Raw genomic sequence first — 144,179 nt, 5'->3', positions numbered from 1 at the left:
TAAGAATAAAAAATAGAGCCCACCAAAGCACCTCGGGTGTGCTCACCCTTCACCAGCCTCAGTGTTATTATCAAGTTAAAATGAAGAATAACTTGTCAGTAGTTAGTTTCAAGCCCTATCTTATCACCTTTCAGTAAATTCTCAGGTTTTTATTAACTTTTTCTCTTTTCAGTATCAGCTGTTTCCAAATGACCTGATAACCATATTAAGTTGTAAACAATTAATAACTGGCCCAAACTGTTCTCCTCCCAGGATGTATTCAAATTTTGAAAGGCAATATTCTACTAACAGTAGGGGGATCTTGGGTGTTACCTAGAATATTGTGGGGATCATGTCATAGTATATACACATATCAAATCGTTATGTTGTACACTTGAAACTAATATAATGTTACATGTCCATTATATCTCAATATTTTTTGACCACACCTGCAGCATGCAGAAGTTCCCAGGCCAGGGACTGAATCTGAGCCACAGCAGGGACAACGCCAAATCCTTAACAACTAGGCCACCAGGGAACTCCCTCTATCAGTTTTTAAAAGGAGAGATTTCATGGGTTCATAGGCCTGTAGATATTTTTGATAAAGGAAACCAGCTATTAATAGCATAAAATTTCCCCTGATTGGATGGCATGACCATTAGAAAACCAGTTGGAGTCATCACCCAGGTATTAAAATTGGTGGCTTTTAGTATTTTTCTATTTCTTATGAGGGCAAAACATATAAAGCTTACAAAATTGAGTTGATATATTGACATTATGTGTTACTAAGTTTTTTCTATTCTTTTTATCTTTCTTTTTCTTCAGTTTTATGTTGTTGTTTAACATCCAAAATATGGCTTGCTAAAAGCTAAAAGATGACTGATGCCTCTTATGAAGAAGAAACAGATTTCCTGAGAGTACATCCAGAAGAGTGTACAATTTATAACATTTTTTTTTCAAACCTGGATTTTTATTCCCTATCTGCTGTACAACCTGCCCCTTTGGCATCTCATGCTCCTAGGGCTAGGGAAGTGTCATTTTTATCATTTGAATTTTACCCTACTGCTTGGTAACAAAATAGTATCCGCAAACCAAATGTCCAATAACAGTGGAATGATTAATAAGATACAGCCTATCTCTATGCTGTACTAACATACAGAGAGCAAAAACAACTTGAGTAAGAATATTTATTGATATAAAAAAATGGGGAGTTCCCCATTGTGGCTCAGTGGTAATGAACCTAACTAGTGTCCATTAGGACATGGGTTCAATCCCTGGTCTCACTCAATGGGTTAAGGATCCGGCATTGCTGTGAGCTGCGGTTTAGGTCGCAGACACAGCCTGGATCTGGTGTTGCTGTGGCTGTGGTGTAGGCTGGCAGCTGCAGCTCTGATTCTACCCCTCGCCTGGGAACTTCCATATGTTGTAGGTGCAGTGCTAAAAAAAGACAACGAAAAATGCTTCTAATATACTTTAATAGGATCTTTTACTTTCATAAATGTATTTTCAGTTTGATCTCAAGTTAGAAAAAAAATGCTTTTTAATTTCGTATCCCTGGAAAAAATACTGGGTTGATAACATCATTATTAATCATTGTTACCTGTAGATGCTGGAATAGGGGGTACATTTTAATTTCCTTTTTACCCTCAGCTGTCTTTTTCAAAGCTTCAGCTACTATTTTTGCCAGGTTGTATGAATATTCTTAATTTTGCACGCATCTCTATATTGTCCCACTTTCCTGTGGGATTTTGTAACTCTCCTAATAAAAAGGAATCTTTTCACCACCCTTTATTCTCAGGCTCCCCCGGTGCCTTGCTTCGGTCAGCCGGATGTTGGCAGGCACGGCATGAGCAAAGGCCTGAAGGGTGGTTTAGTTGGCTCTCTTGCCCCTCTGCCATCTCTGTGGGAAGACTGGCCTCAGCCAACCGGCCGGTGCCAGGAGGAGGATGAAACACACACGGAGCCCCACTGACCTCTGCCTCCCTGCACGTCTTTGCCTGTGGCTGAGATTTTTGTGGTTGGTTGGTTGTTGCACAGCAAGACTGTTGCAAGAGCTACCCAACTCTCTTTCATGACACAAGAAAAGCTGCAAAGTGTGATTCAAACAAGTAGCGTTCAAGGTCATTGTGGAGTAGAAAAGAGAGACTCAAGGATGGAACATGTGTCCTCCCTGCAAGACAAGTGCAGCAGTGATTCCCAGGGCATCCTCCTCACTCTTTTACGTCATCTTCTTAAACAACCAGATCTCAAACTCTTTGAAACCTGTAATCCAGATGTTTAGAGATCCCAAGGATTCTAGGACAGCTCATCTCATTTCTGTGCTTTTCCTGGGATTTTTTTTTCCTTTGCTTTTCTTTTTGTCATCAGTGGGTAAATTTATCAAGAATATATTCCTTGGTAAAGAAGTCACTGCATTATTTTTCAAATGTCCATGCTCCAATTTCTTCCCCCACCACAACCTTCTTTCTGTTCTCTGTTCATTCCTTCTTGTCTCCTCTATGGTTTCCTTTATTACAATGGTGAAAGGAACATAGGCAGTTCTAGAGTGTTCTTTTGAAGGACCATGCCTCTGGAACAACTTAATTTAGTCTAGGACTCTTGCACTAATTTTCCCCCCAGAGGATATGCTACCTATCCTCTGGTTCGTGAAGACTCCAGTGTCTTGGCAAATGGTATTCGACTACATCGACCCGCCAGGCTGAGGGCCACCAATCCACTGGGCAATCCGCTTGCCTCATGCCAAAGTGAGTGGGGTTTTAGTGAAAGTGGAAGCCTCAGAGCCAGGCCAGTTGACCCTGAGTGGTTTTGAAGGACTGCTTCTCTCAGAAACCTAGAGCGTTAGGACTGGTCCTGGATCACTGGTGATGCTGACGAAGCAGCCGTGTCTGTTCCCATGCCCTGAGCGAGCCCATATGTAGAGCCTTGATTCACAGATGAAAGGAGGTGCTGCTCAGGGCTACACAGAGAAAGCAAGATAGAGAACAAAAAAACAAAAGACACATTCTCTTCAGGGGTCTGGGAGCAAGCTACACAATCTCGACTCCTTGTCTCTCCTCCCCACTCAACCTCAGAAGAGGACGTGCAGAGATGAGAGGGTCCTAGCCCACCTCCACTCCAGCGCCTCCAGCCTGCCCTGGTTTGGGGACAAGAAACGCTTGAAGGTTGAAGTTCGAAACAACACAAGGGAAGCCCATTTTAAGAAATAAAACAAAACTTAAAATGGAAGTGACTGAAAAAGATGGGCTCTGAGTAGCATCTGAGAAGAGAAGAACAGATGGGACTCATGCTTTGATTTGTCGTGGCCAGATGGCCATCCGCTGGACCTCCCCCCGCGCCATCTCATCCTGCCCTTCTGCACACCCCAGTGAGGACCTTGCTGGTTCTGTGGACCAGTTACTTGTCAAGAGTCAACCTCCAATCAGGCATCCTTCGCTCTTGTAGGAAGAGGGGCCCGGTGGCTGAGTCAATTCAGTAAGAGATGATCGATAGTCTACACACTCTGTGGTCCTCATAAGGTTTCCATCCCTATTCTGAGTCCTCCTCGTGTGTGTGTGTGTGTGTGTGTGTGTGTACATTTGAGAGAGAGAGAGAGATGGAAAAGATGAGAGGGCACACTTATTCCAGTTCTCCTAAAGCGAATGGTGTGTTGGAAATTGTTAAACCGAGAATAGGAGGTACTACGTCCCTTGGGTTCTCATCAGTGAGCGCAGTCATTAATTCCAGGAACACAAGAAGCACTTCCCCCACACCTCACACGGGCCTGTTTGAAATCCTTTGCTGTAGGAGTGCCACTCACCCGCCCTGCCTCTCATTGGCCCCACCAGCCACTTGGCTTGACTGACTGGCTTGGAGTTAACGCCTCTTCCTCCGGCTGCAGCCACTAATGATAGTGGCAGTTTCTGAAATACTCCCGGAGGGTCTATTCTGCATCTAAGTGTCACTGCGATACAAAGCTTTATCAGTCCACTGGACAGATGAGGAATCTCTGGCTTGGATTATCTCTCTTCCATCCAAGGTCAGAGTTCTAATATTTCCTTTCTGACCTTGGGCCCCTCTGAGGCAAGTTAGGGATTTTCACAGCCACATGGCACCCAGGAATCCAGGGCCCCCCCTGTTTTGACCTGCCACGCTCGCCAGAGAAGGGCGGACAGGAGGTGACTTTCCAGAATCAGTTACAATGGTTCACAACAACGATATATGAATATGCAATTGACAATAGCACGCAGACTACTTTAAAGTAAAATAAGATTGATTCACTGCTGGATGCACAAGAGGTCTCCCAATGTGGTGGCTCTTTGCTCCTTGCCTCTTTCAACCCAGGACCCCTGTGATGGGCCCCTTCCTTCCAGCTCTCACTGTTCACTGCCTCCCTTCTTCCCAGTGGCTCATCTTCCTGATGGGTTTCCACTTCAGAGGACATTGGCGGAGGCCTTGGAACTGCCTAGACTGGACAGTATGAACTAGGCATGTTCGAGGGTCAGATATGGACACGTGTGTATGCTTGAACTTAGCATGTTACACTTACCAAGCTAAGGAGCCCATCCTGGGGTTCCATGTTGTATGGAGTCAACCAGTGTACATTTTATCCAAACTATGTTAGAATATTTAATATTTGAATACACCTAATGAAAATATGTTCATCACTTCAAGTTTCCTTTTATAAAACAAGCAGGTAGCTATGGCCAATATTTGGTGCACTGGGGATGGTCTTTTGCGAGAGTCAAGCAGAGCAGCATCTGTTTGGCAAAGTTGCCTATGCACTGTCATTTATCATGTTAAATTTGATTGCACGTCACATTGAACCATCAGTAAAAGAAATAATATTAAGCAAACCCAGAGAAACTCAGAGAAGTCACCTTGGACTCGTTCATTTGAACAAAAGGCGAACCATGGTTCAAAAAGAACAACTTCTGTTTACTTCAGAGGTTCTCAATCCTGAGAAATTAACGTTCTGGGTGAGAAAGAATAGAGTTTAGCCTCCGGAGTGGGGAATTCTGAAATTTCTTAGCCTCCAATTCCAACACACCGCCATCAGAAAGGCCTCTTTCCTTGTTGTTCAAATCACACATCCTAAAATCCTGCAGCTGTTCGCCCAAGATTGCCAGCAAGATAAAGCTATAAAACCCAAACTGTAAGATGCGAGTGTTTGCACATTTTCTCCATCCTTGCCTAGCAAAAATATTCTCCTCCCTTCCCTGACTCCTAAGAGCCGCTCTGTGGGGTTTTATGACTATCTACTGGGAAAGAAGAAGGTCCCGCAGTTACGCTCTGAGACCTTGTGTCTTGGTTTCTCAAAGGCCCACAATTTGCCCAGAGCGACTCAGTCTGGAAATGCTACATCGGCTTCCAAGGACAGCAGACCCAGAAAGAGCCATCTTTGATGGTTGTACAACTATAACTATAATGAAATTCATTGGATTATTTTTTAAAAAAATAAAACTCACAATAGTAGTCTAGAAAAAACACAAAACACAGCAGACACAGAAAGAACCATCTTTGAAGTGGGTGCATACCCACCCTTTTGCTTCTGCCCCACGAACAAAAAGCCTGGCTTTTCCAGTTCTAACAGTTTGGACTAACACAGTGTGAAAAAACTAAATATAGACTACTTTTGTTAAAATCAGATTAGACTAATTCTATATGAAGTGCTTTAATGAAAAATGTTTAATGGTTGAAATCCTATAACTCTGGAGTTAAAATGCAGGTGCAGGAATGATATTCTACTCTCCCTGGAGGCCAAACTGGTACATACTGTGAAATATCAATTAAAGTTTATAGTTGCCTGGGTTGGCTAAATGTCTTTTTCATGGGAAATTTTCATTCTCTTATGAAATAATCATTTGGGGCTAAAATATGTGCTGAATTATGTGGGCATTCCAAGTTATTAAGAAATGGCTTTATTTTACAAGCAAGCCGTAAGCATTCTTTGCTGTTTTTATGAGGTCATCGACATGACTTTTAAATGGGGCGCCGGGCCAACGCCGATTCTCACATCAGTTCATTAATTCACACAGCTGTCTCTGCAAACTACAAGAATAATATATACTGCAGACGGCGGGCCAGAGAAGGGGGTGGCGTGAGAGCTCAGGGCTGTATTTCAGCCCGGGAGATCCTGCTGACATCATAAACTATGAGAAGACAGCTTAAGCTGTTTGGGGAACGGCGGTAGCCCCCCTGATGGAAATATGGCTGGTCTAATTGATTATTTTTCGTTTCAGTACGTACCGAGCGGGGACACCCAGTCGTTTTTATTCTGAGCCGAGTCAGAACATGAAAGGCAGGCCCTGAAGGAAAGCATTAGCGGGGAAACCCAAGCAGCGACCTGAGGTGTGGGGATGGATTTGATGGGGTTCATGACAGATCCGGGGCCACACTGACCTAGGAGAGGCCCTGGCGGGGTTTACTGGACACTGATCTTGTTTTAGAGGCAATTGTGAACTTACCATCTCTACAAAGAGATCTTCCGAAGGAGATGTGACAAGGCCGATGATCATCCTGTGAGTGAGGGTCTAAGGAGAACCAGATCTTTTTTTTTTTTTTTTTTTTTTTTTTTTGAATGGCTGCACCCGAACGTATGGACGTTTCCAGGCTAGGGGCCACATCAGACCTGTAGCTGCCGGCCTGCACCACAGCCACAGCAACGTGGGATCTGAGCCACATCTGCAGCCTACACCTCAGCTCAACGGCAATGGCAGATCCTTAACCCACTGAGCAAGGCCAGGGATTGAACCCGCATCCTCATGGATACTAGTCGGGTTCGTTTCTGCTGCACCACAGCGGGAATGCTGAGAACCAGATCTTCTGAAGAAGGTCCCTCACACTCTCTCCCTCCTGATTTATAGCCAACATTACATATGAAATATCCTGTGATGGGTCTTCTGACTGCTCTTCCCACTCGATCAGAAAGAAGCATCGCTAATCACTGCATGGAAAACTCATTCTGGTCTGAGCCCACATTTCCGAAGGGTTTGGTACCAAACTGAATTTGCAGGCAACTTCAGCAAAATTTACGTTTAGGAGACCATCCTGGTTTCTGATTCCTCCTTCAGCATTAATGTGATATGTTTAACAAGGCAATCGGCAGTCTCCTATCCTTTAAATTGCAAATTTGTTTGGGTTGCCATGGGAAGGTGAGCTAAGTCTCTTTGAGAGTAATTTCAGTTTTACAAATAAATCCAGCCAAGTTTTTATGTCTTTGGCTGGGGGAATGTTTTATGAAATGTGACATTTTAAGTGTGCTCTTCAGCAACTCTCCATTAAAACCTTGACACCTGGGTACATGTGGATGTTGGAGACTTCGCTGCCCTTATCTCATCTGTATACACAAACGTCTTTTTGTACTTGTGAATTGAAGCTTTGCGTGAAAAACAGATGTGTCCTTAAAGAGAGTGAGACCGTTGGTGTGTAGGAAAGAGGGGAAACATTCAAAATTCCTGAAGAGATCAGGGCTGACGCTTCTCTCGACTTTCCCCCTACACACTTTTCCGTTCCCCTTTTATACTTAATTTTTCTATGGACAAATGCTGTAGATTTTTCTCTTGGACTCTTGGAAATATGTGAAAGCCTAGCATGCTGAGCAGGAGCTATTAGTGTGTTCGAGCTGCTACAGCTACCAGAGCCTGGATGGCTTATAAACAATGGACATGTATTTCTCTCTCAAAGTTCTGGAGGTTGGAAGTCCAAGGTTGTGGTGTTGGTAGATTCTGTGTCTGGTGGGAGCTTGTTTCCTCATGTAAGACCTTCTTGGGAGTTCCCATCGTGTCTCAGTGGGTTACGAACCTGACTAGTATCCATGAGGATGTGGGTTTGATCCCTGGCCTTGCTCAGTGGTTTGAGAATCCAGCATCACCACAAGCTGCAACATAGGTCGCAGGCGCAGCTCCCATCCCAAGTTGCTGTGGCTGTGGCCTGTGGTGTAGGCTGGCAGCTGCAGCTCCAATTCGACCCCTAGCCTGTGACCTTCCATATGCCACAGATGCAGCTGTTAAATAAATAAATAGGAGTTCCCTTCATGGCTCAGTGATTTACGAACCCGACCAGGATCCATGAGGATGTAGGTTCAATCCCTGACACCTCTCAGTGGGTTAAGGATCTGGCGTTGCTGTGCCTGTTGTATAGGCCAGGGGCTGAAACTCTGATTCGACCCCTAGCCTGGGAACCTCCATATGCCGAGGGTGTGGCCCTAAAAAGCAATAAATAAATAAAGAATAAATAATCCTCTAAGCCAGATAAGGGTGAGACTCGTATGATTCATCCTGAGGAAAACTCTCCAGCTGTGAACCTATGGAATCAAACCAGTTATATGCTTCCAAAATACAATGGTGAGACAGGATAGAATAGACATTCCCACCCAAAAGAGGAAAAATAGGAAGGAAGAAAAGAGTGACAGGTCCCCGGCAAGTCCAGAACCTTTAGGCGCAAGAATAATCCTCTCTGACTGAAAGCTCTTCCCTCTGGGCCCCTGGGACTGAGTTCCCACCTCCAAGACCCACAGGAAGGGACTGGGCCCCCTGGCTTCACTGGCAGAGCCTCTCCTGCAGCTCTCCAGGGCTGGAACAGCAAACTGATGGCTCCACCAGTATGGAATCGTGGGGGCAGCTCACATGGATGCCCTAGGCATTGCCTAGCGGTGGCTCTGTGTAGTGGTCCCACTCCCAAGGCCACCCTCTGCCTGGGTCTTGGGGTCCTGGAAGCTTCATCCTTGGAAATCTAGGTGGAGGAAGCCTCATTCTCATGCTTTCCTAGGTGCATGCTCGCTGCTTGGCCGCTCCCCAGAGCCCCACCTTGGGCTGCCCGGGAGCACAGGGATATGGAGGGAACAGAGACCACGGTGTGAGGCTGTGAGGCATCCTGAGCAGCAGTGGCTTCTTTGAAATCATTGGGCCTCAGTGGCCCCAAACTCCAAAATATGCTCAGGGTCATCCTTCCCCGTCTAGAGTCCTGAATAATTCCTGCCTTTTGTTCAGGTGACTGACTAGTCTCTTCCTTGTCTTGATGAACAGCGCTGGACTTCTGAGAGGCCAATCCCTAGTACTCCCCTTAGCAACTTTTTTTCTATTAAATTTATTTTTTATTTTTTATTTTTTTGTCTTTTAGGGCCACACCCACGGCATATGGACGTTCCCGGGCTAAGGGTCAAATCAGAGCTGCAGCTGCCAGTGTACACCACAGCCACAGCAACACCGGATGCTGAATGCTGAACCCACTGAGCAAGTCCAGGGATTGAACCCATGTGTTCATGGATACTAATCAGGTTCTTAACCCACCAAGCCACAAGGGGAACTCCCTAAACTTATTTTTTATTAGAGTATAGTTGACTTACAGTGATGAGTCAATTTCTGCTGTACAGCAGAGTGACCCAGTCATACATAATGGAAAATAATATGAGAAAAAGAATATATATATATATATATATATGTATCCCCTTAGCAAATTTGACCAGAACTTTCATGTTCTCTCCTGAATAGGCTTTCTCGTTTTTAAAACATGGACAGAATTTTCCACATTTTAAAATCTATTTCCTTTCTGATGAACAATCCCATTTTAAGTCATTTTTCTCTTCTTTGGTTTGACTGTAAGCCTGATCAACAGAAGCCAAGCCAAGCCACGCCATCGGGCCTAAAAATTTCCTCAGCCAAATTTCTAATTTCATCACTCACAAGTTCTACAGTCTGCAAAACATGAGAACACAAACATAATCCAGCCAAGTTCTTTGCCACTTTATAAAAAGGTTTGCCTTTCAAGAGTTCCCTTTGTGGCTCAGTGGATTATGGATCCTATGTTGTGGCTAACTGTGGTGTAGGTCGAAGATGTGGCTCAGATCCAGTGTTGTCATGGCTGTGGCGTAGGCTGCAGTTGCAGCTTCAATTAAACCCCTGGCTGGGGAACTTCCATATGCTACAGGTGCGGCCCTAAAAAGAAGAAAAAAAAGGACGGCATTTCCTCTACTGCCCAACAACGCATCCCTCATCCACCTGAGACCCCTTCACAGTGGCCATCCATTTTCCAATCAAAGATCTGTTCAGGGAGTTCCTGTTGTGGCTCAGTGTAAGGAACCCGACTGGTATCCATGAGGACAGTGGATTAAGGATCTGGTATTGCCATGAGCTTTGGTGTAGGTTGCAGATGAGGCTTGGATCTGGCATTGCTGTGGCTGTGGTTGACTTGCTTATGCAGCTGAGATTTGACCCCTAGCATGGGAACTTCCATATACCACAGGAGCGGCCTTAAAAAGACCAAAAAAAAAAAAAAAAAAAAATCTGTTCATGATTGTGTTTACTCTCAGACAGCTGAGCCTTTCTTTACAGCTCTCCTCTTTCCCTACTGAGGTCTTACCAGAACTGCCCTTGTAGGCCCATCCATGGCAATGTAGGCCTTTTTTCTAGCATGTACCTCAAGTTGCTTCCAATCTCTACCCATTACCTAGGTCCAGAGCTGCAGCCACACATGGATGTCGACTGAAAGAAAAATGTACAACCTAAAAGTTGAGAGTTATGTTTTATTTGGCAGACAAAACTGAAGACTTAAGCCCGGGACACAGTATCTCAGATAGCTCTTAGAGACTGTCCCAAAGAGGCAAGGGTTGGGGGAGCCAGGTTATATAGGAGATTTTACAACAAAGACCAGGTAGTCGGAACGTCAGAAGATGACTGTTAATAAAAGAAATCCAGCTATCTCAAATTAAGGAAGTTAGTGTTTTTCCATGTATGGGAAGATGCAAGAGTCTGGGCTCACTGAACTCCTTCCTTTGATGGCCACCTGAGCCATCTGGGGCCAAGATGCTGTGTTTTCTCATCCTGAGCTTTCTCCGGGTGCACTGTCAGAGGTGGCTGCAGCAACTGACTGCTAGATGAACTTGGCAGTGGGCAGCCCCTCTGTCTCCATCCTGAGTTCTCTCAGGGCTCACTATCCAGGCAGCTGTCATGTGATGGCTTGATGGCCACAACATCCTTTGCTTACTGATGTGGCAGGTGATATTATTCATTAACATGTAGGTATTTATAACATCCGCACCCCCATGACCCAGTACCAATTTTATGTCCTAGTCCATTCAGGCTGCTGTACCAAAATACCAAAAACTGGGTGACTTGTAAACAACAAACGTTATTTCTCACAGTTTTGGAGGCTGGAAAGTCCGATATCAAAGCACATGGCAGATGTGGTGTCTGGGGAGCACCCTCTTCCTGTTCAGAGAGGGCCAGCTTCTCTCTGTGTCCCCACGTGACGGAAGGGGGTGAGAGATTGCTCTGGGGTCTCTTTTATAAGGGCACTAATCCCATCCATGAAGGCTCCACCCTCATGACTTAATCACCTCTCAAAGGTTCTGCCTCCAAAGACTATCACAATGGGGGTTAGGATTTCAACATATAAACTTGAGGGGAACACAAGCATTCAGTCTATAGCTGGAACCCCAACAAACAAGTGGCAATCTCCAAGCTGTGCCTCAGAGGCTTTCAAGGGCTTCTGCACCTGCTGCCTCTTCCACTACTGTGTGGGGGGTGATGAGACAGGGGATCAGTTGGGAGCACTGCCTCACCAAGAAAAAGGTTGAGGACTCCTCAGCCTTAAGAAGGCAGTTCCATCCTTTGATGGGCTTGTGTTGAGAAATCCAGGTTTAGTTAAATATGTTGAAATTTGTCTTAAAATGGGAGTTCCTGTTGTGTCTAAGCAGAAACAAATCTGACTAAGATCCATGAAGATGCAGGTTCAATTCCTGGCCTTGCTCAGTGGGTTAAGGATCTGGCATTTCCGTGAGCTGTGGTGTAGGGCACCGACAATGCTCAGATCCCACTTTGCTGTGGCTGTGGTGTAGGCTGGTGGCTACAGCTCCAATTCAACCCCTAGCCTGGGAACCTCCACATGCTATGCCTGCGGCCCTAAAAAGAGACACACACCACAAAAAAAACAGCCATTTGTCTTAAAGTGATATTTTGTGTTACATTTCCATACATAAAGGAAGTGCAAGTATAGTATAATAATAGGTTTTCATCAGTTAAAAGAGAGTGTTGTTAGCTTTGCATGCTAGAGGTAGTAAATCATTAAAATAAATGACAGCTTTTGTGGACAAAGTGACCGCAACAAGGCAAAATTGGACAGTTAGTTAAGGAGTAAGCTTATAAATTAGATAAGGGAGCACGAATTAAGAGAAAACTTCATGAAAGGAGGAACCTGGAATGTTCAACAACCAACAGCAGAGAGTTTGTTGAAATCAGAAACCTATCTTACTAGTTTTTTGAGGGTTAAGACCTCTGGAATTAATAGTTGACAGGTGTTATGGACTGATGTTTGGGTTCCCACAAAATTCATGCGTTGAAACCCTAACCCACAATGGGATGATATTTGGAAGCAGGGCTTTTGGAAGGTAATTATGTTTAGATGAAGTCATGAGGGTATACAAAATATAAAATTCAACCAAGTAAATTTGAAGATCTAATTGGCTTTGTCCAGCAGTTCATGAATTGGGGGGCCTCCCATCTGTCAAGGGGAAGAGTGCTCCAAGGGGTTGTGCCAAATGGAAAGTTTTTATAGGAAGAAGGGTGTTGCAAGGGAGCTATTAGCAAGAAGAAAGAAAGGATGATTTTTTTCAGGCCAGGATATCTTCTTTTGTGGGGGGAAGGAACAGGCAAGGGTTTTATCACACAGGAACTCATTTAAAAGATAATTCAGGTCTATGCTATTATTAAGGAGAACCTTGGCCAGAGATTTGGAGCATCTTTGCTGGGCCACGAATGCCTTAACAGAATCTGCAGTGTCTTCAAGAATTAAAGAATTATATTTTTGATCATATTCCCATTTATATTTATTCCTAATCAGGGAATGGCTGTATTCACAGGAATTGCTGTTTGCTCATTTAAGCCAGGGGTCCGTTATAGATTTTCTCCTGGGGTGAGATAGAGTCATCCTAAATTGTAGAAGTACCCACCCCTACCTCCTCTACCTCTGTACTTAGCAGTGGCCTGAGAGATAAAGATGATTGTGTTATCTGATTATGTTTTCTCTCCAGGTCAATCCTAAAGAAAAGGGAAGGAAAAAAAGGAGAGGAAAGTGTTCTTAAAGTATGAAGTCTTGGTCCATCAACTTGGGTGGAAACAGCCTGCATCACTGTCGGCTGCTTCCTTTTCTCATCTATCTGATTAGCGGGTTTCCAGCATTTGTACAGGACCAGGGGTCAGGGGACCCTTCATCACCTGTGGAGATGTCGACTCAAGACCCCAGTGCCTGAAGTCTGAGTGCCACCTGGGTGAGAGGTGGACCTGAAAGAGGCCCTTCCAAGGAGATTTAAGGGCAGTCTTTGTTCTAACTAATTAGATTTACTTGATATGTTAAATTACACAGGAAGCATTATCATATTAGAATCATATTAGAAGTAACATTAGGGAGTTCCCATCTTGGCACAGTGGTTAACGAATCCGACTAGGAGCCATGAGGTTGTGGGTTCGATCCCTGGCCTTGGTCAGTGGGTTAAGGATCCGGCGTTGCCGTGAGCTATGGTGCAGGTCGTAGTGGCAGCTCAGACCCCAGGCTGCTGTGTCTCTGGCGTAGGCCAGTGGCTGCAGCTCCAAATAGAACCCTAGCCTGGAAACCTCCATATGCTGTGGGAAGTGGCCCTAGAAAAGGCAAAAAAAAAAAAAAAAAAAAAAAGAAGTAACATTAAGTCATCCTTATGTTGTTTCTGTATAGGTGGATGTTATAAGTGTTCTAGAAATTATGTAAAATTCCTGAAAGTCTGATATGACCCAGTATAAAATCCAAAGGGAGGGAGAAAATTCCAAATGATAGTTGGAGAGCCATAGCCAAATACAAGAGGGAAATCGAACATTCAGGATCCAGTCCAGTATACAGGTATAACAGAACTTCAAAGATGTTTATCAGGACTAGAATCTAATTTCTACAAAAGTGCAAACATAATTTTTCTCTCTGCAACTACTTTCATTTTTTTTAAGCCAAAGATAATCATAGTAAAACTAACTTGTTTGAATAAATACTCCCTGAGAGTTTCTGAATTCTGGAGGGAGCAGGTAGGGAGAAAAGAAAATGTTTCATTGTCATTCTTAAAGGTATTTCTTACCAAACTGTCCACAGCTTAAGAGAAAAGATTTCTTTACATCTGGAAAAAAAAAAATTTAGGAACCAGCAATATTTTAAACCTAAAGTCAGAAAAATTATAATCATCCTCTTTAGTTCATTTAATCTCATATTATTAATTCCCATTCTGCTTGAATGCAGTTTGTCTCTTAAGCCTCTCAACCTTGTCTAATGCTCGAGGGGGATAGAGAACAGTGATAATTCCAAGAAGTTTGCAAGGTTTTTGTTAAGGCTCATATAGTTTGCCCGGCGAAGTGGGTGCCTTGATCACCAGAGATTGTGGAAGGTACACCCCATAGGAAGAACACATTCTCTTACACATTCTTTGCCACTCCAAGGGCATCAGCCTTGCAGCAAGGGGATGCTTCAGCTCATCTGGGAAACATACATATAATTAGAGGAGCCCGTCGATAGTCTATGTTAAGTGGCAGTTGAATGAAGTCCCACCACAGGTGTTCAAGTATCTGGAGAGAGGGGTCTGTGGCCTCTTTCTAGGGATAAAAATAGTCTTTTTGAAATGCTCTATAGTGAATAAAGCTATGTGAAAGAAAGAAAAAGAAAGAAAGGAAAGAAAGAAAGAAGGAAGGAAGGAAAGAAGAAAGAAAGTAAGGAAGAAGGAAGGACAGAAGGAAAGAAAAGAAAACAAAAGAAAAAGAAAAATGGAATTAGCCAGGAAGCTAGAATGAACTAAGTAGCCATCTTGGGTTGCTCAGCAGCCACTGTTGACCATCCTGACTTCCTGACTCAGAATCAGACTATTGTCATGTTACAAAGACATCAAGATAGCAAAATTCTGGCAGTGAAGGGTCATTTTTTGCAGAAGTGGAATGAATTGTATGCACATGTACCGCGGTCTTTATAGATTCTATTTCTGCCGCCCTTGCACGAAAGTCAACTGGGGCATTTCTCTGAAACTCATGTTCAATCTTTTTCTCTTTTTTTGCTTTGCTTTTTAGGGCCCTATGCCAGAGCCACAGCAACGCGGGATCTGAGCCGCGTCTGCAACCTACACCACAGCTTACAGCAATGCCGGATCCTTCACCCACTGAGCAAGGGCAGGGACCGAACCCCGCAACCTCATGGTTCCTAGTCGGATTCGTTAACCACTGCACCACGATGGGAACTCCTAGAAACATATCTTTTCCATATACAGTGCCTCAGTGTGGCATCAAGCATGTTTACTAACCAATCCAAATTTATCTTTAGTTTTTCTGTTATAAGAAGACCAAAATCAATTAATCTATGTTCAGTAATTTATGTTTCATGAAGTTTTTTTTTTTTTTTTAATTTGGGAATAATCTAGATAGTCGATGAATTTTTATCATTTAACTTAATCTTAGCAAAACTTTTAAGGTTTCAAAAAGATTCGGGAAAATTCCATGAAAAATTCACCTAAAATTTTTATCCCAGGAGTTCCTATTGTACCTCAGCCGTAACAAAGCCGACCAGTATTCATGAGGACTTGGGTTCAGTCCCTGGCTTTGCTCAGTGGGCTAAGGATCCGGCATTGCCATGAGCTGTGGTGTAGGTCACAAATGCTGCTCAGATCCCACGTTGCTGTGTCTGTGACCTAGGCTGGAAGCTGCAGTTCTACTTCAACCCCTCGCCTGAGAACTTCCATATGCTGCGGGTAGAGCCCTAAAAGTAAATAAATAAATAAAAATTTATCCCACTTCTATTTGTTTAATTTATTTGCCCATAAGAATTATATTTAGATTACTTATGATAATTTGATAGTACCAAGTTATTTTTGTTGCTAACAAATTTGTAAGCCCAGGTAGAATAAAAGTATTATATGTCAAGGCTGATAAGCTAAAGATATATCTGTTTTAATTAAACCAACAAACTTAAATTAGCTTTTATATACTAATTATCTCAGATCATGTGAACTAGAAAAACATTTGGGCTAGTTACTGTTATATTTTTGAGAACTTTGGAATGTACAGTCCTTATAAGTTTGTCTTCAAGCCAATTGCATGGAACACTTTTACAAATTAATTTTGTCAACATCATCCAGGAGTAGAAAAATACCATAGTTCTACCACACATATCTTCAGACACACACATGCAAACAGGTGATCTTAGAACATAATTTAATTCCCTAAATTTCATGTGACCTTTCCCTCACTTTTTGTTTTCCTTCTGATAATAATTATCTCCCTGAAGTTTGTGCTTGAATGAGAATACTTAGATAGGAGTTAACATTTCTTTCTTTCTATGGCACAGGAACAAGCCCTTAGAGATAAACAGGAGAGGTTTGGGACCTGGCAAAAAAGAAGGGTGGACTTTGAATTGTTTTGGAAGCCACACTTACGGTCCTGTAAAGACTAGATTTGTAGAAGAACAGCTGTTTTAAAGAATCGGGTTGCCACTTAAAGGGTATTAAAGAACTGATACACCCATCCACCCATTGTTGGAATGTTTCTTTCCCTCTGAGTACTTTTAGTTTAGAGGAGAAGGCCTAAAAAGTTTCTATCAGGCTCTAAATATCAGCTTCCAATTGAGCCAGTTTTCTGATCATAAAGTTATTAAATCTTTTCAAATATTTTTTCAGGTTTTAGCCAGAACAAACAATAAAAGTTTTTAGCAGTATTGAATGACCCCATTAATTTTCATTTTAGTTTCCCCTTAGCTGTTTAAGGGAATAACGTAGCAGTTTACCAGGAAATCCCTCAGAACCCTGTAAACTTTGGAAGGAGCCCATGCAGGGATGCTTAAGCTGATGTTGAAGAATTTCCATAGGGCCTTTGAGATGATCTCCTTTCCTGATTATAGCTGAGACATCAATTTCTGGGCTATTGTTTTGATAATGAACCTTTATCTAGGAGGGTATAATGGGGAAAGCCTAAGTGTGGTTTTGGGTCTCAGGACATAAAACAAGCTGGTACACAAAAGAAGACAAGCCCATTCACCTTAATATGTCAGCAGTAACCTAGAAATGTTACTGCATCCTGGCCTTTAACAGCTCTCCAAGTGGAATTTGACAAAGATTCCAAACAAATGGGGAATTGCAAACTAAACCATCAACACTTCCTAACATGAAATCTGGGAACAGAGTCAAGGGTTGGGATTTTCCACTGTTGGTAATAACCAAAAGATTTTACTACATCCTGGGAATTGTGGTGTGAAAGGCTAGGGGCTTGGCTCTGGGGAGAACTGTCTGGCAGCTCAGTTGGCCTCGACCAGTTGACACTGACCTGCCCTATAAAGGAAAGCAGGTTAAACAAAGAAAGAGTGCAGCTCAACCAAAAGGAACTTCACAATGGCCCTAGGAAATGTTGAGAAGAAAAATGTGAATTCAAAAGAGTTCTCTGTGCACCATCCCTAGGTATTGGTTGTCCCCAAATTCTCTTGGAAATGCACTTCAATCCCACCTCTGCCACCAAATCTATAAATAAATAAATAAATAAATAAATAAATAAATAAATAAATAAATAAAACAAAATTCAACCAAGGAAATATAAAGATCTAATTGTCTGTATTCAATAATTTGAGTCAGGCAACATCTTACCCAGCAACTAGAAGGGTATTCCAAGGGATTGTAAAAATGCAAGGTTTATATAGAAAGAAGGGTAGACAAGGGAGCTATTAGCAAGAGAAAAGAAAGGATTATTTTTTTTAGGCCAACACATCTTCTTTGGGGAGGAAGGGCAGGAAAGAGTTTTATCATGCAGATGTATCTTCTTTTTCTGGGGGATGGAGAGGGCCCTCGAGATAGATTACTTTACCTGTGCTTAACCAGAAAATTCCAAACTTGTTGATTAAGATTACATTTCTGGGAGAGAGGTTGAAACTACAATTAAATTAGATATTAAGTCAATGGCCATACCACCCTGAACACCCTGATCTCATCAGATTAGACATTAAATCTAGATTTGTTATCCTGGACTTTCATCACAAGTGATGCAATCTTGGGCCTGTGGTTTTCTTTTACTTTTTTGGCCATACCCATGGCATGCATAAGTACCTGGGCCAGGGATCAAACCTATACCGCAGCAGCAGCCAGAGCCACAGCAGTGACAATGCTAGGTCCTTAACCCACTGAATCACAAGGGAACTCCTGTGGTTCTCTTTTTAACAATTGGAAGACTTTACAATGGGATTAGTGTCCTTAGAAGAAAAAGAAGGGACACCAGGGCTTTCCCTCTTTTTCCCTGTCATGTGAGACACAGCAAGAAGGCAGCCAGTCTCAAGCCAGGAAGAATGTTCACATTAGGAACTAAACTAGCTGGCACCAGGATCTTCCCAGTCTCTCTAACTCTGAGAAATACATGTCTGTCATTTAAGCCATCCAGTCTGTGGCATTTTGTCATGCCAGCCCAAGCTGATGTTAAAAACTAACATTTAATGAAGTAAATTTGAATATCCAATTGACTTTACTCAGCAATTCAGGAATCAGAGAGCATCCCCTCTAGCAACTGGAGGGATGCTCTCAGGAGTGGTACTGAATGGAAGGCAATTATAGAAAGGAGGGTAGGACAAGGAAGTCATTAGCCAAACAAAAGAAATGGTTATCTTGGGCTAGGACCACGTCTTGGGTTGTAGGGGTGAGAAACAGCAACGGTCTTTATACAGATTGCCCCCTCTTCCTCTGGGGGTTAAGGATGGAGAGCGTCCATGTGACATTACCTTCTTGGTACCTGATCAGAAAATTCCAGATGAATTGATTAAGATTACATTTCTGGAGAGGGCGGAAAATGCTATTAAATCCTTATTAAGTCTAGATTTGACTAAGGATCCAGCATTGTCACTGCAGTGGCTTGGGTCACTGCTGTGGCGCAGGTACAATCCCTGACCCATGAACTTCTACATACCACAGATGAAGCGAAAAAAAAAGAAAAGAAAGTGACAAATCGGGGCCACTTAAGCTAATTCCATTACTTTTTGGTAAGGATTTTTTTTTAAGGATCATTACTTATTTTACTTATTTTCAGGAGCACGTAAAAACTATTCCCCAACCACTGCTGATCTACTCTCTGGAACTGTGGTTCTATGGTGAGCTCATTGGCTGGGCCAGTTATCCAATCCTCAGGACCAACTGGCCTTCAGCCTTCCCTTCCTATAAGATCCCCTGATTCCTTTAGTTATCCAGTATTTTCCTGGCTTCTCCTCACTGTTGCTAGAGCCCTGGAGAACAGTGTTAAATAATTTTCAAAAACATGAGGAGTTCCTGTTGTGACTCAGTGAATTCAGAACCTTACATAGTGTCCGTGAGGATGCAGGTTCCATCCCTGGCCTCGCACAGTTGGTTAAGGATCTGGGAATTGCCTCATGCTGCATGCCGTGGTGTAGGTTGCAGATGTGGCTCGGATCCTGAGTTGCTGTGGTTGTGGGGTAGGCCTGCAGCTGCAGCTCAGATTAGACTCCTAGCCTGGGAACCTCCATATGCCAAGGGTGCAGCCCTAAAAAGAGAAAAAAAAAAAAAAGTCCTACACCCCCACTGGAAATGGATCTGAATATAATGACTTAAAAACATGTTAAAATATGCTCACCCTCACTAGTAGTAAGGAATATGTAAACTAAGATAGCAATACAATTAAATTTTGTAGCCACCAGTTTGGCGGATATTCTGCTAATACTAAGTATTGGTGCAGAGGTAGAAAATGGAAACTCATATACCACTTATAAGGATATAAATTAGTGCAGTTCTTTTGCAGAGTAATTTAGCAATATCCACTAAAATTGAAGAAACACACACCTGAGAGACCAGGAACTGCTATTTTTTTGACAAACCATGTAGGACTATTAGATTCTCAAAACCATGAAGAATACAATTAAAAAATGTAAATGTTGCAGGAGGCATAACTCTCACAGACTTCAGGCAATATTACAAAGCCACAGCCATCAAGACAGTGTGGTACTGGTACCAAAACAGACATATAGACCAATGGGACAGAATAGAGAACACAGAGATAAACCCAGACACTATGGTCAATCAATCTTTGACAAAGGAGGCAAGAACATAAAATGGGAAAAAGACAGTCTATTCAGCAAGAATTGCTGGGAAACCTGGACGCTGCATGCAAATCAATGAAACCAGAATACTGTGAAATTGGATTGTGATAATCATTATACAACTACAGATGTGGTAAATTTATTTGAGTAATAAAAAAACAAACAAAAAAATAAAACCAGAATACACCCTCACACCATGCATGAAAATAAACTCAAAATGGCTTAAAGACTTAAATATAAGACAAGACACCATCAAACTCCTAGAAGAGAACATATGCAAAACATTCTCTGACATCAACCTTATGAATTATTTTCTCAGGTCAGTCTCCCAAAGCAACAGATATAAAAGGGAAAATAAACCAATGGGACCTAATCAAACTGACAAGCTTTTGCACAGCAAAGGAAACCAAAAAGAAAACATAAAGGCAATTTATAGAATGAGAGAAAATAATTTCAAATAATGCAACTGACAAGGGATTAATCTCTAAAATATACAAACAATTTATACAACTCAACAGCAGAAAACCCAACAACCCAATTGAAAATGGGCAAAAGACCTGAATAGACATTTTTCCAAGGAATATGTACAGATGGCCAACAAGCACATGAAAAAATGCTCGACATCCCTTATTATTAGAGAAATGCAAATCAAAACTACCATGAGATACCACCTCACACCAGTGAGAATGGCCATCATTAAAAAGTCCACAACTAACAATGCTGAAGGGGGTGTGGAGAAAAGGGAACCCTCCTGCACTGTTGGTGGGAATGTAAGCTTGTACAACCACTATGGAGATCGGTATGGATATACCTTAGAAATCTGTACATGGAACTACCACATGACCCAGCAACCCCACTCTTGGGCATATATCCAGACAAAACTTTCCTTTAAAAAGACACATGCACCCGCATGTTCATTGCAGCTCTGTTCACAAAAGCCAAGACATGGAAACAACCCAAATGTCCATTAACAGATGATTGGATTAGGAAGGTGTGGTACATATACACAATGGAATACTACTCAGCCACAAAAAAGAATGAAATAATGCCATTTGCAACAACATGGATGGAACTAGAGACTCATCCCGAGTGAAGCAAGTCAGAAAGAGAAAGACAAATACCATTATATCTGGAATCTAATATATAGCACAAATGAACCTTTCCACAGAAAAGAAAACCATGGACTTGCAGAATAGACTTGTGGCTGCCAAGGGGGAAGGGAGGGAGTGGGGTGATTGGGGAGTTTGAGGTTAATAGATACAAACTATTGCCTTTGGAATGGATTAGCAATGAGATCCTGTTGTGTAGCACTGGGAATTATGTCCAGTCACTTATGATGGAGCATGATAATGTGAGAAAATAGAACATGTACATGTATGTGTAACTGGGTCACCATGCTATACAGTAGAAAAAAAATTGTATTGGGGAAATAACTATTAAAAAATAATAAATAAAAATGTAAATATTTATTTATTTGTAATATATTTTTCTTTTTTTATTAGAGTATAGTTGATTTACAGTGTTGTGTCAATTTCTGCTTTACAGCATAGTGACCCAGTCATACATATATATACATTCTTTATCTCCTTCTATCTTCTATCTTCCATTACATTCCACCCCAAGAGACTGTATGTGGTTCCCTGTGCTCTTATAGTAGAACCTCATGGCTCATCCATTCTAAGTGTAATAGTTTGCACCCACCAACCCCAAACTTCCCATCCATCCCACTTCCTTCCCACTCCCTGCTGGCAACCACAGGTCTGCTCTCCGAGTCCATTATCTGTTTCTGTTTAGATAGAATCGTTCGATGTTAATTTAAAAGACACAGAATAACAAGGAACTATGCTTGGCAATGTAGGCTAAAGCCAAACCTTAAAAGCCTTTGACTATCAAACTAAACTCTATTTGTAACTGATTCAGGTGGTAATGGTAAGCTACTGGGTGGTTTGAACAATGAAGACCAAAACTATTCTTTAAGACTGTCATGCCAAGATGTGAAAGATAGTTTGGAGAGGTCAGTGACCAGTAAGGAAGCACAGAGTAAGTATGGGAATAGATTCAAAAAAGCTGAACTGGAACATGGTCTAGGAACTGAGAAGAGAAGATAGAGATTATAGAAATATCTGGAGTTACCATCGTGGCTCGGCGGTTAATGAACCCGACTAGCATCCATGAGGATGTAGGTTCAATCCCTGGCCTTGTTCAGTGGTTTAAGGATCCGGCATTGCTGTGAACTGTGGTGTAGATTGCAGATGCAGCTTGAATCCTGAGTTGCTGTAGCTCTGGCGCAGGCCAGCAGCTACAGCTCTGATTGGACTCCTAGCCTGGGAACCTCTATATGCCATAGGTGCACCCCTAAAAAAGACAAAAAGATAAAGAAATGTCCCATCTGCTGAGTCATTTACAAAATTGACATGTACAACATTGAATTAGGGTTTTTATGTTTTACTAGTGTATTAATGTATTTTCAATGTTAACCTTCAGAATTTAAAAGTAACATATTTTGGAGAGGGGAAGTTCCTGCTGTGGTGCAGCAGGTGAGGGATCTGGCATTGTCTCTGAGGTGTCATGGGTTTGATCCCAGCCCAGCACAGTGGGTTAAAGATGCAGCATTGCTGCGTAGGTCACAGCTGCATCTTGGATTCAGTCCCTGGCCCAGCAACTTCCATATACTGCCAGCATGACCAAAAAAGAAAAAAACAAATAAATATATAACATATTTTTGGCAAAGCATATTATTGAGAAATTATTCAATGAACCCCAAAAACATGATTGCAAAAATACTAATGTCTAAATTGTTACAACCCCCCCCCCAAACCTATGAAAGATCTTTTTCTGGAGGGCTTCAAATCAAGGTTATTCAGATCCTTTCCAAATGTATTTTTCTGGAATTATTTATTGTTTTATTTTATGTATGTAACCCTAAATTCTACGAGGAAGATTCCAAAACATCTGATGGATATATGAAAAGTTTCCATTAGATTTGAAATCTACAAATTCCAGGCACTCCATTCTTCCTTCTTTTTATTCACAAGAAAGTCACCTAAATAAAGCCTAAAATAATAAAACTTAACTTTTGTGTAGACATATTGACTCTCTAAAAAATCAAAACTGAGTTTCCAACCTATTTCATTTGTTAAGCCAGAATTTGCTAGTGTTGTACTTTGCCTTTCAAGATATTATGTGTAGGTAAGGACAGTGCAAAACTGGAAATTGGGGACAAAACTTCAAATCTATTCTTCAAATGTCCAAATGTTCTAATTTTAACTTAGCAGGTTATAATTAAATATTGATCCTATGCTTGATATTTAGGAAACAGCTTAACATTAATTTTATAAATGACTATATAAAATATAGTATTTTATTAAATGTCTTAAACATACAATTTCACTTACAACAGGAGAGATTCCTTTTTTAAAATTTTATTGGAGTGGAGTTGACTTACGATGTTATATTAGTTTCAGGTGTACAATGAAGTGAATCAGTTATACATGTACATATATAGGAGAGATTTCTTTGTCTCATTATTAGTATAAGGAACTTCCTGATTTTTTATAATATCCAGATTGATTTTTTTTTTTTTGTCTTTTTTTTCTATGGCTGCACCTGCAGCATATGGAGGTTCCCAGGCTAGGGGTCTAATCAGAGCTGTAGCTTCCAGCCTACGCCAAAGCCACAGCAAATGGGGATCGAGCCGCGTCTGCGACCCACACCACAGCTCACAGCAACGCTGGATCCTAACCCACTGAGCGAGGCCAGGGGTTGAACCCACAACCTCATGGTTCCTAATTGGATTCACTAACCACTGAGCCACAACAGGAACTCCTCCAGGTTGATTTTTAAACGCCAATGCATGCAATATTTTCATGCGTTTACTTTCACAGCTAGTATATTTTTCTAAATATTACCATTAAACAGGGTTATTTGTAGCATAGTTCACACAAATGAATGCATTTAATTTAAGTTAGTTCTTAGCAACCACATTGTTAGCTTTGGTTCATTCGTGGTTCATTGTAGTACTGTTCCTTTTCTCTCCACTTTAGAAATGAAACACTTACAATAGAAATGTTACTAAAATATGATGAAAAAGGAAAAGCCAAACAAAAATCACTTTATATGAAATTTGGCTCTTGCTGTGTAAAATTAATGACAGTAAGGTTTATGATGCTGCTGCTGAATCAGGTATTGGCTGTGGAAATGGCTTAGTGTTTTCACAGGTAGACATATGCCCACATAGAATGAGGGTAGCTCCATCTAGACGGAATTTCACTTTGAAAGAAGTAATTTATTACATGTATGAGCCACTAGATCTGATAAAGGAAAAGTGTTCCAGAAAAAAAAAAGTGTAGTACCTCCTATAAAGAATTTCTTAGATGAATATTCTGTGCTATTTTAACTTTGAACAGATTGGTCTCTTCTGAGGTCCTTGTCAAGTACAATAATTCCTCATCAGACTAAAATGAAATTGCATATTTTAAAGTTTAGTTGAAGATGAGCTTACTTTGGGTCAAAGATGGAAACATTTTTTTTTTTTTTTTAGGGCCACACCCGCAGCATATGGAGGTTCCCAGCCTAGGGGTAGAATCGAAGCTACAGCTGCTGGCCTACGCCACAGCCACAGCAGTGCAGGATCTGAAATGCATCTGTGACCTACACCCCTACAGCACAGCTCACAGCAACACCGGATCCATAACCCACTGAGCGAGGCCAGGAATGGAACATGCAACCTCCTGGTTACTAGTTGAATTCATTTTTGCTGCGCCACAACGGGAATGCCAACATTTTGTAATTTAAACACAAATTCTGTAATTGAATATGGAAAATAGTGTGTAACTGTTGTCAAGATTCTCTGTCCACATTAACCCAGTTTGTGGAGTTGGACACAAATGGTTTTCCATGTAGTTGGAGCGACTTCTTGAACTGGCACAGTTGTCATTAGTTTGAAAGGAGATTTTTAAAGGATCTCAGGGAAAACTTTCCACCCACATGCCCCCATCTCTCTCCCGTGCAAGTTGCCATAGCAATTGGTATCTGCCATTACAAGCCTTTCCAATTAGTTGAGCAATGACTTGGTTCTTCAGGGTGACCCTCTGTCTAGACTTCCTGGTAAGAGATTTGTGTATCCTCAGCTCTCTTCTCTCACTTACAGCCTAACCACCCTCAATTGATCACAAATACCTCCCAAGTGCCTTCTTCCTTCTCCACTCTTACAGCCATTTCCTGGAGTCTCTGAGGACCCATCTCCACTCCTAGGCTGTTAGAAGACTGCTCCTAAGCTCTCTCCCCCGATCCATGCAATCACTGATCACATGACTTCCGCTTCCAACACACTAAATTCTGACCTTTCCTGGAACATTTTTGGCCCTTTCACAACTCTGTGACTTTCTCTTCCTGGCTTTGCTCTTGTTCTACCTAGCCAAACAAACAAACAACTCACCAGTCAATGTTCATCTCAAATGCTATCACCTCCAGGAAGCCTTCCCTGATTGACTCTTCTATGCTCTGAGAGCATCTATCTTACAGCATATAGCAAATTGTAGTATAATTTTTTTTTGCCCTTTTTTTGTCTTTTTAGGGCCTCACCTGCAGCATATGGAGGTTCCCAGGCTAAGGGTCAAATCGGAGCTACAGCTGCCAGCCTACACCAGAGCCACAGCACGCAGGATCTGAGCCATGTTTGTGACCTACGCCACAACTCATGGTAATGCCGGGCCCTTAAACCCACTGAGCAAGGCCAGGGATCGAACCCATGTCCTCATGGATGCTAGTTGGTTTTGCTAACCGCTAAGCCATGATGGGAACTCCAGTATAATTTATTTTTAACCACAACCTCTCCCACAAGACTAAGCTGCCCAAGAGCAGGGATGACTTCTTAACTTATCCAGGTCACTGCCATGGCTGCATTTTAGATTACATGTCTGCTATTAGAAATTTGCTTTTTAAATTTTTTTATTTGTTTTTTAGAATTCACTGCAGATATGTGTTCTGAGGGCCTGACATACATCTCAAACTACTGAGACCACCCTGCCACCAAGGTAAGGCTGTCCTCATGTTGGCTGTCCATGCTGGGTCCAAAGGAAATGTGAGCAGCCACTGCCCACATAGACAGCACCTCACTGCGATGGAACTAATTGACTGATAGGAGATTTATCCTGATATGCAGTGTGTGCTTTTCTTCCAGTAACACTGGGTGTTGCTTGCTCATTTTAAGGCCTGACTTAATTGATGCTCTGAGTCCAAACCACATTTCTAGCTCCTGTAAGAATTCAGCGCTTCTGAGTATTAGCTTTGTTTTCTTAGTGACATCAGTTTGTTTTAACATTCCCATCGGGGATTCTATTGTGAGAGAAGACATAAATTAGGCTTTATGGGGCTTATTTGGAGTGGCTTGTGAGCAGAGTTTGATGAAATGATCTTTGAAAATCCAGAAGACCCTATACACGATGGAAGCATAACTCAGTTTCTTCCTCACTAACCCACCTGACATCCTTCTGGGGGAAAAATAATGAGTATTTTGGGCAGGAGACAAACTCAAAGGAAAGAAGGGGCTTGAGGGTAAAATGGGGGGCAGATGAGAACTCCAGTTTGGTGAAATGTATCTGCCCGCTTGGTATACTGATTCTCAGGCTGCTGGCTTCCTCTACTTTTCCGCTCTGTTTGACTCCCCCACCTGCAAGGTCAGCTGCTCCAAGGAGCAATTTATAAACTTGCAGTTCATATTGTGGTTGCTGTTCCAGGGCTGACATGAAATTAAATCAGTCTTGAGTGCTACAGGATACAAAAGCTACCTTCCGAGTTTACGGAGCCCTCCGCGACTCCTAATAAATCTTGAAAAGGTAGCATTCCACCAGCAACTACCCAGTTTCTCTGCTCACAAAAGGACCTTGAAATGGAAACAGCAAAGTTTTCTTTGAGGCCATATTTCATACCAGGGAGAGAAAGACATACATGGAAGCCACATTCTTAAGTGCCCTTTTTCCAACTCCAGGGCAAGCACTGGGTAAGACAGGGTTAAATGAGTCCTTAACTTACTCCTCCATGTTCTAAATTACTGGGGCCACAGGGCATGCAAACACCCATGAAAAGTTGACTGTCCCCACAAAGTTTCTTTATTGTTTTTCAAGAGCAGAAGGTTGAGTTTTTGAAAAGTCCATAAGCCTAGAAGTATCTCTGTGCTACAAGTATGTCACCCCTCAAATTCCAGGACCTCTGAAGCCTATGGCAGGAGGCTGATCAGTGTGGCTGAGACTCAGGAGTCTGAAACAGGCTGTCACATGGTCAGCTTGTATTCTACCCAGTGGTCACATTTTTTAATATTTTAAACTAAAACTTAGTCTCAAGTCATGAGTCAAATCTGCCTTAAAATCTTGGGACACAGAGTCCGTTATCAAGTCCTGTGCAAAGAGTTTTTTAGACATAAACATTTAATTTTCCCCAAACCTCTCTGAGCCAAGTATTCTTATTATCCCCTGTGGTGGTTAATTTTATGTGTAAACTGGCTTGGCCCTGGTACCCAGTTTGGGGCCAACCACCAGTCTAGGTGTTGCTGTGAGGGTATGTTTTAGATGAGATTAACACTTAAGCCTGTAGACTTTTTTTTTTTTTTTTTTTTTTTTGTCTTTTTGCCTTTTCTAGGGCTGCTCCTGTGGCATTTGGAGGTTGCAAGGCTAGGGGTCGAATTGGAGCTGTAGCCGCCGGCCTACGCCACAGCCACAACAACGCGGGATCCGAGCTGCGTCTGCAACCTACACCACAGCTCACCGCAACACTGGATCCTTAACCCACTGAGCGAGGCCAGGGATCAAACCCACAACCTCATGGTTCCTAGTCAGATTCGTTAACCACTGAGCCACAACGGGAACTCCCAAGCCTGTAGACTTTGTGTAAAGCAGTTTAGCTTCTATAATGTGAGTGAGCTCATCTAATCAGTTGAAGACCTAAAGAAAATAAGACTGAATTCCGCCAAGGAAGAGGGAGTTCTGCCTCCACACTGCTTTCAGACTCAAGCTGTAGCCTCAGCCCTGCCCTGGGTCTCCAGCCCCCAGGCCGGCCCTGCAGACTTCACACTTGCCAGCCCCAATCACATGCACCAATTGCTTAAAATAAATCTGTATATAAACAAATGGGTAGATATCATATAGATATTAATAATATAATGAATATGTTATAAATAATATTCATTATATTAACAATATAATTATATTGATAACACCTATATATTACATAGATATAATTAATATAACATCTATATAATTATAGAGAGATATTAATAATATCTATATATGGTAAAATATTAACTATTATTGAATTAAATGTGATTAAATATAATACAGTGTGTAAATGTATATATTAATTCTTATTTATATATTAAATTACAATAGATGTTAGATTATTATTAAATTAAATATTAAATATAATATGTCCATTTAGATTTTATTATATACATTATTTATATATATATTGGGGTGGGAGAAAGGGAGAGAGAGTTCTCTGAAGAACCCTGACTCCTAACTACACCTCCATTTCACAAATAAGGGAACATCTCAGAGAGACCTAGAGGAGCCGCAGAGCAGAGTGTGGGCCACTTTTTCCTGCAGGGCCATCCTCCATGCTCCTCTCAGCCCGTGGCCAGCCACCTCAGGAGGGGCGGGTGAGGAGCTGGTCACGTTTAATCCTGTCATCACTTTATTGGAAAGCTTTTCGCTGCAGCCCGCATGAGGGAAAACGATTTGCTGGGGATGAATGTGGCCACCAGTGCGTTATTTCCCTTAATCTAAACAGAGCCTCAGGCACACTCCATTGATCATGCCTTCAAGCTGAAAGGTTGCCTTAATGCTGGCCAGCAAATATTATGTTTCTCAGGCAGCCCTGTGCTGTCAACCACATTTCCTGATCCACTCTGATTAGATATATAAACAGCTCCAGTAAAACAGAGCCAGAGCTTTGCTGTTAAAAATATAAGATAAGGCTTCCATAAAGATTCATCAAGCGCTGAGATGCTGTCTACATTAAGTCTGAACCCTCATAGTGACAGCTTCTTTTTTTTTTCTTTTTTTTCTCTTTTTTCTTTCTCTCTCTCTCTCTCTCTCTTTTTTCCCCCCTTTTGGTGTTGTAAGGGTCAGTGGGCAAATAACCATGATTTATAATTGTGTTTTTAATAGTGACTGGTGCTCCAGCTAAGCGACACTTTGGGGAGAAAAAAAGGGTTACAATAATTGAGCAGGGTCACAAAGTGGTCTTGCATTAATGACTCAGCACATAATGGACATTATCAAAGTTACTTAGTCATTTTGTAACTGCTAAGAAGTGTCACCCTGTCCCAACTAAGATCTGGGAAGAAGGAGGCTGATGTCTGCAAGGTGCAAAAGGCTTCTGAAGGAAAGATAAGGGCACTCCTGAAACACGGGAAATGAGGCAGTCAAACCCAAACATCTTATACCTTCAAAGCATCGGGTCTGCTTCGGATACATCTTATAAGCTAAACACATACAAGGCAGGGAAAGTTTTGGAATTTTATTATACATATGGGTGTTTAATTGATATGCATTTCAAAACACTCTTCTAACAGTTGAAAGATGGTCTAAAGGATTTTTCCAGCTCCTGTTTCTTTGAATGAGAACATGCGCCTTTTCTAGATAATTTTTGGCTTTGGTTTTTCAGAAAAGTAAAAGGATTATCAATATTGGTTTCAAAACGCAAAACATGAGGTGAGAACGAGAAGTATCCAAAATTGCTTGCTGGGAAAATATAAGAAATTAACATACTAGATGAAGTTTTCATGTGCATTGGTATTGGAGTTCTTTGGAGGTGCAGCAGGTTAAGGACCTGGCATTGTCACTACAGTGGCTTAGGTCACTTCCATGGTCACGTTCATCCCCTGGTCTGGGAACTTCCACATGCCATGGGCATGAGCCGCACCCCCCACCCCAGAAAAAAGTGCATTGATATTTATATGTATTTTCTTGGCGTTCCCACCATGGTGCAACAGGATCAAGTGTCTCTCCAGTGACAAGACACAGGTTGGATCCCAGTGTTGCCACAGCTGTGGCATAGAGTCACAACTGTGGCCTGGATCTGATCCCTGGCCCCAGAATTCCATGTGCTGCAGGGTGGCCAAAAATGAAAAAAAAAAAAAAAAAAAAAGAATGGGTCAAACATATTTGTATGTAATTTTTCTTCTTCTTGGCTTTAAAGATCTTTATTTTCCAGAAGTTTTTTTTTTCTTTTTGTCTTTTTAGGGCTGCACCCATGGCATATGGAGGTTCCCAGGCTAGGGGTTGAATTAGAGCTATAGCCGCAGGCCTGCACCTCAGCCACAGCAACTCCAAATCTGAGCCATCTGTGACCTTGCACCATAGCTCACAACAATGTTGGATCCTTAACCCACTGAATAGGGCCAGGGACTGAACCCGTGTCCTTATGGATGCTAGTTGGGTTTGTCACCGCTGAGTCATAATGGGAACTCCAGAAATTCTTTTAAAAAAATTTCTTTTTATTATAGTTGATTTACACTGTTGTGTCAATTTCTGCTGTACAGCAAAGTGGCCCAGTTATACATATATATACATTCTTTTTCTCATACTGTCTTCCATCATATTCTATCATAAGTGATTGGATATAGTTCCCTGTGCTCTTCAGCAGCACCTCATTGCTTATCCAGTCCAAATGCAATAGTTTGCATCTAGTAACCTCCAAACTCCCAAGTCCATTCCCCTCCCTCCCCCTCCTTCCCCTCTCCCTTGGAAACCACAAGTCTTTTCTCTATGGCCATGAGTTTGTTTCTGTTCTGTAGATAGGTTCATTTGTGCCATATTTTAGATTCAACATTTAAGTGATATCAATATGATATTTGTCTTTCTTTTTCTGACTTACTTCACTTAGTATGAGAATCTCTTTTTCCATCCATGTTGCTGCAGATGGCATTATTTTGTCTTTTTTATGGCTGACTAGTATTCCATTGTGTATATATAACACATCTTTTTAATCCATACATCTGTCAATGGACATTTAAATTGTTTCCATGTCTTGGCTATTGTGAATAGTGCTGCAATGAACATAAGAATGCCTGTATCTTTTGGGGTTTTTTTGTTTGTTTGGAGGGAGTTTTTGTTTTGTTTTGTTTTTTGCTTTTTAGAGGCTCATCTGTGGCATATGGAAGTTCCCAGGCTAGGGGTCAAATCGGAGCTGCAGCTACTGGCCTACACTGCAGCCACAGCAATGCCCGAGCCTTAACTCACAGAGCAAGGTCAGGTATTAAACCTGCATCCTCGTGGATACTAATCTGGTTCCCACTGAGCCACATCGGGAACTCCAAGTGTATATTTTTGGATGAAAGTTCTGTTTGGATGTATGACAGGAGTGGGGTTGCTAGATCATATGGTAGTTCTATATTTAGTCTTCTGAGGTACCTCCATACTGTTTTCCATACTGGTTGTACTATATATAATTTCTAAAAGACATTCTGCTCACATAAAAAGCTGATTACTCACCACTTTAAAGATCACTTAGAATTTTCCTGAGCTAACCATTATAATGTCTACTCAATACTGAAAATAATTGGTAATAGCCATTGACCATTTACTGTGTACTCAGCACTGTTTTCAATACTCTTATACAATTTAGCTGAGAAAATCCTCCCAGCAACCAAAGAGCTGGCTGCTTTTATTATTTCCCTCTTAATTTCAGTCTATTAAATTATACATGCTAAATTTAAATCCTTCTGAATTAGCATAGTATTCTCCCAGGTTTGGGTTAACATCAGATGTAAATATCACTTATTTTCCCGAAACGGTAGTTTTATTTTCCTGGAGTTATCATAGTGTTCTATGTCTAGTTGTTCATCAGAATCAGGTGAGGAGCTTTCCAAAAATGCAAGTTCCTGGGCCACACCACCGCCAACTGCTGGATCTCTAAAGATGGAACTCAGCATTCCAGCCAGGAAGGTGCTATTTTTATCCTTCTCATAGAAGTAACTGAGTTACATAAAGATTAAATCACAGCCTGAAGTTTCACTGGTAGTAAGTGGAAGAGCTAAATGAAAACATAGGATGACTGTAGGGGTCTTTTAAACTGTACTTTAGTTGGTCTTAGTATATCTGTGCTACCATAACAAGCAGCATATTTTCTTTGAACTCAAATACTCAAGGTACTCAAATACTAAATGCTAAGGTGAGATTAGGCTGAAGGATACATTTGCGGGAACTTGAGCCAGCTCTCTGAGGCTTCCAGAAGAATGGATCCATGTGGACTATCTTTCATTCTTTCCTTTAGATCAAATATCCTTAGACATGGTTCTCACATGCAAAGGGGTTTCATGCTAGACCGACTGGAGAGACTCCGCCAGACAGATGTGGGTCAGGGAACAGGGCTGGACAGATGTTTGGGACCATCTGCATTTTCAGGAGGAACAGACACCACATCGACCTAGAATCAGAAGCCCAGGTGCTAGCGATGTCCCCGTCACCTCCCGTTGGCTCAGCCCTGAGCCGGTGTCAGCCTCTCCTTGGGATCACTTCTACCCAAGTGTCAGGGGCCCATGAAGGACAGAGCCATGGCCATTGTCTAATGAGGAGGAGGTCCACAGCTTCCAGGACAAAGGCTTGGAACAGAGGTGCTGGGCAAGGGCTTGATAAGCCCATTTCTGAATCAAGGCATATTCTTCACGAGGGAAAGAAATGTGAATCTCTGATCAAATCCAGGCACCGAAAGCGCCTCTTTCCTTCAGTTCAGATTGGCCTGCTTGACACGACGTTAGCAAGCCGGAGCTGGTGGGGAAGGACAGGGCGCGCTTAATTTTTCATCCGTGGAAAGAACATTTTGTTCCATGTGCTATTTTAAAAGTTTGAAATGTAGTTCCCCACATTTTCTAAGGAAAGGAATTTTATATTCTAAACATTGCACTCGGGGCCTTTACTGTAACAGTAGGCTTTTTTCCCCTTAATTTTCTCTTAATTCCCAAGTACACAATGCACAGATAAACAGATCTAGCCTTTCACCATTTAAAGCTCTGAAGTGTTTATCTCTAAATCCAGGAGCACTGCAATCCAGTGCGCGCAGTGATACAGATCGCGTTACTCCGACCCTGCGTTCTTTGGTTGTAATTTCCTGTTTATTCAAGGTAAAGAAGGAGCTTGCTGCCACAGTCTGGAATCAGATATAGCCCTGTGCACCCAGGAGAGCTGAAGTTAGAGGACCATCTCTTGTTTTCTAAACAAGCTGTGTTTACTCTGACCTCTGCAGTGTTTAGACCTGCCTATTTCCTCATTATGTTTATGCTCCACTGCTCTATTTACATACTTCTCCCAAGAAATATATAAAAAAGCCTCACACATTGTGATTTTTTTCAAGTACAATGTGACATCTTTTGCTCGTATATCACATCCAGCAACTGGTACCTCATGGCGCTGCCAAATCTAGTCTCTTCTGAGGTTCACGCTGCTGGGTATCTGAAATAAACATGAAATTGACAGTGATTCAATGTCTAAAATAAAGAGAACGATTCTCTGCAGCCCCAACTTTGTGAAATCTCTAAATCCTACCTAAGCTTAGTTAAATTGAAAGAAATGTCGGCCATCTGTCCAATGAGGCTGCACTTTGCCCGTCCTTAGGGTCTTACTCCTTATTAGCCAATCAGGGGCTCCTGCATGCTGACCACCTAGGAGTGCCTCTGTGCCCTTCTTCTTGCTGTAATGCCTGTCAGAATGCAACTGTGACTGGTGATTAAGCCCTTTGCCTTCAAAGCAAGTACCTAAGAAATGCTCGTTTTTGGTTTCTGACTAATTTTCCTATTTTCAGAGGCAATGCTGACTAATCTTCCTATTTTCAGATGTGGTGCTGAGTGGACTTACAGAAATGCAAAGCAAGGGGGTGGTTTAAGAATTAGCAAAAGTCTCTTAATGAGAAATTGACCTAGAAGCGAAGGACATCCATGTGGGTTACTAGAACACGTTTTGAGAACATCTTATAATCTTACAACTAGACCTATGCATGAGTCCATGCACAGTGACAGGAGATAAATAGGCCAGAGCGTCTGGAAATTCTAGAGAACAGTTAGGTGATGACCCTTCTTTGTTTCTGTTTCTGTTCTGATTCAGTTTTAACTCTCGTAGGGTGTTATAGACTTTCACAGTGTCCTGAATATTGCTCCTCTAATCCAGTGTTTGTCAACCTTGGGCTACTGAATTTGGGGTCCAATCTTGGTCGTGGGTGCTGTCCTCTACACTGCAGGACACTCAGCCACGCACTCATTAGAGGCAAGTAGCATTCCTCCACCACAGTTGTGACAACCAAAATGTCCCTGTTCCCTATTCTCTGCCCCCCATGGAGTACCACTGCTGTAATCCTCTACTTCTGAAATCACAGAGGGCAGAGCAGAGAGCAGGTTCCATCTCCATCAAGTAGGTAAAGGGATGTGGCCCACTTCCTATGGCCCACATGCAGGCCTTGCAGGTGGTAGCCAGCTATTCCCCATCTTGTAAAGGATCTTTCCCTAGAGGGTTCCAGCCAGCATAAAGCACCTAAGCCAAAAACGGCTGCATGTATGACTTTGTGTAAAAGGTAAGGGGTGGGAAGGCAAAAATAATTAGCAGTGGAGATAGAACCCATCCCAGGGAGCTGCAGTTCGAGGTCCCCAGCAGAAGACTGTCAAGAATTCATAGCAGAGTTCACTGTGGATATCTGTCACACCCAAAGGTACCAATGTTAGGACAGGAGCTGCACTGACCAGTTAAGGCTTCTCCTTCTTTTCCGCTTCCTGTAGGAGATAGAGGCTGCCTACTGGATGTGGAAGGAGGGATCAATGAGGAAAGAGAAGAGAAAGAATGGAATGATCGAATCTACACTATTCATCTTTCAATTTATAAAATTAAAAAGGAAAAACTGTGTGCCAACCCAGAAGGCTTGCTAGGGCAGGGGGTAGAGGAAGCAAGTCGAAAGTGAAAATATGGACTATCTGTGACTTTGCCTGTGCTGGTGATTGATGCTGTCAGGAAAATACTTGAAAAGATCTTGAATTGGGCAAAAGAACAATTTTTTAAGAAGTGGATGAAATCATCATTTTTACAGAACATTCGTTTTGTGGGTCCCAGGGGACACTGGGTCTGGTTTGGGGCTGCCCTGGTGTCTCTGTTTATTACCATCCTCACTGCCAACTTCTCCATTCCAGCTCCGAGAAAGGCTAGGCCTTCATTGTCCTCAGACCAGCCCCCTGGACTTTAGCCTTGGCCTGCAGGAGAAACCAGGGCAGGGCCTCTGACTGTAGAGGAGGAATAAATTCTGCCTGCCCAGTGAGTCACTAGCAGATTTGGCCTTTCCTCTCTGCTCTCAGATATTGGACAAGAGGAAAATGGGCTTCTTTTCTTTTTCCTAGCTTTTCTGAGATACACTTGACATATAACATTGTGTGAGTTTAAGGCATATAGCACATGGATTTGACACATTTATAAAATGCAGAAAGATTACCACCTTAGTATTAGCTGTTACCTCCATCCTGTCACATAGTTACCAGGGCTTCTTTGTCATGAGAACATTTAGCATCTACTCTCAGACAGATGAGGGAAAGAGGTGGAGAGAGAGATTTTCACTAGGCATATTTGTATGTCTTTTGGTTTTTGAAACATGTAAATGCTCTAGCTATTCGAAAAATAAAATGAAGTGAAATTGAAAATAAAACTGTCCAAGGATGCACATGTGCGCACACACACAAGCACACACACACACACACACACACACACACACACTGTCTAGTCTTTAGCAACATTCAAATATAAGATACAGTATTATGAACCATAATCACCACACTGTACTTCATTTTATGTATCTTTCCCTTTTGGAAGTCCAGTCTCTCAATCATGAACTTCACCTTCTGGCCCTCCTGCTCTTAAGCAGACTCCTTCAGATAACAGATGATATTATTTATTGTGTCCACATTCTAGGAGGGACAATGACCTCAGGGCTTTCTTGGCAGCCAGAAAAGCACATCCTCTCTGACCATGTGCTGCTCCATGTAATGGGTGTCCAACACTTACCTGTTGAATGAATGCATCAGTCAGCCAAGAAAGCATAATTTTTTTTTATTTTCATTTGTAGGGAAATAAAATTTTTGTTGTATTTATAGCAGTAATAGCATGAAGATCTGTTTTAAAATCATGTTTATCAGTTCACTAGAAAGACTAATTGTGTGATCATTAGAAGATAATTAGCACAGTAATACATTGTATTTGCCTTCAGGCTCTGTAGAAGTAAAATCATTTGAAACATAATGAGTAGAAAAAGACCAAAGTAGAGTGGCAAAAAAAACTGGCAGAATATGGACAAAGGCAAGCTCTGTTAACATACAATGGGGGGGGATGGGATAGGGAGTGGGATGGACTGGGAGTTTGGGGTTCATGGATGCAATCTACTACATTTAGAATGGATAAGCAATGAGGTACTGCTGAATAGCACAGGGAACTATATCCAATCACTTGTGACAGAACGTGATAGAAGATAATATGAGAAAAAGGAAATATATATACATATGTATATATATATATATATATATATACATATATATATATATATATATATAACTGGGTCACTTTGCTATATAGCAGAAATTGACAAAACATTGCAAATCAACCATAATAAAAATTTTTAAGAAAGAAAGAAGAAAAAAATTAAATATCCAATTGCTAGAGAAGACCTGTAGATACTTAGAATGGTGCCTGGTACATGTGAAGCGTCAGTAAATGTCAGGACGATGATGATGGTATCATGATGTCAAGATAATTTAAGTGGTATTCAGATAAGACATTTAAATAGTGTCAAATCACATATTGAGGAAGTTATTTCCTTTTCAATTTGATTTCACTTTTTCTAATGATCTCCAGGAATGTTGCCAAGTGGTACGAGTGCATCTTGTATACCTAGTGATCTTTGAGCAGATCTCAAGCTTAGAGCTTCAATTTAATAGCATTGTTTTGTTTTCATTACATTTATTTTTATTATCACTTTCTATTTATTAAAACTCTATCGATATTTATCAGTGATAGTGTTTAAAGTTTCCTTTAAAATAATATTTATTTATGTGGATAAAGCAAGCCAATTGAAAATGTGAAGTTTTGGATAGAACAGGAGGTATGTTGACCAGACAAAATCCTGATAGTGGAAGGCTTATGTATATCTAAAGTTTGGAAGTGCATTTTGGGATAGCGACTTGACACCATCAAACCTCCACAATTCAAATGTTTCTGCTCAGAAAATATGCTGTACCACGAGTGGGTGCCCCCACCACCACTACCTGGCCATCTCTTTGGTACAGGTGGCCTAGGAAATAGTCCTTCCTGCATCTGGTTACTAATGGAGAGAAGGAAACACCAGCCATTGGTGGTTACACTACCCTTGTCTAATGCCTTGGCGTGCTTCTCCGCTCTCCTCTCATAGAAACCTGCTTAGCGGCAGGTGGACAGTTGGCACTCTATCCCAAGAGATAGAACACTTATCTCCAAAAGTGTGCGGGTAAATGGTTAATAAATGTGGTTCTGGGGGAAGGGCTAGTTCGTGACTTTTGCCAATTTCAGTGGCCTAAGTACTTCACCTTAGCTGCTTTCAAGCAGGGCTGTGTTTCACATACAGCTGACAAAATTCCTGAAGATTTGACAGTTGACTGTGGGAAGCCAGTATCAGCAGCCTCCCACCCTCCACTCCAAGTCATCTCCAATGGAAGCATGTCATCGTGGAACTACACCTTTTCTCCCCAGATCTGTCTTTTTTTCTAAACTTTTAGCTCCATGAGTGAAGAAACCACATCTGTCTTACTCACCAAGGTCACCTCCCTGCTTAGGGCCGTCCTGACACCTACAGATGCCCACAAATACTTCCTGCTTACTAATGATTACTCGTGGACGGTGTGCGATTAAAAGAAATTCCCACAAAGGTCTTAGTTCCTTCAATCTTGCAGATTTCTTAGGCTTAGGAAGCCTTTAACTTAAAAAACACAAACAAACAAACAAACAAACAAAAAAACGCTTTTGCTTTGAGCAACAGACCAGCCGTGGCTCCAAAGTTTCTGAGAGCGAGTATATTTATGTAAGACCGAGATGAGCTGGGGCTGGAAGGAAGCAGAGCAGAGCCCATCCACGCAGTTCCTGGTTCCAGGGCTCCAGCCTTCCGCAGCCCTGCCGGCTCGCCAGTGAGTGACCCTCAAACCGCCACCGCCACCCTCTCTTAGAGTCCTGCGAACTCTCCGCTCTTACATGTTGTCTCCGAGAGTCAAGGGAGTCCAGGCTGGCAGCCCTGCTCCCTGACAACTGGGGAGCCTGCCTGCCTCTTCCCCCGCAGGGCGGCGGGGACCCGGGAAGGGGAGGGACAAGGAGCCACGGGGCATCCGGCTCCGGAAGGGGCGCTGGGCCGGCGTCACCCGGGACCGGAACGGAGGTGGCTTGCGCGGCTCGCATGCAGCGGAGGCGGGCAGAGAGCGTGGGCACCGCTGGACGCTCGTCCCCCAGCGCTGTCTCCCGGGCCATCTGCGAAGCCACCTGAGCGGCCACGGGTCGCCCCCGGATGTGGGTGGTGACAGGCTTCCGTGGGCGCCGTTTCACAGATGGAGTCCCAGACTTCTGTCCCCCTCTACGTTTAGGATTAGGGACATCCCTTTCCTCCAGAAGGCAGCGACCTTCAGGGACCTGCACTCATTCTTCGCAGTTGGAGGGGAATTGCTTCAGCGGCTTGAAAGGAAACTGTCCTTTGTACCCCACCTGTCTGCCCATCCAAACCCTACCTGCGGTGGGCAGAGCCTGCTCAGGACTTCCGTGCCATCCCCCTGGGCTGGCTTCAAAGCCTTGGAAGGCGACTGAGAGAAGTGACCCTACCTTAGGCAGGAGGTTTCTGCCAGCCCAGGACCCCAGCCTGGAGAGAACTTACTTCTTCTTTTTTTTTTTTTTTTTTTTTTTTTTTTTAAACTCTTTTGTCTTCTTAGGACTGCACCCATGGCCTATGGAGGTTTCCAGGCTAGGGATCTAATCGGAGCTACAGCTGTTGGCCTACACCACAGCAATGCCAGCTCTGGGGCCCCTTCTGCCACCTACACCACAGCTCACCACCTCAGCTCAAGGCGACACTGGATCCTTAATCCACTGAGCAAGGCGGGGGATCAAACCCGCAACCTCATGGTTCCTAGTCTGATTCCTTTCTGCTGCTCCATGATAGGAACTGGTTGTTCAGTACCTCCTGCCTATAAGGTTAAAAAGAAAAAACTCCATAGGCCAGGATACCCAGGTTCTATTTACAACACCTTCGCTAAACACGGCTCAGTGACTTGGGGCAAGTTACTAAATTTCTCTGGATCTTAGTTACTTCGCCTGAAAATGGATGGAGTTGGACCATGTGAATATTAAGGTCCCTTTCAGCTCTGATGGTCCAAGATGCTAAAATTCTACTTCCTGGGGATATAAAAACAGAACACAATCTCTTCCTTTAGAAATATTAAGCACTTAACAGGGAACAAGGCTAACCATGAGAAAACAAATGCCACAGACTTGTTCCACATATGGCACTATGGCAAAATGGAAACTAATAACATACCCATTTAAAAGTTTCAGGATTTATTAAGAGCCCTCCAAGTGCAAAGCACTTGAAATATTTGGCTCAGAAAGGAGGACAACAACAATCGAATAAATAAAGGATGAACTCTGCCCCCTATTTCCAAGGAGCTCTTTACATATATAAGCTCTTTTTGGAATAAATAAATAAGCCTTTACGTTAAGATCTATAAATGTAAAAGGCAGCACCAAAGTGAAGAAAGAGAAATGGAGTATAACACAGAAGATTGAGATAAGACTATAGTTTTCCTTGAGAGAAGGGGAAAAATAATGCCTTTTATATTTCCTTTGGATTATAGCTTAAACAGGGAAACAAAGTAAGAGTGATCAGGTGATTTTTGTTGTTGTTATTCTTTGTCAAGATGCAGTACAGTCCACATGTGTCCATAATACAATTATTGACACCTGAGTTCCATTTCCTAATAAGCACTATCTTTCACTGCCATCTAGTGTTAATCAGATGAATGAATTTTTTTCTGTATTGTTTTTCCTAAATTTCTTTCCCAACCCTAAGTATTCAGATTAAAATAGAGCATGCAAACCCTCTCTCCTGAACTTCTAGTCTTATGCTGTGGTGTCTGTGTCCTGAAAAAACTCTTGATATTTACCTAAAAAACTTTTAGTTGATTTTTAGAAAATATTTCAGAGCCTGTGAAACTCAAGTATTTAATATAAAGTTAAGAGGCTTCTTTTGATTTGGGGTTTTATCAAAGTGAAAGTTTCAACTCACTTGCAAAAATAGAGAAGTACTTTTCTTAGTCATCTTCCCAATTTATTTTTGAGTTATAGGCTTTCTCTTTCTGCTACAAACATTCTGCCCAGCAAATAAAGCATATGGTTCTATGAGATTCTGGCATCTGAAAGGAAAGTCCATGGAAAGAGAGCTGGAACCAATGATTGAGGATCAGGGCAGATGAATAGAAAACAAGCCATGAGCCACAGGATGTGCCTGGTTCTAGCCCTCATCTAAAAGTTTTTTAGGTAAACATCATGTTGCTTTCAATTTTGTCTTATAACTATAGTAAATACATCTTTAGGTATAAACAGACAATGAAATGGCCTTTATTTCAGTTGTCTCCAATTTCTTATCTAAAATTCCTATTGTGCTTGTCTTAGTGAACTTGTTAAACAAAAAAAAAATCAACAAAATACTAAATTTTGATTATTTAGAGATAGAATAAAAAACGCATAATTCACTCATGATATTCAAATTTAAATCATCTATATTTATAAAACACTCTAAGAATTCTGTCAAGCTTTTTTTTGAGTAATTTGCATAATCCTTAAATACTAGTGAAACTAAAGTATAGAAAATTCAAAATCCCATTTTATGAGATAAAAAATTATTGCTGTGTTCCTGAATCTTCAAAAGTAAGCTTATCTGGGAGTTCCGGTTGTGGCTCAGTGATGACGAAACCGACTAGGCTCAATCCCTGGCCCTGCTCAGTGGATTAAGGATCTGGCAATGCCATGAGCTGTGGTGAAGGTTGCAGACGTCACTTGGATCTGGTGTTGCTGTTGCTGTGACGTAGGCCGGCAGCTACAGCTCTGATTCAGCCCCTAGCCTGGGAACCTCCATATGCCATGAGTCTGGCCCTAAAAAGACAAAAAAAAAAGAAGAAGAAGCAGCAGAAGGAGGAGGAGGAGGAGGAGAAAAAAGCTTATCTGAATGTTGAATTAACTTCTGTGCGGAGAATGTAGGGATAGGAAAACAAACTCAGCATTTGGTGGAGGCATTTTACATTGCTAACAGAAGATGTTTGGGAACGGGAACAGCCCTTGCTCTGTTCACTTAGTTCATTCACTCTCTTCTTCCCTATCTCCATTTCCTGATAAAGCAGGTGTATGCTTTCCTGAAGATGGAGATTTTCACCCAAACCCTCTTTTATGGCTACCTTAAGCTATTTTGCATTGTTCTGATGTATCTGTAAGGCTGTTTGGCTATAGCCACTTGGGACTGGATTTCGATGCAACTTCGCAGTCTGCAATGTCATCCGTAAGTTCAAGAGTCAATGATTTGTTAGATCTTCCCATACCAGCTTAAGAGACTAGGGTCAAATTTTCAGGAATTTTTCAGATATCTCTTGCTCTCTCTCTTTTTTCCTTATCGATTCCCAAGGTTATTGGAGCAGAAAGAAAGTTACTAACTAGCCCTCTTTTGGTGAAGCGTATTGGTGGCCATGGACCAGCAGGTACTGAACTCAGGGAATGAATAGAGAGTTAGTGGTCAAAGTATCCCCCAGCAGCTTAGGGAAGGAAAGGAGAGAAAGCACAGGGAGTGAAAGTGGATACACTAGATTGTGGTGCAGTAGCCTTCTTTAAGAAAACACACACACTCCAGCCTTCCAAAGTTAGCTCTAGAAGAAGTTCTGCTGGTAGGGAAGGACAGGGTACTGGACCACGCGGGACCACAGCCATGATCAGAGAAATTACTGCTACCTCTGCCCTCTACCATTTGGCCCTCAGTAGGCTCCGTTTCATCATTTAAACATTCTGGCCTAAGTATGAGCAAAAATCTCTTCATCTAATCATTGGCTCACAGCTGAAAATGGAATGAAATGATCAAAAACAAACTTAAGCAATTCTTGAGTAGAAAGAAAGAAACACAAAGAGTGTCAAAAAGCAAAATCATTTGGATTGCATAAAAAGTGTTTGCTCTCAGAGTTCTCTTGTGACGCAGCAGATTAAGGATCTGGTGTTGTCACTGCAGCGACTCAGGTCCCTGATGTGGTGTGAGTTCGATCCCTGTCCCAGGAACTTCCTCTAGGGGCTTTCAGCTGTTATCCCATCCCCTCGTAGACTTCCAGAAAGAAGAAGGCGGCTCTTCCTGAAATGTGATATTAACCAGTTTCCCCTGAACTTCCTTAAGATTGCCTTTTGGTTTAACACCTAACCTTTTGCACACCCTTGTGCCATTTCAAAGACCAGATTGAACAAAGTCCTCTCTGTCTTTTAACTAAGACTCAGACTCCCAGAGAATACTTCTGTTCTAAGACTCTTATCTTACCTAGGGGAGGCAACTGGCATTAGAAATGGCTCATCACTTTAGAGCCTGCCCTCTCCTCACTGGTGGTGGAATTTTGTAACTTTCTCTTATGGTCTGTGGTAGAGATTGCTGGTTGACCACCAGCATCTATTGGTCCAGTCTTTCAAATAATAGCAAGTTTCATGGAGCACATGGCCGCATGGAATAAGGACTATATTTCTAAACTTCTATTAAACGTAGTTTTGGAGTTCCCGTCATGGCTCAGTGGTTAAAGAATCCAACCAGGAACCATGAGGTTGCGGGTTTGATCCCTGGCCTTGCTCAGTGGGTTAAGGACCCGGCGTTCCCGTGAGCTGTGGTGTAGGTAGCAGATGTGGCTCGGAGCTGGTGTTGCTGTGGCTCTGGCATAGGCCGGTGGCTGCAGCTCCGATTAGACCCTAGCCTGGGAACCTCCATATGCCGCAGAGGCGGCCCTAGGAAAAAGACAAAAAGACCAAAAAAAAAAAAAAAAAAAAGTAGTTTTAATAAATCTAAATATACCCAAAGTAATACGTACAGATTTTAGGACCCTTCTTTAAGAGACAATTACATAGTCCTTTTTCCTGTCCCTTCCTTTAATTCACAGTCCAGAATCATGGGTGCTGACATTTTGGACCTTAAAGACAGGGGTGCATGCTTGGATGGGAAGCCAAGGATTCTGTGAAGTAGGATTGCTGTCTTAGCTCTGCTCACCTCTAGACTTCATCATGTCACGGAGAAATAAACTTCTAGTTTATATCATTTTAACCATAAACTTTTCATTTATGGTCATGTTATTTTGAGTTTTGCTCTTGGAAAAGCTGTCTGTTATGGGCTGAATTGTATCTCTCCTGAAATCCATGTATTGAAATACCAACCCCTAGTACCTCAGAATGTGACCTTATTTGGCAATAGGGTCATTGCAGTTGTAATGAGTTAAGATGAAGTCATCAAAATGGTCTCTAATTCAATATGACAGGTGTCCTTATAAGAAGGGAAAAAGTTTTATAATCTTGGAAATTTTGTAATCTTTCTATGCTTCAGTTTCCTCATCTATAAAATGGGGAATATAATAGTTACTTTCTTACAAGGTAGTTATGATTTATTTTATGTGAACTACTTAGAATGGTCCATGTCATTGTGGCCTGAGCTGGTTCGTACAGGCTCACAAGGACTGATAGTATACATCTTTTCTGATCCCGCCAGTTGTCCCATCCCCATATTCAGTAATGTCCTGTGAGTAGCTTGCAATTAATTGGCTCTGGTGAGAGTATTTACACCATGGAAACTGGCATATGCTATATAAACATCAGGGGCTGGCTGGCCAGCACACCCATTGATTATAAAGCACTTATTAATAAGTTCTGCATAAGTGTTAAGATTATTGTTCTAATTCAGTAGGTACTCCTACTCCCTTGTGGGTTTGAGGAGGTATTCTGCTAATTAGATAAATAATTTTGAGTTAAACTAACACTGACAGGATTCCTTTAGCAATTGATTACCTTCCGGGAATCCGTGCATACATTTGTGTTCTATCGATCTTAACCCTTAATTCACTTGAAACTGATTTTTGGGAGTTCCCATCGTGGCTCAGTGGAAGCAAACCTGACTAGTATCCATGAGGATGCAGGTTCGATCCCTGACTTCACTCAGTGGGTCAAAGATCCATTGTTGCTGTGAGGCATGATGTAGGTCACAGACGTGGTTGGACCTTAAAGACAGGGGTGCATGCTTGCAGTGCAGCACGTGATAACACCAGATCCTTAACCCACTGAGCCACCAGCCACATTTATTTACTTATTTAATTAATTTTAAGGCCCACAAGGCATATGGAAGTTCCCAGGCCAGGGATTGAATCTGAGCCACAGCTGCAACCTATGCCACAGTTTCAGCAATGCCAGATCCTTTAACCCACTGTGCCAGTCGGGGGATCGAACCCACACCTCCACAGCTACCCCAGCCACCGCAGTTGGAATCTTAACCCACTGCACAATAGCAGGAACTCCTTAGGTCTTTATTGTTTGAAAGGGGATTTTAATGTCAGAAATTGGCGGGAGAAAAAGTAGGCTGGGATCAAAAGAGGTTAACCTTGGGTCAGGTAGGGAGGTAATACCAAAAATATAATCAGATACTTAAGGGCTTCCTAAGCCCTCCTATGTTCAAAGACCCATCTCTCTGACCAGGTCCTCTTCTGGTCTGGGAACCTAATTTTGGCCTCTGTGCTACCCCAGCAGCTGCTACTCTCTGCTGGCTGCCATGGCCTGGTAGATACTTCTCTGCTGGTTCCTTGGCAACTATGTTTTAATAACCTTTGTGAGTCACACAATTCATACACGTAGAGCTGGGATTAAGCTAATGGAGGCGTGATAAGATTTTCCCACAATATTTCTACCAATGATTCATCACTACCAGTTATAGCTTGACACATTTTGATAGCTTACTTGAAACAAAAAGGTTAGTAACTCATGACCTCCTAATAGATCAAAACCTTTATCAGTGTAAAGCAATATTTTTTCTAATTTTACTGTTTTCCCTTGAGTTCTTTGTGTTAAGTTCATTTTGTTACTCCTGTTGCTTACATTTTTACATTTACCTTTGCTCATCTTTCTGTAATGCTAGTCTTCTCTAGTAATTCAATTTCTTAGCCCAGATGGACAGTATTGTGCCTTTTACTGATGTTTATGTTTATTGTCAGAATCAATAGGTTTTATTTTATTTATTATTGTTTATGACTTTGGATTTTGTGGGTCTTGATGTTTTTGTTTTTTAAAAAAGCTTTTTTATAGAATTGTTTTGTTTCTTTTCTCCTTTATTTTAGTGTATTGATAGGTATTTATTCTGTTTAAATTATGTTAGTGATTACTTAATTTTGAAAGAAATAATCTAATCTGAATTATCTGTATTTTTTGTTTTTTTAAGTTACAAGTGTCAGGTATGAAACAGTATCTTTAACTTTGATTAGAATAGAATTGACTCCTTGTTAAAATAATGAGTGACGTGGTATGTTTACTATCCTCTCTCGCCACTGTGAAATGTGAAGGGTTTGGCTTTTTTTATGGTTGCCAGAGCTGTCAGTGATCAATACAGAAGATTGTGCCTACAGCTCTTTAGCACGGGTTTGGTCTTTGAAGTGTACACAGTGGAAATTTACAAAGGGCTTAGTCTTTTTCCCATAAACCTCTGTGTCCTGTGTCATGTACATTCAGGCTACAGGGTTCCTGATCTCTTGCAACATTTGTTGACCAGTGAGAATTCATAGGTGTCCCTTGCTCCAAAGTTTGGGCTCAGGCATGGTCTGTTGAATGGAAGTTTTAAAATATCATAAAACAGCTATCCAGGGCCTGGTAGGACCTTAGGAACTATTATTTTCTTCCTGTTTTAGACCCATGTTTTATTGTTCTTGTCTTATCTAGTGGAATTGTCACACATGTCAAATGTGTGCCTCATTATGGTGAAAAATGAAACAAAAGGTGCTTTTTTCCCATTACTTTATATCCTGAAATAGCCAAAATATATACACATGGCACCAGAAAGACAGAGAGTTTGCCTCTTTCTGACTTGTTTTTAAAGTTCAGGGCAGACAGGCTAAATCCAGCTGGGAATTCGGTGGGTCACAGTGTCATTAGCCATGCAGAGTTGAAGCCCTTGTCTGAGGCTGACTCTTTAGAATATTTACATGGTGAGGTTAAGCTGGCAATGTATTTTTGTTTGTGTGGCCTTAAATTTGCTTCTTTGAAGGTTATGCTAGCTGCTAAATGACTAAGCGGTTATTTTGTTTTTATCAGTGATACATTCTTTGTTTAACTCAAAAGCCTCTGATGCTTCTCCTCTTAATAAAAAGTTTTAAGTTGAACACATAGCATTCTGTTATCTCAACACAAGAGCCCAAAGGTATAGAAAGTTTGCTATTTACCCATTTTATCTGTAGCATTTGAAATACATTACATAAATCTGATTTTACATTTCAAAAATTATCTTTAGTAGTAACTCAGTGTATCTATTAACGTGTAAATAGTCCTTAGAATGTCATTTTTCAAAATATGAAGGCATGCATATATATCCATGTGAGCTTTAATTCTGCAGCCAATTACTTTTTCTGATCCTCTGTCTGTATACATGTAATATTTTCTATGACAATGGTTTCTTAAAATATTTATTTAAAAGAAAATATTAACAATAAATGAAGATGTTTAAAGTTGTACTTACTTTTGCAAGTGCCATTTTAAATGGTGTAATCAATGTACCCTTACTGACATTTTCCCCACTTTTCTCTACTCCTCCTTTTCCATCAGGTAATGAATTGAATCTTAGGAAACATTTAACCCAACCAGAAAGACCTTCCCCCCCTTTTGGGGACCAAACTGGGAAAAAAAATCTGAAATATGATATAATGGCTGTATTTTTAAGATGGTTCATAAATCGTTCTTACATTTCTCAGCTTAGACATTAAGGAAAAATGCTTTAAATAAAAGGTTGTTCTTCCAGGTATTTATAAATGACTTGCTCTTCCATAATGGCCAGTATTTCTTGAGTGCTTATAATGAGAATATTGCCAATTCACTATTATGAGCATTTTACCTGCATTAACTCATGTGATCCTCAGCACAGCTCTCTGAGGTATGTTCTTTATCACCCTTTAACAGAGGTGAATAGCCAAACAAATCTTGCAGTGTATGCACTACAATAAAAACCTCGCATTTACAGAAGACTGATTAAATATGATAGCACTTTTCCTTATCTTTATTTTTGCCTCAGATTCAAGTTACTAAATCAACAGAGCACCACCTCTCCGCTAGTCAGAATAAGTCTGTTGGATTATTATTAGAAGAGATTATTATCCTACATGAAGTAAGTCAGAAAAAGACAAGTATCATTTGATATCATTTATATGTGGCATCTAAAAAAATTGTTTGGCTCTCCTTCAGGGTCACACACCTAAGTAGTTGGTTGACTTAGAAATGCCTCACGCGGCCTGACCGCATAGCCTGCATACTTTCTTTCACGATGTCTCTGGTGCCCCCTATCTTCCAACCTTTACAGGTACTTACCTGTAATGGTTACAAACCAAAAGTCCACTCAGTAATCTTTCAAGTGTCAAGTCCTTGAGGAAAAAAATCATCTTTTCTCAGGTTTTTATTTAAGAGACAGGATAGCTTCATGATAAGAACACAGCATCAGAAAGCAGATGGGTGAGTTCTCATCTCAGCAGTGTGACTCCTAGGGGTCGAACGGGAGCTGCAGCTGCCAGCCTATGCCAGCAGAGCAATGCAGGATCCAAGCCGTGTCTGCCACCTACACCTAGCTAACGGCAATGCCAGATCCTTAACCTAATGATGAAGGCCAGGGATCAGACCCGCATCCTCATGGATACTGGTCAGATTCATTACCACTGAGGCACAACAGGAACTCCTCAGCAGTGTGACTTTAAACAAGTTACTTGATCTAGAAGTGTCATGATTTCTTTCATAAAACAAGGATAGTGATAATAACAGTCCCTAACACATATGGTTGTTTTGAGAATCAAATGAGATAATGGAGCAGTGCCTGATGCAGAGTAAATACTTTATAAGCCCTTTCTGTTATTCTTATTTCAGCTACTCATATCCAAATGTCTAAAGTGGTTTAAAAATATATAATGATAGTGATTTATTCTTTTTTTTTAAATTGAAGTGTAGTTAATTTATAATGTGTCAGTTTCAGGTGTACAGCAAAGTGATTCAGTTATGTGTGTATACAGATGTATTCATGTGTACATGTGTACATATATATGTATTCAGTTTCAGATTCTTATCCATTACAGGTTATTAGAAGATATTGAATATAGTTCCCTGTGCCATGCAGTAGGTCCTTGTTGTTTATCTATTTTATACATAGTAGTGTACCTCTGTTAATCCCAAATTCCTAATGTATCCCCCCCCTTTCTCCTTTGGTAACTGTAAATTTTTTCCTATGTCTGTGAGTCTATTTCTGTTTTGTAAATAAGATCACTCATAATTTTTTTTAGATTCCACATATAAGTGACACCATATGATATTGGTCTTTCCCTGACTTACTTCCTTTAGCATAATAATCTCTAAGTCCATCCAACAGTGATTTATTCTGACTAGCAGGGAGATGGTGTTCTGCCGATGGTTAGTGATATGAATCTGAGGCAAAAATAAGGATAAGAAAAAGTGTTATCACATTTAATCAGTTTTCTCTAAAGGTGAGGTTTTTATAGTAATACATACATTTCAGGATTTGTTTTGCTAATGAGATCCAGAAAGTTCCTCAGCAAGAATCAGGCTGCCATTAGTAACTTCTAAGTAAATTTCATGGTATGAAACTGGTACAGTATGAAAACTGTAGTGTTGATAACCCCCTTAATCTCAGGTAAATCAGTTCTGCATGCCTGACATTGTCCAGCCCTACACCACCACAGGGTTATATGCTCTTATCATTTTAAGAGATGTGGAAATATCCAGTCACTCAACCAGGAGGAGTTAGGGTCAGTGTTAGGGTTCAAGTTGTCTTATTGCTAAGCACACTTTCCTTTGCCCACACTAACCCTAGTTAAAAACCATAAAATAAACAGGTCGAAGCAGTGAAAAAAGGAAGACAAGCGGTATTTGAGTATCTCTTCCACCAGTTAGAGGAAAATCATTCAACTCCCCTAGGACAAGGGTCAATAGAATAGGGACACTAAACTGCTTTTCTGAGGCAGGCTAAACCATTTTCTTGCAGTATCTTTCAGGCTTATAGTATGTATTATTTTTCCTGATTTTTTTATTATTGAATTTATGGATATATGTTCATTGAGCACCTGTTATTATCTACTACTCAAGGCCCTGTGCCAAAAGCTACACAGGATGAAAAAAAAAAGAAACAGAGTGGATTCCATGAGACTGCTGATGACAGTGGATCATGGACCTCAACAGTCTGCCCCCTAGTGGGAGAGAAAGTCATGGGCAGCAAAACAGGCAGAGGCAGCAGAGGAGATATGCAGAATCATCATTTCAGCTGATGCAGGAATCATCACTTTGGGCATTTGGAAAGACTTTAAGATGGAGGTGCCCTTAAACTGAGCTTGTGTCATTTTCAATTAGATCACACATATAAGTGATGTCATATTATATTTGTCCAACTTATGGTTACCATAGGGGAAACCATGTGGGGGAGGGGTGAACTAGGAGGATGGGAATAATGTCTACACACTATTGTAAAAAATAGGTAATTAACAAGAACCTACTGCATAGCACAGGAAAATCTATTCAATAGTTTGTAATAACATACATGGAAAAAGAATGGATACAAGTATATGTATAAGTGATTAACTTTGCTGTACCCCTGAAACTAATACATTGCCAGTCAACCATACTCCAATAAAATTAAAAAATAAAATAAAATTGAGCTTGAAAAGAGTTGAAGAAAGGACATCATGGGTGGAAGAGAGATAGTAAGAGGTGAGGAGATGGGAAACCATGAAGGGTTTTGATGGAATTGTGACCTTTTGATTTGGATGAAGTGTGGAATACTGGGACATAAGACTGAATTAGATTGAGGAGATATGTTAATAGATTAGGTTGATTCTTAAGGAAAAGTCTTTAAAGCTTTTTAGCATGGATATGATGGCTTAGAGCTGTACTTTAAGAAGAGTAATCAACGGGATATGTCCATATCAAGTCTCTCAAGCCTGAGAGAATAGCGGTGGTCCTATTGATAGAAAAGACGAAATCAGGAGGAACTGGTTTCCCCATTCATATTTGTATGTTTTTAATTTAAAGAACTATGGAAATATAGAACTGGACTTTGGGAGAAGGGGCAGATGATACATCAATTTGTCAGATACAAACCTAAGTGAAGTTGTGCTACGATGATTGCAAAGGAGTGTGCAAGGTAAGAGATCAAGATCTCAGAGGAATGAACATCTAGTTCACAGGCAGGAGGGAGAAGCCAGAGGAGAAGCAGAGGAAAAGCACAGGGGGAGCCATCAGAAAAAGAATGGAAGAAGCTGGAGAATGCAGTGTTTGGGGGTAAAAGGAGGAGAGAATTTCAGAGAGTGAAGGATGACATCAAATTGTAAACCTTTGAAAGCAGGTGCAATAACCTATTTATTTCAGTACTCCCCACCTAGGTGTGGTACAGTGTGTCACACACATTCTTGGCATTTAATAAACATTCAGTGAAGCTCTGTATGGCCACAAGATGCACAAAGTTTGAGGAGCATGGGGACTGTGAAGGGACCATATATAATGGAGGCATTTTTGCAAATCTCAAAATGCTAATGTAATAAAATAATAACAGGCTTACACAGTAATCATGGAGGTGACTATATAGATTTTATTAATTATCATCATTGGGAGACCAAAAAATATGGAAATAACAGATACCACATATAGTAAAATTTATGCATAACATAAAATCTATTCATTTGGGTCTCAACTCAGAGTGACAATCAGCTGTGTTAGGAGCAGCAAGCAGGTGGGGGATGGACTCTGCTAGGAACAGAGCCCACAGGGTTCCAGACACAGAGTCTTCTAACACAAAAAGTAGATCACAGGATAGGACCTAGTACAATATTTGATTTTCTAATGCTTTCTCTATAGTATAATTATTAAGCAGGAATCCAATATTGACATTTGTATTCTAGCTTAATTATTACATGAATTACTCCTTATCACTGCAAATATATGTTCTAGCAAATTGGTTTTCTACCCATTCAAATAAGGCAAGGTAAAGTCCAACCTGAATTTATTAGCAATGCTATTCCCTGTACAGAGTGACTGGCAGAAAATATGGAGAGAGACAGAAAGAGAGTCTACTTATGTAGAATGTAGGAACCATGCAAATTTCTGCTTTTCCTCACTCTTTCCCAGTTGGAATTTAGACCCTGTAAAACACACAACCCTCCATAGGGAGCTCTGTTGCAGGCTTGGAAAACTCATGCTAAGGGGAGTGTGTTTTTGCCTTTACTGCTCTCAATACAGAATTCCATTTGCTATTCCTTTGTTCTAACTGTTGTTTCTTAAACCTGTCTTGAAAAGAACTCTGGTAATCTTCATCCTCTGTCTCAGAGATGATTTCCATCTTCTGAATGATGAGTTTAATAAGGTCATGCTGCTTTTCCAGAAGAGAACTGAGATCCTTCAGCCTAAAAGGACATATATTTTGTCAGTTTATTTTCAATTATCCTTTCAGCCCCTGAGTGAGAAGCCTACATACTCCAAGTGTTCTATAGTGTTTTTTCTTTTTCTTTTTCTTTTTTTTCTTTTGGCCTTACATACAGCATGCAGAGTTCGCAGGCCAGGGATTGAATCTGCACCATAGCAGTGACCTGAGCCATAGCAGTGATGATGGCAAATCCTTAACCCTCTGAGCCACCAGGGAACTCCTTTTTTTTTTTTTTCCTTTTTACAGGAATACCTGTGGCATATAGAAGTTCCCCAGGCCAGGGGTCAAATCAGAACTGTACCAACACTGGATCCAAGTGGCATTTGCCACCTACACTGCAACTTGCTGTAACGCTGGATACTTAACCCACTGAGCAAGGCCAGGGATTGAACCTGTATCCTCATGGGCACTATATGTCAGATGCTTAACCTGCTGAGCCACAACAGGAACTCCTGATCTCATTTGAAAGATTAAAACACTGTTGCACAGAAAGGTTAAATGGCTTTCCCAGGGTCATGCACTCAAGAAACAGTTGAATAGGTCTTTGAATGCAGGTAAACTAACCCTAAAGCACTCATGCTTGACCACTCTACACTACATAGCTTCTCCAGGGATCCTCAAAGCTTTCCAAGCTTTGATGAATTCAAACAGCTGATGAAGAATGCAGTTCAGGATACTGATCAGCGAATTGATTTGTCAATAGCGGCAAATCAATTGTTGGGTCAAAAGAGTATCTCATGATTCTCAGATACTATCAACATGAGTCAATTAAAGCATGACTTAATATATGAGATAGATAAAGACAAATATACAATATAAACTTCCAATAGGCATTATTTTTAAAGAGTTTTAAGTTTCTTAAATACAGATAAAAGGAAAAATACATACCGGTATTTTTGCTTCATTATTTCTGTTTCCAAAGATGTATCAACATTTGGTATTTCTTGTCTTGTCTCTTGGGGGCAAAAGATATAGTGAAGTACACCACGCTATGGGATAAAAGATGAATAGTTATGGAAGTAAGACTCAATTCAGGAACTATTCCTCGAACATGTGCCATGATTCAGCTCCTGAGACAGACATGCTAACGCAGATATTCAAAGACACAGCCATGGCCCTCAAGGAGCTCACAGTCTCTTGAGAGAAAGAGACATATGTAAAGAGCTATAAAACAAAGTCACAGGAGTTCCCGTCGTGGCTCAGTGGTTAATGAACCTGACTATTATCCATGAGGATGCAGGTTCGATCCCTGGCTTTGCTCAGTGGGTTAAGGATCTGGCGTTGCCATGAGCTGTAGTAGGTTGCAGATGCAGCTCAGATCCCACATTGCTATGGCTATAGCATAGGCTGGCAGCTACAGCTCAGATTCAACCCCAGCCTGGGAACCTCCATATGCCTCAGGTGCGGCCCTAAAAAGTTGAAAAAAAGTCACATGTGTTATAATAGAGGAAAGAAGTACAGGATGCATAAATAATACAGAAGAAGGAGTAAACTGGAGTGGAGGTTGTTTAGGAAAAGGTATAACCAAACCATTTTATATTTTCTTATGAAAAATGTCCATCATAAGTGGTGGAATTCTATACAGGATTAGTTATTTCTCTCAAACTGCTCTGTAGATTATCCAGCACAACTGAATTTCACGTGGGGAAATTTCTGAGATGTTATTTTAATATATAATGTTTGAAACTTAGTGATTTTTAAACTATCAGTGGACTGGAGTGGGGCAGGGGCAGGTGTGAAATGACGAGGAATGGGGTAATTCTAGACATCCAGGCGAGAGAAGACGGCCTCTTGCACAGGCCACCCAAAGAAGTCAAATGGACCAAATGTGGGCTTGACTGGGTGTCGGGGATGAGGGAAGGGAAAGGAGACGGCCAGAGTGACATCTTGCACAGGCAAATGAACGCTGTTGACATTCATTGAAATAAAGTCTGGAGAAGGATGGAGCTTTCACTCTGTCCCTGTAGGGGTCAGGAGGAAGGGAAACGAGGGAGTAGTGAAGATCCTGAGAGTCCTTTGCTTGAGTCTGCTCTGAAGCTGTGGAAGTTGAGGAACCTTGAGACATACCAGGGACAAGGTCAAGTAGACATTTGAACACAGGGGCCTGGAACTCAATGAGCATTAGGCTAAAGGGCCAAATCACCGAGCTTTCTCTGTTCGGTAGTGATACTGCAACTGTGGAGGTGCGTGACATCAGAGAGGGAGATAGTGTAGAATAGAATAAAGCCTAGGCTGATACTTAGACTGACCTTATCATTGTCTGGCTACACCATAGGAAACAGACCTACGAGGAACTCAGGATGCTCATAGAGATAGGAGGGAGCCCAGGTGTGGTTAGAATTGGCATCTAGTACTTCTGACTCTTGCTATAGTCCCTGTTCCATTATAATGCAATGGCTTTGCTCAGTCTTTGGCACTTTGTATGTTCTCTATAATGTACATTTCCTGCGTGTGTACCTGTATATACATACATGTTTGTTCTACACATGTGCCCACAACTTGCACATTTATGTAAGTGACATATGACTAGGAAAAATAAGTGAAGCCTAACTATGATGATAAGAAAAGGTACTTAAAGGGCATGTCTGGTCCCCCCACCCATCTGCTCTCACATGCTATGGCTTAACTCAGATGCTATGGCTGAGCATTTAGAAGATGGGAACAAATACCTGTAAACAGGCACCCTTAGGGATAACACGGCGAGCAAATGTCGAGCACTCTCTTATTACTTACGTTGATATTTTGTCACATGTACTTACTAATAGCCCTCCACTATATCTGGGTCTGTTGGGATACACGGTGATGGATTTCTGATCGACCTTGTGTAGGAACCAGAGTGGCAGCTTCTTCTCCAAGCTGGTATGAAGTTCCACCTGAAATGCATTCGGAGGTTTATTGCAAGGCATCTTTAATAAGCACCTGGAATCCGAACGCTGCCCAGAAGCAGTGTTAGCACAGCACGCCGAAGACTGCCTCTGTGTCCTGGTTTGCACACAGGGAGCCGGGCTGGCCCAGCTTCCTTCACCCAGGGCTCGCAGCCGCCTGCCTCTACCTCTCAGCTCATCCACCCACAAGACAGGGGCAGCGGGCGCCCTCAGTGAGGAGGAAGCTGTTTAAAGAAGGAGTTCAGTTTAAGTCAGCAGAAGTTCACTGTTGAGGGACGGTGCCTGACACTGGGCGTGTCAAGACAATTAATCCGCAGCCAGGGGAGGCCACACGACAAAGAGAGCACCGCCGGGAGGTGCGGATGGTGGGAGGGGCAACTTCCACAGGACAGAGGGAGCGGGGCTTAATTGAAGGAACACAATGGAAGCAGGAAAGTAGAATCTCAGCACATCGAAGAGGACTTCTGAGACCTTCCACACTGTGCAAAAAGACTTGGCCGTGACATATTTTGAGGATAATTTCTATTTTCAGAGATACAGTCTTTTATCTTGCTTATTTTTTTTTTTTCTTTTTTAGGGCCGCAGCTGTGGCATCTGGAAGTTCCCAGGCTAGGGTCGAATTGGGGCTGTAGCTGCCAGCCTACACCACAGCCACAGCAAGGCCAGATCCAAGCCGCATCTGTGACCTACTCCACTGCTCATGGCAACGCCGGGCCCTTAACCCACTGAGTGAGGCCAGGGATCTGAACCCACATTCTCATGGATACTAGTCAGGTTTGTTTACACTGATCCACATCAGGAACCTCTTTTGCTTAATGTTTTTATGTTGACTTTAATTTAATGCTCCTACTTCCTATTTTCAACTATTTTTTTGGTTTTCATTTGCCAAATTTATCTTTGATTTTTTTTTTGGTGGGGGAGCCCTTTGTGTCTGTTGTTGAGCTGCATTTAATCTAGTGACCACATAAATGAGATTCTGTTTTCTAATCTAAGATCATATGCTTTTTAATGTATGGGTATCTCAGTGGTTGATGTTAATAAATGATGTGAAAGTAAGAACCTCCCTGACCACACAATTTAAAACTGTAGCCCTCCCCGCTTCCCACACAACATACACCCGGTCCTGCTTCCCTGTTTTTTTACATCACTTCCTGCGACTTCACCTACCCTGTATTAGTCCCAGTTTCAAGAAAACTGTGTCCTCTTATGTCTTATTAACACCAATTAGGAGGTCCCACTGTGGCACAGTAGGTTAAGGGGCCGATGTTGTCTCTGTGGTGACGCCGTTCTATCTGCAGCCTGGCCCAGTAGGTTAAAGGATCCCGCATTGCCATAAGCTGTGGTGTAGGTCACAGATGCGGCTTGGATCCTGCATTGCTATGGCTGTGGTGTAGGCCAGCAGCTGCAGCTCCGATTCAGCCCCTAGCCTGGGAACTTCCATATGCCACATCTGTGGCCCTAAAAAGAAAAAAAAAAAAAAAAAAACAACAACCAACAAAGACCTATAGCACAGGGAACTATATTTTGTAATAACCAGAAGGAAAAAAAATCTAAAAAAGAATATATACATATATACACATACATATATATATATATATATATATATATATATATATATAACTGAAGCTCTTTGCTGTACACCTAAAATTAACATTAACACTGTAAGTCAACTCTAATAATAATAATAATAAATAAATATATATGGATATGTTCTCAGAAATCAGCAACGCTTATTATACGTGATTAATTAGGATGGTGCTAGTCGCCATAAGTTATAATTAAATATAACATTTACCTGCATGGCAATCCTCTTCAACAGCGCATGCTTCTGAACCTCAGCAATGTCACCAACTGCCAAACCAATCTGAAGGACAGCACAGAAGTGAATCACTACCAATTTAATGGCTCCCCTGAACATGCCCTTGTAGTCTTTCTGGCTACAGTGCTCCCACTAGCAGTGGCCACTAGCAGCAGCTTCAAAACACTTATGGCAAACAGCAAAGCTTGTATAACTTTGCAACAGTGGTGGTCACATCAGTGGGTCCAATAATTGTGTTATCGTGAAAAGTGAAGACACAAATGAATCTGCTATTCATTTTAATTTAAAAATCCATTATTTTTGGAGAGGACATTGTGGATGTGATATCAAATGCAATTGGTGCAGCCATGCAACCTTGCAAACTTCGGGAGTTTAGTACCTAAGGTCAACAAAAGTGACTCGACAACATGGAAAGACTAAAACAGTAAACCGAGGGAATGGAAGGAATCTGTATCTTCCATGTGTTTGGGAGGGAAAAGCATACGTTTAAGGGTAGGTGAAGCTGAGGGCATATTTATTTGTTTACTACTTAACTTCGTGACGAGTAATCATGTCAGGACTGGGTATCGGTCTGTTTAGTTCACCACTGTTGTATCTGGATCAGTGTCTGGTATATAGCAGGTTCTTTTTTCTTTCTTTCTTTCTTTTTAGGGCTGCACTTGCAGCATATGGAAATTCCCAGGCTAGGGGTCGCATCGGAGCTGCAGCTGCTGGCCTACATCACAGACACAGCAACACAGGATCCCAGCTGCAATCTACAACCCATGCTGCACCTTTTGGCAACACGGGATCCTTAGAGGCCAGGGAACCAACCCGCATCCTCTTGGATACCACTGGGTTCTTAACCTGCTGAGCCACAACAGGAACTCCTAGTAGGTTCTTTTTAAGTTTTGCCCAGTGAATGCATCTTTGTGTCCCCTGACCTCACACGGCCTGGCACACCCCCAGGACCAAATGAATGGTGAGTGAATGAGTATAGTTATGGGAGTCCTCTTTCCTTCAGGAAGGGAGATCAGCAGGCTACAAATCATTGTTGTCACTGAATACCCCAAGCGATCAACCAACAGCACATACAAGGATAAATCACTTACGAGTAAATTCATGAGGACAATGGGGACGAACATGGTGAACGTAATAAGTAGGGCAAAGGACAGAAATGGATACGCCAATTCATTCCTCAGAAATGGGTCTAGGAAGGCGTCGTGATAATTGATATCTCCTAACATCATACTGAAAGTCTGCATTATAGACAGCAACGGCGAGCTGAAAGCATCCTGAGAAAAGTCAGCAAGGTGAGAATGAGATGCAAAACGTATGTAATGAGTGAATGTTGCCTGGAGAGCGAAATGAGAAAAATCACATTTAAAAAATACTTTTTTTAATGTCATAAGACTATAGCTCCCGAAATACAGTCATAAGCACTACTGATAAACTGGTGGTAAGGTCATCAAAAAGATCTTTTTCTGCAAACATAACAAATCATCATGCACTAGATGGAAACTTTTTGACAGAAAAAGTCATTTAATAAGACTGTACTTTTTCCTGTAATAAAAATCACGTGAATGCTCTTGTATCAGCTATAAATACTTGAATATTGTAATGAATTTTCTATACCATGGAGATTTAAGTATAAACATGCATTCTCAATATTCAGAGCAACAAAATCAACAGCTCACGCAAATACCTCACCTGTATGCTCAGGAGGACATAAAAGCTGAGTCCAAAAGCCACAAGAAGGAAGACAAACACGACTGTCGATTTCAACAGAGTTTTCATGATCACCTCCAACATCACGATAAAAATGCCACAATTTTCAAATCTAGGAACATTTATAGAATTACAGTCTTTATTTACTTTTCTAGTCAAATTGCATTTCACTCAGGGTCAGTATGTACCAGGTACCAGGTACTAAGTTTCCCAGATAAGGTTGCTGAGGCCAGTAACTTTCAAAGGAAGACAGGAGAATTCCTGAAGAGTCAAGTCTTTATTTTCAAACCATTCCTCCATTTTTTTCCCCCTTCTTACTAACGCTTACTTTTTTTTTCTTTCTTTCTTTTTTTTTTCCCTGAATCTGGAACATATGGGAGTTCCTGGGGCCTGTGATAAAATCCAAGCCTTAGCTGCAACCTATGTCACAGCTGTGGCAATGCAGGATCCTAAACCCACTGTGCTGGGCCAGGGATCGAACTCATGCCTCTGCAGCTACCTGAGCCTTGGCAGAGACAATGCTGGATCCTCAACCCATTGTGCCACAGTGGGAAATCCTAATGTTTATCTTTAGTTGTTTCATCACTTTTGGAGAAAAATCACAGCTTCCCCAGGTCAAAGATAATGCTCCCAAACGCTTGATGAAGGAGAGTAGAGAGGAGTCCTGTGCTGCATCCAGTGGAAATGGGGTCACTGAGCTCATGTCCCCAAAGGTGGTGTGACTTGCATTCCCCATCCCACTGTTTCCTGAGGTGTCCCTTTTCTCCACCAGCAACAGACACAAAGAAACGTTTGGGTACGTCACAGGCATGTCACCTGCCACTAACATGTACTTTTCATTGGCAAGGATAGCTTGTTAAAAAGGGGAGTCACAAGATTTTAAAGCTGAAAAGGCCTTTCAAGTTCTCAGAAACTCAGTTCCCAGAGATGGCTTAGTAACTCCCTAATGTCACTGATAATGATGAGGCTGAGGGAGTGGCAGTGCCTGAACCTGTCTTGAAGCCTCCTGTCCTCCAGGTCACTGCTGCTCCCTCCATCCCCTGTCTTTCCTGAGGGCTGGGCGCATCCCCACAGTGACGCTCACAATGTGACAATGCAGCCAGCCCCTGTGGTAGGAAAAGCGTGGTCCCAGGGGATGGAAAGATTTTGGTAAAATATGCCTCCATCCTGACTTACTAGCCAAGCTCTTCAGCCAGTTCCTAAACTCAGTGTTTCAGTTTCTTTTAAACAGAGCGAGTAATAACATTTACCCTGGATATTGTAAAGATGATGTGAAATAACTTTTTTTTTTATGCCACATCTACAGTGACACTGGATCTGAGCTGCATCCTGAATCTATGCTGCAGTTTGCGGCAACCCCAGATCCCCATTGGGTGAGGCCAGCAATCGAACCCAAATTCTCATGGATGCTAGTTGGGTTCTTAACCTGCTGAGCCACAATGGGAACTCACTGAAATAACATATTTAACGCACTTCAATGATTGTGGGAGATAGCGGCTTAGCCCCCCCTCCCCATACTCCAGAATTCAATCTGTTGGGCTTACTTCTTTTTTTTTCTTCTTTTTAGCTGCACTAATGGCCTCTTACTTCTTCTCTTATATCATTATTATACCCCGTGCCTATCACTTCCTTTTGATGCTTTAATGTGAAGTAAATGCCTACCAAACTACCGAGTAAAACCCAGGTAGCCAATAATTTTATTCCTATTTGCTCCCCACATTTAATCTAGATTTGTCTAGACCGGTGGTTCTTGATCCAGGGTGATTTTTCAGCCCAGAGGATATTTGGAAACATGTGTGAAGACATTGTTTTTGTTGTCACATCATAGAGAGGGGATTGCTACTGGTGTCTAGTAGGTACCGCTGGCCACTGCTAAACATCTGACCATGTGCAGGTTAGCCCCGGCTCCAAATTTCAACAGTGCCAAGGTTGAGAAATCCTGGTCTACACTCTGAACTCCAAATCTCCCTCCCCTTTTTCTTAATAATATATAAACGATACCTTCACAGTCTCAAATAATTGAAAAAAAATTAAGCCAGTTAGTTATACGAGTTCCTGTTAGGGTGCAGTGGAAATGAATCTGACTAGTATCCATGAGGCCACAGGTTTCATCCCTGGCCTCAATCAGTGGATTAAGGATCTGGTGTTGCTGTGAGCTGTGGTGTAGGTTACACACAGCTCAGATCCTGCATTGCTGTGGCTGTGGTGTAGGCCAGCAGCTCCAGCTCCAGTTTGACCCCTAGCCTGGGAACTTCCATATGTCACATCTGTGGCCCTAAAAAGAAAAAGAAAGAAAGAAAGAAAGAAAGAAAGAAAGAAAGAAAGAAAGAAAGAAAGAAAGAAAGAAAGAAAGAAAGAAAGAAAAGAAAGAAAGAAAAGAAAGAAAGAAAGAAAGCCAGCTATAAATTTATGGTAATTAGAGTAATTCTTGTTTTGATATGAAGCATGTCGAAAGGAGGAAGAAATCACTCAAGCTGGTTTTACCTCTGAAGATACAACAAGAAGTTCATCCAATAGAGGTATATAGCAATCGCTCCACACTGCCACTGCACATAAGCTGGTATGCTGATGAACAAGGGTGACACAAAAATGATGCTTGTTGTGTAGATAATCCATTCAAGTGCATTGCTATTATCAAAAAAGTAATTCCTTTTCTAGGGTTGAAAAGAATGAAGAGTTAGCACATGTAGAGACTGAGACCTGGCATCTTATGGATAGTTTTACATATATGTAACCAGTAACATTTTTCCAGCATTGCAGTTGGCGAGAAGCTTAAGACCAAGGAGCCAGATCCTGCCATCCTGGACCGAACTCAGAGCCATGGGTACAGATCAGTGTTAGAGGTGCCCCAGCCTCTCCTACAGACCTGGCATTTTTGGGAGCCCAAGGAAATGGTACAAGCTTTTGGGCTTTCCTCCAAAGTCCACTCCATCTTAAGGAAACTCCTGGGAGGCTGCAAATCGGTTTAGTAATTCCTTACTGACTGTAAAAGGACAGGCAGGTGGATTTCTCAGGACGCAAATGAACTAAACCTGCTTCTAAGGAAGTTTGGGACCGGTGCTGACATTTAATTACCATAGAGATTTGGCGTCATTTCCTATTCTTAAATAATTTCATGTTTTGGACATCACATTTCCTGCAGGCCATTTAAATATCAATAAGAAACTACAAAGATCAAAACTGATGGAGAAATCATGTAACCCACACCCAGCGCAGTGAGTTAAAGACCTGGTGTGGTTGGTGCAGCTGTGGTGTAGGTCAAAGCTGTGGCTCGGATTTGATCCTTGGCGTGGGAACTTCTATATGACACAGTGCAGCCAAAAAATAAAAATAATGACAAGAGAGATTAAATAATATACCCTAAATCATTTCATACTCTCAGAATTGTGACAACTTACTGAAAGTATACATATATAAGTACTACAGTGCATAATATCAGACAAATAGGAATTCCTGCCATGAATCTAGGAACCATGAGGTTGCAGGTTCGATCCCTGGCCTTGCTCAGTGGATTAAATATCCAGCATTGCTGTGGCTGTGGTGTAGGGTGGCAGCTGTAGCTCTGATTAGACCCCTAGCCTGGGAATCTCCATATGCCATGGGTGCGGCCCTAAAAAAAAGACAAAAAAATAAAAATCAGACAAATGCAAATCACTGTTATTATCGTCATCAACATTCTTTTTTTTGGGGGGAGCTACACCTGAAGCATGTGGAAGTTCCCATACCAGGGATCAAACCCTCGCCACAGCAGTGACAATGCCAGATCCTTAACCACTAGGCCACCAGGGAACTCCATATCATCAATATTCTTTAATGCAAATATTCTTGTGTTCATATTATGTAACAAAGTAAACTCAGAAAATGAGGTGTTATATAAAAGTTATATAACTTATAAGAATTAACACAAAAATACATCAAAAAAGAATAATAGGAGTTCCTATCATGGCTCAGCACTTAGCGAACCTGACCAGTATCCATGGGGACACGGGTTCAATCCCTGGCCTCTCTCAGTGGGTTGAGGATCCTGCGTTGCCATGAGCTGTGGTGTAGGCTGGCAGTTACAGCTCCAACTGGACCCCTAGCCTGGGAACCTCCATATGCTGCGGGTATGGCCCTGGAAAAGACAAAAAAAAAAAGAAATGATCAACACCATTTATCAACCAAATCAGGACCTACAGTACACATAATTGACTTAAACCTTGGGTCTGATCTGAACTTGGTTCACCTACTTAAAGAAACAGAGTATAAAGTTAAAATTATACTATAGCATGTTCCCCGATGTCATCATAACTTGAAATTTTATCCAATAAAGAAAAGCATTCCTATTAGAAAAGGAATTCAAAGATCCATTTGAAATGGATCCTTGGGCCAAATAAGTTCCTTCTAAACAGTTACACTTAAAATTTTCAAATTCAAAATCTGTATGTTAGCAAAATATTGAACAGATATCAAAGAAAACACAGAAAAGTCTTTCATAAGTTCATCTAGAGCCAGGCAGACCCATATGGACTAGTAAACCTGAAACATCTCTTCTTCAGATAAATTAAGTGGGCACCATCTAGTCCAGAAGCTGTATCTAAAATCATGCAGTTTCCACATTTTGAAGAGTTTATGCTTAGTATTTCCAATATATATATATTCATCAAGCTCTATGATTTTATTCTGACAAGTATTATTTCAATAATAGTTTAGCAATTAATGTACATTCTCCATATTAAAATATTCTCAACTTTTAAAGATATAAAATGTATCATGTACCTGCTGGAAAATCTGGGCCACTTCTTTGCAATATCCAAATATACTTGATAACAAAACTAAAATCATACAGACATTTATAGTATATGAATTCTGAAGTAAAAAAAAGTGAAAGACAGTTAGTTATGAAGGATATAAAATAAAAACAACACTTTAAACTTCTTCATAGTTTTCACTATTAAATTTTTATCTTTTTTCTTTTGTTTCACTTCTGTGTTCTATCCTTTTTTTTTTTGCTTTAATCAGAAAATTAGTATGATGCCAATATACAAACAACACATGTATTTCATAATGTCCTTATTAAGAGAGGTTCAAAAATTGCCAATGGAATTCTAAAGGAATTCGAATCTGGAGACCTGTATAATTTTTTTAAACTATGGTAAAATACACATAACAAAATTTGCCATTTAAAGATGTTTACATTTTTACACATACATTTACATTTTTAAACGTACAATTCTGCAGCATTAAGTACATTCATAATGTTACACAATTATCACCACTATCGAGTTCCCTGACTTTTTTATCATCTCCAGATGGAAATTCTGTCCCCCTGCTAATATCACTCTCCTCTCCCCACAATCCCTGACAACCAGAAATCTGCTTCCCTGGATACCTGTTTTAAAGTTTTATACTTCAGCATTCAAGCTAGCCTCTCATACATGTCAGTTCCTCCGAGGTTAATTTATAAGCCTTACTTATTGACCTATTTATTTATATTCCCTGTCATTTGACAAAGGATTTTAGGAGGAACTGCTACCATATATGAATTTTGTGGGCTACTGGTATTAATCAAAGTCTTGATACTTCTGATTTATTATCTGGTTAGTATTCTGATGGGAAAAAAAAACACAATTTTGAAAATCCTTAATATTAAAAAGGCAATATATAAAAACCAATTGAAAATACCTTGGTGTCTAATATTTCTGAATGGTCACTAGTTTCATTGATGATTCCAGTTGAGTTGAAAGCCATACCTGGTCGGATACTGATCACAAGAAAGGTCATAGGCAGGAGGCCAAGACAGTATGATCCCAAGTTCATGACATGGGCTCTAAACCCATAAGCCCACCTACAAAACATAGGCAAGCCACAACTGAGTCATCTCAAGCACAAATATTTACTCAAGATACCTGCAGAAAGAGTAGTTATAATCTCTCTCAAAAAAGGATTTGATAAATTCACTGAACCTTGAAACCAAGAAGATCTTGGAATTTACCTTTTTCATTTTTAGAAAAGGAATTGCAACTTCCCAGGACATTATGACTCACTTAAAAAAATCTCTCACCAAGTAGTGGAAGAAACTTTAGCTCGTATCTTCTGACTTCAAGTTCAGTGCCCTTCCAGGGATATGCAAGTCACTTCATTGTCTACTAAACTGTGGGACCCAGGACTGCTTCTTCATGTTTTATATAACAATTCCCACACCAAAAAATATTGCATTTAATGCCAAAGATAAATAATATCAACATTTTCATTCTAAAATTTGCCTTTGACTTATTTCACTTTCAAGATGTAGAACATTAAAGTGGGGCAGAGGGAGTGGGAGGGACTGGGAGTGTGGAATTAGTGGATGCAAACCATTACATTTAGAATGGATAAGCAATGAGGTCCTACCGTATAGCACAGGGAACTATATCCAATCTCTTGGGATAGAACATGACGGAAAATAATATAAAGGAATGTGTATGTGTGTGTGTGTGTGTGTATATATATATCACTTTCCTGTACAGCAGAAATTGGCACAACATTGTAAAGCAACTATACTTTAATAAAAAAGTAATAAAATATAAAATATTAAGATACCACTAAGCAGAAATATTTAGAAGACATTTAATAAATTTAATAAGGGCACTGTTAAAAAGAAACATCACTTAATACCCACCATTTCATAAGTAAATATTCTTTACACACAGGGTGGTTGAGAAGCTCTATGCGGTTATGCTGTACCATCGCCTGAGAGATAAAGAAAGATCAATAAAAATACAATCACATTAAACTATTATCAACTAAGTTTTTTATTTGCTGGTTTTATAACTTTATTTTGATATGATAAAAACAATGCCTGGTTATTTTAGAAAATTTGAAAAATCAAAAGTTATATCAAGAGTATATTTTAGGAGTTCCCCTTGTGGCTCAGCGGTAACAAACCTGACCAGTATCCATGAGGACGCAGGTTTGATCCCTGGCCTCACTCAGTGGGATCTGGTATTGCTGTGAGCTGTACTGTAGCTAGGATTCCACATTGCTGTGGCTGTGGCCTAGGCTGGCAGCTGCAGATCCTATTTGACCTCTAGCCTGGGAACTTCCATATGCCATAGGCTACCCTAAAAAGCAAAATAATAATAATAATAATAATAATAATAAAATATTTTAAGGAGTTCCCTTTGTGGCTCAGCAGATTAAAAACATAACTAGTATCCATAAGGATGTGGGTTTGATCCCCGGCCTTGCTCAGTGGGTTAAGGATCCAGCATTGTTGCAAGTTGCAGTGTAGGTCACAGATGCAGCTCAGATCCAGTATAGCTGTGGTACAGGCCAGCAGCTGCAGCTCTGATTCGATCCCTAGCCCAGGAGTTTCCATATACCACAGGTGTGGCCCTATAAAGAAAAAAAAAAATATATATATATATATTTTTTTTTAAACCACAAGCTAGAGAGAAGCATTTTATACAGATGTTAAAATGCTTTGCATAGAGAAGATGTGAACATAAAGCTGGCAGTGACAACCTTATGGGCATAAAATCCACATGACCCTGCTTCCTTCACACTCCAAGTACTCAGGAAGCCTTCTAGACTTCACTTTGGGTGATGATTGATACCACAGTCTACACCAAAGCTTCCACGTAGGAAAATGAAGTCACTTAAAGTGAAAGTTCTTCATTGGTCTAGACCAGTGCTGTCCAATAGAACTTTCGCAGTGTTGGAAATGTTCTATATCTCACCTGTTTAGCCTTAGAGCTAGAAACCACATAGGCTCCCATGTGCTTGAAATGTGGCTACTGCAAATGAAGAAATGGATTTTAACTTCATTGTAATTAATTTTAATTGAAAGAGTCATAGGTGGTTCCATGACTATATTATATTAGAACAGACCTAGGTCCTTGACTATAATGTGCAAGTCCAACCTTCAAATACCTTTTCTTTGGCATGAACAGGAGTTTCTGTACAGCCAACATTTATACAAATGTGGGCTGCCATTCCGCATGGCCAAAAAATATCTGTAGAAACTAGTAGCTGCTGTCCTTTCAGACAGGAGCCCACCTGTTTGGTACCTGTTTTCTCTGCAGTTACTTGAGTTTGAGACCCCTGGCTTAGACTGAAGTAAGCCCTCTGCTTGGCTTTCATTGCCTCATCTGCTAGAAATGGAAAAGCACTTTTTGGAATAAAAGCTGGCTTGGAGCCAGTCTCTTGGGAAACATGTGGGTCCAAACTGGGAGTTTAGAGCCTGCTTTCAGATTGAGTTACCTCTTCCAGAAGAATCTAAGAGCTTCTGAGAGGTCAGAGTTTACCGTGGAGCCCAGTGGTTGGATGAACTTGGAATCTGACTGTAGAATGTCACTGGCTGCCTTTTGCTGTGGTTTCGACTGCTGGAAACGTTTAAATATGTATGTCTGTATTGAGGTGGGTGGAGGTGGGGGCATGTGCTGACGGTCAGCCTGTGTTGTCCATGTTTTATTGGATTCTGAGTTGGGCAAATTTAACATGACCGTTGGAACTGAAGTAATCAAGAGTATAGAACTTTAAGAGGACCAAATTAGAGCAATTGTAGGAAATTATTTCTTTAGTAAAAAAAGAGAAAAAAAGAGTTAGCCCACATGGCAGACATAGACATAAAATTATAAATCTGCAATTCTCTCTAGGCTCCTTCCTGAAAGTATCAAACCCAAATATTACAGAACCCATGTAGAAACTATCTGGATAAGGAAAACACTGGACTTACATTGAGGGTTGAAAGAGGCTCATATGTCACATCTTGTACAAGTGCTACTTTTTTGGTGAATTCTAATGGACATTGAAGATATCTGAAATTATACTCAATCTGTAAAAGACACAATTTTTAAAAGTTATAGTCTCGCCGAGACCCCAAAGGTAATTCTTAAGAGGTCAAATATTCTGCTGAAAATTAAGTGATTCAAAGAAAGTGAAGTCATTTCATCTGAAGAGAAGTAAAACAAGTCATTCTGTATTCGTGTCAAAAGATAAATGTCCTGGGCTATTTGATTGCTTTTTAACTCAGAGTTATGGAAAAAGATGAATTTTCAAAAGACCATTTCCATCTTTCAGAATTTCATTCTGTAGGCAATATTACCCAGGAAAATGAAAAGACTAGAAACACCCCTAAATAATGCCAAACAATTAAAATATTGGGAGAGGAGTTCCCATTGTGGTTCAGCAGGTTAAGAACCTGACATAGTGTCTGTGAGGATGCATGCTGGGTCTCTGGCCTTGCTCAGGGGGTTAAGGATCAGGCATTGTCACAAGCAGCCACGTCTGTCACTGATGTGGCTCGGATCCAGGGTTGCCGTGGCTGTGCCTGTGGTGTAGGCCTGCAGCTGCAGCTCCAATTCAACCCTTAACCTGGGAATTTCCATATGCTGCAGGTACAACCCTAAAAATAAAAATAAAATAAAATAAACTATTAAGAAGAAACTGAAGAACAAAGGAAAAACTCTCACACGAGTCAATAATACAATAATAGAACAAATGAACATAATTACCATCTTGTGAAATTGCAGAACTCTAGTAACATTTTTAATATTCTTTAAAGAATTATAATAAAATAAACTTTAAATTGTTATGATAAAAGAATCTTACGTGGTAGTCTGGAGAGGACTTGTCTTCTGTAGAGGGCATCATGCAGAAATCTAAAAGTACCTTTGAGAGAGAAAAAAACAGCTAAAATATTGATCAAGAGACTAGACAAGAAACAGGATTTGATTCCATTTCTAAAATACCACCAAGATAGCCCTTCCCCTCCCTTTGCTCCTGACCCTCAAAGATAAACTATAATCTATGTCATTCAGGAACAAAGTCTAAAATATAAAGTGTTACAAGTACCCCTGCACACCTTGAAATACTAGGTAACTCAGAAACATATCATAGACTTGAGAATGAAATTGAATTTACAGAAATTTGGGTAAGAAATATTCCAATGGTTCTATCTAAGACTCGATGTCTTTCTGGGCTCCTAGAAATATATCGATGATGAATGATTCCTCTGCTCAGCATCTTCCACTGATGACTTCCTGTTCCTACAAGATCTTTCAGCTGAGGAGTTTCCGTCATGGCGCAGTGGTTAACGAATCTGACTAGGAACCATGAGGTTGCGGGTTCGGTCCCTGCCCTTGCTCAGTGGGTTAACGATCCGGCGTTGCCGTGAGCTGTGCTGTAGGTCGCAGATGCGGCTCGGATCCCGAGTTGCTGTGGCTCTGGCATAGGCCAGTGGCTGCAGCTCTGATTCGACCCCTAGCCTGGGAACCTCCATATGCCGCGGGAGCAGCCCAAAGAAATAGCAAAAAGAAAAAAAAAAAAAAAAAGAAAGATCTTTCAACTGAGCCCTGAGGTCTTCCCATGGCCTAGGTCTCCTCTCCTGTATCACTCGGGCCTAGGGTGCTATGTTGGTGGATGTGGACACAAAGCCTCAGGGGACCCCATCTGTGTGCCCCTTGGAGTTCCTGAGGCATCTGGTTGACCTTGCCTACAGGATGCATGGGGCTGGACAGCACCCTGGAGGAGAGAAACAGGGAGCTGAGCCCAGCTGGGAGGGCACTTCTGTCCTGGCTGGTCTCAAGCACCAGAGGGACTTAAAAATTTCAAGAAAATCTCTGTTGGTAACCAGGTAGCAGTTCTGGGGGATCATAACAGACATCATGAAAAATAAAGCCAAGACGAGTCAGTAGTGCTGTGCAAGGTGGAAACAGAGGGGCAGGCATGGTTGTTAAAATCAGCACAGGCAAAGTGAAGGCGCGGCCACCTGGAGACAGGGATGTAGTGGGAGAAGGATTGTGTAAGTTACTCAAATGTGTGATGTAAGGCTAATGAAAAGACTTAATTCTCCCTACTTAAAAATACATTCACAATACTAAAATAATACTAAGTCCTTAGAACTAACTAGAAAATATAGAGTAACATGAAGGAGAAATGAAAAACCAATCCCATACTTGTGATCATTCTTATTAACATTTTGGTATAATTTCCTTTCTATGTTCCATATGTAAATATTTTTAACATATATTTGATACCATTATGCTGCAGGAAACGGCACTGCATGTAAACCTGTCTATACTTCTGATTATTCATTAGGACAGATTCCAACAACTGGAATTACTGAGTGAGAAAGTCTGAGATCGTTTTCAATCCAGAATACTTATATGCTCTTTAACAAGACTTTTTTTTCTTTTCTTTCTTTTCTTTTTTTTTTTTTTTAGGGCCTCAGGTGCAGCATATGGAAGTTCCCAGGCTAGGGGATCTAATTGGAGCTAGAGCTGCCGGCCTAAACCACAGCCACAGCAACACTGGATCCAAGCCATGTCTGTGACCATCCGAGCCATGTCTGTGACCTACACCACAGCTCACAGCAACGCCAGATCCTTAACCCACTGAGAGGGGTCAGGGATTGCACCTGCATCCTCATGGATACTAGTTGGGTTTATTCCCACTGAGCCACAATGGGAACTCCCTTTGATAAGATCTATGCACCTAAAATGCTGATCTATTAGAGATCCTTTGTGTTTCCAAACACATTTTAAAATATTTTGTTCTAGTTCTGTGAAAAATGCCATTGGTAATTTGATAGGGATTGCATTGAATCGGTAGATTGCCTTGAGTATCGTAGTCATTTTGACGATCTCGATTCTTACAATCCAAGAGCATGGTATATCTTTCCATCTCTTTGTGTCATCTTTGATTTCTTTCATCAGCGTCTTATAGTTTTCAGAGTACAGGTCTTTTGCCTCTCTAGGTAGGTGTGGGAAAAAAATAAAATAAAATGCTCATCTATGAACTGGCCTGGCTCCAATTTCCATCAGACATCCTAAAGAAAAAATGCACATAAAGCACTTAGCACATAGTGAGTGTTCAATGAGTAAATAAAAATATTAGTAGTAGTATCATCATCCTAATAACCACATAAGGAGTATGAAAATAGCAGGATGCAATAGGATAGTAAGTAGCCAATCACTATCCCAAAGAGCTTTTACATTTTACCTCTAATTTTTGTAATCACCTTGCAAGATCTGTACAGCATCACTGTTTTAGAAACAAAGAAAATGAGAAATGATGCGCAGAGAGGTGAAATGACCCACCTAAAGCGGCAGAGCAAGAGGCAGACCCAGGACTCAACCTCAGGGCCACCAGGCTGCAAATCTGGCCCCCTAACCTCTGTGTCACTATGTCTCACTGCCTCCTCCAGGATTTGAATATATTTTCCCCTCTACATGACATTTGAATTCATTCCTTTTTTCGATTGTTCTATATCTGTCTCAATCCTCAAATCCCAGCTTTCTCAGGAGGTCTTTTATCTGCATCCTTCAACACCCACGTGCCCAACCGTTCATGCGTATTTGACTTGGACTTGGCATCCAGTCATGTGCTGGGTGTGTGTTTCATCCAGCACAGCCACACATTCAGAGGCCCACAGAAGCCGGGCAAGTAGTGGCAATGAATGAACTGTGAGCTAATGAACTAAGAGCTCCTTCCCACTGTTCTTGAAATATTGGCTCTCCTTGTGCTGGTTTTTGTCTTCACAGTCTGGGCAGGGGCATAGAGAGAGAACATCTTTCTCTACTGCAAGGAAAGGAATTGCACAGGAAAGAGAAGACATGACAGCCAACACTGGGCATGAGAGCTGAGGATCCAAAAGGAAGAGCTGGGGTCTGTCAAATGGGAGAGCGCTTCCCCCAACTAAAGGAGGCAGCTGCTACTCAGCCCCAGGATTCCTGCCTATCACCAGATCTCCTGCTTTTTTTTTTTTTTTTTTTTTGTCTTGTCCTTTTGCCTGTTCTTGAGCTGCTCCTGAGGCATATGGAGGTTCCCAGGCTAGGGGTCTAATTGGAGCTGTAGCCACCGGCCTACGCCAGAGCCACAGCAATGCCAGACCCAAGCCACGTCTGCAATCTATACCACAGCTCCATGGCAACGCCGGATCATTAACCCACTGAGCAAGGCCAGGGCTCAAACCCGCAACCTCATGGTTCCTAGTCGGATTCATGAACCACTGCGCCACTACGGGAACTCCGTGATCTCCTGATTTTTCTTTTAATTAGAATATAGTTGATTTATGGTGTTGTATCAATTTCTGTTGTACAGCATAATGACCCAGTCATACACACACACACACACACACATATATATACATTTTTTTTCTCATACTCCTGACTTTTATGGGAAGTTAAACATCTGCATCTTTAAGGGAAGCATCTTGGTTTTAAATGTTCACAACTAATAAATGCAAATTGGAAACAATAATATACATGCCACTCCCCTCGCCCTGCCCCCCTCACCCCCATCTAGTGGTTTCTGCTCTAGCTTTGGATTGTTTGAAGAAAAGATCTCTTTGACATATTTTCCTATATTGCACATAAACACTGATAGGATTTTTTAATCAAAGTTAGGTCCTTCTCAAATACTTGTTGGCTAAATTCCCTTAAAATCTATATAAAACTAGAAGCAACTTTATTTAAAGACAAAAAGTACTAGGATTTAGGTTGTGATTACAACACTAAATCCTCACATTTTATTATATGTCAAGCATATACACAGAAGAAGTTTTGTTTTGAGAGCTTACTTTCATGCATTCAGGCAGATATTCTACCATTTCCATGACTGGACATCTATTGCTTGGAGAATAATGACTAAACGTCATTAGACATTCTTCCCATCTATAAAAAATAATAATAATAAAATACAATTCTTAATCCTCTGATCTGCTCAACAACAAAGCTACTAGTTGAAATTCAAGATTACATCTTTAGGAGAAACTGAATTAATTCCGGTGTAATCAATATGTGAACCAGGATCAATCCAAGAGAGTCTTCGTCCATTCATGGGAATTAGAAATGTAGGAAAATTCCAAGATGACGGTTATAATCACTGTTCTGTCTCTATCCAAGTGCCTTCTCAAGAAGGCAGGTTTTTACCTCGTTTTCCTCCTGAAGTCATGAAATGGATCGTATTTTCAGAGCTGGTCATGCTAGGTAGAGCTTCTCACGTTCACATACAAACAACAGCAACACAGTGCTGGGCACATGATACTTAACATGATACTTTCACCCAGGTATACATCATGTATTGAATTAAACTACAAAATAGCATGTATTTAATACATTCATATCCATAGGTCATGACAGAATAGTGCAGATTTGCCCCTTTCTTATGGCTGTCCCATTGGACAGGATAAAAAGGCATTTATGATGCCAAGAGTGAAATAAATCTACGACAAGAAGTAAAAAGAGCCCATTTATGGCCAAGATCCTATCTTTGTAACAGGAGGCTCATTCTCAAAACTACCCAAATGTTCTGTTAACCCTTTCAGTAAACTCCATCTAGAGTATATGCACAATCAACAAAAAAAACTTGGGGCTACACACTTGCGTTGACTAGTGTTTCCAAGGAATGACAGGCATGGGGTCTGGAGACTGCCCATGCTCCCAGACACGGGTCTGGTCTGCTCAGATAAGACACTGTTCACCACGGTGTCCACTCCTGGGTGACACTGGGCCCTGGTGCATCTCTATCTGCGATTACATGCACTAGTTTATGTTTGAGACACGTGGCAAACTACCCTCCAACTTCATCATTAAAACTCCTTAGAGTATGGTTTAAAAACCCACTACCGGAGTTCCTGTCGTGGCACAGTGGTTAACGAATCCGACTAGGAACCATGAGGTTGCGGGTTCGATTCCTGGCCTTGCTCAGTGGGTTAAGGATCCAGCGTTGCCATGAGCTGTGGTGTAGATTGCAGACGCAGCTCAGATCCCGCGTTGCTGTGGTTCTGGCATAGGCCGGTGGCTATGGCTCCAATTAGACCCCTAGCCTGGGAACCTCCATATGCTGCGGGAGCGGCCCTAAAAAGACAAAAAAAAAAAAAAAAAACAAAAAACAAAAAAACCCACTACCACAAAAGATTACATGTTAAAAGAAATTTCATATGATGGTACTGGTAACAACACGGATTTGCCCTAAGGAATATTTTCACCAACATCCAGTTTGGGGGGTTTCTGTTGGCAGGGGAGTGTCAGCTAAGTCCAGGTAGTGCAGGGCAGAGTTTACCTGACAATGGCCATGGTGCCATACACTATCCATGTCTGAACCCTGTGAGCCTCACAAGAGTGCTGTGAAGGTGGTCTGTGCTCCCATGATTTAGAAGTGCAAATGCAAGATCAGAGAGGTTAAGCAACATGTCTGTTGTCACCCAAAGAGTTCGTTAAAAATTTTATTTAAACAATTAGCATTAAAAAATTGTTTTTAAATTTTATGGCAATACAGTGGCATACAGAAGTTCCCAGGCCAGGGATTGTATCTGGGCCACAGTTTCGACCTATGTCATAGGTATAGCAACACCAGGTCCTTTAACCCACTACTCTGGGCTGAGACTCAAACTCACACCTCCACGGCAACCCAAGCCACTGCAGTGGGATTTTTAACCCACTGGGCCACAATGGGAACTCCTAAAATACTGATTGGCTTTTTGGATCTGTCTCCTAAAGCAAAGGGAATAAAAGCAAAAATAAAGAAATGGAACCTAATGAAACAAAAGCATTTGCACAGCCAAGGAAACCAGCAACAAAACAAAAAGATAATCTACTGAATGGGAGAAAACATTTGAAAATGATATGACTGATAAGCATATATAAACAGCTCATACAACTCAACATCAAAAAAACAACCTGGACATAAGACCTCTATAGACATTTTCCCAAAGAAGATGTGCAGATAGCCATCAGGCACTTGAAAAGATGCTCAACACTGGTAATTATCAGAGAAATGCAAATCAAAACCACAATGAGACTATCACCTCATATGTGTCAGAATGGCTATTATCAAAAAGAACACAAATTACGAATGTTATTTTTGTACACTGTTGGTGGGAATGTAAATTGGTGCAGCCAATGTGGAAAACAGTATGGAGGTTCCTCAAAGATTAAAAATAGATATGATCCAGCAATTCCATTCCTGGAAATATATCCAAAGAAAACAAAAACACTAACATGAAAAGACATGTGCATCCCAATGTTCATAGTAGCATTATTTACAATTACCAAGATATGGAGGCAACCTGAGAGTCCATCAACAGATGAATGGATAAAAAGGATGTGATACACACACACACACACACACACACACACACACACACAGGAATACTACTCAGTCATGAAAAAGAATGGAATTTTGTCATTTGCGACAACATGGATAGACTTGGAGGGTGTTATCCTAAGTGAAATAAGTCAGACAGAGAAACATAAGCACTGCATGATAGCACTTAGATGTGGGATCTAAAAAATAAACTAGTGAATATAGCAAAAGTGAAAGAGACTCACAGATATAGAGAACAGACTAGTGGTTACCAGTGGGGAAAAGGGAGGGAGGAGGGGCAAGATAAGGGTAGGGAATTAAAGAGGTACAAGCTACTATGCATCAACTAAATAAACTACAAGGTTGTATTGTACAACAAAGGGAATATAGCCTACATCCAAAAAGAAACATATAGGAGTTCCCTTTGTAGCTCAGTGGTAATGAACCTGACTAGTATCCATGAGGACGTGGGTTTGATCCCTTGCTGTGAGCTGTGGTGTAGGTCGCACTGCACTACTTGTGGTTCTTAACCCGCTGAGCCACAATGGGAACTCCACAAATATTTTATAATGACAATAACTGGAATATAAACTTCACAAATTATGAATTACTATGTTGCACACCTGAAATTTATATAATATAGTACAGCCACTATGCCTCCATTTAAAAGAAAGAGAAAGGGAAAAATAAAATGTTGATTGACAGCTGACACCTTTATTCTTTTTCTCTTTCTGCCTCCTTTTGGGTTTAAATAACCTCTGATGCCAGAGGACACCAAACGATGGTGGGAGGGCTGGCCACATACCTTTTGTTCCGGATGGTGGTGAGAACCACCTCCTTTCGCTTATTGTGAATTGCCACGTGCAGGAAGGAGGCCCGCTGCTTGTTCAGGATGATGTTGGCGTCGTAGCTCAGGAGCAAGGCGACAGCTTTGGCGTGGCCCTCCCTTGCCGCAAAGTGAAGCGCAGTGTTCTTTTGGGGAAAAGAGAACACGGAACATTTGGTGACAATGGCTACCCATCCTTTGGCTATTTTACTGTTTTGTTTCACTGTTGAACAGCTTAAAAGAGATTATTGATGAAACTAACCATCTAAGACCAAATACATACAATGTAAAACTGGTGTTTGGAATCAAGCTTCAAAATAACAAGTTTATGGTACAAGTTGTGTATGGGTGGGGGTGAGGAGAGGACAGTGTCTGTGTGTGCATATATGAATTCCAAGTGGTTTGTTTGGCTTATTTCTTGAAGTGGGACTATTCCATCAGGACAAAAGACAAGCTTTCTGGGTAAGGATGCCGGGATGAAAAAAAGAGGAAGAGACTTCTGCGAGATTAATCATCTAGTAGAGCAGTGGTTTCCAGAGTCTAAGTTTTCACAGGCTTGTCATGTCTTTTTTTTTAAATCACAGATTTCTGGAAGGTTGTTACTCTTTAGTTTGGTCACATAAAGACAGTTTGAAAAGCAATGACAATCTATCTCCATCACTTTATGGAAGAATGTGCATTTCGATACTCTCTCCAAAAAGGGAGAAAGAACATCATAGCGGAATAAAGGAAATCTTTTTGAGTGAAATACACTTCGTTTTAGGGAAAACTTAACCCCCACCTTTTTCCTTTCCCTCAGTTCACCAAAGAATGGTCAAAGTTTTATCCCCCATCCCCATGGGGCTGTGGACAGGCCTCCGCGAGACTAAACCCACCCACCCCTTGGTATCGTCTCCTTATTCTGTTCCCCTTCAACTCATTAAGTGTCTGTGTAGTAAGAACCCAGTGAAAGGCTGTGAATGGGGCAAGGAAAGGAAGAGGGTGGCCAAGGAGGTTTCTTGCAATATTGGGAGTTTCTTCTATGCCAAGATTTGGGGTGGGTGTGAGGAACACAGTACGTACCCCTTCGTCATCTAGCCGATCTGTGCACTTCATGTTAGTGTCAAGAATGACCTTCATGGTCTGAGTGTACCCTCCCAAGGAGGCATGATGCAGAGCAGTCCAGCCATTGTGGTCACTGGTCAAGAGTTAAGAAAAAACGTGTACATTCACTGAACAGATGCAAGTGGGAGGGGTGCCACCCATTTGAAAGGTGGGTCTGGAGACCAAGAACAAATGCAAATCTGAGATGGCTGAGTTCCAGCCACTAAATAATGTCCTATATATTTATAAAAGATGAGCTAATTTCAAGCCTATTTGGATAAAGGCAGTTAAAAGGTACAAGCTCCCAGTTATTAGATAAATAAAGGATGTAAATTACATGATAAATGTAAGTACCATGGCTGTAATGTTTTAAATGAAAGTTAACAGAGTAAATCCTGGAGTTCCCATCGTGGCTCAGTAGAAATGAATCTGACTAGCATCCATGAGGACGAAGGTTCTATCCCTGGCCTCTCTCAGTGTGTTAAGGATCTGGCATTGCCGTGAGCTGTGGTGTAGGTAACAGACACAACTCGGATCTGGCGTTGCTATGGCTGTGGTGTAGGCCAGTGACTACAGCTCTGATTTGACCCCTAGGCTTGGATCCTCCATATGCCTCAGGTGCAGCCCTAAAAAGACAAAACAAACAAACAAACAAACAAACAAACCAGAATAAATCCTGAGTTCTCATCACAAGGAAAGAATTTTTTTCCTTTTTTTTTTTGTATCTGTATGAGAGTAGATATTCATTAAACTTACAGTGGTAATCTTTCCATGATGCATGGAAGTTGAATAACTATGCTGTACATGTTACAGTGTCAATTATAGCTCAGTAAAATCAAAGGGAAATTAATAAATAAAAGTATATAAACACATTAAGAGTTCAGATCTGAAGAGCTCTTTCCTCTTGTGCTTTCGATGATGCTTTAGAAAATGTTTGTCCTTTGTCACAGCAGTTCAAGATGTAAGTACAGTGAAGGCTTGACTTTTTTCCAAGCTAGAAAAAAGGTGTGGTATCCCCTCACAAATTAATTTTAGGGCCAGTGAGCAACTGTTTTAGGGTGCAAAAGCCACCTCGCTATTTTGGTTATGATGTAATTAGGCAACACCGCTCAGGCCTGGGTCCACTCGTTCACTTCTCAGCTGCATCACTGCTTGGCTGGGATCAGTACTCTGATAGAGAAATGTGTTTTTAAATGTTAGCCTAATGAGTTTTTTGCTACCACCTTGCTGAAATTAGAAATTAGCTCTGCTTGAAATTAGAAATTAACTCTGTAAAACTTTTCTGGGTTTTCTTTTCTTTTTTTTTTTTTTTTTACAAAGATGTCATTTAAGGTGCCACCTTTTATTATGCTTAATTATTTTAATCTGGTTTTGTTCCTTGTGCCAGATTTCCTATAAGTATAATGAAGTTCAGGAAGTTTTTGTCTCATGTTGTAGTTTAAAGGGAGCATTTTATGTCCATCATTCATCAGATTGACTGAAAAAGTAGAGTCTTCAATGTGTGTGGTGTGTCTGGGCACAGCTTTATATCTGCATAGACAGATGACAACATGACGAAAGAAAATAAGAGGAGTTCTATTTTGAAGGTTCTAGAAACACCTCCACACAAAGCCATTTAATCTTTGACCTTGAATAAGGGTGTCAACCCTATAAACCTCAATGTTTTCATTTGTCATCGGGAATAACACTGACTTCCCTTTCAAAATTTGAGAAGTCATACCTGTTTTCAGTATTAAGTAAGATGGGTAAAAATACTTAATGAGATAGAAAGTTAAATATCATAATTAAAAATAAAATAGAAAAACAGCCTAAAAATGGCTAATAACAAAGGATATATAAATATATATGTATAACCTCACCTGAGAAATAATGCACCTTTTTTCAGAAGAAGTTGAACCACTTTATCATGCCCATTTTTTGCAGCCAGGTGCAAAGGAGTCATTCCGTGAAGGTCACCTTCATTCAAAAGTCTCGTGTCACTCATGTCTTGTAAGAGCCTCTGACAGGTATTGATACGCCCATAGCTTGAAAAAAAATACGTTTCCTATTTTCAAAGCAAATATTAAACGGAAAGGAGACATGCTTGTATGTCACTGAAACTGACCCTTACCTGGCTGCAAAATGCAGGGGTGATTTCTTATCTTTGTTTTTGGAATGAATGGACACATTGAAGTCAAGTAAGTTATTTACAGAGACGGGGACCCCTTGTCTACACGCGTAGTGTAGAGGCGTGCACCCGTCATTGTCTTCATCCATCACCAGCTCTTTAATATGTTGCATCTGGGGAAAAAAATTTGTATTCTAAATGGAACTCTGCTACAATGCTAATACAATGTTTCTCAAACATATTTTCCAAGGGCCAATATGTACACCTTGAGGGTAGAAATGTAAACACCCTAAAGGGTATCTGAATAAAATAAATATGGGTGATGGTGCAGGCCCTGTCTGTCTCTAATGCACATTACCATATTAAGATTCTGAGAAACTAAGAGTAGGAAGTGCATTGAACACTTTTAACCCAGTGCTTTCCAAATGTCTTTGACCTTGAGACAACCCCCTCATCCCTCCCTTCACTAACACTTTAGCCCTTAACTTAACCTTAAACTTAACCCCTAACACTTAATAGCTTCATGCTAATGTATTCTGTTAGGCAAAAGGGATGAGGTGTTAGAATTAGGGTCACTTTATCTTTTATACGTATATTAAATAAAAAGCAAATGGCAAATGAGCAGCTTAATCTAGAAACATTTTATTTTTTAAACATTCAAATATAGATTTTTGATTCTTTATGTAAGACACTGACTACGTTAAAACCGTTTATTACAAAAATAAGAGGCACTTCAGATACACCTAATAATCATTCAATAAGCATTAGCAAATATAAATATGGAAATAATGTTTTCAGCCTGTCAACAAGCATGTTGAGTAGTTTTTCTTAATGACGATGGAGTGTGGCTGATTCACTCATGTAGTTGGCTTTTCCATTGATATGCAATTTGTAACAGGTCAGAGTGAAGGAAAATCAATTTATTATAAAGGAGGATATATGGCAACCATGTATAACTTGGAAAATTTATCCCAATGTAATTTATTATCAATTGTAAATAAATATTCAAATATAGCATCTTCACTTAAAAACAAAATTTAAATTCCAGAATCAGCCTTCAAAATAATAAAAATAATAATAAACAAAATCACTTTACTCTCAGTCTAACTCAGTTTATGGAAATCTACATATATGTATTACCTGCAAAAACTCAGGTCGCAAATTTTTTAATCCGTACGGTTGTTGTACAGTCAAATGCAAAAAATTACGTCCAAGATGATCTTTTATGCCTACACGGGCACCTAAAAAAGAACAACATAAATATAACATCTATTTATTTATTTAAAGCATGACCTAAGGTGGATTTTCGATTTAAGAAAATAAAAGATTTTTGACTTAAAACTTGGAGTTCCCATCGTGGCTCAGCAGAAATGAACCTGACTAGCATCCATGAGGATGCAGGTTAGATCCCTGGCTTCGCTCAGTGGGTTCAGGAACCGGCGTTACCAAGAGCTGTGGTGTAGGTCACAGATGCAGCTCAGATCCTATATTGCTGTGGCTGTGGTGTAGGCTCGTCATGGCAGCTCTGATTTTACCCCTAGCCTGGGAACTTCCATATGCTGCATGTGTGGCCCTAAAAACAAAAAAAAAAAAAAAAAGAAAAAGAAAAAGTCTGCCAATCCTTAAATTACCAAAATCTTTATTTAGGTAAGAAAACTAAACATATTTTTTAATGTATTTACCTTACGGTGTGCGTAGGTGTGTAAGGGGATGGTGAATGTGTGATTTATTACAATAATTAATATATGAGGTCTCACCTTTTAAACAGAAAATATAAATATAGAGAGACAGGAGATCAAAAGAGAAGAGGAATAGGTAACTTTTCTTTGTTATCATAGTGGGTTAGTATCTAAAATGGGATGTTACAGTACCTACATCATGTAGGATTGATTGACTGAGATTATGTAGATAAAATGTCCAGCAAAATGCCTGGAGTAGAATTCCCTTAAAAATGTTATCTATTAATGCTCCTTTTTTTTTTTTCGGCCACACTTGCAGCATGGGGATATTCCCGGACCAAGGATCAAACTCGTACCACAGAAGCAACCCAAGCCACTATGACAATGCCAGATCCTTACCCCTCGTGCCACAGAAGAACTCCCTAGTATTGTTCTTAAATGATCTTTTCAAGTACTGCTCCCTACTGGACTGAAAATCACCCAAGACCTGGGAAGTATTCCATTTATCTTTGTATTCACAGCACCTGGCCCAAAGCCTGGCTCACAATAAATGGATACTAAATGTTTGACCACACTAAGTAGTAGTCTAAAGGCCTGGCTCAGCCCATCTTCGTACCTTTAGAGAGAAGCAAATTGACAATATTCCAGGAAGCGGAAGCGGTGGCTAAGATAAGTGGAGAACGTCCTTCAGAATCCGTGCTATCAATATCTGCTCCCTAAAATAAAAGTCATTTAATAAAGAGCTTATGAACAGGCAAATCAGCTTCCGTTACAATCTATAAGTTGTGTATTCATTAGGATACAGTGTCCAAAATATGGTCAGCACTCAAGCATATAATTTCTTGAATTTCCCTATAAGGCATACAATATATGAATCAAAGGGGAAAAAAATCAAGGCATTCTTTTATAACTTCAACAACAAAAATTCTTCTACATGGTAATCTGTTGACTGAGATCTGGCAATAGATCTATCTTATTGCTGAAATCATAAAAATAAAAATTTTGATCTCTAGTACTAGTTTAGTTCCCACTAAAAAGATTTTTAAATATGGATGATAAAAAAAAAAATCTTAGTTTATTGTGCTTGTAATTCTAATGCATTCACAAGAAATTGTTCACTTCCATCGCCAAGACAGTGGGTCCTGGGAGCTCTCATCACAGGAAAAAAAATTTTCATAAGCTTGAATGGTGACAGATGGTAGCTAGATTTGCTGTGGTGATCATTTTTCAATGTACACAAATATTGAATCACTATGCTGTACACTTGAAACAAACATAAGGACGTATGTCAACTATAACTTAATAAAAAGATGTATGTCAACTATAACAATAAAAACTGTCTACTTTTTTAAAACTACTTCATCTGAAATTGATGAGCTGAAATCATTGAATTGAAATCATTCTAATTCTAAAGTAACATTTTCGCCAAATATTTAAGAGAATTTTCATTTAACAACTCACATCTCATAGATATATATTTTAATGACTAAGTCAATATTTACTGTTACATGCTATAGTTATAATATTTGCTGGGACAAGAAACAAAAGCTTTTTAAGAGTTCATGCAAAGAATTCTATCTTTTGGACAGTGTGATAAACATAGCTTAAACCCCAATTATAGACATGACCCTGCTCTTTTGGGATCCACTGAATACAGATGACCATGGCAGCAGTATCCCTTTCAGAGCATGGTGGTGGTCAGTGAGGTCCTGCCACAGTCTTCTTGCCAGGTGAAGAGATGGCTGCATTTGCAGGAAACCGTGCATGACAAAACTATGGTATATAATGAGTCTTCCCAGGATTCTTCTATGTAAATATGACAATTTCAATAGTTGCTATAGACAACAAATACATGTGAAATACTACAAGTGGGACAACATTCGTTACTGATATGGTGGGGCTCGAATAAATACATAGACTTTATAGACTCATCTGGGCAAAGGGCTTACTAAAATTTAATTCAGAAGCCAATTGATGCCACTTCTAAGGGTGAAAAAGATCTTATGCTTTCACTTGTAACAAACCTTGGACAATATTTTTAATTCTTCATTTTTCATTGTTTGAGAACTGGCACCTGAGGCAGCTGGGATAGAGGATTATAATGGGAGGTGAAGGTCACGTGTGCTTCCACCTCAAAGCCACTTGTGCTGAAGAAGGGTCAGTAGAGCACCAAGCCTGACGGTCTCTTGAGACCAGTTCATGGAAGAGCTTTCCTTGCCATGGAGCTACCCACTCCCCACACTAAAAGTACACTCTGGTACTTCCTGCTTCCTGGAAATGAGGTTTGGCCAATATATATAGTCAAACAAAATGCACTCTATTTGTGAATATTGTGAAGGTAGCAATCATCTTTTTCCCCCTCTGGTTCTATTGAGGTATAATTGACATATAGGACTATGCAAGCTTAAAGTGTATGGCATAATAATTTGACATATCACATAATGATTATCGCAGTAAGGTTACTGAACATTCATCACCTCAGATACAAAATTTTTTGCAAATGTATTAATCACCTTTTTGTAGGCTTTTTGCAAGAAATTAAAATTTGGTTTATTTTTTAAAATTCACAGTTTGTAATTATGTGATTTTTCAGCTATAAATGGTAATAAAAAATCAATATGTCGATAGAAGAGTTACCATTGAAATTAAGTAGTCTGCTAGTTCATGGTGATCAAATAATGAGGCTCTGCAAAAAGAAAATTATAAGCATATAAGGAACAATTAATATAAATATATAAAATAAAGTTACTATGTTCAGAATGTGGACTTAAAGATCATTTAATAACATGATAAGGGGGAGGGAGAGGGATGGACTGGGAGTTTGGGGTTAGCAGATGCAAACAATTATATTTAGAATGGATGAGCAATGAGGTCCTACTGTACAGCACGGGTAATTACTATCCAGTCTCTTGGGACAGACCATGATGGAAGATAATATGAGAAAAAGAATGTATACATATGTATCACTGGGTCACTTTGCTGTACAGCAGAAATCAGGCACAACTCTAGTAAAAAAAAAAAACGTGAAAATGAAAAGTACCATGATAAAATACTATTTTTTCTTCTTTTCTTTCTTTTTTTTTTTTTGCAATTTCTTGGGCCGCTCCCACAGCATATGGAGGTTCCCAGGCTAGGGGTCTAATCGGAGCTTAGCCACAGGCCTACGCCAGAGCCACAGCAACGCGGGATCCGAGCCACGTCTGCAACCTACACCACAGCTCACGGCAATGCCAGATCCTTAACCCACTGAGCAAGGCCAGGGATCGAACCCACAACCTCATGGTTCCTAGTCAGATTTGTTAACCACTGAGCCAGGATGGGAACTCCGCCACGACAGGAACTCCCCATGATAAAATACTAAAGAATTAATAACCTTTCAAAATCTATAACTGATTCTGATTAGGGTAACTTTTCAAAGAATAATAGAGAAAGATCAAATACATCAAAAGATTTTCTTTTCATCTTTTTTTTTTTTTTTTGGTCTTTTTTTGCCATTTCCAGGGCCGTTCCTGCGGCATATGGAGGTTCCCAGGCTAGGGGTCTAATCAGAGCCGTAGCTGCCAGCCTATGCCAGAGCCACAGCAACACGGAACCCAAGCCATGTCTGCAACCTACACCACAGCTCAAGGCAACGCCAGATCCTTAACCCACTGAGCGAGGCCAGGGATCGAACCTGAAACCTCTTGGTTCCTAGTCGGATTCATTAACCACTGAGCCACGATGGGAACTCCTCTTCTTCATCTTTTTGTAACCTACTTTCTCCATGTAAAACCATCATAAAGAAGTTCTGAAATGAAGAGTAAAATCTGTTCTGAGAGTTTAAAATAAAAGACTAAGGAACTGACTGTTACCCTTGTAACTATGAAGGATAACAACAGTTGCATGCAAGGTGCACATAAAATTCATCTGCAGGGTTCAACATGCCCCCTTTTTGGCAAAGGTTAACAAGCAGTGTTAGTTTTCCTAAAGTTTTATGAAGCCAAAAAATGATGGGGAGAACTGAAGTCAGTTGGTACCATCTCATAACCAGCCATAAGGCTAATGTTAATGAATAAAGCAAATAAAAATTTTCGATCTGTATAAAAGCATCACCATAACAAATGTAACACTAATGATTTAAAAGTTTATGTTTCCTACTGGAAATCTTGTTTCTTCGTTCCTATTCATGATTATCTGAGCTTTTCTTAACCTTCTGTGTATGAATCTCAGACTCAGCTTGCCAGTTTTCACTCCCAATTCACAAGAGGTTGCATTATAAATTATATTAAATGAATTTGGTAATTTTAGGAAATAAATAATAATATTAAGGCCCCATTTGATTCATTCTATATCTTTTCAGTCGAGAGCTTTGCTACTCGTGGGCTGCAGACTGCTGAGATCTTTGCACTGCTGTATTCAAAGCAATGGTAGCCTGAAGAATAAACTTTCCTTTGAAGCTAAAGATAAACTCAAGATAAATTCACTGGCTATTAGAAGGGTATTCCAGGATATTTACAGATCAGTATCAGGTTCATCAGAATTGGACTGAAATGGCTCCAGAAGTCTTCGGCCAAACCAAGTTGAGTATGTCCAGCTGATTTCTCAGCTAAGGATGGATTCTTTGGTCAGGTAGTTGGGTCTGTAATCCTAAAATCATTCCTTCTTATGCACATTTGTATATTAAAGCCCTAATTTTATTTTGCTAATGTGCACATTCATACCTCATCTTCCCAGTAGAGCCAGATCTTGTGTCAGGTGCTAGAATTTCTTTTTCCCCAAGGGATGTGGTGGGTTTCTTGGTCCAGTTATCTAGTGAGACTATCTCAGCTCTTTTCTGTCATTTGAGGATTGCAGGTGTGTGTGTGTGTGAGAGAGAGAGAGAGAGAGAGAGACAGACAGACAGACAGACAGACAGAAAGACAGAGAGAGACAGAGAAGGCTTGTCTGAGACACCTCTTTCACTCATACAGGTAGGGAACATTCAGTCTTGACTTCCCCAAGAACTGAACTCAGTCTACACTGCCTGTTTCCTGTCCTAGAAGCTAGTAAAGCCTACAGTTTCAGATGCTTTTCTCTGATGTGTCTTTCTGTTAAATTCAACAAAAGTATTTATTTTCTTTGGAGCTTGGCTCTCAATCCCTAAAGATACACATGTGTCCTGAGAACGTTTATGTGTAATTGTGGGTCTAAGTGGAAATGGACATAGAGTAGGACAAGTGGACCTTCCATGTTTATCTGCCTCATTACCTTCACTGAAAATGAGGATAGAACACACAAGAGGAACCGGAACAGATTAGAAAGGGCTTAAAAAGCCATGTATGTTGACCTCCTGAGCATGTAGGAAATGTATCTTGAGCCTAGAAGCCCTAGTCTAAGAGTTGATCCAGAATATTCCACTGGAGGTGTTATCCTATGAACATCTACTTAACATTCTACTCTATTCCAGAGGAACATAGAGATTCCAGTTGAACCATAGGATCTTGGTTATCTCTGCTCTTTTCTTTTGAACCACAAAAGAAACCTACTTGCTACTGTAAGTGCTAACTTTTCCTTGCAGGGTATAATTAAGGACATGAAGACTAAAAATCTGTCTGCAGAAGGATAGATAGGAGACTTGCCTGTGAAGCAGCGTTTCCTGATTTCCATCCACGGCATTAATAATATCCTGGCTGCCCGAATAGGATGATACCATCAGTTTAACAATCTCGGTGGCTCCCTGGGTGGCCGCAAAATGAAGGGCAGTGCACTTCCCTTTCTGTAAAGAGTTTTGATATCAGCATCAATCAATACTGAAGCCCCAATTTCAGGATCACACCTAAACAGTTGTTTTTCTCCCCAGGCCAATGAAATCAAGGAATATGCAATTTTTAAATTTTACTTATTTATTTTTATTTTGTTTTTTTTTTTTGAGGGCCGCACCCTCGGAATATGGAGGTTCCCAGGCTAGGGGTCCAATTGGAGCTGTAGCTGCCGGCCAATGCCAGAGCCACAGCAAGGCCGGATCCGAGCTGTGTCTGTGACCTACACCACTGCTCACGGCAACACTGGATCCTTAACCCACTGAGCGAGGCCAGGGATCAAACCCACAACCTCATGGTTCCTAGTCAGATTCGTTTCCACTGCGCCATGATGGGAACTCCTTGATTTGGGGGGGGGGGTGTGTACCTGTAGCATATGGAAGTTCCCAGGCTAAGGGTCAAGTCCCTTAATCTAGGCACTTCATGAGTTACCTGGCATTTCTCCACTTGAGGTTTCTGACCCAAAACAGAGAGACAAGTCACACACTAGGTCTGAGCTTCAATTTCACTGATGCCAGTGATGTCATTCATTGAAATTTCTGTTTCTCTGATTGGCCCTTTCTCCCTCCCTTCCTTCCTTTCTTCCTTTCTTTTTAGCTTTTTAGGGCCACACTCATGGCATATGGAAGTTTCCAGGCTAGGGGTCAAATTGGAGCTGCAGCTGCCAGCCTATCTCACAGCCACAGCAAAACCAGATCTGAGCCTCATCTATGACCCACACCACAGCTGATGGCAATGCCAGATCCTTAACTCACTGAGCGAGGCCAGGGATCGAACCCACATCCTCATGGATACTAGTTGGGTTCATTACCACTGAGCCACAATGGGAACTCCTAAGGAATATGGAATTTAAGGTGGTGAACAGTAATCAGATTCAGCTATCAAAAGGCAGCAGTATAAAAACCATAACTAGCAATTTTCCTTCCTTGCCACCTGACAGCTCTTGACAGCCCTGTCAGTGCGTTTGACAAGTGTCATTATCTTTACTATATCTGTATTTGTGTTTACAATTGTCTTCATAGCTCTTGAAATTCTTTAGATAGATTAAAATTTGTTCTGCTTCTGCATGAACAGCAGGAAATATTATCATTTCAATCTAAATTAAATGTCAAAGAGCTGTCAAGCATTTTGGCAAACAACATATGACAACTCTACAGTCAAAGTATTGAGGAGGGAGTGCCCGTCATGTCACAGCGGAAACAATCCAACTAGGAACCACAAGGCTGCAGGTTCGATCCCTGGCCTCACACAGTAGGTTAAGGATCTGGCATTGCCGTGAGCTGTGGTATAGGTCACAGATGTGACTCGGATCCCAAGTTGCTGTGGCTGAGGTGTAGGCAGCAGCTATAGCTCCAATTTGACCCCTATAGACTGGGAACTTCCATATGCCACAGGTGTGGCCCTAAAAAGCCAAAAAAAAAAGGGGGGTATTGGGGAGAATATGAACCATTACCTCCATCAGGTCCAACTGGGCACCATTGTCCAGGCACATTTTAATCATTTCCAAGTCACCGCTTTGAACAGCCATGTGGAGAGGGCTGACTTTCCTGTTGTTTACAAAGTTGATGTGAGCTACTCTGCTGTACCCATTCTCTTCACCTTTAGGAGAAAATAAAATTCAACATCATACATATCATAAAGAAATAAAAGGAATTTTTTAAAGAAAAGGTTTTTAGACTTAGATGCCCACGTATGACTTCTATTAACTATTTTTCAAATTAATAGCATCCACCAGAATAGGCATCTTTATATTATATAATGGAGGAAAGCCTCTACTCACCAAACTTCAATATTATTTCCATGCATTTTTTGGCACCTGAGAATGCAGCCTGGTGAATCGGGAAGCATCCCCACTTATTTGATTTACATGGCTTGGCTCCTTTATTTAACTGGAAGAAAAGAAAGGACAAAACAAGTCAAATGACACACATTAAGCCTCAGATGACAAGAATGGGCAAGACTTTATATGCCTCTCCTAGACCTTTTCACTACTCTGTGCCTTTGAAAAACTATGTGGAAAAGCTTCTTGTGATATAAAATCTAGGCAAGAAGGTAATTTTGGAACTAGGCTAAGATTCTGAAATAGAGACACTTTACATTTTCTTTCTGTAAAAAATTTTATTATAGTTGATTTAGTTGTCAATTTCTGCTGTACAACAAAGTGACCCAGTTATACACATATATACATTCTTTCTCCCAAATTTTCTATCATGTTCTATCACAAGTGGTTGGATATAGTGCCCTGGTCTCTTTATATTTTCTAACGATGAAGTAACAACATAGACATCAAAATATCAAACTGCTTCCCCCAGCAAACTAAAGTCAGCCTATTTTTCTGTGGAACTAAAGAGTTTTTTTGTTTGTTTGTTTTGTTTTTTTGTTTTTTGTTTTTTTTTGTCTTTTTGCTATTTCTTGGGCTGCTTCCGTGGCATATGGAGGTTCCCAGGCTAGGGGTCTAATCGGAGCTGTAGCCACTGGCCTACACCAGGGCCACAGCAACGCAGGATCCCAGCCGTTTCTGCAACCTACACCACAGCTCAAGGCAACGCCGGGTCCTTAACCCACTGAGCAAGGGCAGGGATCGAACCCACAACCTCATGGTTCCTAGTCGGGTTCGTTAACCACTGCGCCACAAAGGGAACTCCAAGAGATTTTTGTAAAAAACATTATCATGACTCCTCCTATATCCATTCTCAATTCCTTATACAAATAAAGTCATATTTCCCAGATTATTTTCCTTTCAATTCTGCAATGAACAAATGATTTGACCAGCACTTATGTTAAACTATGAAAATCAGACATTTTCATTAATGAAAGTTCTCTATTTAGAAGTTGTTAAAAAAACTGAATAGTATATTACCTCTGAGTCAATCACTTTCAACTATCATTTTCTATAGATCACTGGATTTCAGTTTTAAGTACATTTTACCACAAGAGATTTTCAAAAGAGCAGAAAAGTGTGAAGAAGAAAATACCACCTATAATTTCACTTTCTAGAAAAAGAGACATTACATTGGTTTTACATTTTAGAAAGTAATATGTTTTGTCTTATTTCTTTGCATTTATGGTAGTTCCCATAATGGTGCAGCAGAACCGAATCTGACTAGTATCCATTAGGGTGCAGGTTCCATCCCTGCCCTCGCTTAGTGGGTTAAGGATCTGGCATTGCCGTGAGCTGTGGTGTAGGTCACAGACGCGGCTTGGATCCAGCATTGCTGTGGCTGTGGATGTGTCCAGCAGCTGTAGCTCTGATTCAACACCCAGCCTGGGAACCTCCATAAGTCAGGGGTGCAGCTCTTAAAAAAAATTACTTTCAGCTATTTATCCATTAATGTATATATTATGTGATCACACTTCAAAAAAGTATTTTACCTAACGATATTCTTAAATTATATGATTTTATCAAGTACCTATTCCATTTGGGGGTATACCAAATTTTATGTAATGAATCCAGTATTTTCATTTTTCTCAGTTTTCTCTGCTATATATAATGTTGATGTTGATACCAGTGATAGCTTTAATTATCTCCTTGAGATGAATTCCAAGAATGAGAATTAGTGAGTCAAAAAGTATTCACACCAACAGTGTATAAAGTCCCTGACTCATTAAAATTTCTCCATCACTGTAAACAATAAGGATTTTTTCATTCATTGAAGTTAAGCGATGAAAAACAATATTACCTCATTGTTTTAGCACGTGTCTTTTTGATTATTAGAGACATTACAAAAATTTTATGTGTCCCTTGCCAATTTTTTATGGAGCAATGCCTTTTTCTTATAGATCTGTAAGAATACTTTATAGATAACTTTACATCCATTTAAAGATAAATTAGATTGCTATAATATGCTTTGTCAGCTCAGCTCAATTGATGGGTTAAAATCTAATTTAATACTGAACTGCCTGTACATTCCCTGGATAAGGCCAACCTGGTATTAAGTGTTACTTTTTATTTAATTGAAGTACAGTTGATTTACAATGTTGTGTTGGTTTCAAGTGTATAGCAAAATGACTCAGTTACATATGTGTGTGTGTACATATATATATTTATATATATATTTCTTTTTCAGGTTCTTCCCCTTATAGGTTATTACAAAATATTGAGTGTAGTTCCCTCTAGGTCCTTGTTGTTTATATATAGTAGTGTATGTGTATTAATCCCAACCTACTAAAGTCTCCTTCTCTCTGCCCACTTTCCCCTTTGGTGACCACAAATGTGTTTTCTGTCTCTGGGTCTACTCCTCTTTTGTAATTAAGTTCATTTGTGTAGTATTTCTTTTAGCTATTCTTATGAATTAAGTGCTAGTATTTTTGAGACTTTCATCTATATTTATTTATATGTGAAATCAATTTACATTTTTCTTTGGAGAGGGCTCTCAGATTTTAGAATTATTATTATGCCCGCTTCATAAAATTAATCTACAAGCTTTCTTGTGCCATAGGAAGGTTATTACCTGAAATGGAAACTTTTCCCTTGAAAGTCTGAAAGAACTTATAGTTCTCTGGTGGGGCAGTGGGTTAAGGATCCCTCGTTGTCACTGCAGTGGCTAGGGTCGCTGCTGTGGCATGGGTTTGATCCCTGGCCTGGGAATTTCTACATGTGAAGGGGTGAGGGGGAATGCAGCCAAAATAAATAAATGAATAAATGAAAGAATTTGTAAAATCTATAAAAGCATATACCATTAGCTGGATACATTTTTTACTTGTTATGGTTCCCTACAGATCTTTAAGTCAATTTTGACATTTTAATTACTTTCAGAGATTTATCCATTAAAAAAGCATTTTCAATTTTTTTCGGTTAGGACTGTGCATAATGACCTATTGTCATTTTAAAATTCCCCACCTAATATTGTTGATTTGGGCTTTATCTTTTTCCCTTGTGGTTAGACTTGCCGACTTGTCTGTTTTATTATCTTTTCCAAAGGAAGTAACTTGCTTTATCAACTAATTCTAAAAGCATTATTTTCTGTTTTCCATTTCAGTGTTTCTTTAAGACTCCAATTTTCTTTTGGTTCATTTGGGGTGCTTTTGCTAAATTCTTGGTTTGAGTTTTAGTTAACTTATTTATTCTCTTTTTGGTCCAATCATGATAGCTTATAAGGAAGATATCCTTTCATCCAAGTATACAGTAAGTACGTTAGAACATATTTGAAAATGGAAATATCCCGCAGATATTCTGAAATTCTTTTATTTCATTTTCTTTCTGGGATGGTGGAGAGGGAAAATCAGGTGTGAAAAATATAGAACCTGGCCTGAATACTGCACATGTGATGAAGAAATATTTAAAAGACAGCTATTTGCTGGGGCTCTGGTACCACACGCAGAAAGGGTACTTCTTGGAGCAGGACTCAGCCATTCTGGTGGGCATCTCCAGAGTTTTATGGACCACCCCAGGAAGTCTCACAGGAGAGAAGTCTGGCTTTGCTTTTAGGGCTGTGGCTTACAAGGCCCTTAGTCATTATATCATACAGAGCTTTCTTTCTGAGAACCCATGGCAGCAATTTCTTCTTGCCTTGGGAACAGGTCTGGCTGTGTTTCTCTTGGCTTTTATTTTAAGTTGCATATGGCTATAGTCATCTTTCCTTTGACTCTTCAGAAGCTCAGAGCCATAAATGGTCTCCCTTTATGAACATATAGGCCCTTATGCTCTGTATTTTGTGTTCTAGATTGCCCACCAGCTTCACCTTAATTTTTCCTCTCTTTTATTTTCTTTTCACTTTGACTTTCTCATATTTTCCCTAATGCTTTCCTCTTAGTCTTCGATAAGCCATCTCAGACCCATTTAAGACAGAAGGGGGTGTACATATACCCAAACAGAGAGAACTATTTTTTGCTGAGAAACTGACAGATGTTGTAAATAAAGAAAATTCGTGTTGAATTAAAAGATAAAGAAAATAGAAAAACATATGAATAAAATGCAAACCAAAAGCTCCACTGCTTCACTATTATCCGTGAAACACGCGATTATCAGAGCTGTATTGCCATTTTCTCCTTCCAGATTAATATCCGTACCGCTGTGCTCAATCAAGACCTACAGAAAGAGGGGATAATGATCAAAAAATTAATTTATAGGTTTCCAAATAGGGCATTTGTCTTCCCCTAGATTGAAACCTCTCAGAGGCCAGGTACCATGCCCTTATTCATTGTTTTCGTTGCTCTCCCACAGAATCTGGCACAAACCGTCTACAGAGTGGGTACTATATGAATTTCCTAAATAGATGAAATAGTGGCGATTTCTATAACACATCTTCCAAGGCAACATGGAGTTGCAGAACTGGAAAAAGACTAAGAAATGTAGATACTAACCATTGCTCACTGAACACTCTTCACTTGTACTGAGTTATATTAACCAATATCTACCAAAAGTAAATTGGTGGAGCCATTTGGAACACATGGGTGGTAGAGGAGGAAGGGATGTAAAGAAAGAAGAGAGGGAGAGGAGTTCCCGTCGTGGTGCAGCAGAAACGAATCCAACTAGGAACCATGAGGTTGCAGGTTCAACCCCTGGCCTCGCTCAGTGGGTTAAGGATCCGGCGTTGCTGTGAGCTGTGGTGCATGTAGGTCACAAATGCAGCTCGGATCTGGCGTTGCTGGTGCTGTGGTGCAGCTGTAGCTCCAATTAGACCTTTAGCCTGGGAACCTCCATATGCTGCAGGTGCAGCCCTAAAAAGCAAAAAAAAAAAAAAAAAAAAAAACCCAAAAAACAAAAAAAAAAGGGAGGAGGAGAGGGGAATGGCTTCCTTTTTCCATCTAGTTATTTTTCTTTTACCTAGATTGCAAGTATCCTGGGAAATGTCAATTAAAACTCCCTTCTCTCCAGAAGAGAAAAGAGAGTCTCATGTAACACAAGTATAGCTTAACTTAATCAATTCAAACTAAGTCTGGAACAGTTTTTCTATAATGTAAGAAATAAGCATTCCTGATAAAAATGATTCAATCATTTTTCTGATGGAATTTAACCAAAGACCTGCTACCACCTCACTTGGTTGACTTCCAGCTGGTTATTGGCCTAGGATCTAGGCTAGGGTCGAATCTGAGTTGTAGCTGCTGGCCTACACCGCAGCTCATGGCAACACCAGATCCTTAACCCACTGAGTGAGTCCAAGGATTAAACCCATATCCTGGATTCTTAAGCCACTGAGCCATAATGGGAATTCTCCCAAAGAAAAAAATCTTTGAACCGGCCTACTAGAGGCCTTTTCTCTTGTAGCAAGGCTGATAAAATTATAGCATGTGCTTGCAATTAAATTAAGAGAATTTATTAAACAAGCTGTTTCTTGAAAACATTGGCTTAAAAAAAAGACATGCAGAACCCCTTGTTAAGAGAATGTGTCCTGAAGTGAGTGTCAGCAAATGAATTAGGCTTCCTAATTTGCTCTGCTCAGAAAGGAAAATGACACTGAAATTTTAGGCCATAAGAAGATACAGAGAAATTATCGATGATGGAAAATGAGAATGCATGGTTTGGTCCGAGGACTGAAGGCTTTGTGTTCAGTTCTTAACAAACTCTGGATTCACATGTGAAGTCATCTCCCCAAGCCTTTAAGGAGAGGTTTTGTAATCTCTTCCCCCTCTTGACTCATGGATCATGGTTTGGAGCATCCATTAGGGTGTTGGTGCTCACTACCATTAGCATAATCTTTCCTAAATCTGGATTCATTTATAAGTGGCAGAGGGCCCAGAGAGAGCAACTAAACTGTGCATGCACTTCCAGTTCAGGCATGCCCAGGCAAGGCTGGAGGCCCACAGGCGAGGGCTCTGGAGGTCCCTGTGATGAGAATCCAGGAAGCCTCAAGAGAGAGTCGGACTGGATGCTTGGAGGTAAAGCCCCAAGGACTAAGGCCAGCTGGCTATTGAGATGCAAGGCCAGCTGGTCCCGTGTGCCCCAGGGAACACTATGCATAAAACTGGTATTCTACAAGAACTTGAGGTGGCACATGGGTGACATTTTTTTACTTTACAACCACAAGGCAGCTGGGGAAGGTCTAGGGAAGCCTGAACAATGGAGAAGCATTAGAAATTATCAAGAGGAGTTCCTGTCATGGCACAACAGAAAAGAATCCCACTAGGAACCATGAGGTTGTGGGTTCGATCCCTGGCCTTGCTCAGTGGATTAAGGATCCAGCATTGCCGTGAGCTGCGGTGTCGGTCGCAGACGTGGCTTGGATCCTTCGTTGCTATGGCTGTGGTGTAGGCCAGCAGCTGTAGGTCTGATTAGACCCCTAGCCTGGGAACCTCCATATGCCACGGGAGCGGCCCTAAAAAGACAAAAAAAAAAAAAAAGAAAGAAAAAGAAAAGAAAAAAGAAATTGGCAAGAGCTAGTGGGGAACAGCCTAACTCCCGGCCATAAATGGGAGAGGTGGGCCTGCAGTTTGTAAGCACACAGAGACACGTCAAAATTCCTCCTCTTCCTTCCTCTGCTCTTTCCATCTCTGAAAGCAGGAGGGTTTGACAGTATTTTCTGATGAGGTTTTATGGCTGGTTAAGACCAAGCAAAGGAGAGACAACTAATTTTGATCCCTTATCACCCTATTTTTTTTCTTCTTTTTTTCACCCAGGAAAAATCTTCATTCTATCCACTGCCCAGGTTATAAATCAGTTATGAGATTATTTCTAGACTTTCTTTTCTATGTGATACCTACCTTTCTTTGTTAGTCTGATGATGTCTGATTTCTAATTAACAACAGCCTTTTTTATCTGTTACCTGCCTTTGAATTCCCAAACCAAGCTTTCAGAGCCAAGAGTCATTAAGTCAATGGGCATTTGTTTCTGAAAAGAGGCTTCAGAGGAAGCACAGGAGTTCACTGGGGAAATATGTGGCATCACGGGGGGCGGGGGGGGGGACCCGCTGGAGGTGGGGTGTCCCTAGGAGCCTGACCCAGATGATACAGAAGTAGCATGTGACTAGTGTAGACCATGGAAAAGACAAGCAACCTGTCATCAAAGGCCTTTGTGTCCTAACCTCCGCAAGAGCTGCTAGGACTCATCTTCTTAGGCGCTAATACCTAAGCTCTCCCCTTCTCCTTCGGCCCTAGTGCCTAGTAACATTTTTTTCATTCAAGAGCCATCATTTACCAGCCATGTGTTGATGACTGGAGATATTTAGGTTGGTCACACCCAGTTCCTCCTTCAAGGATAACCAGTCAGAGGAGGAGAATAGCACATGAACATTTGAACTACAATAGCCTATCCTAAGAATTACGGCAAAGCTACACATGAGGCACAAGGGGACAGTGGAAAGGGGGCTCCTCTCATACCCTCTATGCCTGCCTTAAAGGAGCCAAGGACTCAGGGGGCTGAGAGGAAGGCATTTGGGCTAAAGGGCGAGTGGAGCTCGTGGACACCCGGAAATCTCGTTGGCAATTTGTAAGCAAAGCAGGTTTGGGGTGTGCGATGATAAACTGGATGCTTTCGTCCCTCAAAATTCTATACCCTGAAATCCCAATCCTCAGTGGGGTGGTACTAGCATGTGGGGTGTTGAGAAGGTGATTAGGTCAGGAGAGCTGAGCTCTCCTGGATGGGATCAGTGCCTTTGTAAAAGAGACCTCAGAAAGCTCTCTCGACCCTTCTGCTACATGAGGACACAGAGAAACAAAGGCCATCTACAAACCAGGAACCAGGCCCTCATCAGACACCAAATCTGCCAAGGGCCTTGATTGTGGGCAACCCCATCTCTACAATGTTGTGTAAGCTACCTGGTCCATGGCATCATGTGACAGCAGCCAGACTGACTGAAACAGGTGGCTCAGAGCTACAGCCAAGTCATCATTCGCAACATTGTTTCTGCAGGAAAACTTACTAGAAGTTCCAAATGCCTACCTTAGAAATGAATTTCTAGAACATGCTGTTTGTAAACTGCTTTTCTCTTTAAGTCAATGTGCATGTTTTCTAGTGAGTCCATGAGACTCTGAGATGTAGTGTAAAAGCCATGACCTAAAGACCTTTAGGCATTTACCAAGGCTTCCTGTTTGACCAAACTCATGCTCTTGAAAAAATAAGAAATTTCTCAATAGTATTAAGTCTTCCGCGAAGACATGCCATCCACCAAGGCATGTCATCCACTCTAACCAAAACAATAAATCATAATTATGTCTCCTGTCTTCACTGAAGCACTCAACACCTTTTTCCTTTGGAGCATTAAATCAGCCAGATAAAAGCAGTAAAGTCTTGACCTGCAAAACATAAAAATGTGAACAAAATTCCTAATTCTTGCTTTTACCACCTAGCTTTTATGTGATAATTAGGCGAGTTAGTTAATTCTCTCAGTTTTCTCAGCTACGAAATAGGGAAAATAATAGTCTTAGCTTTTAGATGTTTTTAAGATGAGGATTTTAAAAACAAAAGCACAGAACGCTCTTTGAGAGAACTAGTCCATGAAGATAAGACTGTTGTTATCATGATTCCCATTGTCATCATCATCTTCACTTGCATTATCAACAGGACAGAAGAAAAGCCCACTTTGAAATCATTGTATTTCATTGGTCCAGCAGACACAGCTGGATGTGGGCCCCGGCTCGCCCGCGATGGTTGCTGGTGCTACAGAAGCTGCCAGCAGCCTTACCTTCATCACCTCGTTGTTCAAGCGCTGCACAGCCACGTGCAGGGGCGCCATCATGTTGCAGTTTCGGAGGTTTGGATTAGCTCCTTTGCGAAGAAGAAACTTAATGCTTTCAACTTGGTTTTTCTCTGCAGCCCAATGCAGAGGGGTATTTCCATAATCATCCATCGCATTGAGTACTAGGAAAAGACAGCAAAATGTGGATTAGATTTTGCTTGGACCATATTCAACACCTACTGCACACGCCTATTCACCTGTGGCATATGGAAGTTTCCAGGCTAGGGGCTGAATTGGAGCTACAGCTGCCGACCTACACTAGAGCCATAGCCAACACCAGAGATGAGCCGCCTCTGTGACTTACACCACAGCTCACGGCAACACTGGATCCTTAACCCGCTGAGCAAGGTCAGGGATCAAACCTCAGTCCTCATGGACACTAGTTGGATTCACTACCACTGAGCTACAATGGGAACTCCCTCCTCTCTAGCATTTCAGTGGAAAAAAAAATTGAGGAGCATGAGACTCGAGGGAAAACCACATTCCTAAGTGAGATACTCAGGTCCTTGATAACCGGGAGCTAATCTACCATCCAGTATCACTTCATTCCTCGCTTGCCAATGAGTCTAATGGATGATGGGTTTATGGAGCACTCGCTGCAGCATCCCGTTACCTTCACAGGAGGAGTCACTGACAATCATCTCCATCAGCCCCACTTGACCTTCTTCTGCAGCGTGATGCAAAGGGGAGGCGTTCACATCATCATATTTTTTAAGTCTCTTTCGTTTCTTCAAAAAGTTTTGTAAACCACATGCACTTTCCTCAAAAACCACCTAGAAATATATATAAAAAAAAAACCTGTTACCTTAAATAAGGATACATAAAATTTAATATACATTTATTGTTAAGAGATTATCAGGGTTCCTGCTGTGGTGCAACAAGATAGGGGGCGTCTGTGGAGTGCTGGGATGCAGGTTCAATTCCCAGCCTGGCACAGGAGGTTAAGGATCCAGTAGTGTAGGTCAGATTGGATCCCTGGCCCAGGAACCCCATATGCCGTGGGGTGGCCAGAAAGAAAAAAGCAAACAAACTAGTTATCATTCTTATGATGAAATAAGTATCTTTTTGGATTCAACCTGTGCCCAGGAACTTCCATACGCCCGCCACAGGTGCAGCCTTAAAAAAAATGAAACAAACAAAACCATCATGGAGTTCCTTGGCGGTGCAGCAGGCTAAGGATCCAGTGTTATCACCGCAGCAGCTCAAGTTGCTGCTGTGGCATGGGTTCAATCCTTGACCAGGGAATTTCCACATGCTGTGGGCACAGCCCAAAAAAAGCTATCATTAAATAAAATGAAGTGGGAGTTCCTGTCACGGCTCAGTGGAAACAATCTGACTAGTATCCATGAGGACACAGGTTCGATCCCTGGCCTTGATCAGTGGGTTAAGGATCTGGCATTGTGGTAAGCTGTGGTGTAGGTCACAGATGTGGCTCGGATCTGGCATTGCTGTGGCTCTGGTGTAGGCCAATGGCTACAGCTCCAATTAGACCTCTAGCCTGGGAACCTCCATATGCCATGGATGCGGCCCTATAAAGACAAGAAAAAAAAAGAAGTATTAAAGTACTGAATGTATTTTAATATAGTTAATGAAGAATTGAGCATATAGGAATTCACTCAGTAAATATCAGGTTGAAATAAAGAAAAATCTCTTAAAATTTTGAACTTTAGTTCTTGCTGGGTAATCACAAAATAGTACCTAAGAAATCACTCTTCTGTGATAGTCCCTTAAACAAAGATGTGTCACTTTTCAACTATAAAATTCTATGTAAGGTACATAGAGCCTTAGTGAATGTAGGATGTAACAATGGGTATCCCATCCATTTCCAAATTTACACATATTCAGCAATAAATTAAAAATGAGCTTCTTACAGAAATAGGTTCCTTCTCAATGTCTTACCCCATCAAAGAAAATGTTTACCTAAATTGATTTAGGAGTATTTTTGCACTTGAATTTGATAAGTTCTTCCAGTGATAATAAAGGGATTCTACTGTCCGCCTCCACAGTACAAGGAAGAGCAATTTTCAGGCTCAGTGCTAGGCTGTCAACACAAATGTAATTACACACTCTTGAGAGCAAGGACTAGGTTCAGAGACTTATGAGGCACTGCTGAGTCCACAGTGACAAGAGAGCCTCTAAGTACTTTATGCAAGCTCATCAGATGTGTGAAGCAGTCTGAATATAGTGCATAACATGTTAAACCAGTCTTTGAAGATACTTCTTTGAAGAAAGTTCCAAAAGTCAGTCAAGGCTGTCATTTAGCTAAATTATTATACATTCAGTCAATACAGTTTTCTACTGTTGTAGGGTCACTTCAGATTCTTTCGAATTCTGAACTATATGACTACATTCAGAACATGACAGACTAGATCACTTTTAAAGAAGCTAATTCTAACTGAGCCCTTTAAAATGGAAATATCAAATACAACCATTGGAGGCTGCTTTAATGAAATACATATAATCAGTAATAGAGCAAAAAGGAGGGAAACGATATAATCCAATGAGAGATTATAACAAATGAGAGATCAAATGCTAAAATCTTAACTCCCTTGAAGGAAAGTCATTGGACAAGGTTAAAGGCATCAGTCAGATGGTTCCTTTTCCATGTTTCTAATCTTGTAAGGTTTCTGCCATCCTTCAATTTTCTTGGTTATTCCTGAGATAGTGTGTGTGTGCTGGAGAAAATGCTATATAGCATATCTTCCTACGAAGGACATCCCTAGAGTTCAGAACTCTCCAGGGTCTTCTATGTATTGATTTGTAATTAGTCTCACTGCTGAGACTCCCACAGGATTGTCTGGAGTTATTGCAGGTAATAAAATAAAATATATAAATCCCTCAATCTACAAGCTCTTCTGTAGCTACTAAAAGCCACATAACATAAAGCCCTCCTGCTGGACTTGAGCAATAAAATCAAATAAAGACAATTAAACAAAAACATGAGGAAAACTAAGTTTGAGACTTCGTGCTATAGAATTCCTTCACTAACATCTCTAGCAAATAAACAACCATATCAGTAAACAAAAGAAGTATTTCTGGTGTGATTTTCAGAATTTAAATTTTTTCCTGGCCCTTTCTGTTAATTCCAAAGGCATTATCCTAGTGTTTGATATCCACTCATAACCTCCATTCTTTTTATTAAGCCAAAGACCATGGTCAATATACTGATATTAAGAAGGAGGAAAGAAGTCAGTGTTTAATCCAGATGTGCAAATAGATTCGACTTGGGAGGCCTGGTATGTTGCTTTATGGGATTTACTGTGCATGCCTGACTCACACGCATGCTTGGAAACAGTGTCAATTCATGCAACTAGTTAGCAGTTTGGCTATATCTACCAAAATCAACACTGTACTGAACTCTTGATCCCGCTAGGACTCCAATATGCTCACCAAGGCGCCGTGGATAGACGGTGGAAGCCACATCTAACTCACACTCCATCTTGTGTAAAAACAAAACAAAACCACCACCATTGAAGTGTCCACGCTGCAGGACCCATCAAATAAAGTAGGACACATTCATACAAGGGAATATCATAAAGCTGCTAAAAAGAGTGAGCTACATCTCCAAGTGCTGATTTAAAAAGTATTCTAAAGTACGGTTCATGAGTAAATCCAAGTGCAAATCTGTGACTTCATACCTTGTACATTAAAATTAAAAATTAATTTTTATTAATTATTTAATAAAATGTTTGATTAAAAATTAAATTTAAAAATATATTTCATATATATGTATACATATATATACATCAACGTGTGTGTATTTGTATAAGCATTTTTCCCTTCTGGAGAATACAAGAGGAAACGTTAACACGGTTCCACTGTAGAAAGAGATCTGTGGTGGGATTGGAGAAACACTTTTAATTCTACTTTAACGTTTAAAAAGAGATCCTCCCTTCTGTTGACAACGTGAGGAAATCCGGTTTTCTGAGCAGCCAACAGCCTCCACTTTCAGACCTCGCTATCTGGCAGCGATGAGGAGGAGGGGTGGCTGATGCTGCCTTTAGGTCAGAGTGACCCAGGGACCACGAAGGAAATAGACTCTTCATCTTTGCCCTTGGAGCTCCCAGAAGACCACTTACCCAGCTTCGAAGGGTCTCCTCCCCCAAAGTCCGACTCCCCCATCCCCTGGAGAAATCTCTGGCCCCGCAAAACACTTCTTTGGTCGGTTTCAGTGTTTCACTCAAAGAGACAAGCATGCTTCTAAATCCTCAAACACTTCTTGAACAGCCATCCAGATATAGCCACCTAGCTGTTTGGTTCTAAGTAAAATCTAGAAAAGGGTCAAGCGGGAAGGTACACGCTCCCAAATTGTCCTCTTTTAGGCAGTCTGCTGATTCTGCCAAACGCCAAGGATACTTTGGGGGTAGATCTCCAAACTGCCACCTCCCATCACCCTCAAGAGCAAGCCGAAAAAGAAGGCACAGGGAAATGATAAAGCAGACACCGCACCGCGTGGGCGCCTGAATAGCGCAGTCTCCGGGCTCCCCACATCCTGAGAAGGTCCGGTCTTGGACTGCACTCACACCCCGAAGCAAGCAGCCCTCACCCCGCCGCGTCCTCCCACCCGAGTGCTGCCCACTTGGAAACCTGGAGTGAAGGAGGGCAAAGTTAAGTAAAGCCGACCCCCCCCCCCCGCACATCGAGCGCCTCCCGATCGCCGAAGCCTCGGGTACCTTAAAGGAGTCCTTGGAGTCTTCCATGTCGTCCTCCACGCCCTGGTAGACAACGCCCGGGGGTTCTTTCTTCTCCCCCGGGCGCAGCATCTTCCTCAGGCTACTCCTCATTGACCACACCCCGGACGCCACCTGCTGCAGCTGCTCTCCACGGGCGCAGGCACCTGGGGCGACAGAGCGCAGGGCAGGTTGAGCGGGCGCGGGGCGCGGCGGGGACCGTGGGGTCGCGCGCGCCGCGGGTGTCAGGGTCCCGATCGCGCTGCGCTCCGCGCCTGGCGGTTCCTGGGAGGAGAAAAGCTTGCTTTGCGTGAAGCCCGAAGAACTTCTGCCTGGAGCTGTCCCGCCCAGGCTACTTGTAGCTCAGGAAGCAGGAGGGGCGCGGGCAAGGGTGGGGACGCGAACGCGGTGTACTCGCGCGTCCAGTGGACGGCCCCGCGTCCGTCCCAGGCTCGGGAGTTGCATGTTCCGGCTGCAGCTGCCACAGCGCCCTGAGTCGCCTGCTCCAAGGGGGTCAGGTCACCACCGTGAGTCCAGCCAATCTGGAATCTTTAATAATAAAAACGTTAAGTGCCTCCCCCACCCCTGCCGGGTAATCCGAGAGAGAAGACGGGAGCGAAAGGAAAGGGGCGAGGGAGAGAATGACAGAGAATAACTGGGTACCCTGGAAAGATTTCTGTTTAATTTTTTTCCAGCTGAAAGCCACTAAGCCTCAGTTTCCCATGTCTACATCATTGTATAAGGGTTTTTTTTTTGGTTTGTTTGTTTTGTTTTGTTTTTTGCCTAGTCTGCGCATGAGAAAATTCGCGGGCCAAAGACCCAACCCAGCTATAGCAGTGACAACCCTGGGATCTTCAACCTGCTCTGCCACCAGGGAACTCCGTAGAAGGCTCTGATTTGAAAATAAGGTTTTTAGAAAAACGTCTTTTTCCAAAAGAAAAGGAAGAATGATTAAATCCTGGTACTGGTTTGAGTGATTACATGAAGTTCCTTTGAACTTCTGGTCCCATTTCCAGTGCCTAACAATAGTAATTTCTTCAGGGGTTGGTGTTTCAGAATGCCTAATGAAATGATTGTTGGATTAGATAGAAAGTCATAATGACTGTTATCTGCTTGTTTACCCTCAGCTCTGTTTGAAAGTCTTATCTTCCTGGGCCTGTGCTGCGTTTATTAATCAACAGCATAGGTGTAGTTGTGGAGTAGATGTCTACTCTCTATGACAGAGGCTAATCCTACCTTTACCTATAGAAGGTAGAGCCTCAGAAACTGTTGCCATTGTTTCTGATACAAGGTTAGAAAGCAACAAGCTTCCTTACAAAGCTGATTACTCTTTGCACAGGCTAGAGTTTAGCTTTTGACAGTCTTTTGTTTGCATAACCTGTGTGCTCCTTTAAAGCGATTGTTATAATCACCTGCAATCTCCACCATCTGATACAAGAACCACAAGGATCCAGGACCTGGTAGAGCCACTAAATAAAAGGTTGCAGATTGCCTGCCCTGCGGGCTTCACTGAGCTGAACTTCAGAGCCAGGGAAGTAGCTGGATGAGTCTGTGAAACACTGAAGAGCTTCCCCTTAAATCTTCCAGGAGTGATGGCAGGTTGTCATTTGTTCCACCCTTTGAATGGAATGCCTTGGAAGGATAATATTGAAGAAGTTATCACTGGTCAATGACCCCTGGGAGTGAACCTTTGAAAGACCGGGAAAGGATATGGTGTTCAACTTGATCACCTGCAGTTTTCCCATCAGCCTCTGTGTTCAGGGAGTACAGAACAAAGATCCGTTGCCCACTGGCAACTGAAGTCTGGCACTTGCCATCAGCCTCTACATGGATTAAATCATGAGCCACTGCAGCTGCCGACCTGCAGCCCCCCCTGAGCAGAGTTCGGGGTGAAAATCAGGAGTGAGGCACTCTGTGCTCTGGGAAAACCGGAAGCATAGGTCTTCAGATAGTCAGATATTCTTAGGAGAAGATTTTATGTGCCCAAATCTTGCATCTCCTCATATCTAGAAAAACACTAAAATCCTTCATGGTGATGTCTGCTCCTGGTGACTGGTGGTGACCTTCAGATCAGCCACAAACTTTTGTAAAATGCCTGCATGGCTGCATACACCTCCCCCTCACATTTATCAATCCTGATATCTCCCCTTTCCCCTTTGGGTGGTATTTCAGAGCTATCTGAAATACTGCCTCTGTAGTTAAGGCTGAAACAAAGAATGTCAATTGTCACGGTCATAGGCGAATGCAGTCACCTCCAAGGGTGAGAGCTGGTGAGTCCAGCAGGCTGTGAAAACTCAGGATACTGGCCCTGATGGTGGAGGTGCACATCAAAGGAATGTAAAGTGAGCCCAGGCCTCTTTTGTTCCTGCTCCCTGCCCTTGGTTGCAAAAACTCCTACACATTCTAGCTCCTCCCTCACCTCCTCCAGCAGGTTCTCAGTGCTACCCAAGATGTTGTCTCCTGGGCTTAAGTCCTACTTTTGCCCCAAATAAAACTTAACTCTCAACTTTCAGGTTGTGCATTTTTTTAAGTCAACACGACCTTACTATTACTTAGTTGAAGCAGGTAATGTATGGGGAGAACCAAGAAAGAAGAGAATTTAGAAACAACAGGGAAAGAAAATAACCTCCAGTCACTGCTGTCTGCCCGGCATTGTACTGCCTGAGAGCCTGTGGATGCAGGCTCTCATTTAAAAAAGGAAATGCCTCAGAGGACTATGAAGACTTTTTATTTGTGATGGTCAATTACGTTGATCAATTGCTTTCCTTCTGTTTAGCTGAAAGGGGTCACTAACACAAAAAGAGAATAAAGAGGAGTCTGTTTCAGGGGTCAAAAATACAATTCAAAAAATTTCCTTGTGCCCAAATGCAGTTATTCACATCCCACCCCAGCCCTAAACAACCTTCCATTTGTTCTCTGTCTTTATAATTTTGCTTTTTCTAGAAATTTCAGATACAGGGAGTCCTACACTGTATAGTCTTTTGTACCTTGCTTCCTTTGATTAGTATAATGCCCTTGAGAATAACCCATGTTGGAGTGTGCATCCATAGTTTCTTCATTTTTATTGCTCGGTAGTATTCCATTATATGAATGCACAGCCCCTCTATATCCATGCATTCAGCATTCCAGGATTAAACTAATCCAAGCTAAAAACACCAAAAAAAAAAAAATTCCAGGAAGTCTCAAAAAGCAAAACTTGAGTTTACTGTTCACTGGCAACTGTTCACATAGCATTTACCGTGTATTTTGTATTATAAGTAATCTACAGATGATTTAAAGTGTGTGCAAGGATGTGCATTGGTTATATGCAAATACTATGTCATTTTATCCAAGGGACTTGAGCATCCCTGGATTTTGGTTTCTGCCTGGGTCCTGGAACCAATCATCCGCAGATACTGAGGGATGACTGTGCCTTATTTTCTTTGTTTACCAGTTGATGAACCTTTCGATCGTTTCTAATTTTTAATAATATTTAATATTAATAATATTTGATAATATTTAATAATAAATAATGCTGCTATGAGCTTTATCATAGACATCTCTTTGTGGACACATGTTTTCATTTCTCTTGGTTAAATGCCTAGTAATGAGTTGCTGAGTCATATGGTAACCATGTGTTTGTATGAAACCCCCAAACTATTTTCCAAAGTAGCTGTGCCATTTTCCATGAAAATTCCAGTTTTTTCCACATTCTCACCAAAACCCAGGATTGGCAATCTTTTTTATTATATGCATTTTAGTGGGTATAGAGTGTTATCTCATTGTGGTTTTAATTAGCATTTCCCTAATGACTAATGGATGTTGTCCATACTTTCATTCCCTATTAGCCATTCCTATGTCTTTTTCATGAAATGTGTATTAAATTCTTTGCCTGTTTTTATTTATTTATTTATTTATTTTGCTTTTTAGGGCTGCACCTGCAGCATACGGAAGTTCCCAGGCTAGGGATCGAATTGGAGCTATAGCTGCTAGCCTACACCACAGCTCACAGCAACGCCAGATCATTAACCCACTGAGCAAGGCCAGGGATCAAACCCACAACCTCATGGTTCCTAGTTGGATTCATTTCCGCTGAGCCACAATGGGACTCTAGCCTCTTTTTAAATTTGAATTATTTGTCTTATTATTATTGAGCTGTAAGAGTTCTTTTTTCCTGGATATAAGTCTTTTTATCAGATAAGTGATTTGCATACATTATCTTAGACTCTTCTATTTTCTTAATGCTGTCTGTTGAAAAGCAAAATTTTTGAATGTTGATAAAAATCTAATTTGTTCATTTTATAGACTGTGCTCTGTGTGCCATATATAGAAATGTTTGCCCACTAAAATTAAAAAGATTCTTGGGAGTTCCTGTTGTGGCTCAGTGGTAATGAATCTGACTAATATTCATGACAATGTGGGTTCGATCCCTGGCCCTGCTCAGTGGGTTAAGGACCTGGTGTTGCCCTGAGCCATAGTAGTTCACAGACATGGCTGGGATCTAGGCTCTAGCATTGCTGTGGCTATGGCATTAGGCTGGCAGCTGCAGCTCCAATTGGACCCCTAGCCTGGGAACTTCCATATGCTGCAGGTGAGGCCCTAAAAGGGAAAAGAAAAAGATTCTCTTCAGTATTTTCTTCTAGAAGGTTTATGATTTCAGCTTTTAAAAAGATTCATTTTGAGGTAATTTTTGTGTATGGTGTGAGGTAGCATTCTAAGTTCCTTTTTATTTCATGTGGATAGCCAATTATTAACATTTACTGAAAAAAACTATACTTTCTTCATAGAATTGCCTTGGAACTTTTGTCAAAAATCAATTGATAGTAGAAAATTGACAGAACACTGTGAACCAGGTACAATAGAAAATAAATAAATATCATTATATAAAAAAATCAATTGACCATAAATATGAGTTTGTTTCTGGATTACCTATTCTATTCTATTGAGAGATATATCTGGGTTTAAGCCGATACCATAGAGTCTTTTTTTTTTTTTTTTTTTTTTTTGTCTTTTTGCCTTTTTCTTGAGCCGCTCCTGCGACCTACACCACAGGTCACGGCAACACCGGATCCTTAACCCACTGAGCAAGGGCAGGGATCGAACCCGCAACCAGTCGGATTCGTTAACCACTACACCATGACAGGAACTCCACCATAGCATCTTAACGTTGTAGCTTTGTGGTAAATTTCGAACTGAGATCATGTAAGTCCTCCAAATTTGTTCTTTTTTTCTAAATTATTTTGGCTATTCTTTGCAGTATTCTATTGGCTATTCTATTTTGGCTAAGTCCTTTGCAGTATAAATTTTAGGATCAGCTCGTCAATTTCCATGGAAGAGCTTGTGACTATTTTGATAGGAATTGCACTGAATCTACAGATCAATTTGGTGAGAAGTGCCATCTTATTGTCGTCTAATCAGTAAACATGGTATTTTTCTCCATTCATATAGATCTTTCTTGATTTTTTCAGCAGGGTGTTATAGTTTTCTATGTGAAGGTCACACATCTTTCTTGTTAAATGTAGTTCTAAATATTTTACTAGTTTTAATGTATTTTGAATGGAATTGTTTTTTTTAAATTTTACTTTCAGATGTCTGTTGTTAATGTATAGAAATACAATTGATTTTTTATTTTATTTATTTATTTATTTTTGTCTTTTTGCCATTTTCTTGGGCCGTTCTCGCAGCATATGGAGGTTCCCAGGCTAGGGGTCGAATCGGAGCTATAGCCACCGGCCTATGCCAGAGCTACAGCAACGCTGGATCCGAGCCGCATCTGCAACCTACACCACAGCTCAAGGCAACACCGGATCGTTAACCCACTGAGCAAGGCCAGGGACCGAACCCGCAACCTCACGGTTCCTAGTCGGGTTCGTTAACCACTGCGCCACGACGGGAACTCCACAATTGATTTTTTATATTACTCTTGTTCCCATAAACTTGTTAATCTTGCTCATGAACCTTAGTAGTGTTTTTTTTTTTTTACAGATTCCTTCGAAATTTATACATATAATATCATGTTTTATACTATGAAGACAGTTTGCTTCTTCCTTTCTCAACTGTGTGCCTTTAACTTCTTTTTTTCCATTTTAATGCACTGGATAGAAGCTCCAGGACATTGTTGAATAGAAGTCCACAGAATGGACATCATTGCCTTGTTCCCAATCTTAAGGGGAGATCATTCTTTTTTACCACTGAGTATGACGTTCATAGTAGGATTTTCATGGTTGCCTATTATCAGGTTGTGGAACGTCTCCTCTGTGCTTACTTTATTGAGACCTTTTCATGAACAAGTGTTGAATTTTATCTGATGCTTTCTCTACAACTATTGAGATAACCACATGCTTTTCCTCTTTATTCTATTATTTTATGTTAATTGATTTTCTGTTATTAAATTAACCTTTCATATGTTGCTGGATTCAATTTGTTACTGTTTCATTAAAGATTTATATGTTTATGTTTATGAAGAATATCCTTTTGTAGTTTGTGTGTGTGTGTGTTGTCTTGTCTTTGTATGGCTTTGATATTAGTGCAATAGCGACCTCATTGAAGGAGTTGAGAAATGTGCCTTTATTTTCTAAGTAGTTTTTATAATATTAGAATTATTTCTCTCATGTTTGATAAAATTCACCAGTGCAGCCCTTTGTGTCTATTCGGGTTTTTGTTTTCTTTCTGGGGATATATTAATTACCAATTTCCTCTTCCTATTTTTTATAGATCTCTTGATTTTATATTTTTGCTTGAGTAAACTCCAGTGATTTGTGTCTTTTGAAAAATGTGTCTAAGTTGCCTATTTCTTTCCATAAAGTTGTTCTTAAGTTTCTCTTGTATTTTAGTTTTTGTAGGGTCTGTAATAACATTCCCTCTTTCCTTGCTGATTTTTAATAATTTGTGTCATCTGTCTTTATTAACAAATAGTTTATCAATTTTCTTGATCATTTCAAAGAACAAAATTTTATTTTTCTCTATTGTCTTACTACAGTTGGTTTCATTGTTTGCAATTTTTTTTGGATTTATCTTTCTTTTTAATCACGTTGGGTTTGATTTACTCTTCTCTTTCTACTTCCTTGATATGTAATCTTAAGGTTATTGATTTTAGGTCTTTCTTCCTTCTAATATAAGCATTTAAAGCTCAAAATATTTTCTAAGCATTGAATTAGCTGCAGCCCATAAACTTGGACTTATTGTGTTTACATTCGTGGTTTCTTCTTTAATTCACAAGTTTTTTGGAAGTGTGTGTTTAATTTCCAAAATTGGGGGTTTCCCCAGATTTCTTTCTGCTATTGTTGACAATCTGGTTGTAGTCAGAGCACATACTTTATATAATTTCAATCCATCAAAATTCAAATGTAGACTTATTGAAAGGTGTTTTATAGCTGGCATGTGGTCTCCTAGAAATTGTTTCACAGACACTTAAATGAAATGTGTATTCCACTGTTATTTGGTAAAGTTTCTGAATGTTTTTAGGTCCATTTGGTTAGTAGTGTTCTTCAAGTGTTCTGTTTTCTTAGATTTTCTGTTTATTCTTCTGTCAGTTGCTGAGAGAAGTGCATTAAAATCTCCAACTATAACTGTTAAATTGTTGATTTATCATCTCAATTTTGTTCAAGATTTATTTCATTTTGGGTGGGCATCTGTTCTTAGGTGTGTGCATATTTGTAATTATTGCTATTCTGTTATATTTTCCCTCATTATTAAGAAATTTCTTTATTTGTCTTCTATGATATTTCTTTTGTTAAAATCTACTTTGTCTGAGAAAACTACTCCATACTGATTAGGTTTGTGGTTTACCTAGTAGACCTTTTTCTCTCCTTTTACTTTTAACTTATTTGTGTATTTAATTTAAATTTCTTATACATAGTATAGAGTTAGAGCCTGTTTTTTTATCCAAATTGACATTCTCTGCCTTTTAATTCCAGTGTTTAGTCATTGATATTTAATGTAATTGCTGCTATGATACTGACATTTTGATATTTGTTTTCTACATCTTATATACTTTTCTGCCATTCTGTTCCTCAACTGCTGGCTTATTGTGTGTTCAACAATTCTTTTAGCAAATGATTTTAATTCATTGGTACATTTTTTATAAGTTTTTTTGTTAGTGTAGCGATTATAATGTTCATCTTCAAGCTACATCAGGTTAATAGTTATTTAATTCCTGTAAACTGTAACAACTTTGCTCCAATACATCTTCATTTCTTCTGCCTCCTTTATACTATTATTGTCATATGTAATACAGTTATGCATATATCCTGTATCTATGTTTTACATTTCAAAATACAGTGTTGTAATATTTACCATATCCAGTGCTTCTTATTTTTTCCTGTAGATTTGAGTTATTATCCCGTATCATTTCCTTTCAATCAAAAGGACTTCCTTTAGGATTTCTTATAAGGCAGTTCTGCTTGAAAAAAAAAGTTAAGAAATACTTTTGCTAGATATAAGTTTTATTTTTTATTTTTAAATCATAGTTGATTTACAATATTCTGCTAATTTCTGCTTTACAGAAAAGTGACTCAATTATACTTATGTATACATTATTTTTCTCACATTATTCTCCATTCTGATCCATCACAAGTGACTGGGTAGTTCCCTGTGCTACACAGCAGGATCCCATTGCCCATCCACTCCAAATGTAACATTTTTCATCTACTAACCCCAGACTCCCAATCCATCCCACTCCCTCCCTCTCCCCCCTGGCAAATACAAGTCTGTTCTCCATCTCCATGATCTACTTCTGTTTTGCAGATAGATCATTTGTGCTATATTTTAGATTCCACATATAAGTGATATCATATGGTGTCTGTCTTTCTCTTTCTGATTTGCTTCACTCAGTATGAGGATCTCTAGTTCCATACAAGTTGCTGCAGATGACATTAGTTTGTCCTTTTTTATGGCTGAGTACTACTCCATTGTGTATAGGTACCACATCTTCTTAATGTTATTAAACACTTTTTGAAAAGCACTTTCAGTGTTATTAACTGCCTCCTGACCTCTTTGTTTCTGATGGGAAGTCATCAAAATATTTTATTGTTGTTCCTCACACAAAATTTTTGTCAATTTCAAAAGTTAATTGTTGTTTTTAGCTTCTCATTTACAATATAACAAGCTTAGCATACTTACATTTCTCTCTTCCTGATTGCCCCTCTCATATATATATCCAGTGCTTTATTTTCTTAGGTTTTCAAAAACTAAACTTTATAAAATATTTAGACAATTGTAAATTGTATTGTTGTTGTATTTTACATTGTTGTTTCTCACAACATTATCATTCTTTTTCTTAGATTCTTATGATCTTTTTCTGTATTCCATATATAAATAATTCATTTGGAGACGAAGAATTTGTTGAAGAGAAGTTGGTTGTAAAATTTCTAGGTCGCTAAATGTCCAAAACTTCTATTTTTATTTTGGCTTCCTATTGATGATAGTTTAAATAGATAAAAAAAAAACTCTTCTAAATTTATTTTCCCTAAGAAATCTGAAGACTTTATTGTTCCCTTTTATCATTTATTTTTAAGGATGAAGTATCTTTTTTTTTTTTTTTGCTTTTTTTATGGCTGCACCTGTGGCATATGGAAATTCCCAGATTAGGGGTCAATTTGGAGCTGCAACTGACAGCCTACACCATAGCCACAGCAACACATGATCCAAGCTGCATCTGTGACAAACACCGCAGACCATAGCAATGCCAGATCCTTAACCCACCCAGGGATCAAATCCATATCCTCATGGATACTAGTCAGCTTTGTAACCTGCTAAGCCACAACAGGAACTCCAGGATGAAGTATCTTGTGTCAATCTGTTTCTCACTCACTTCTTGGTAAATTTTTAAATTTTTTCTCTACAATATTTTAGGAGTTTTATCTTATTTTGATGTTATGAAATTTCACCATTATGCAACTCCACCATTATGGGGATTTCTTTTTTTGTTTGTTTGTTTTTTGGGGTTTTTTTTTGCCTTTTCTAGGGCCACTCCTGTGGCATATGGAGGTTCCCAGGCTAGGGGTCTAATCGGAGCTGTAGCCTCCAGCCTATGCCAGAGCCACAGCAACTCGGGATCCAAGCCATGTCTGTGACCCACACCACAGCTCACGGCAACACTGGATCCTTAACCCACTGAGCAAGGCCAGGGAATGAACCCGCAACCCCATGGTTCCTAGTCAGATTCGTTAACCACTGAGCCACGACGGGAACTCCTGGATTTCTTTTGTTTACCTTGTTCTGAACTCGATGTTTACTTCTAATCTAGCAAATTTCTTTGGCTTTGGGAAATTTTCTTCCATGTAATGTAATATCATCATTTATTTCTACAAGGTTAGGCATCTTTTCATGGCAAATAATAGAAAGACACAACCAAAACTGGCTTAACCAACAGTGGAATTAACTGGCTCACAGAACTAAAAAGGCCTGCGGTAACGTCATCCTATGTAAAATAGATCAATCTGGAACTCAGTGTCATCAAAGCTGTTTCTCTTTCCTCCTACCTCTTTTTTCATTAATAAAGAGAAATTCCTCTACCCATTCGAAGGTTCACATAAAGCAGCACCTGGCTGAAATCTTCCAGGTTTATGACCATCAGTATGATCACTGAATTTTCTACCAGCTCTACAGAATTTCATGATATGCCACTGGCTCATTCATAATTCAAGCCATTCATTGAGTTATGAATTCCATCGTTTAGTCAGTCACCATGGCAGGAAAAACAGTGATATGATTATCTAGAGCTGAGCTACCTACCCTCATGGAGTCAGCTCCAAACAACTTTGCCCAAATTGCATAGACTGGGAATGGGGAAAAGGATATTTTCCATCACCCTGAGAGAAATTAGAGTACTACTGGCAAAAGAAGGAGGAATTGATGCTGAGTGTCTATTTCTAGCTGGGTGTATAGATGTTTATAAACCTTCTTTCTCTTTGATTTTTTCTGGGTACATGTGCAAATTTCCCAATCTATTTTCCCCTCATGGAAATCTTAAGCTTACTATCATATTTCTTTTTCACTTCTTTGTTCATTTACACTATATTATGGGGAACTTCTTTAACTTGATCTTCCAGTTCACTCTTTTGCTCATCATCTATGTCCCTCTGTCAAGTATTTTAATTTCATAGAGACTTTTTTTTATTTCAAAATCTCTGATTGCATCTCTGTAAATGAAATATATTCTCACATTTTTATTGTATTTCATTCTAAAATCCAGATCGGCTTGTCCTGTTAACCTCATTTTCTCCTTATAATGTTACTTTCTTTCCAATGTCGAATAACCCCTGTCTACTCATTTTTTTTATTGGATCTCTCTCTTCACTTGCCTCTTCTATTCCCCAAAGTCAGTCTCTGATGACCGTGCAGGAGGGGCCATATGTGCCACTAGGAGGACTGTACCTCAATTTCCCTTCTGGGCGTGGCAGCTCCTGTCCTCCTGGACCATTGCCCTGCCTCAGGGGTCTATTCCACACACCCTGCTTTAGCACACAGCAAACACCATTGCTGCCTGCTGCTTAGAACAAATCAGAGAGAGAAGGGATGCCAACCAACCTCAATCTGACCGCAGATAATAACCACTGTAGGGGATGCTTGAAGACCAGCTCTGTGTTCCTGTGGTCACTGCCTCTTCCATCATTCTTCCCATCACAGTATACTTTTGCCTACCTTTAACACGTCTTTTCCTTTTTATTTATTTATTTATTTAGTCTTTTTGCCTTTTCTAGGGCCGCTTCCGGGGCATATGGAGATTCCCAGGCTAGGGGTTGAATCAGAGCCATAGCCACCGGCCTACGCCACAGCCACAGCAATGCGGGATCCGAGCCACGTCTGCAACCTACACCACAGCTCACGGCAACGCTGGATCCTTAACCCACTGAGCAAGGGCAGGGATTGAACCCACAACCTCATGGTTCCTAGTCAGATTCATTAACCACTGTGCCACAATGGGAACTCCTTTTCCTTTATTTTTATCTCCATAGGTCTGGTCTTGTCTGCCTCCCATCATTACAGAATTCTTTAACATTTCCAAACTGTTAGTGGTATTGCTTTTTGTTTTCCTACTTCAGTTTGGATTTTCTCCTTACTATAAACAGTTTTTTTCTTCCAAAGGATCTCAGATGGGAAGGAAGGTAGACGTGTGCTCAGACAACTATCTTAATCCAATCATTTTCTTTTATTTTCTCTGTAATTAAAAACAAAATTCTCTTGGAGTTCCCATTGTGGCTAAGGGGTAACAGTATCCATGAGGATGAGGGTTCCATCCCTGGCCTACTCAGTGGGTTAAAGGTCTGGTGTTGCCATGAGCTATGATCAAGGTCACAGACAGCTTGGATATGGAGTTGCTGTGGCTGTGGCATAGGCTGGCAGCTGCAGTTCCAATTCGACCCCATCCCGGGAACTTCCACATGATGCAGATGTGGCCATTAAAAAAAAAAAAGACAAAAAAAATTATCTCTTGTTTCTGTCAAGTTTTATGGAAAGGAGACATTTTCTATATAGCACACCTTGAAATAGTTAAGTTACATTGGAAAAAGATTGGGTCTGGGAAGAAGGGGGAGACGCTAATGTTCATGTGATTCTATTATTCACTGGGCTGTGTCATTAGTGTAGTGACAACTGGCTCCTAGATGGAAAGTTTTCCTTCATACAGATACATAGATCAATTATACACACCCGTGCATGTGTAAGTGTGTGTACACGCACACACACATACTACTGTAGATGTCTATGAAATGCTCTTTGCAACCAGGGCATCAGAGAAATGCAGTACACTTTGATCCAGAGAAACCTGAAGCAGATTCTGCCCTATCTCCTTCCCAAAGGACCAAATGATAGACACACAGTGTCCAAACCACCACCATTCTGGGGCCCTTGGCAACCATGGTCTAGATAGATTATTGGAACAATTAATAAAAATGCAAAAGATTGTCTCTTTTGGTGAGACATTAAACAAAGCTAATTAAGTTGCCCCCTAGACCAAGAAAATCCTGAGTCAATTGTATTATGGCAAATAGTATTTGAAACTTAAGAATAAAGTTAAGGAATATAAATTTATTTTATTTGTATTCAATTCCTAAAAATTGTATCCCATAACTTAATCAGATGGTGGAATTGATTTTTAAGTTGTGAATTTTTATTTCTCACTATTGAAGTAACAGCCAAGATTTAAAATATATTTCCATGGTATCTGCCAGTGAGTGAGATACTCGAAGATTTCTCATGGTAGTAGTATTACTTTATAGGATCAAAAGTACAATTGAATCTCTCCACTGATTATAAAAAGCCTCTATGGTACAACTTTGTTTCCTATACATTTAATTAATTTATACCAAGATCACTATAGACTGGGGCAGTAAAAATACAAAGAAAAACACCTCTGCTATTTACCTTAATAACTTTATTATATATGGAAACTTTTGAGCACAAGTATATTCTAAATTAATATGTGAAAATGTTTTATTGAATTTCTCTCAAGCACTTAATAAAAATAATATCTGTAGTTCAAAGTCTGTCTTCAATATATAGAGATATCCTTGTTTATTGTTTCATGGCTATATTAACTTCTCTCAGTCTATGAAGAAAAAAAACTTTATAGGTTCCTAATTCGTAAGCCTCTTGGTGAATTTTGGATAAGCGGAGCTCAAACAATTCAAATAAAATTCTATGTAAAAATAAATATTTTATTTCATCTAATTCATATTGGGAACTAAGACAGATTGAAACCAAGTAACATCAAATATAAAATGAGAACTTAGAATAGATTTAGAAGGAGATCCTGCTGAGTAGCATTGAGAATTATGTCTAGATACTCATGTTGCAACAGAACAAAGGGTGGGGAAAAAAATGTATACATGTAAGGATAACTTGATCCCCTTGCTGTACAGTGGGAAAATAAAATAAAATAAATAAATAAAATAGAATGAGAACTTATATTTCTGACAACTGAAACACAAATGAGCCTTTCAAATAGAAATAACTATTATGTTAATTTTTATAACAGACACCTGGACTCATATAACACCTAAAATATATGCATTATCCTTTAAAATATGAACATAACAAGATATTGAATAAAAATTATGCTTACCTTTATTCATGGAGATTGACATCCTGTTTCTGATGTTACACACGCATAGATATCTAAGTAGAGAGCTGATCCTTTTCTTACACAGTAAATAGGTTGCACCCACTTTTATAGTCCCATATAATTATACAAGGGGTGGTTCATTCTAGGAGTCAATATTATGCCTTTTTATTAGACTACTTTATATAACTAATGGGTGAACACTAAGTTTTCATAGTTTGGGCTTTGAAATTTGATTACTGGCTACTGAAAAGGAGTTGCTTAATATTTGGCTTATAGGTTTATCTCACTGACCATGACCTCTTGTAATGTAAGATCACGAATCAAACTAGTTAAAAGTAGTAGCCTTAGGAGAGTTATCTAGCTTCTGTGGGAAACTAGTAACTATCTTTCTACTGAACACAAGAGAGATCACCCAGAAAAGTCAATAAAGGATTGCAGCATTGTCATTTACATATTAAAGTTTGTGATATATTAGTAAATTGGGGACAAAACTGAGTTATCCCAGAGAAAATTATCCAGAACATCCAAGACAATTATCCAGAATAAAATAAGACAAATGCCTCAAACAGTAAACATATATCTTGGTCTACCAAAATATGATTACCAGACCAGGGATTGAACCTGGGCCATAGCAGTGAAAGTGGTGAGTCGTAACCAATGGACCACCAGGAAACTCCAAAAGAAAAACAAATCTCTAAAGAGAGTAATTAACAAGGTAATCTGTGAAAGCTGGAATGTTTAAGTTAAGCTAGTTTTGAACTTCAAATATGACAATTTAATTGGAAATATTCCATCTGATGTGTTCTCTGTTTTCTGTCTCTAATGTGTTTTTATGCATTCGTTCAATTATTAATTCAGAAACATTTATTAAGGAGTAACTATACACTAGGTAGTATATTAGGATCTCCCAAGGAGCTGCAAGCTTAATGGGAAAGAAAGAGAAGTATTTGTACCTGAGTATACAGAGTGTTAGCATAGGCAAAATACGGGAATAAGAGTTGGTACCTTGGAGTTCCCGTCATGGTGCAGTGGTTGACGAATCCGACTAGGAACCATGAGGCTGTGGGTTCGGTCCCTGCCCTTGCTCAGTGGGTTGACGATCCGGCATTGCCGTGAGCTGTGGTGTAGGTTGCAAATGTGTCTCGGATCCCACATTGCTGTGGCTCTAGCATAGGCCTGTGGCTACGGCTCCGATTCGACCCCTAGCCTGGGAAACTCCATATGCCGTAGGAGTGGCCCAAGAAATAGCAAAAAGACAAAAAAAAAAAAAAAAAAAAAAAAAAAAAAAAAAAAAAAAAAAAGAGAGAGTTGGTACCTCAAGCATGCAAAGTCCAAACCAGGTATTTCTAATCAGCCAGAAACTCCTTTTCAAGTCATGATTCAGAGACTAAGGATCCTGCCAAATAGTGAATTTGCCAACTTCATCTCATGACTTCCCTTGCTGCCTTGTCTTTGTGTATGGAACCACAGAAAGAGAAAAAACCCTGGAGCAACTAACTCTAGGTGCATAGTTTTGGGCCAGGCCCACTGTGGCCATGTGACCATAACAACTGCAAGGGAGGCTGGGAAATGTAGTGCCTATAAGGAAGAGGAAGCGTATTTGTTGGTATTTGTCGATAGTTCTTCTGCAGGAGCTGAGGAACCACAGCTATGGGTAGGAGGCTGCTCAGGGAAGGCTCTCTACAGGAAGCAAAGCCCTTATTTATTTTAAATTTGTAATATGATATACTATTACAAGGGAAAAAAGTAAACTGTATTTCACATTTGGGTTTTTTTCTGTGGACTCACCAGGGATGAAGTAAATACAATAATTTCATATAGAAAGTGAAACAACTATAGACCAATAGAGAGAACACTACAAAACTGGTCTATGGCCTCAAAAGGAAATCAGCAATCTCACAGCCAAAATACCATCTACCCATAGAAGATTCCACAAATGCTCTGCTGAACCAATCTTTTGCAAGTTGGGAGAACACCATGTTGTATAATGACATGGAATTTGAAGTAAGAAGATCAAAGTTTGAGTTCTGACCTACCATCTGGCAATTTGGTAACCTTAAGTTGGTCATGGAGTTTCTCTGAATTTTTGATCTCTTATGCACAAAATGAAAATAGTAAAGCCAAGGAGTTCCTGTTGTGGCTTAGCTGGTTACTAACCTAATTCGTATTCATGAGGATGCAGGTTCAATCCCTGGCCTTGCTCAGTGGGTTCGGGATCTGGCATGGGTGTAGGTCCCACACGTGGCTTGGATCGCAGATGCTTTGGCTGTGGTGTAGGCTGGCAGCTGTGGTTCTTATTTGACCCAGGAACTTCCATATGCTGCAGGTACACCCCTAAAAAAGTAGATAAGTAAATAAATAAATAAAGATAGTAAAGCCAGCTCCACTAGAGTTATGTTAGAAACAAATTAGACAGTGTATGAGAAAAATGCTTATTAAACTACAAAGTGCCTTGTAGCATAATTATCTGGGTTTTATAAACAGCATTACAAAATATTTACTATGCTGATGATCATTTCAGTAATAGGAGAAACCATTAGAGCACAGTACAAGACAGAACACTATGAGGCTTTCAGGTGGAGAAACATTACATCTTAGACTCTTTTGGATTCTTCTAAAGTCAAAGGTGCTTCATTGTGGTTCTTGGGGATAAGAGAAATCACTGAGGAAATGACTATGGAGTAATTTTTAAAAATCAAATCACTCTAATAAAAGAGAACTAATGCTTCCTTTTTATTCCAGAATCAACAAGATACTTAGTGTAATTACTGGACAGTATTCACTATATTGATGGCCAACAGTTTTCATACTTATTATCTCATTTAAGTGCTTTACGCTTATCATCTCATTGCATGCTCATGGCAGCTTATGAAAGTAGGTCCTTTATTTCCTCCCTTTCACAAATGAGGAAGCTTAAGCATAGAGTGATGGAGTGACTTTCCTAGAGTCCATGTCTAGGACTGTTAAGGACTATCAGGGACACAGAGTCCCTAACATCTTTGGTTGTCACCTCTAAGAGTTAGTAATCTCCACGCATCACAAATCGCCCCACCTACTCCCTCCATCACTCTACTCCTGTAATTGTTATTTTCATCTGTAAACACTGAAACTTGGTAGCCTGATTCATCCTACTATGCTCAATAAATACTTCCAGACAATTTATCTGCCCAAGAGCAGATCCTTCCAGATATAAATTTCCTGTGTTGTAGTTTAAGAAAATGAAACAAAGTAAAATTGCATTCTTGCTCAGTCCAGTACAGAGTCAATTCAAATTAGGGCTGATATTGGACACACTGTGTCTCACCCTCATTGGCAGGTTCCAAGCACAGACCCAAGGGCGACAACCAGTTAATCTTTAATAAAGGCTAAATTGAGAGCCAAGGTGAATATCATCACCTCCTTTCCTTAAAAATAACTTCACTACTGTCAGAAACATCAGGATAAATATTACAGTTTTCTTCTACATCTAACAACATTTAAAATAAATCTCAGTGTACAAATTGAAATAAAGTATCTGAGTGAATACATCACTAAACATTAATTTCCTATTTTAAATGATATATTCATTCAATTGACACTTGTTGAAGACCATCTAGGCTTGATGCTAGAGATACAAAAAAGAAAGACATGGTTTCTGGCTTGAAGACCTTCTCCAAGAGAGAAAAGCAGTTAGGTGTGTTTATAGGGACCAACAGATAGTGGAGAAGAAACAGCAGGGATAAAGACTTGAGTACCTGAAAGTCTGTATAAGTTGGCTGATGCTCTTGGAGCATAAAACCAAACCTATCTACAGAAAAACAAAACAAAACAAACAAGCAAAAAAAGAAATAAAGAAAGAAAACCTCATGGTCATGGAGAACAGACTTGTGGATGCCAAGGGGTATGGGGAGGAAGTGGCGTGGACTGAGATCTTGGGTTAATAGATGGAAACTAATGCACTTGGGGTGGATAAGCAATGAAATCCTGCTATATAGCACAGGGAACTATATCTAATTACTTGTAATGAAACATGGTGGAGGATAATGTAAGAAAAAGAATGTATGTATGTGTATATTTATTTATATTTATGTATATATATAAAACTTGTCGCTTTGTTGTACAGCAGAAATTGACAGCACATTGTAAATCAACTATAATAAAAATTTTTTTAAAAAAATAAATGCCACAACTGGATGCCAACAACAACTAAGAGGAGAGTGGCTGCCTAGGTAAATAGCAGTGAGAGTATTAAAGCCTTTATCTCACCTTATATATTGTGTGAGACACCAAGTAGAGCAACTTTCAGTTTGCTTCTTAGAAAATCAATCTGCTTGTGTGAGGAATGGGTTGGATAGCACAAGACCTAAAGATGGGGAACCAGTTAGGTGGTCCTAACAGGCAGGGATATTAAGAACCTGATTGGGGGCAGTAGAAATGCAAATGGCAATAGCAAACACTGATGAGTAGGAAAGATTTATAGGAGATAGAAACAGCAGAAGTGTGAGCCATTCAAAATGTGGGTAGGTGAAAGGGGATGTCTTTCTGAGATTAATGTTTCTGGGTGGTGTGGGGTATTAGCCATCTGAGGATCAAGAGAAAAGTCTGAGCTCAAGGTACAGTTGAGACCATCAGAGTAAATGAAATCAACCCAAATGAATAAGTAAAGCTAAGACTGCCAGGCAGACTAGTATCATAAATGAGTGGGGACTGGTGGAGAAAGAAAAAATACTGTACAAATGAGTCATCTAAATGAGCATGGCAAATTTGGAAGACTAAGTCCCATGTAAAATCCTGCTACCCCAAATGTGGCCCATGGACTCTCCACACTGACATTACTAAAAGCTTGTTAGAAATGCAGAATCTCAGTCCCAGCCCCAGGGCTACTATACCCAATATTCATGTTAACAGGATTCCCAACTGATACTCAGGCACTCTAAAATATGGGAAGCACAAGTCTAAAAGGTGTAATTGTTGTTCTGCTCTAAACAATTGTTTTGTGGTAATACGGCCTGGTATTATCATATCTTCTGATTTTCTTGCAGTATTTTCCCAATTTTAGGAGATAGCGACTATAACGTCAGGGTTTCAGAAGGAAGCAGTATTACTCCAGATGATTTCAAAAGTATAGCCTTCTAGCAAAGGCTGGTTAGCCCAAGAGAATGAACAATGCTGAGGCTTCATGGGCCGGCAACAATGCAGTGGGTGGGAAGCATTACAGGCCGATGGGGCTGAAGCCAAAGGAAAAGAAATAACCAGAGCCTGCTAGGAGCTGGAGTGCTGGAGGAGGGACTGCTGGCTGAAGCCAGGCTATTGCTGGAGACACAGCACTGAAGGAAGGAATAAGTAAGAGAGAAGCACCGTGACTTCTTCTCTTCAATGTTCTGCTGCTGTCTTCTGTTCACCAAACCCACACATCAGCCAACACCAAGGGAGCCTGCAAGAGTCACCTTTCAAGGCAAGTGAGTAGGGCAAAAACAGGGAGAAAAAAAAATACTGTGCAGGTCAAGCCAAAAGGTCTTTGGGTTGTATCTGGACCAGAGAGAGAGAGCCAAGAATGAAATCCTGGAGCAAACCACCTGGACCACACCATGTGGGTGCAATCCATTGGCTTTTTATGTGGTGCCATTTTGAATGAGGAGAAAGGATGTGGTACAAAAGAGTAGCTCAGGATCTAAAGGAGGCCCAGAAACCACCCAAGAATCTCCACAAAGCAGGAGCTGTCATTCTCTGTTTACCTCTTTGTCATGGTCTGTGCACGTGGGTCAGAAAAAAGAATTTCCCAGCATAGTGAGGTGAAGAGAAAGAAGAGTTTATTGAGATGAGATGCTGCTAGGGCAGTGGGATGACTTCCTGATGATCAGGGAAAGCCAACTTGGGCATGTGGTCATGTCTGTTTTTATAACCCAGGGAAAGGAGAGGTCTTATGATACACCTGCTGACCTGCAGTTTGGTTGGGAAAAGAGGGGTCTTACCATACAATTTCTGGTTGGTTGGGGGGCTTATAAAACCCCTATAGGGGCAGGGTAAGGAGTGGGTTACATACCTTTTCTAGTAGGAGGTAGGAAGGAGTAGGCCAGGTTGCTCAAGCCTGGGGAGGAGGCATTACGATGAGATGGTGGGGGGTGATAAGGGTCTGGTAATTCTTGTCCAGAGGTTTTAAGTTCAATCTCCTTGAAGGGGCCCTGAAGTCCAACACTTGTCTTATCTTCCTTTCACTTTTTCTCCTATAGCCTGCATTCCCAGATTTCTGTCTTTTCCCTTAGGTGAGTCCCTTTAATGAGGATCCCAGTGGCATTCATGGAAATAATCTGAGCCAGTTTCATCCAACTGTTCAAACAGCAAAAATCGGCTCCCCATATTGGCCACACCCCCACAAGATGCTGGCCAATCTGGCCAGCCACAGGTACAAAAGCACCTTGGTACTGCACTGCATGCCTCAGATTTTGGTGCTCACTGAACAGCTGCTTTTCTTCCTGCACAGATGTTAATCTTCCATTATGATTAATAGATCAGGTGTTTATATTACCAAATGTTGCCTGATTTTCTGTAAAGTTGCCTCATCACTGTTGTACAGTGTTTCTGCCTGGTCACAAGGGTGTCCAGTCACAAGAACAACTTGAAACAGCAGTAAAGCTATCTTAGCAAATGAAATAAATATTTGGGGAGAAGATAAACTCAGATGTGTTTGTTCCAGAATAGTAATCACGATAAAATTTCCATCTTCATTTGTTGATGTTTATCCTTCTTTCGGTGGTTCTTTTGGAATTCTTTGATACATTTTGTACAGTGGTATTTTATTTTGATTTCTGGAAAATTACTTGGTGATCTGGTGTATAAAAATGAAATATCAGAGGTAAATATGCTTTTAATTGTTTTTTTTGTGGTGGTGATGAAATTGCATGCATCTATTAGCACTCCTTTCTACTGATTCTTTATAGGGTTATTGTAGGACTGAATATTTGATCAAATATTATCCTCATCCCAACCTACACATTTATCTAGAGCAAGTTTGCTAAAGTGACAAGACTTATAAGCCTTCTCTCTCCTAGACAGAGAGAGAGAGAGAGAGAGAGAGGGTTGTTATGTCTGTGCACCAAAAGTATTAGGAAATGAGTTGTTTTTATTTGTCTTTCTTACTTTTCATGTAGACTTCTGTTGTCCTACATCTGGCATATAACATATGTCGAAGAACAGAAAGTTGGAAAACTCACTTGAAGACTTTTTTTTTTGGTCTTTTGTCTTTTTAGGGCCACACCCGAGGCATATGGAGATTCCCCAGCTAGGGGTCCAATATTATAGCTGTTGGCCTATACCACAGCCACAAGCAACGTGGGATCCAAGCCACATCCTCAACCTACACCACATCTCATGGTAATGCCGGATACTTAACCCACTGAGCGAGGCCAGGGATTGAACCTGCAACCTCATGGTTACTAGTTGGGTTTGTTAAACACTGAGTCACGAGGGGAACTTCTCATGTGAAGACTTTTGTTCAAAATGGCACATGGCAGACAACCACAATGGAACCCAGGACAGATGTTGTTCCTTGCCTACCTCAATTCCATTCCATCTTTTTCTTTGATAATGCTGGGTTTTGTTTGATAAGCTTCAGGGACTAAACCATAATAGGTCTAAACTAATTATGATATTCTGGTTCACTTTGCCATTGACTGGTTTGGATATGAACAAGTGGAACATGAGACCTGAGGAGGTTGGCTAGGGGAAGGACAGTGAGGGGATGGACTTCTTCCTTTCTTTTTTTTGGTCTTTTCTAGGGCCACACCCACGGCATATGGAGGTTCCCAGGCTAGGGGTCTAATTGGAGCTGTAGCCACTGGCCTATGCCAGAGCCACATATGCAACCTACACCACAGCTCACGGCAACACCGGATCCTTAACCCACTGAGCCAGGTCAGTGATTGAACCTGAAACATCAAGGTTCCTAGTCGGATTTGTTAACCACTGAGCCACGATGGGAACTCCAGGATGGACTTCTGAGAATAATTTTACTCTTTGATTGAAGGAGAGGACCATATGAAAGCCCTTTTTCTTTCTGCCTACCTCCTTTTTTTTTTTTTTTTAGCTTTGGTCATTGTCATATGAGGATTTAATGCCTGGAGCTGTGGCAATTTATTTTGTGACATGAGGCAAACTGCATGAGAATGGAAGCTGGCATGCTAAGAATGGTACCAAAGGATGGACAGAATCTGTGTCTGTGACACTATTATTGAATTGGCTTTACCTTGGAATTGCTTTATCCTGTACTTTTGTTAATATCACAATAGAGATTTTCTATTCCTTGCAATTAAAAATAGCACCTCTCTTTAGATTTTGGAATCCAATTTCAATGTTTGGTAGAATAGGTTTTAACACACTAACAAACAATTCTCTAGACACCATTAGTGTGTTCTACAATTCAATTCAATTCAATTCTGACACTAGCTACCTGGAAATAGAATCAGATTCCATAGCTTAGGGGCTCAGTCCCTCCATACTGCCCCCATCCACATTTCTGATGCCAGTAGCAAATCCAAGTTGTCACTGGGCTTCTGACCAACCAGGTGCAGACTAGAGGTTCCAATGACCTCCTCCTTGGACTTCAGATGCCAGTCACAAGTCCAGGTTGTTATCTGTACTTCCAACTTGTTATAAATCAGGGGTTCCTACAACCCTCTCCTCAAAGTCGATCAATTTGCTAGAGCAGCTCACAGAATAGAGGAACATTCTGTTTACTGGATTACCAATTTACTACAAAAGGATATAACTTAGGAACATCCAGATGAAGATATGCATAAGCCAAGGTTATGGAGAAAGGACATGGTGCTTCTGTGCCCTCTCCAGACTCTCCACAAATCTCCATGTGCTCCTGAACCTTCTCCTTTTGGATTTTACTGGATGCTTCATTGATAACCATGATGGTTTAAATCATTGCCTATTGGCAACTGAACTCAATCTCCTCTCTTCTCCCTGAGGGTCAACAGAGTGAAAGTCTTAAACCCTCTGGTCACTGGGTTGGCTCTACTGACAATAAATCCCCATCCTTAAGTTACCTACCTGCTTTCCGAAGGCCACATTAACAACACAAAAGATACCTTTATAGCTCTCACCACTTAGGAAATTCCAGTGGTTTTACAAACTCCGTGCCAGAAAAGGGGAAAGAGACCAAATATGTATTTTTTATTATAAAGCAGAAGATCATACCTTTGAATACATAGCCTCTTCCAATTTCTCACTGACACAGGAAAAGTACTAGCAACTCATTCCAAAAACAAAACAACATCAAAACGCCCTTACCATTACCCTTTCCCCTGTGCTTCTGTCACCATAAAAGTTTATTCACTGAGAAATTATCCAGGAAAGCACCACTACATTTCACAGGCTTAGGCCAACTTCCTCTATGATGACTCAAGGCTCCTGACACCAAGTCATGTTGGGTAAATAAAGGTCCTGGTAATATAAATTCCTTTCGCCATCATAAAGGAGAGCATCACTGGTGTAAACATCCTGTATTCAAGAAGCACCATAATTCTCTTATATAAATGTCTAAACCACAACAATAAACATGGCCTGTGTATTATTATACATCACAGGAATCCACAAAGTTATAATTTGCTAAGGAAAGCAACATTTCCATTTTCTGCCTTAATTATCTTATGAGCCTTCTTATAATCGTAAATTCAGATACTGATTTTTAAAAAGCAATTCATCTGTACTTGTTTGCATGTATCATTCTGCAAATAGAATGCTGTAAAAACATTTTTTAAAAAAACTAGAAAATTATCATAAAGATCCATGGGGGGGGGGGGCGCATGTTAAACAGAGTTTAAATGTGTTTGTGTGCATGTGTGTGTGTGTGTGTGTGTGTTGTGTGTGTGCATCTACCATTCAGGAAATACTGTCATTTACTCATTAAACAAACCATTAGTAACTAATTAAACTTGCTTATATGTATACAGATATTCATAGGGTTGAACTAACATGAAAAGAATGTCAGGAAAACCATATGGAAATCAGATCCCATACTGAATGGACTTCAAGAAGAGTGAACTTCCAGGACCTTGACCTTCAGCTAAACACTCTGCTTGGAAACTTGAATGCTGACTTCATTTTTTGTAATATCAAGGGCTTACTGCCAATTTTTAGTATACTTTGTTATTGTAGCTCTGTTTTTTAAAGAGTCCTTGTGATTTAGGGATCTAAACTAAAATATTTACAGGTGAAATGAATGGTATAACGTCTGGCATTTGCTTTAAAAGAATATGGGAAGTGGGAAGTGGGAATATATTGGAGACTAAATTAGTCATAAGCTGATCATTGCAGCTGAATATAATCACATGGTTACATGATGGCTCATTATACTGTTTTGTCTACTTTTAAAAAACTTTGTAAGGGAAATCTCAATTTTCATGAATTGAACATACCTGGGTACCTGGCATTCCGATGAAGGAAGAAATATTACCAGAACCTCAGAAGACCCCATTGGTGCCCCTCTTACTAATATCCTCCACTTTTCCTCTGGTGATCACCATCCTGGCTTCTGTTTATACGAATGGAACACTCATATATGCCTTGGTTTTTCATTCAAGATTAGGAAAAAAAATTTTAGAATTGTTTTACATAGTTATAAGTCATTCATTCTCAGTGCTGCATATATTCCAGTATATGAATAAAATACCACCATGTACTGATCCATTCTACTACTGACTGCCATTTGGAATTTTCAGGGTTTTTTGTTGTTACGGACTATGCCACTATAATAATTCTATATCATGTCCTTTGATGAATATATTTTCATATTTTGGTTGTTGAGCATATTTGTTGTTGATAAAAACAACTAGGTCATAGGTATGTATTGCCAGTTATAGATACCAGTAAACTGTCTTCCAGAGAGATTAAACCATTTTATATTCATACCTGCTTTGTAGAAGGACTCTGGTTTATCCACACTTAGTATTTTTGTTCTCTTTTTTTTTTTTTTTTTATGGCAGGAGTACTGTAATATCATGTTGTGGTTGAATTTGCAATTCCTTGAAAAGAATGAGGTTGAGCATCTTAGTATAGGTTTACTGGCTATTGGGATAGCCTCTTTTGTGATGTATATATAAACTATTTTACTAAAGTATTTTTGGTATGTCTATGTTTTTCTTATTGATTGGTAAGTTCTTTATAGGTCCTGGATAAGAGTCTTTTTTCAGATATATTGAAGAGAATATATTCCTCACTCTGTGGGTTGTCTTCATACTTTTTTAGAGGTGTCTTTTGATACACAGAAACTCTTTTATTTTAACATAATCCACTTTATCAACTTTTCCCTTTATCTTTAATGCTTTTTTGGTGTGGTATTTTGAACAACCCAAATCACAAAGACGACTTCTTATATTCTTTCTAAAAGCTTTGACACTTGACCTGTCACATATAGATCTCCAATCCATATGGACTTGATTTTCTATAGAGTGTGAAGCGGGAAGTCAAAGTACACTAGTCCCTCATATGAACATCTGATAAACCCAGCACTGTTATTTAAAAACTGTTTGTCTAGTGCACTGCTATTTGCCATAAAGCAATTGCCTAAGTATCTGTAGATTTCTGGATTTTCTATTGAGTCCTCCCCTTCAGCATACCTATGTTTTTGCACAATACTTTGTCTTAATATTGCTGATGGGATTTAAATGTCCTTGTCTATTAACCCCAATATTGGGATCATTCACAGAGCAGCTCTCTGTCTAGTAGTTGTTGATTACATATGAGAGTAAAAGGACAGTAAAGAATCATATAGGCTCTAGTGTTAAAGGACCATAAAGGCTCTGATGTCATTTCCCATATTTCCTTCTTAGGAGAAGAGGGAGAAGGAGTGAATATCTCGATTCAGTCAAGGATTGTGCTGAGTCAGGGTTGGGTTGCAGTTTTCCTAAGACTCATTCTAGGTCTGATTCACATTTTTTTTAAGGCATGTCCTTTTCCGGGATATTCATTGAGTTTTGTTTTGTTTTGTTTTGTTGGTGTGTGTGTGTGTTTGCCTCCTTATTCTTGAAACATTGTAGGAGGTTTATTTCTGCCTTCGGAGCTTTTTGGATGATCTTTTTAGATCTTTACTCCATATAGCTTTACATTTTGTCAAGGATCTCAAGGAATACTGGCTGCTGTTTGTAGGCAGAGAAACAATCCAGGCTCCCAGTCTGCCTTTTAGAAGTATTTCTACATTTTTCCTCAGCCTTCTGTACAAATCTAGAACTCAGAAAATGGCCCCTGGGGAAATTTACCATGTAGTGGAACCCCTTAACTCTCCAACTTATTACTCTTAGCCCCGTGTAACCACTAAAAGCTTTGCTGCACTTTCTTTCCTTCTGTAAAACCCTCTGGGCATTCTAAATTTTAGCTTCAGCCCATGCTCAGAATTTTTAAACACCTCGCCAGAGAGAAAATATCTGACTGTCCTCGGTTTACTTTTGAAGGCTATCATCTCTTCATAATTTCAATTCATTTCATCCTTGTTGCTTCTACAGCTCAGTGATACCTTCCAAAGCCTGATTTACTTAGTTTATCTTTTTCTGGTTGTTTCAGTGGGAGAGTTTAATCTGCTGCTACTCCATACTAATCACATGCCAATTCCATATCCTTTTCAGAATGTATAAAATTTCCCACAATAAAGTGTAAAAAGGGAAACAAGCCTTTACAGAATAGTTGGGCTAAGTCCCTCAGAATAGAAGTGTTCTCATAAAGAAGGTGTAAATACTGTCATTGAGGGGTAATGGCCACTGCTTTGTTCCTATGTTACTGGCAATGACCTTTGTTTCTCCCAAAGAGTATTAGTGAAGAATTAGTCTGTAGAACAGGAGTTGAATTTCACAATCCTTGTTTAAGAATCTTTCTTTCCTGAGGCAAGAAGCTGGGGGTGGGGGGCGGGGGGGGGGGATTTGATAGTATCCAGAAGAACGCACCAGAAAAGGAAGGAAAAAGTGACCTCTCACTCTCCAGGAAGAGGTCATGTTAAGTCTGCAATGGCAAATAAGCAGCCATACCCACCGAGGAGAGGTTAGGATGGGAGCAAAAAAGGCAAAATACTGATGATGACAAAATCAATGAATGGGGACTTGTTGGTGTTTCCCTTCTATAAGCTGTCCCAGCAAATGGAAGGCAGAGCCACTTCTACTGGCCAAGCTTTGGTCTTGTCTGCAGCCAACTGTTGGTCTTGTCTGAAAAAAGTAAAGCCAAGTAACTGAGGACAAAGTTATGGATGATAAACAAGATTTGGGGGATCTTAATTGCAAGTTACAGACTCCAACCTAAAATTCTCTTAAACAAAATGGCAGGACATTGGCTCTAGCCACAGGTGAAACTAGTTTCAGGCATAGACCGAGAATAGTGGGAAATAAATCCTCAAATAAAAATGGTGGCTCTTGGAGTTCTGGTTGTGGCCCAGTGGTGATGAACCCAACAAGTGTCCATGAGGAGACAGGTTCGATCTCTGGCCTCATTCAGTGGGTTAACAATCTGGTGTTTCCATGAGCTGTGGTGTAGGTCACAGACGTGGCTCTGATTCATCCCTCTTGCTGTGGCTGTGGTATAGGCCAGCAGCTACAGCTCCTATTCAACCCCTAGACTGGGAACTTCCATATGCCGCAGGTGCGGCCCTAAAAAGACAAAAAAGAAAATTGTGGCTCTCCTTGAAAAATTTTGGGGAGAGTGATTAGTTGGAAAAGTCAACCGCAAACGTCCCCCTCAAAATGTACCAAAGAATCAGTGGAATGATTGCTAACATGCTTAAGTTTCTTCTGAGTCATAGACTTCCTTAAGATTCTGATAAAAACCATACACTATTTCCCCAGGAAAAAAATTACTCGTAAATACATGAATTAGTCATAGCATTTTAGGTGATTCCCTGACTCCCTGAAAATCCATTATGGTCCCAAGAATCCATGGGACAATAGCTCTACAAATTGTATAATAACAGGAATGAGGTAACTAGGATTTTTCACAAATAGTTTGTTCAGAATCTTTAATTCCTGATAATATGCCTTGTACTAAATGATCTCCTAGGGACTTCAGATGATCTTCTTTTCGTAAAAACAATTCTATTTTTACTATGTGGAGGAATGCATCCCATTTACTCTAGTGTGTAAAATATCTAGCTGCAACAACATTCTAAAATTGTCTGAATTAAAAATGCTTGATTTTATTTAATGATAAATGATTACTTTTTTCCAAGAAAAATAGAGATAAGAAAGCTAATAACACTCAAGAAATAGGGACACTCAGTTGATAGTTGTACCATCACTCATTTGTGTATCAGCAGGATTTGTGAAGGAAAAATTTCTCCCCTTCCAAAGTTTCTGTAATGTTACTATTTTAACCTTGCTTGACACTTTTTGGTACACACTGCTTTGCCTTTTCTCCCCAAAATAGACTAATATTGCATTAGGAGAAAATTGTCATCTAATACACAGACTCATGTGTTAAAGTTAATTCAGCTCTAAAAAGTACTTCCATGACACAGAAATCAGGATGTCTGCCACACCCAGGGTACTTTCAAGACAGCCAGCCAAGCTTTGCCCTCTGCAATTACATCTTATGGGACTAAAGAAAAGAACTTAAAGAGCAGTGAAACAATATGTTAAAAATTGAAAAATAACTGTGTCCCTTGCATTACTTCATTCAAAATATGAATTAAAAAATACCAAGAGCATAAGCTATGGAGCAGTGGATGGTGAAACCAAAAATATATTTAGATTAAAATCCTGAAATGAAATCTGAGCGGTCATCTCAATGGATGAAGGATTTATTTAGCTGAGTGAGGACTTTGAAAAGCAAAGAGGTAAGAAAATAGAAAATAAAAGCAAATAGAAAATAGAAAATAAAAGCAAAGAGGTAAGAAAATAGAACAAGCAGAGGCTGCCCAAAGGTTTTCAAACTTTTTTCCAGCAACAATCGTCCATCTAAGATCAGAAGAATCCCGGTGTGTACAATGGGTTAAGAGAAAACCATGCTGCATGAATCCACAATGGGGACCTCAGATCCTCTTTAAACAGTTTCCAACTCACTATGGCGCCCCCTGCAGGGCAGCAGAGAAAACATAACTTTAAAAAGAACATTTTAAATACCATTGAGATGGAAAAAAGAAATACAGAGGAAAGTATCATGCCTATCATTGTTCACAGGGTGTCAGAGAATGGAATAGATGCTGAGAGAAGAAAGACACAGTCTAAGAACCTACTGGGCAGCCCAGGACGTCATTGGAGGGTTTCTGATCTCCCAAGAGAATCGGGGACCCACTAACTTTCTAGTTACAATCCAGTACGCCCTAAAACTTCAGTTTGCTTTTTAAAAATCTCAATGGGAGTTCATGTTGTGGCTCAGTGTTTAACGAACCCAACTCGTATTCATGAGGACACAAGTACAATCCCTGGTCTTGTTGCTCAGTGGATTAAGGCTCTGGCGTTGCCGTGAGCTGTGGTGTAGGTCGCAGACGTAGCTCGAATCTTGCGTTGCTGTGGCTGTGGTATAGGCTGGCAGCTACAGCTCCCATTCAACCCCTAGCCTGGGAACCTCCATATGCCGTGGGTGTGACCCTAAAAAAGACAAAAGGAAAAAAAAAAGCCAAAAAACAAAAAACCCAAAACTCAATGCCTTTATTGATCCGAGTTATTTCTGCATCTTACAAACTAGGAACAGACCGCATCTCAATTACCTTGGTCATTGAATTAAATGTTTATCTATGGCAAAGCGTTTCAACCTCATCGTTACTTTATGACTCTTGAAAAATTATGAGCTACTTAATTAAAGGTGTCAGATAACATAAAATATAAAGAATATATCATCTTTATCATGTTATCATTCATTCATTCATTTAACCAACATCATTTGGGTCAATTCTGTTCTAGGCTCTTTGCAAAATGCTGGGGATACAATTAGGATAGTGCCCCTGCCATGATTATTTTCATCATTTAGAAAAATCAGAGGAGTTTCCTGGTGGTTCAGCAGGTTAAGGATCCAGCACTGTCACTGGTGGGGCAGGCGTTTGATCCCTGGCTGGGAACTTCCGTATTGCAGACCCTGACAAAAAAAAAAAAAAAGTAGGAAGAGAGAGAAAATAAGAGGCAGAGAGGAGTTCCCATCGTGGCTCAGTGGTTAACGAATCCGACTAGGAACCATGAGGTTGCGGATTCGATCCCTGCCCTTGCTCAGTGGGTTAATGATCCAGCGTTGTCCTGAGCTGTGGTGTAGGTAGCAGATGCAGCTCGGATCCTGCATTGCTGTGGCTCTGGTGAAGACCGGTGGCTACGGCTCCGATTGGACCCCTAGCCTGGGAACCTCCATATGCCGAAGGAGCGGCCCCAGAAAAGGCAAAAAGACAAAACAACAACAACAAAAACAAACAAACAAAACAAAACAAAAAAGAGGCAGAGAAATCATTTGATATTGGTTCATGGTCTTACGATTTCTGAGAATATTAATTTCTTAAGTTCATATTTATCATCATGATAGTATAATGAATGTTATTATAATGAGGCAGATCACATAGAGGTGATGAGTGTGGTCTCTGACACCTAAAATACTTGGACAGAAACCACAGCTGCCACTTCCTAGCTGTGGACCTTGAACAAGTTTCTTAATCATTCTGTTCATTTTATCTGAAAAAAAATGGATAAGATAATAATACCTAGCTCATGGGCTTATAGTGATGATTAAGTTTTTGATAATCTGTGAAGTTACTAAGAATAATAAGCGGTCAATAATGTTAACTATTACAACTTTTCTTTCACTTTTATTTATTGCACCAGAATAATGAATGAATAAATTTTAAGCCCTTCAAAATATATTTGCCTTAATCTTACCTTTCCATGCTTATTCTTAATATTTTTACATAATTGTAGTGAAACATAGCCTCAGTTTAGTATAGTACCTGCTTTTTATTTGTAACCTTATCAGAAACATTTTCTAGCTTCTGCATAGCTTTTATAATTATTCATTCTTAGTGTAACTAGAACTCTAGCACAAAAAACTTATCCTATTAAAAATATTATGCAGATGCCTTTTCCAACCAATATCAAGTAATTGCTAAATGAAGAAATACATAATTATTTATCAGGCAGAACACATTGCTTAGACCCACTGAGGAAAAGCCTGGAAATACTCAAAACAAATCCTGCCCTTAGGGATTTCACAGTCAATTTGAAGAAACTCCATTTGTAAATAAAAGAAATGACTAACCCATGATAATGGTACTAAAGAAATGTTATTGGAATCTGGTGGAGGAAGAGATTGCTGTTAGCATTGGAAAAGGCTAAAATGAGTTTGTTCTTGAAAGATGTGAGTTGTAGAGGCCCACACAATACCACTGCCATATTCTATGGAGCAAAGGAAATGTGTACATCTCAACTGAGATGCTCTAAGTAGATATATTTTTTTAAAAAAACACCCGGGAGTTCTTTGATGGCCTAGCGGGTTGAGGCTCCTGCATTCTCACCGCTGTGGCTCTGGTTGCTGCTGTGCGGTGTAGGTTCAATCCCTGGCCCAGGAATTCCCACATACTGCCTGTGTGGCAAAAAAAAAACCAAGAGAGAACCTGAAAAAAACGTTGCAACTCATTAAAAAAACAAACAAACAAACAAAACAAAACAAACAAACAAAAAAAACACCCAAGTTTCAACAACTTTTAGTATGAAAAAAAGAGGTTTATAAACCTCTATAGAGATCGACGCCAGTGTGGTGTTGCACAGCTCTTAGGTCATTTTCAGTAGATAACAGTAGTCATAGCAAAGACTGCAAAGGTTAGACATTCCCACACTACCTTTTTACCCATTTATAATGCAGGTAAGTCTCAGACCAAATTCTGCCTACAGACATTCATTCACAATTTTTTTAAGCACTATGGAATCCATCTCTGTCCATCATTCCCATATTAGCACCTTTAAAGCAGACAGGAGAACATTCCAGATGCAAGATTCAATCACCATTAGCAAAACAGAAATCTTCCTAATGAATGGGTGGCCACAGCAACTTTCAAGGATCTGTCCATGAGAATTATTGCTAAGAAGGCTGCCTTCACTAGATTCTTCTCTCCTGTTTATGTAAGAGTAGGAAATATTTCTCCAATGTTTTAGCCAATCCACATATTTTGAATACTTTTCACCAAGGAGATAATATTTATAATATACAAGTCACACACTTCACCTGTGAAAACCTATTCCTAATGCTCTCTAAGCTAACTCATAAACCCTCAGATGGTGGTCAAGATACAGACAACAGAAGCACTTATCGAAGCCCCTTGTGAAGTGTAGCCTTTTTCACATAACTCAGGCTAAGTCTGAGAAGATGTCTCAACATTGCGGAGGCAAGGGATTCCCTTCTCTCCCTCGTTTGGAAAACAAGGAAAATAATCTGCACTACTTTTAGTGCAAATTATATTATTAATATTACATTTAGAGCCATATCATACTATGCTTCTCATAGAAACGTACAGTAAACGTGTCTTCATGCATTTGATATTCAACAAATATAAAGGTAATAACTGAATGAAGTTAAAGGTAAAAGTTCTTTAATTGGTGTGGCATTCTGTCCTATGAAGATTTTCCACATTGAGATAGAATTATCTAGGAAGAGGAAACAAATTCATTTTAGAATTTCTAGGCTTATAATCTCTTGATCTTTATTTCCTTCCTGCCCTTTCCAGTTCAGAAGATCACTTTCCTAACCAGAGAAGCTAAGGTCAAAATAGCATTTGAGTACTTCTCTTTCAAAAAAAGCATCAATAACAATTTCAAGCATTTCTTCCCTATATTAATACTTAAATAGTTATGAGCTGGCTTCCCACCATTACAAATTTTGCTAGTTTAAACTTTACTATGTCTCAGCATTGTATTGGCTATTCTAAGCCTTCTGTCCTTCTCTGCAATCTTTAGGATCAGTTTGTCAATACCTACAAAGTAGCTTGCTTGGCCTTGGTTGCATTTAATGTATAGATCAAGCTGGGAACACTGACATCTTAACAATACTGAATCTTCTAGTCTATGAGCATGGATGATCTCTCCGTTTATTTAGGGCTCCTTTGATTTCTTTTATCAGAGTTATGCATGTTTGCACATGTAATCTAGTACGTATTCATTAAGATTTGTTTTTAAATATTTCATTTTTTGGTGTGACCGTAAATAGTATTTATTTTTTTATTGAAGTGTAGTTGATTTACAATGTTTCCAGCATATAGCGAAGTGATTGTTATATGTATAGCATATATATGTATTATTTTTCAGATTCTTTCCATTATAGATTATTATAAGACATTGAATATAGTTCCCTGTACTGTGCAGTAGTAGGACCTTGTTATTTATCTGTTTTACATATAGTTGTTTGTATCTGCTAATCCCAAATCCTAATTTATCTCTCCCCACCCTTTCCTCTTTGGTAGTCATAAGTTTGTTTTCTATGTCTGTGAGTCTGTTTATGTTCTGTAAATAAGTTCTTTTCTATCATTTTTTTTAGATTCCACATATAAGTGATACCACATGGTCTTTGTCTGACTTACGTCACTTAGTATGATAATGTCTAGGTTCATCCATGTTGCTGCAAATGGCATTATTTCATTTTTTATGGCTGAGTAATATTCCACTGTGTATATAAGCACTGTCTCTCCTTTATCCATTCATCTGTTGATGGACACTTAGGTTGCTTCCATGTCTTGGCTATTGTGACTAGTGCTGCTACAATCATGGGGGTGCATCTATCTTTTTGTTTTGTTTTGTTTTGTTTTTTTTGTCTTTTTGAATTAGAGTTTTGTCTGGATGTATGCTTAAGAGTAGAATTGCGGAGTTCCCGTCGTGGCGCAGTGGTTAACGAATCCGACTAGGAACCATGAGGTTGCGGGTTCGATCCCTGCCCTTGCTCAGTGGGTTAACGATCTGGCGTTGCCATGAGCTGTGGTGTAGGTCACAGATGCGGCTCGGATCCTGCGTTGCTGTGGCTCTGGCATAGGCTGGCAGCTACAGCTCCGATTAGACCCCTAGCCTGGGAAACTCCATATGCCGCAGGAGCGGCCCAAGAAATAGTAAAAAGACAAAAAAAAAAAAAAAAAAAAAAAAAAGAGTAGAATTGCAGGATCATATGGCAACTCCAATTTGCTAGAATGGATCACAGAAAAAACTTGCCAGTTTGTTATGAAGGATATAATTCAGGAATACCAAGTGGAAGAGATGCAGAGGGCATGGAATGGGGAGGAGCTAAGGGAAGGTGTAGCAGAAACTCCAGGCCCTCTCCAGGCACACCAATGATTAAATCATTGACCACCAGCAATTAACTCAATCTCCAGGCTCTCTCCCCTCACAAGAGGAGGCAGGGGTGGGGCTGGCAGTTACAAACCTGTAACCACACCTTGGTCTTTCTGGTGACCAGCTGCCATCCTGAAGCTCTATAAGGGCCCATAAAATGTCACCTCCTTAAAACAAAAGGCACTCCTCTCAGCCGGGAAATTCCAAGGGATTTAGGAGTTTTATGTCAGGAATTAGGACAAGGACCACAAAGATGCTTTTATCATTCCTATTAGTCAGGAAAATATAGAAATTTTAGGAACTACATTAGCAATGAGGAATAAAGATCAAATATATATTTCTTATTATGCCATGCATCATTTAAATTTAGAAATAGCTATTTTATACCACATCATATATCATAAAAATTTTTTTGTGTGTGTCTTTTTAGGGCTGTACCCACGGCACATGGAGGTTCCCAGGCTAGGGGTCTAATTGGAGCTGTAGCCGCTGGCCTATGCCAAAGCCACAGCAATGCCAGATCCGAGCCACATCTTTGACCTATACCACAGCTCACAACAATGCGGGATCCTTAACACACTGAGTGAGGCCAGGGATCAAACCTGCAACCTCATGGTTCCTAGTCGGATTCATTTCCACTGTGCCACAACGGGAACTCTGTATATCATAAAAACTTTTAGCTGAGCCATACTTTTGGTTTTGGTATTTTACTTGCAGTTTACCATTTCCTAGAATATTAAGTTGATAAGGCTTTTAGGTTTTAAGTAATAGAGATTTATTGTCATACATTTCTTTCCCACAGAGAATTCTGTTGCTCAGTGTTTTAGGTCAGTAAGGAGCTAATGGAAATATGGAACTGAAAATAAATATAATGTTTTCCTATTGGTCTTTACAATTTATCATGTGAAAAACTCTTGACACAACAGAAGGCTAAATAAAATCCTCAGTGTTCTTGGATAATCTTCATTTTACGTTAATTTACTGTGTTAAATTCTTTAAGCTTTAGAGGTTATTTTTTCAGATTAAATAAGATGTATGTTTCCAACTGCATATTTTGAAAAATTTCATAAGACGATCACGCGTCTTCACTACTCCTTGGGAAGAACATGTTTCTTTTATGGTGTGAAGACACTGTTTATTGTTAATATGTTATTATCACTATATGTTTTAAGGTATTCTGAAATCAGAACTCTTTAATGATTGTATTTTGGACACACAACTATGTGGAGAGAGGACTGAGCTGGACAGGACTTCCTGGAGTCCCCAGGATGTGGCTGAGATGGTAATGGGCTGGGTCATTTCCCTGAGCCTCTAGGGTATCAACCTTGGCCTCCTGCAGCTGGAAATTGGTTGGAATCTGAAACTAACCAGCAGGGACCTGAGGGTGTCTTATAAGTTTGAACCAGGAGATTTTGTTTTGTTGTGTTGTGTTATGGATCTGAGTTCTATTTATTTATTTATTTTGTCTTTTTAGGGCCACACCTGCAGCATATGGAAGCTCTCAGGCTAGGGGTCGAATCGAAGCTGTAGCCACCAGCCTACACCACAGCCACACCAACTCCGGATCTTTAACCCACTGAGCAAGGCCAGGGATCGAACCTACATCCTCATAGATACTACTCAGGTTTGTTACCACTAAGCCACAATGGGAACTCCTGGATTTGAGTTCCAAATGGGGATTTTTAGCATTTTCTCTAGGGAAAGGACAAGATGGAAAGATATCCAAAATCCCATAAAGTGGCAAAATAATGACACAGAAATAGGAGCTTGGTCAGGGAGTTAGGAATTCATGTGAAGATTCTGTGCCTACCTTGGACTTGTTTAGAAACAGCTCATGTAAGATAGATAGACAGATAGAGACAGACAGACAGACAAATAGATAGATAGATAGATAGATAGATAGATAGATAGATAGATAGATGTGACCCTGTCTGAGGCATGTGGAAGCTCCCAGGGCAGGGATTGAACCCACGCCCCAGCAGCAACCCAAGCCACTGCAGTCACAGCACCAGATCCTTGCTGCACCACAAGAGAACTCCTGTACTCTTACATATGGCTTTTCCCAGCTTCTTTTAAGTATAATTGTGAGAAGATTAAACTTCTTTCAAGGCTTTGGGAAAACAATACAAAAGACTTGGCATTCTAGGGCTGGTAGATTAAAGGACAGGGAATTTGGGGATCCAGGCTTAGAAGGCACACTGGGAATCATGAGACACTCTCTTGGGATGGGTATAAAAATGCAGAAAGCAGGAGGCCGGGTCTGCACCCATGACCACCTCACTCCATCCAGACGCCGTCCATTGCTCTGGTCTGTTCAAACCATGGAAGTCACTGTAGGTCATTTGGATAAGGAACGTCTTTAGAATGCTTACTGGGAGTGCTTTTTGTGACAGTAAATGGAATGGATTAGCAAGGAGATCCTGCTGTGTAGCACTGGGAACTATGCCTTGTCACTTATGATGGAGCATGATAATGTGAGAAAAAAGAATGTATACATGTATGTGTGACGGGGGTCTCCATGCTGTACAGTAGAAAATTGACAGGACACTGTAAACCAGCTATGATGAAAAAAATAAAAATCATTATATAAAAACCAAAAAAAAAAAAGAGTCTTCTAAAACATTGGAATGGGATTTTATACACCCAGAAGGGACTTTAGCTGTTACTGTCTTAGAAGGCTTGCTTGCCCTCAAATGACAAAATGTACCAACAGTGGCTCACAATGACTGCCATTCGTTGAGATTAGTCAAAGAACTTCTGAGCCTCCATTCTCATCTGGACTGACCTTGGGAAGTCTCTTCTCTTTCTGTGACCACTGAGCTCTGCTAGGAGAATGCTTTTGTACTTCATGGCTGAATAAGCTTCCAGTTACTGTTGCTTTCCCCACCCCCACCTCCAGCTTGCTACAGGATTGCTACTCAACAGGTCAACAGGGTTGAGGTTTTCTGCAGCACTTTCCCAACAAGAAACTTGAATTCACTGTGAAAAGCTTAATGATATTAAAAACGTGCCCTGGGTTCATCTTCCAGATGCTTAATGCTTCCCATCAGGGTTCTTACTAGATGGAGATGAGGCTTTTAAAAGCCCATTAGCTTTCCAAGAAGGTCCCCTTTCTTCCTCGGATTCAGATCATTTGCTCACTTTTCCTCTGGGAGCCACACCGGTAACAAAGGACTCCTAACTGAGTTCCTGAAATTCAGCCCATTAGAAAAATTATTCTCTAAGTCCACCTTGATCTCAGGTCCAACACTTTCCAGAAATCTCAACTGAAGCTTTTCTCAGATACAATTTCTATCAAATTTTAGTTAAAAAGGCACCTTGCCTGGAAATGCAATCACATAAATTAGATTACACTGGAAAGCACTGAGAATAGGGCTTTTTGTGTGGCAGAAGTTAAAGCTGTATTTTTAGGACATGAAAAGGAAGCATATCGTAATGAAGGAAAAAGGTTTCTATTTTAAAGATTCTATCACCTCAGGATCTTAAAAAAACTGATTTAAACCTTTTGTTGAGACTTCCAATTATCTTTTATATTCATATATTATGCTACCGCCTGTGGAGAGAGGTCACTTTGTCATGCTGAATAACTGAGGGATGATATATTATATATTAAATAGACAAAAAACATGTCCCATTGTCTCTGGAAAATGAACTACATCTAACTTCTGCTATGGTGACGCTATCTCCTGCAAAGAATTTTAAGATTCTTTTTGAAAGACTTATTTTTTAAATTAGTTGATGAAATCAAAGGTTAACATGAAAAACCTTAGGAGTTCCCATTGTGACTCAGTGCATTAAGAACCCAACATAATCTCATAAGGATGTGGCTTCCATCCCTGGCCTCACTCAGTGGGTTAAGGATCCAGCATTGCTGAAAGCTATGGTGAAGGTCGTAGACGCAGCTGAGATCCTGTGCTGCTGTGGATGTAGCGTAGGCCGGCAGCTGCAGCTCCAATTTGACCCCTGGCCCAGGAACTTCCATAGGTCACAAGTGTGGCCCTAAAAAGAAAAAAAAAATTATGAGGGGGCTCCCTCTCCATCCTCTCACTCCCTTTTTTCTTTATTTCTTTTTTTCCTCTAACATTTTCCTGCCTTCTTGATGTATTCTGCTCCTGCACCATAGCAGAAGTTAGTCAAGAGCACTAATGGGGCCATCAGACAATCTTGATTCTCACACTGACCATCTGTGTGATTTTAGTAGGTCATGTCTTATCTCTAAGCCTAGACCTCCCCACCAAGGGATTTGGGGTGATCTTGTTCACCTCGTAGCTTCATTATGAGTACAACATGGTGGACTATTAAAGCAAGCGTTCAGCCACTTGGAGTTTATTTTTGTGCATGGTGTGAGGGTGTGTTCTAGTTTCATTGCTTTGCATGCTGCTGTCCAGGTTTCCCAGCAATGCTTGCTGAATAGACTTTCCTTTTCCCACTTTATGTTCTTGCCTCCCTTGTCAAAGATTCATTGACCATAGGTGTCAGGGTTTATTTCCGGATTCTCTATTCTGTTCCATTGGTCTGTCTGTCTGTTTTGATACCAGTATCACACTGTTTTGATGACTGTGGCTTTGTAGTATTTCTTGAAGTCTGGGAGAGTGATGCCTCCTGCTTGGTTTTTGTTTCTCAGGATTGCTTTGGCGATTCTGGGTCTTTTGCTGTTCCATATAAATGTTTGGATTGTTTGTTCTAGTTCTGTGAACAATGTCATGGGTAATTTGATAGGGATTGCATTGACTCTGTAGATTGCTTTGGGTAGGATGGCCATTTTTACAATATTGATTTTCCCAATCCAGGAACATGGAATATCTTTCCATTTCTTTACATCTTCTTTGATTTCTTTGATTAAAGTTTTATAGTTCTCGGCATATAGGTCCTTTACCTCCTTGGTCAGGTGTATTCCGAGGTATTTGATTTTGTGAGGGGCAATTTTAAAAGGTATCGTATTTTTGTATTCCTTTTCTAATGTTTCATTGCTGGTATACAGAAATGCAACTGACTTCTGAATGTTAATCTTATATCCTGCCACTTTGCTGAAATTATTAATCAGTTCAAGGAGTTTTGGGGTTGAGTCCTTAGGGTTTTCTGTGTATAGTATCATGTCATCTGCATACAGTGACAGTTTGATCTCCTCTCTTCCTATATGGATGCCTTTTATTTCTTTTGTTTGTCTAATTGCTGTGGCTAAGACTTCCAAAACTATGTTGAAGAGCAGTGGTGAGAGTGGGCATCCCTGTCTTGTTCCAGATTTGAGTGAGAAGGCTTTCAGTTTTTCCCCATTGAGTATTATGTTTGCTGTGGGTTTCTCATAAATGGCTTTGATTATATTCAGGAATGTTCCCTCTATACCCAGTTTGGCGAGGGTCTTGATCATGAATGGATGTTGAACTTTGTCAAATGCTTTTTCTGCATCTATTGAGATGATCATATGATTTTTGACTTTTTTTTTTGTTAATGTGGTGTATGATGCTGAAATAAACTCCAAGTGGCTGAAAGACTTAAATATACGACAGGACACCATCAAACTCCTAGAAGAAAACATAGGCAAAATACTCTCTGACATCAACATCATGAATATTTTCTCAGGGCAGTCTCCCAAAGCAATAGAAATTAGAGCAAAAATAAACCCATGGGACCTCATCAAACTGAAAAGCTTTTGCACAGCAAAGGAAACCAAAAAGAAAACAAAAAGACAACTTACAGAATGGGAGAAAATAGTTTCAAATGATGCAACTGACAAGGGCTTAATCTCTAGAATATATAAGCAACTTATACAACTCAACAGCAAAAAAACCAATCAATCCATGGAAAAATGGGCAAAAGACCTGAATAGACATTTCTCCAAAGAAGATATACAGATGGCCAACAAACACATGAAAAAATGCTCAACATCGCTGATTATAAGAGAAATGCAAATCAAAACTACCATGAGATACCACCTCACACCAGTCAGAATGGCCATCATTCATAAATCCACAAATAACAAGTGCTGGAGGGGCTGTGGAGAAAAGGGAACTCTCCTGCACTGTTGGTGGGAGTGTAAACTGGTACAGCCACTATGGAGAACAGTTTGGAGATACCTTAGAAATCTATACATAGAACTTCCATATGACCCTGCAATCCCACTCTTGGGCATCTATCCGGACAAAGCTCTACTTAAAAGAGACACATGCACCCGCATGTTCATTGCAGCACTATTCACAATAGCCAGGACATGGAAACAACCCAAATGTCCATCAACAGATGATTGGATTCGGAAGAGGTGGTATATATACACAATGGAATACTACTCAGCCATAAAAAAGGATGACATAATGCCATTTGCAGCAACATGGATGGAACTAGAGAATCTCATACTGAGTGAAATGAGCCAGAAAGACAAAGGCAAATACCATATGATATCACTTATAACTGGAATCTAATATCCAGCACAAATGAACATCTCCTCAGAAAAGAAAATCATGGACTTGGAGAAGAGACTTGTGGTTGCCTGATGGGAGGGGGAGGGAGTGGGAGGGATCGGGAGCTTGGGCTTATCAGACACAACCTAGAATAGATTTACAAGGAGATCCCGCTGAATAGCATTGAGAACTATGTCTAGATACTCATGCTGCAACAGAAGAAAGGGTGGGGGAAAAACTGTAATTGCAATGTATACATGTAAGGATAACCTGACCCCCTTGCTGTACAGTGGGAAAATAAAAATAAAAAAAAAAAAGCAAGCGTTAATAGGTAGGGGCTCATTATATCCAGTGCCTAAAATAGCACACTTGTTTAAAAATGTTCATAGACTTGAATTGTAGATGTGTAGAATATTATTGCAGCTAGATATTTTATGCCCTACAGTAAACTGGAAGCATTCCTCCACATAGTAAAAATAGAATCGTTTTTGCAAAAAAAAAAAAAAAAAAAAAAAGATCATCTGAAGTCCCTAGGAGATCATATAAGGCATATTATTGCAGGAATTAAAGATCCTGAACAAATTATTTGTGGAAGATCCTAGTTACCTCATTCCCTGCTCATATTATCTTGTTACTATATGGCTAAAACTATTTCTAAAATTTTTTTTTCTACCTGAGCTATTAATTTACAGATTATGTACAGGTGGTAGCCCTAATACACAAATTGATACAAATTACATCCTCCAAATTTATTCAGTATATTCCCATGGAAAGTGTCATACAAGCAGTAGTTAAAGGTTCTAGGATAGGCCATAGGAATCTATACCCATAAAATAGTTGAAATCATATTAATTCAACTATGTAGACCCAATCCCTTAATCCTGAGAGCCCTGGGTGACTCTGAGCAGGAGTCCCTTTGCGGCTTAGCTGGACTCTGCTCATTTCCAAACCCTCCTGGACTTTTCTGTTCTCCTCAAGACTGTGAGTGAAGTGAAGAGCTATAGAGAAATGGTGAGAAGAGAACAGAGGAGAAAGAGAAAACGAGCACAAAACACCAAGAGGCAGACATCTGAAGACCTCTGGAGAAGGGTCTGAACAAAAGCAGCATTGATGAAAAAGGATTACAGAGTACACCCACTTTCTGTTCACAGCAGCCTTAATCACAACAGCCTAAGGGTGGGAGCATCCCCAGGGTTCACTGAGGGATGGACGGGTGAATACGCAAAATGTGGTACATACGTATAATAGGAGATTATTCCAGCTTAAAAAGCAAAGAAACCCTGACGTGTCTTACAGTATGGGTGACCCTTGAAGACAATATGCTAAGTGAAATGTGCCAGTCACCAAAAAAGACGAATATTGTATAGTTTCACATATATCAGGTACTTAGAGTAGTTGGATTCAGAAATACGGAAAGTAGAAAGGTGATTGCCTGGAGCTGAGGGAAGTTGATTTTTAATATGTAGAGAGTTTCAGTTTTGCAAGATGAAAATATTTCTATAAACACTGGGTGCAGGACAGTGTCACTGTATGTCACATGGCTGAACTGTAAAGTTAACAATGGTTAAGATGGTAAAAATTAGGGTATGCATATGCTACAACTTTTAAGAAGTGAAAGAAATGGATTATAGTTTTAAGGAACCCTTAAGAGTAGGAACAATGTTTTGTTTTTGTTTTGTTTTTCTTTTAGGGCCACACATGCAGCATATGGAACTTCCCAGGCTAGGGGTTGAACTGGAGCTGCAGCTGCCCGCCTACACCACAGCCACAGCAACGTGGGATATAAGCTGCATCTGTGACCTATGCTTCAGCTTGCGGCAACACTGGATCCTTAACCCACTAAGCAAGGCCAGGGATCGAACCAGCATCCTCATGGATATTAGTTGGGTTCTTAACTCGCTGAGCCACCACTAGAACTCCCCTAAAGGCTCTTTAGTAGGTAAGTGTATTTGTTCTCTAGGGCTACCGAGACCAAGTACCACAAACTGGGTGACTTAAACAGCTGAAATTTCATGTCACACATTTCTGGAGGCTGGAAGTCCAAGTTCAATGTGTTGGTAGGATTGGTTCCTTCTGGTTGTTTGCTGGCAACCACTGGCATTCTTGCCAGTGGTTCTCCGCCTCTGTCTTCACATAGCATTCTCCCTGCGTGTGTGTCTGTGTCCAAATGTCCCCTTTTATAAGGACACCAGTCATATTAGTTCAGGGCCGCACCCTATTCCTGTATGAGCTCATCTTAACTTCTTATATTTGCAACCACCCTATTTTTACATGGAGAATATGGCTCCAACATAGGCATTTTGGAGAGGACACAATTCAACACATAACATAAGCAATGTAGACAGAGATGAAATAGCTTCTGGAAAATGACTCAAGTCCCAAAGCCCATGTAATGTTGGTAAACTAGTGAAGTTGACTATATAATACAGTAAAAATGTATTCCCGACAAAGCATGGAACATAGTAAAAATTTATTTCCAAAACCCCACCAGCTAAACATCACTTATTTTCATGATTTGATATGTTTCCAAGTGGTTC

The 144,179-nt window shown here is 40.3% G+C and overlaps 1 protein-coding gene across 3 annotated transcripts; it reads right to left on the bottom strand.

Annotated features, from left to right (window-relative positions):
• TRPA1 (transient receptor potential cation channel subfamily A member 1) lies at window positions 50,897-116,009 on the bottom strand. 3 transcript variants are annotated; one of them, XM_021089237.1, is made up of 29 exons: window positions 115,011-116,009; window positions 109,241-109,346; window positions 100,970-101,133; window positions 96,910-97,069; window positions 96,243-96,418; window positions 91,604-91,711; window positions 87,464-87,572; window positions 87,137-87,282; window positions 85,504-85,640; window positions 82,544-82,592; window positions 80,523-80,622; window positions 79,368-79,468; window positions 78,231-78,400; window positions 77,980-78,144; window positions 76,100-76,214; window positions 75,017-75,183; window positions 71,705-71,798; window positions 67,735-67,794; window positions 66,860-66,958; window positions 64,802-64,872; window positions 63,826-63,988; window positions 62,920-63,009; window positions 60,646-60,815; window positions 58,144-58,273; window positions 57,546-57,728; window positions 56,431-56,499; window positions 54,510-54,623; window positions 52,639-52,739; window positions 50,897-51,730 (listed from the first exon to the last, which is right to left on the bottom strand). In XM_021089237.1, the coding sequence occupies exons 2-29, from the start codon at window positions 109,293-109,295 to the stop codon at window positions 51,526-51,528; spliced, it is 3,471 nt and encodes a 1,156-aa protein (XP_020944896.1). In that variant the 5' UTR covers window positions 109,296-109,346; window positions 115,011-116,009; the 3' UTR covers window positions 50,897-51,525. The 3 variants fall into 3 exon arrangements, with proteins under 3 accessions (XP_020944896.1, XP_001926150.2, XP_020944897.1); XM_001926115.4 differs by having other exon boundaries at window positions 109,241-109,343; XM_021089238.1 differs by lacking the exon at window positions 109,241-109,346.

This window comes from Sus scrofa, chromosome 4 (genome assembly GCF_000003025.6).
Source record: "Sus scrofa isolate TJ Tabasco breed Duroc chromosome 4, Sscrofa11.1, whole genome shotgun sequence".
NCBI classification, from domain to species: Eukaryota; Metazoa; Chordata; class Mammalia; order Artiodactyla; family Suidae; genus Sus; species Sus scrofa.
Note: the sequence above shows the minus strand (reverse complement) of the source record. Positions and strands in the feature narration are given on the sequence as shown.

What these genes read in the sequence shown, in the direction of transcription:
- TRPA1 (XM_021089237.1), bottom strand. Translation starts at nt 109,295, where the DNA reads ATGATACGGGATAATAACTCAAATCTACAGGAAAAAATAAGAAGCACT. An exon ending in CAGTGACTCCTCCTGTGAAG is followed by an intron (nt 96,419 to 96,909) that starts GTAACGGGATGC and finishes GTCTTTTCCTAG; the next exon opens with TACTCAATGCGATGGATGAT. An exon ending in AGCCTCTTTCAACCCTCAAT is followed by an intron (nt 64,873 to 66,859) that starts GTAAGTCCAGTG and finishes TTTATCTCTCAG; the next exon opens with GCGATGGTACAGCATAACCG.